General features: G+C 41.6%; 1 protein-coding gene across 1 annotated transcript; it reads right to left on the reverse strand.

Annotated features, from left to right (window-relative positions):
• Positions 1 to 5,466: 5,466 nt before the first annotated feature.
• Positions 5,467 to 118,355, reverse strand: LOC147415250 (uncharacterized). Its single transcript, XM_086468562.1, has 5 exons — positions 118,140 to 118,355; positions 88,703 to 88,783; positions 15,452 to 19,885; positions 9,607 to 9,615; positions 5,467 to 5,625 (listed from the first exon to the last, which is right to left on the reverse strand). The coding sequence occupies exons 1-5, from the start codon at positions 118,353 to 118,355 to the stop codon at positions 5,467 to 5,469; spliced, it is 4,899 nt and encodes a 1,632-aa protein (XP_086324688.1).
• Between the last annotated feature and the right edge of the window lie 25,824 nt (positions 118,356 to 144,179).

Below are 144,179 nucleotides of genomic sequence, written 5' to 3' on the forward strand. Positions count from 1 at the left end.
GACATGAAAGTGCTAAGGAGAGGCTACAGTTCAGTCCTAATTATCCTACCCCCTGCTCCTTGAAATCCATGCTTGGTACATGAGAAGCAAGGAAACTCCACATACTTGTATCTCTCCTTGACTGAACTACTAAACATACACTATTTACAGAGGCTCTGTTGCAACTGCTCTTACCTGGGAGATCTCTGACCTCAACTTGCTTAAATCGTTCCATCTGTTCCTTTGCTAACCCTCCCGCTCCCTGGATGGAATGCTCTGGGCAAACACCAAAAGATGTTTTCAGTGTCAGAGACAATAGTGCTGTAATCCTAGCTGAAGGTGCTACAGAGGTATGCCTATTTTATATATATATATGTACTGGATAGGCACTTTCTAATAGAATGGGAAGAGAGGAAAAAATACCAGAAAGCCAGGTTGTGGAAAGCACAGTATTATATCAGAGTTCAAAACTGCAACCCATCACAGTTTGTTTTGGTTTCGTTTTGTTTTTTTGGTAAATTTATGCAGAGCTTTTCTTCTGTGACTCTAGAGAGAGAAGTTAGCTAAAGTTGCTGTACCGGCAACTGACTCCAACTACAGATTAAGGATCCCACTATGCAGCCTGATCAAGGTAGTCAAGCTAGCCTGAGCCTTGGGCAGCCTGATCCTAAATATCTGCTGGATTTTGTTTTAGTCTTTATTGGGTTCTCCTGTAGTCTCGTAGCTTTGAGCAGCAATTGCCAGAATCATTCAAGATTTGCTAGGATCTTCTTTTTCACTCTTTGCCCCATGGAAAGATTTATTGATAAGCTAAATCTTTTACCTAGTAGCTAATACATACAATCCCACTTAACCTGCTAAGACAAATTTTCAGGAACTTAGACATCATTTGGCCCAGTTTTTAAGCTTGGATGACAATCTTTGAGTGAGCACATGTTATCAGAGACCTCACAGAGTGCAAATATTTGTGGCTGCAGTTAAACAGAATCAAGATTCACACAGAAGGTCTAATCTTTCTGTGATTCAGAGGCAAAGGGAAATATCCAGTAGGCAACATGATTACTTTTTAGCCACTTAAATTCAATGGTACTTCCATGGATTAATGAGGGTGGAATGGACATTTCATGCTACAGCTACAATGATAGCCTTCTGAGGACTTGCATACCACTTTTTTCTGTGTCTTCAGGAACTAGAATTAAAAAAATGGAATAAATAGCTCAGTTTGTTAGGTTGCTGAACTACAGTACTGCTAAATATTTATAAGACTTAATGAAGTCCTGTTATTAAGCTAATATTTTCCCTCTTGAATAGATTTCTCCAGTGACTGTCAAACATCTTCACATTAACTGTTGCCAAGCGTGAGCTTAACAGCCCATGTATAGCTGGGAAAAGAAGATGAAAGCTGGCCACAGGACGCTGAGTAAACAAACAGTCCCTTTGCCTCTGAGAAATACTTTCCGCTATACCAGCAAGGCCAGAGGATAACTCAGTATCACTAAGTGGTTACTGTTTTCCAGACTATCCACAAAAGATTCAGCTTTTGAGAACTTGGCTTGCCTATTCTTATTTCTTATGCAAGATTTCCAAGGCCACCAGAATGTTCACCGTCAGTACACATAAGTCAGAATGAATTCATACCTCTTTGGTTAGCATAACCAAAGCAGCTGTGGTGGAACTCCAAGGCATCTCTTGTAGGTATCTGATAGCAGGAAACTGAAAGACCTTAGGCTGTTTAAATCTGACAAGACACAGGGAAAGTCACGAAAAAGATTCAGTCTGCATTTAAATAATGATTTTAAATAACATAGGTTTAAGATCTGTTATAGCACAGCTAGAAACCTGATCTTGTAATACACTAGTTACAATTTTCTCCCTCTATGAGGATATGACAAACCCTGAAGGTTTACAGTCATACGTGTGGCCCTATCCAGAAGTGTCACAGATTCTCCAAGAGGTAGCATGAGGAAAACATCTGGGAGCAGGTAACAAGGGCAAGCACATGAACAGAAAATCTCTAGCTGAGAAGCACAGATAGCAGCATGAGCAGGGACTTCAAGGAACTATACCTCCAACTCTCAAACAACCTGTGTTTGTCACAGTGTCACCTTATGATTGTCTCCTGTTTACGAGTCCCTATGGAAAAGCTCAGAGATGACAGCACCTCCCCAGAAAATTCCCTCTGCTCTAGACCTGTGAGCTAGTAGCTCCTACACCCAGAACTGCTCATCTCCTAGATTCAGCCCAGTTCTATCTCCATTCTCACAGCTGCAACCACTGTCTATCAAGCAGCTTCCCAACAACATTCCCAATTTTAGGCAATGTCTTCAGGTTACAAATAAACAGATATCTGACTCAGGAGAGAGACGGGGAGGGAGAAGATAGGTAAGATAGCCTAAAGACAAACATGCTGGTCCACTGCTTAAGCCTTATTATCCTACCACTGCTTGCTCCAGTATGTTTTGGGCCCTTCCCTCTCATCCCTTTCCTGGGGTGACTCCTAGGTCACATGGTCTCTCAAGATCTTCTAAGACTGCCAAAAAGCAGACAAGCATTCCCATACCTACATTGTACGTGGTTTGTTTCCTACACTGGTCTTTCACTCTAGCTCAGCCTATTCAAACACTGCAGTAAACCACGCAGTAAGGAACAGATACATACTGCAAAGTACAGATAAAGACATGGGCATAACCAGACAACTAAAGGGGAAACACACTTGATATTCATCAATACCACCTGCTAAAGTGGGTGGTGCTGCCAAGAAGATCTTTCCAAAGTGTTCAAACGTTCCTGATATTTGAACAGGATAGTTAACTTTGCTAACCTCAGTGGTGTATGTGTGTGAGCACACGTGTGTTGGTGGGGATGTTCAACCTCTATACTTCTCTGCAGGAGGTTCAAGACTCATTCAGTCTTCGCTGAATATAGAGATTAGCACCACCTCAGCTGCACTTTATTTCACAGTTGTTAGAGCCATCTACTGGTTCCTTGTAGTTTTATCAAGTGGCTGCTCTGGACAGAAGAGGTGACAGGAGGGCAGTCTGCAAAACTTGAGCAGTGACGAAGAGCACCACAATACTCCTCATCCCAAATGCTGGGTTATCCAGATGACAGGTTTGAGCCTGCCTCATTTGTCCTAGCATGACATAAAGGCAGAGAGGACAATGTCTCATTGCTCTGGTACCAGTGACTGGTCAGGGGAAGCTAATGAGCACAGCAGATACAGCATTAAAATTAAGCTCTACTCCCAGCACTTGTGGTATGTTCTAGTGGGGAACAGGAAGCCTCACCTAAAATACTAAATTTGTGCCCAGCTAAGCTCTTGTCCTCAGGTAATGGGTAGGTGCATGACAGAAGTCTCATAGCTGTGCATGGCACCTTTTGGGCTGGGACTAAGACAGCCATCTGTTCATACCTGAAGAATCAGAGAGGGGTCTGAAATACCCCATTCCTCACAGTCTCTGCAGCATTTCCTGCACAAGGGACCAGGTGCAGACTTCAGGAGTGAGAATTTTATCCATATTTTCAACATGGAAGTATATAGTCCCACTGCATATTGCACAGTACTTTCATACCCAGTGTCTTTTATGACTAAAGCATGTGCTAGGATCATTAATACAAGTAGCTGCAGCTTTAGAGTTAGGAACCTTAAAATTAGATTAAATGAATTCATCATTTAATTTTATATTTACTTTAAAAGACCTACAGCTCTGTCAAAAGCAACAGGTATCACAATAAAGCTGTGCAAGAATAAAAGAGGGCATTCTGCTGCCCTATTGCTGCCTGAAAGACATTCCCAATTCTAAAACGGGTCCAACAACTTCAGAGTATTGCTTCAGTAAATTGCAGTTTTCTTCTCAGCCATGTCCCACCACAGGAAGGACACATGCACACACTCATCACCCCCAAAACGCTTCATATGAACACACAAGCAGCAGCTAATAGAAGTGGCTGTGGCAGAAGCACTACAGCACTTCCTCTGTTCATCAGTTTTCTCCCCCACTAGCATGTTTCTGGCATTGGAAAAAGTGTTCTGCTGCATTTAATTTGTTTTGTTACATTTACACAAATTCTTGAGGTCCAGGCTTAGGTCATAGTATGAAATTCACTTGTTCCTACCTCAGGAATATTGTGTGAATTGTAGATGATTCAGGTTTCATGTCCTGTTTCTGGATAGCATATAAACAACTACAGCACTACCAACCAGTCAGTCTGCATTTACTCCCACTATTCACCATCCGAAATTCATATGTTTTTTAACTCCCTGAGTTCCCAACTGGGAACTATAAGCTGTAACTCAGAATTTATTTCTCCAACAGTGGCACTTTGGGATTTCAGCTAACATCAGAGACACACAGACAACTTGACAATGATGGGCTTCCACCTGGGATTTCCAAGGAGTAAAGCTGCAGCTTTTTTAATTCAGCCAGGGAGCTGGTCCTAAGTATTGGGGCAACACTAGATGCTTGTGACAGCAAGTGATCAAAGCTGTCAGTGCTGAGAGGGCAGAGACAGAGCTCTTGAGGCCATGGCAATAAGTGGTTTGTTTTCTTATTTCCAGATCAAACCTCATGACTGTGCACGAGTTGCACACAGTGTCAGAAAGCAAACTGGTTTTCCTTGGCAAAATATTATGACCATTCAACTCTTACATAATTAGCACAATGCTATGATACCTTAATTAGGTAATTCCAGCAGTGTTTAATCAATGGTACAAAGAGACTTTGTGAGGCAGAAATGGCAGCTTGGGACCCAACTGTGGATGCCTTTTCCTGGCTAGATTCCTAACCGCCAAACAACTCCTCTGCAGTCTGCTTTTCTTATTCCACCCCAACGTGCTATGATAGAGATATCCACAGTGTTTGGGCAGTCACTGTCAGATGAAGAATTTTAAAACCTGGCAAAGATATGTCTCACAGTTTAATAATCTGTGCAACTTACATTTTAATTCTGAGAAAGTGTCAGTCATTGGAAATGAAGCAGACATGATACTTCATGCACATTCCTCATGAAAATAAATCACCTTGAAGAACAAGTATGCTGTATTTAAAGTACAGGAAACTTCTACCTCTAGAGGCTCATTTAGTTGCTTTAGTGCCTAATTAGCAACTTGAGAGGAATCTCACTATACCAACTATAGTGCTCTCCAAAAAACACAAGGCAGAGAGTCTGTTTCATCTGCAGAAGCCTAATTCAAGAGTGTGATATATATGACATCATCCCAGGTGAGACAGAGTTCTCATGAGACAACACAATGTCTCTACATCAAGTACACTATCATTGCCATTAGTGATCCTTTCTTCACTAAAAAGCTGACTGCTGTCTTTAAACTCAGGGAGAAATTAAACCAGAATACAAAAAGCATGTGAAAGAACTAACATCAAGGCAGATTTCCGCTCAGGCATTGATGTAGCACTCAACATATATAGGTTAGAATCCTTATCACATAGTTTCCATACTCAATAAACTAGAGATTAATCCTCTCATAATTCATGTCCAATCAAGACTAGTGTACACACCAGGAGATGAGATGCGCCGTTTCCAGCCCACACAGTCTAAGCCTGTTGGAGTACTCTGGGAAAAGGAATGCAGTTTCAGCGATAGGATGCCAAGGGCAACAGCAGATGTGACGGATGGACTTATTCCAGCCTGCAACAAGAGAGGGAAAACAAAGACCATGAACATTAAACTTAGGCTCCCTGTAGGACAAAATACAGCATTCATCACAGAGTACCTCTTTACACCTCTGATGCCTGCTTATGTAAATAAGTAGTACATTAGTCGGCACATGTGGATGATTATGGCTAGAGAGGATAGAAAACGTGAGAAGGCAGGGAAAATTGCAAGCTAATAAGAACAGAAGTGGATAACCAGGTATTGGACTCATTCTTCACATACTACCACATATACCTACATTTGCAGAAAGTTTCACTCCTTCCTGTGACGTGTATCCAGTGGGAAGGGGAAGCATATCACTCCAACAAGTCATCCCCTCAGCTGCAGAACTGTTTCATAAAACTAGTAATTCCTGTTCTGGTATTTAACATGTAAATAAAGCCTTTTCCTTCAGAGATTTATTGGTACCAGACCCCAACCATATAGGACACAGACAATACAACATTCTTCTCTTCAGTTAAAAGTACAAACAGGATCTCTTGCTCTCTCCTCTCCCTGGGTGACTGATTTTACAAAACTTGCAGAACTTTATGAAACTTTGAAAACATTATGCCATTGCCAGATCTCACTGAATTAATAACTTTTGCAGGTATAAGAGTGAAAACGTATGGATACACACACACAGCTCATGACCTCCAATGCTTCAGTAAGTTAGGCTTAAAACGAATAAAAATACAAGACTTTTTTGTTGTTTAAGAAACTGTACAATCAAACAAACCACTGCCACAAAGATACTCCATCCACCCATAGACTAACCTACTCTCTCATGCAGACATTCGCTTTAAAGTTTTAAATAAAACATAAATTATCAACAAAATCCAAAATGTAAACAAGGTTGTTATCGTTTTCTGCATCAAAGCCAATGTTTTCTGCCTTCCTTGCCATACCAACGAACTTTCAATTTGTTTCGTCTCTTCTCATCCACCCTGAAACAGAAATAATGTCTGCTTGATATAGGGAAACAAGACCAACACTCCCCTGCTACCTCATCAGGGAATCAGAAGATACTGGGCAAGATACTACAAGAATATAGATCATCTGACAGTAAGTAATACAGACTGTAGGCAAAGCCACTGAAACTTGTAGCACTTAATGCATAATGCAGATATGCTTTTATTCCTTTTTCCTTCTCCTCTTTTCTCTCCCATACCTCCTATGGCTGGCACACAGAGAATATACCAGCAACTGCAGGTGACTGGAGATCAGCTGGTCAGTAAGCATTGGTCCCATGGGCGTACCCATTTTTCATCTCTGCATCATTACTGTCGCTTCCTTTTGCTGGTGTGACATTCAATTACAACATAGCCATCCTTCACTGAACCCAGAGTTTCATGTATTGAGCTCCAGCAGTTTATCTAGGATTTTTCCTTCTCCCTACCAGCCCGCATGATGTCCCATCAGCATAAAGTCTGATGACTAGCTTCAATGCTGAAGCCTCTTCTTTAGAAGAGGGCAATTAGTCAAAACATCCTTCCAAAAATAAACAGCAAACTAAGCCCACTGAATAGCCATACATCGCCCAAGCAGCTGAGAGCGCTGCTGCTCTGTGCCTCGTTCGCTTTATTACTTACTTTCCTAAAACAAAGAGGACACAGCCAATACTTTGGCACAAATCTCCATCTCCTGAGGAACAGCATGAACCCTGTTCAAATTAACCTGAGCAGTGCCTATTTTTCTAAAAAAGTCACAGCAAAGCCCCAGTGGGAGCACACACCCTCCCAGTGACAATGAAATCAAGCAAAATAGGCAACTTGCTGGGCTAGAGCTCTGAAAATGCCAAGCATAAGGTCTAGTATATTTACATGAAAGGTGATAGAAAGCATTATTGTTCTGTTTAAGACTAGGAAGCAGAATACTGCCTTAGGCCTGTTACAATAAAAACTGCAAGCTTCCTTCTTATTGATCCCCAGGACATCACAGCAAATTTCAAGTACAGGCATCATTTGATTTCTATAGCATAGGAGTGTGCGGCCTGTACAACCCAAAAGAGAAGAAGCATTTTCAAAAGTGTTAGTAATATGTGGGCAGGGTTTTCCCCAACCTACAAGGGAGGGAAGGGGAAATGAGGGACCAGAGCATAGTGAAGACTCTCTCTTCTACATTTGCTGCTATAGGTTTAAGTGGGTTATTTCTATGTGCTTATGCACAGCAGCACATTCCCTGGGAGAGGCATTTACCCCTGTTGTGTATCTGTGCCTTGTCAGGTGCACAAAGGGGGAGACTTCTCTCATTCAATCCCTTATCCAAAGCGTGTTCATCACCCTCTTGAAGTGTATCTGAGGTGCCCACAGTGCTCATAACCACGGTAGCACACAACAAAACTTAATTTTCTCTTATTTCAATTGGGGTAAAATCAGATTTCCAGGAGTCATATTCAGAGCAATAAGCTAAAGATCTATTTTTCACTGCTTCTCATTTCTCTATCAAATCAAAAGAGAAAGCTTTTTCTCCACTATACCCCCTCTGGGTATAGTCTCCTGATAGGCCTTTTAGGAATCTCTCTAATTTGGCAGTGCACAAACTGCGCTCCAACAAATGCATGTAGAAGCCATGTCTGTGCTTCTATTACTATGCACTGGAGAGGCATCAAGCTGAACAGTCAGGTTCTAACCTTTTGTCAAAATAGGAAAGAGCAGGATGGGAGCATACAGGTAGTTCAGGAACATCACTGAAACAATTTTTGCAAAAGTAATTCCCAAAACAGAGCCTATTGTCATTAAAGCACTAGATGCATCAGTGGCTTGGGCTATTGTCTCAGTTCCTGCTAAGGAGTTCATACCACATTAAAAATAAGTAGGAGGACCCAAGGCTACACCGTGAAACCCATCATCATGTGAAGGGCAAAGCCTATGGCCAAGCAAAAGAAAATAGATTCATCTACAGCCAAGTGAGTTTCTCTTCTTCCACAGGGTGTTACCTTCAAAGGCTTGCCACAATCAGTTAAGTGTTAACACTTTTAAGGCACAAGATCAGAAGCTGCTCAGCTTGCTACTGGCAGCACTTTGTTATAACGGACAGCAGGGTCAACCTTTGAGTTTGACTCTGAGAATTTACACAGACTGTTCCCATTTAAAGCAGATGAGCAGCTTACTGGTCCTAAGCAAAACAAAGACCAGTATATAGAATTGTCCAGAACTAGTATTTCAAGTGGTTATTTTTTTTTTAGCTTAAAGCTAGTTTCTTGACTGTTTGTCCACCTCTCTCTGAATCCCAACTGCCAGCCTTCAGAACAGCTTCTTATTACCAGTATACATATTTGTGTCCATTGATCTGAATGATAGAGTAGTATCAGAAATCAGCACTTGAAAAATCAAGAATTCTTCCCTAGTCTGACCTATTAACTTGTTTCCACAACATTGCAGCACCACATCACCTTATATGCTGACCTGATCTTGACTTAACACAGTATGACTTGTCATAACTGAAGCCACACATCCCAAGGCAGCCACGTGTCAGAAAACATTAGACTTGCAATTTCAGATGTCCATAGCCCCCATACAGTTGCCTTGTTCCAGTCACAAAACCACAATAGGCAATGAACATCTTACAAAGCTTCTTTTGTGATAACTTATTTCTCCTTACAGAAAGGGATTTAGCATCCTTCTAAAACTGCTCTCAAACACTGCAGCTTGTGACAGCACTCCCACCACACTTGGGAGTATGAATAAGCAGCATTATTACAGGAATAAAGCATTGCAAAGACAGAATAAAACAAAATAGGAAAAAGAAACTATATGAGAACTATTATAAATAAAAAATATAGGCCAAGAAATGCAGTTATACAGGCACACAGGAAATATAGCCCTTGAATCCCAACAGTTCTCTCAAAACAGCATTGTGCCCTTGGCCTGGCCACAAAGATAAAAAGCATCAATAACCCACATAACACACTTAAATCAACAGAAAGAGTAAAGCACAGATCTACCCACATGCTACTAAATATCTTCTACTCACCTCTACTACCTAAAGAACAATGAACCAGAAAACTAACTCAAGCTCATAAGCCCCACAGGCAGGTGATGTCAAGTGAGGGTATCTCAAGGGGCACAGGGGCAGCTGCAACTCATTATGCAGCTGATCACAATTTAGAGATAAGTTTGCACCAAAAAATAAGGATGGAAATGCTGAAAGGATAAGCTACTTTCTAGCAGCATCAAAATGTGCAGTTAATCAGCAAAACTGACAGCATTCAACCTGTGTAATCTGATGGCTCCAGGGGAAGCTATTGAGGTAACTGGTTGCTCCTCTTAGAAGCACTAATGGCCTCAGTGTGGGCCAACATACCCTGCAGCATGGACCAGATTTCTATCACTATCTATGCTTGTTGAGGAATTTTAAGAAATATTTTTAGCATGTTTTACTGACTTCTGTTTATCAGTGAGCATAGGCTCATACAATACATACACATGCAAGCCAAGAATTCATTTTCCTGAGCTTGTTTCATGCCCATACAGCACTAAGCAGTCTGAACAAGGTAGAAAAGTAACACAATTAACTTCTTTTTAAGTTTTTTTTAGCCTTAACATACACATGCCTCAGGAGCATTACTCAGTGTCTTCAACACACAGGTGGTAGTGGGGCTGAGCCAGGTAAACATCCTCACTGAACTGAGAGTAGGCAATATATCACAGAATCATAACCAGCACTCCTCCAAGCATCAACGGGCAATGTTTTGTTTTGAAGAACCCTACAAATACAAAATAGCACAGATTTTTAGCCTCTTTTCTTGCGGAGGGGAGAACAGTGGGCAGTTTTTCAGAAAGCCTGTTTCTGGAGTTGGCCTGGCTTTCTGTCCCAGGTGTCTGTCAGCTTCGATGGGAGGCTCTCCCAGGCAGACAGGTATGAGGCAGCAGGTTTACTCCGGGCAAGCCATAGTGGACAAGCTGAATGTTTCAGGTGAATGTTTCCCCTTCACCATCAAAGAACTATTTGTGTGCATAAGCTCAAGCACATGTTAAAGTGGTGACAGGACTAGGGCCTCAGCTCCCCTCAAACGTTGTCATTTTGATGCAAGAGCCACCAGAAACAGGCAACCAGGATAACAGAGAGAAAGGGAAACAAATGCAGATAACAGACCAAAACAGAAAAACCTGAGGAAAACTTTCATTGTAATATCTGCTACTTGATTTCAAGCTTAATCAGAAGCTTCCTCCTTATTATCATCAGATGCTGCACGGAGTGCCCCTCTGTCTCATGTCCTTTTCCCTGAGAAGTTCTTTTTGATGTATGAAGGCTAAATTTGGCTCTTAGATACACATTCATGTCTCTCCCTGAATGGAACAGACCTTAGCTCTGGATCCAAGAGTAACAGATGCCATCAGTGTGAGTCACAACAGCCACAAAGTTTGTCACAAGCAATCATAATGCCAATCTGAAAGTCTCCCCGGGTGGAGAGGAGAATACTAATAGCTAAAACGACAACGGCAATGTTCTTTTGAGCACTTCACAGCAGGAATTTGCCTCAGTAGGAAGTGTGGAGTCGGCTTCAGATACAAGGGAAGTCTAATTTTGAGTCCCTTGTTAAAGTTATACGGCAATGCCACAGGGCACAGAATGAGATTTTATCAGTTTAATTTATACTGATTTGCTCCCTGCTCTCCCTATCTTTCAGCTCACAGAGCAATCTGATATTCTTGCATCCTATTGTCCAACATCGCATGGAGCAAGAACTGCTCACTGACAGAGACTAAAAAACCCACAACCTTTAGAGATCATCATTTATTGATGAGTTCAGTGTTTAATCCGTCTCCACAGACTACTAAATCCAAAGAAAAGCAGACAGAACTGTTACCAGACAAAGTGCAAGGGCAGGAATATGATGACAGTAGAAAGAAGCAGCCGGAGCAGAGAGGAAGACAGTGCCAGAGAATGAGGAGGACAGTGTATCGTTTCTTACTTTTAACTGGTCCTCTGGGAGGTGTTGCAATTGAATCCCTCTCTCTGGCTGTGTCTCCTTCTCTAGCTTGCTTTTTTGGTTTCTCTCCATCCAAACATCATCGAAGCTGAAGCACTTATAGAGGGGTTTAGGTCTCTTCCTCCTCCTCTCCAAAATCTCCTTGGCTTTTTCATCTGGAGCAAGGAAGGAAAGCCTCCAGGCTTTGCTCTCAAGGATGGAGATAGGGCGTGTGGATGGTGGAACCTGGGGGGGCCTCCTTTTGCGATGGGGACCCCATTTCTCATTTGTCCTTTTTTCAGGTGGTGTTTGACATTGCTGTTTAGACTCCTGTTTTACAAACAGCAGGTGAAAACACAGGGTTTGTTGGCTGGAAATTTTGTTTGCTTCAAATTGGCTTGAACAGAAGATGGCAAAGCTCAGTTATCTAGCCCCAAAACTATTCAGAAGAAAATGCTTTCCCAAGACTACTGGCTGAAACTAGCCAGTCTACTCACTCAGCCTCCTCCATAGGCTTAGAGGTACTCACTCCACGCTGGAGCAGCAGCTCTGCAATCCTTTGAGATTGTAATATAAACTCCGTGTGCACAGGACAATGCCCTTTTCACCCTCATTCTAGATGGCATATTACAATAACATTACTACGGGGATTTAGGTCACTCTGTCTGTATAATATTATTTACAAAGACAGACAGTGTCTCTGAAAATAGAATAATGACCAGTCTTGCCTGTCTGTGCTTTTACAACTGTACTTAGTTACACAATGTAAAAAGCCTTCCTAGATGCCTGCAGGTCTGATATATTAATCCCTCTTCTTCCTGATGTGCTCTTTACACTATCCATTTTATTCGCTTGATGTTGGGCCAAGAGCAAGGCATTGCACAGCTTTGCACTACCCTCTCATTTGCTTTTAATGAGTGCTTGAACAAAATTACAGCTTTTATATTGGAACAGCTTGAAATCAAACATGCCCTGAGGCATCTAACTACTACTCCAGGTAACATTAGTGTTAGAATCAATAATATTTAAGGTGGGAGATAACATCACGGAGGAATGAATGATCTCAGGAGTCTCTTTTCATGCCAAGAAAATGTTGTGTCCTGACAACAGTACCTCTCCAGTTTTTCACCGTTCATTTGAAGAATCCAAATATACCAACCTTTAAAACACTGTAGGCACTTCCTATCTACTCTCAATTAACCAGCAATCCCAGATCAGTTCTTCTTTGCCACTGGTACGAGATGCCAGTCTAGAAACACTTCTCATCTACTAGATGCTATGAAAAAGCAAAATGTGTCCTGCTGGTATTCTGTGCCTAACTTCATCACATTGGAGAGGAGTGAGGAGAACTTGCACAGATCCCAAACACGGGACAGATTAGGAGTTCACTCTTGCCTGCTGGGTAACACAATTATGTAAGTAAAATCATGCCACAAACAGATTAATTAAACATGTATTGAAGGTTCTGACACATGGGCAAACTGGTAATTGTTCTGTCTTGCTTAGCTGATAATTATGCTGGAAAGACTTAACACTGTGAATATACTTTGCCCAATGTCTCTGTTGTATTTTCAGAGATTCCTGAAAAAACAACTTCACTTAGAAAATCCAGGGTGCAGTTCTACTTCATTTCACAATGTCATGAAAATGGAAATAAACAAAAGCCCTATCTGCTTTTTAGATTAGATGTTGTGTCCTGAAAGCTGGGACATTTACATTAATTTCTAGGCTTCAGCTGTATTTATCCTATTTCAGATATCATATTCTGTAGCCTCCAGAAGAATCAGGAAAATTAAACTGGTTTATATGGCTTAGATACCATTTAAATTTTTTATGGTTTTCTTTAAATTATTTAACCTAGCAATCAATTTAAGTAATTATTCATCTGTTCCTAATGGTTATGTTATAGGATGTGGGATTGCCTATTCAAGGCTTTACACATGCCTCATCTCTCCACTCTTTTCTAGATGCTTTTTTGGGTTATCGTTTACAGGTCAATGATTTTATTCATCCTCTGAGAGGCTTCATCTGTTGACAGTGTGTATAGTTCAAGTATCTTGCATTTTCCTAGGCTGGTGTTACACTGCAGTCTCTTGTTTGAAATGTGGTGCCGGTATTTGTAAGTTAAGTTGATGCTCATGAAAACAAAAGATTTTCAAGTGAAGCTGAGCACAGAAGGGAATAAAGCAAATTCTCTTCTCCTTCTGCCCACAGCAATTCCAGTACTACAGCTCTCACTTCTCAAACTGCCACCCTTCTTTAGATTCCAGACAGTATTAGCTAAAAAACCCAAACCAATCAACCAAAAAACTTTCATTAGGAATATGTGAGGAGAGGTTGAGGGAACTACGTTTATTTAAGCTGACAAGAGGGCACTAAAGACAATATAAAAGCAGAGTGCAACAATTTTGTAGTTACATGGATGACGGATTCAAACTCTTCTCAGTAGTGCCACACAACACCACAAGACAACGGCCAGAAATTGTAGCTTGGGAAGTTCTGGTTGGGTATTAGGAAAAAAAAAAAATTCCTTAGGAACATGTTTCCCAGAGAGGTGGTGAAATATTCACCAATATATGTTTTCAAGACTTGGTTAGACAAAGTCATGGTTTTGTCTATCTGGTATTGCCACTAGTCCTGTCTGAAGAAGGAGGTGGGATTAGATGACTTCCCAAGGTCTGTTCCAACCAACCTTTTTTATTTTTCTATACAAAAAATAGGGAGTTTCTATAAAAAAATTAGGGAGAAAGGGTAAGCTAAGACCATTCTGGAGGATATCTTAAAATTTTAATATAACCTGGGATGTGAGAGACAAAAGGCAGCAGCAGCAGCACAAGCTATGCTAGGGCTCATTTGAGTTGAACATAACCAGCTGCCAGCTGCAGAATTGATCAAGCAGTTCCAAATTCATCAAGTCTCTGAAAAATGTCTGCTTGGGGTATGCAGACTCTCATACCCTTTCTCAAGTGCCACTTCTGAAAATCTGCTCAGCAAAATTATTTTGCCCATTTCTTAATGTCAAAGCTCATCAGCAGTAGCACTGAAAAATTAGCATGACCCAGCCAGGTTCTGGGATCTCAGCTAACATATCAACCACTCTTGTGGTTTGTGCTTAGCCACTGAAAGAGATTCCTAAGCTCCCAGCCACTTACAACTTGGGAAATCCTCTCTGTGATTAAAAGCCTACTGACAGAGGAAGTCTCTGCTTTTAAAGGCCTCAGCCAATCAAGAAATCCCTACTGAAGGTACAAACTTTTCTGTGAGATCCAGCCAATCACAAGAAAACTAATGTGTTACCAAGAGTATAATACAACACATCATCAAAAGGAGACCATGGGTTTTTTTTTCTGTTTGCTGTAAAAAAGGCAGAAAAGGACTCCTAGTGGCAATCAAAGGGTAGTTATGGTAACTGAAAAAGACTCATGGTACTTTGAAAGACAGCTACTCATTGTCTAAAGGAAAAGATTTTACTTCTTAAAAAGTGACTGCTAGTAATGGGAATTGATTTCTGTGTTGGCTTTTACTTCGAGAAACTTATTTACTATACTCCAGTTACAAGGCTCGATTCTGCCTTATATTAAAAGGGGTAAGACCCAGCTAAAAACTGAAGTTGAACACAGGGTGGCGTCTGTGTAATGTTTGAGGTATATTATGCATTAGCACTGTTGTGATGACTCTGTTCCTTTAGGTTTTTGTGGTAAATCCTCCCTTAAGGAGTGCACCAATTCATAGTGTTGAACAGAAACAGAAAGATTAAGTAGTGCTACCTATCTTACCTATTTATGCACCCGTCGAATCAATGTGTTCATTAAGCCATTAAAGCATTTCACTGGAATTCCTAAACCATATAAAAACAAAAGACTGCAAACCAAACTACCGCCTGATCATTCTCAGACAACAACTCACCTCATCTTGGACCATGTCACTAGTGGAAGAAGCTGTGTTTAAGCTGATCTGGGATCGACTGCTTATGCCACTGTCATCCCTCTGGTATTCGTTGTCCAATGAGTGTACAGAAAGTAAGAGACTACCTCTGGGTTTCAGTGTCTTTGGTCTCTCAGGAGCCTCCAAATTACTTTCAACTGCAGAGCTGTTCCCAAGAGAGATCATCGAAGTGGCACATATTCTTCCCGGATAACGGAAGCTCTTGTGTTGAGAAGTGGATCGTGGACTCTGCGGCTTAGGACTCATGGGCCTACAAGGTATGTCTTTACCATCAGAACTTGAGAGCTGAGGACATGATGGACTTGACTGACTAAATGGCAACTGCAAATCAGTGGAGCTAAATGGAGATTTCATCCAGTATTCCTCTAGAGAAGTATTTAAACTGTTGCTCAGAGCCTCCTGTTGTTCATCATAGTCCGAACTCTGTGAGTATCTGATGCCCAAGTCATGGGACTGTATTCGATTTCTCCACATACCTGCAGGTGAAGAGACATCAACAGGCTCCACAGAGGTGTCAAAATAGCTGGGATCTGCTGAGGAGTCATTATTTTTTTCTGTTTTAAAAAATGTGTGTCCATTGGGACTATCCTGTCGCTCTACTGACATTCTCATTACATGGCTGCTAGTTGCATTAAGACTCTCCTGTGTTGGTGATAAACTTGCTAAGACAGGCCTTTTTAGTCCCTCTGCCTCCTTGGTTTTCAGAAAAGCTTTCCAGGCGCTCTGGCGAAGTTTGGCTTTGTCCTTTTCATTTTTCAGTGATACTCGTGAGCTTTGCTCAGCATTTTCCTTTTCTGGAGATTTGGATTCAAATAAGCTTGAGAGTGATTTGTGTGCCAAGGCCAACCTTGTCCTGAACTTCTTACCCTCAGGGTTTTTGTTTCTTTTGTATTCATTTTCAGGGAATGATTTTCTAATCCCAGAGTATTCCACAGGTTCACCATCATTGTTTTCAGACGAACCTGAAACTTGTCGATCAGCATATTTGACAGCACCCAGTGTAGGAGAAGTTGAATTTGTATCTACATCTTCCATCAGTATCCGACCAGAGCCAGAAGCCTTCCTCAGGCTCATTCTGTTGAATAATCCTGCAGGTCTCTCATAGAATAAATCATCATCGTCAGAGTACTCAGAGGCATAGCTTTCCTTTCTGTGGAAGGCTGAACCAGATGAACAACTTTTGAAAGACTGTAAACTTTCAGTGTCTTCATCCTCCTTTCCAGCATCCAGTTCTTCCATCTTTGCCTTGCTGCCAAAGAAGCTGCTATTTCCCTGACTTTCTGCTGTGGCAGATTTAGTTTTTCTGAAAGATGTCATTTTTGAGAATACTAAAAACCTGGAAGCTTTCCCACTATTCCCATTCTTTGCTGGCTTTTGCACAGCTTTATAAAGACTGCTGTTACTTCCCAGGATGTGGAATGAGCTCTCATCCATTTCCTCGCTGTTAGTGCTGCAGGTACTTATATTATCCAGGCCCAGCATGCAAGCGTTATGGGTCTCCCTTTTCACAGAGTAGTTAAAGATATCAGAAACATCTAGATTCAGTATACTGTCTTTGCTAGGGCTAGCTGTGTCTTCTGCAGGAGAGCCCTCCTTTTCTCTGTCAGGAGAAAGTTCTTCACAGGTAACTATTTGTTCCTTTAAACGATTACAGCCTTCATTTCCTTGCCTGCCTACTGCTTGTTCAGAGATGAAGTTGGGCCCTTGAAGGTCAACATCAGCACCATCTCCCTGACATAAATTGCATACATCACACATTTCCAGTGTTACAGCACTAGTTACATATAAGACTTCCTCTCTGCCTTGATGTGCTTTGAATTCCTCTTCCTTAGACACCTGGTCATCTCTTGTTTCACCCTGTAACTTTCTGAACTGTTGTGGCTCTAATTCAAACCCAGTCTTTGTTCTGCAGGGCTCTTTCTCAGAGATCATAACACCACTTCTGCTATGTGATTTTAAGAGCGCTTCTTCATATTGATCTGCCTGACTTTCTGTAACAAGTACATCATTGCCCAGCGGTACCGTAACACTCCTGAATTCCACTTTTGCACTTGTTACCATGGAATTACTACAAGCGAACCCTAAGGATGAAACTGCATCTGTTTTCTCTCTTTTCTCTTGTGAACATTCTGGTTTTTCTTCAGCTGTGTCCCTACCAGGGAGTACCTCTGCACTACCAGGAACAAGGTGGATGTCCAGAATTTGTTCTTCACAGCTACAGCTTTCACTCAGAACTCTCTCTGGCTCATCACGAGCTTTGCTGACAGTACGTGGAGACATCAAATCCTTGCTCACTACATTTCTCAATGTTCCAGTTACCACTTCAGTAGGAAGGTTATCATTCAGTGTGTTGGACTGTAATCCTTTCTGCTCTACAGATACTACAATTAGGTCAGGCTTTAACTCCGGAAGAGTCGTTAAATGCCTTCTCTGGTTTATATATTCTGATCTGGGAGTAATTGCAACAGCAAAGACACTGTTTTTATCCTTTCCTTTATGAGTAGGATGTTCATTTGTTACTAGCTTAGAGTCACTCCTTAAGGCACCAGTTTTGCAACTTGTATTTTGCTGCATTGAGTCTTTGTGCTCTGCCCCAGCATTCCTGCCACCTGGTTGCAATGTGGTTTCCAGGACTTTCCAACTGACATCAAGGTTAGAGGAATCATCTACCCATCTTTCCCCTACCATGATCTCCATATCTGACAGTTTAGATTCAAGGCCATTCTCCTTCAAATTTTTCTGCTGTATTCTACCAGTGGAAACACAGTTTACGGAACAATCACAATCTCTGTTTTCCACAACAGCAGGAAAACCTACATGATAAGCTGCTGCTAGGTTCTCAGTGTCACCAATGTCAGATCCAACATCAATATCTAAAGGGAACCTGTCTGCTTCCAGATCTCTTTCAGCTTTGTACTGGTCACTTTTCATAAGTTCTTCAGCATTTATGATCACTGGCTCACAGTTCAGAGCAGATGAAGTCTCCTTTTGTTTTGGAGTACACTCACAAGCATCAGTCTGTGTAGAAGATAAGCTATCAGTACATGTACCTACTACTTCTGGACTAGGGCCACATGTCTCTGATTTAGAGTGCAAATAACAATCAAAGCACTGGGGAGAGCCTGCTGGTTGAGAAAGCTGACACTCATTTGAGTCTATGTCAGTATTAACAAGAGATCTTTTTATGCCAAATTTGCCCTCTATTTGTATTGCCTTTTCAGGGCTTACAGGTACCCTTCCTAAATTTTTCCAAGTGTATTCAAAATCCAACCCTTGAAGGTGTATTCTGGAACACGACCATCTAAATTTGTCTGTCAGATTAATACATTTCTCCACATATTCTGTCTTGCTCTGAGCACTGATATCTTCAGGCACACTGTGCCATGTTTTATTTTCTGTAATTTCTGACCTTGTGTGTGGTGACTGAGATTTTGGGTTGAAGTAACTCTGGTAAGAGAATGAATCTGATGTCAACATGGTCTCTATACTTCCATGTTTTATCTTTTTACCTGTAGTTTCCTCACTGTCAGCTGAGTTTCTCCTGCTGCATTTTATACTGGACATAGAATCTAATTCACACTTATAGTCAGATGTCTCAGTGTAACTTTTATGGTTAGGTCCATTTGTTTCAAAATGAAGATTAGGCAAACTACAGCTTGATGCTGCATCTGACTGGAAGGAAAAATGCTGAACCTCAGGAAAAATCAAACAACTTTCTGAGTTTGCTTTGAAACAAGCAATGCTTAATATTACAGGATGTTTCTTCTGTCTTGTAATGTCATCTTCTGTAGGTACTGAGCTGGTACAGGACTGCACTTTACTGCCTTCAAACTCTGCTTTATTTTGCAATACTGCTACAAACTTTCTATTTGTCTGTGAGATAAGGTCCTCTTCACTGACTTGGTTCCCTGTGTTGGAAGTATCACTAGTTAACGTTAACTCTTCATCACCCAATTCTTCACCTTCTGAGTTCACAGATTGTATGCAAAATTCAGTTTTGCTTGGTGCTGCTTTTATTTTGGAGGACACTTCTAACTGCACCTGCTGGGTAAATTCTGGTTGCCTTGAGCACTTAAGTTCATGGAGGGTTGTTTCTGCCTTTGCTTTAGGAAGACTACGGCACAGATTTTTTTTTTCAGTTAAAAGGCAGTTTGAATCCAAGCAAGTTTCCCCAGTTACATCACTGGAAACAGATTCTGTGTCTGATGCACTCTCATAAGGCTCAGTTTTTACATCTGACAAAGATCCACTCTGATGTGACAGGGTCTCAAAATAATCTTCATCTGTTTCCTGGCTGGATCCACGTATCTCCAGCTCTATTGTGCTCGGGGTAGAAGAAATCAGATCATCTTCAAACTCTCCTTCACTAATGTAGTTTTCAACTGGCTCTGGGGCCTATGAGTAAACAGAAAATAATGATTTAGCAATGATTTCCCACAGCAGTAGAGTAGCAGAATTATTATCAGAAAAGAGACTTAGGAACACAATTAATTCAATACACACTGATGTCTTTGGAAGTTATACTTGATATTTTACTTATTGATGGACTTCAGGCCTTCGTATTTCTTACTTTCTGTTTCTTAATTAATACTGTTTTCATTTTAATATATAATTGTGCAGAGGCCAAAATTTGACTTTTGGCAATATCTTTCATAGCCCAATACTAAGGCACATTTCACGGTCAAACAAGTCAAATGGAAATAATCCCTTGCCAGGAGATCTAAAAACTCTAAAAACATCTTCAAATCTGAGGAGGAGGTTTATGTGATAAACTTGAGAACTAATTATTACTCTTCAAATTACAGAAATGTGACATAAATACATACAGAACAGTTTTGCATTTGAATAACTGGGTACTACTCAAACCAAAGCCTGAACGAAAGGTGAAAAAAGTCTTTGATCTCCTTTCCAGAAGGCTTACAGCAGGAGCACTACATATATCAGTTATAAGGTCAGGGAACTGCTTGAAAGAGTCCAGTGCAGAGCTACAAAGATGATGAAGGGGGTGGAACATCTCCCTTATGATGAAAGGCTGAGGGTCTCTTTAGCTTGGAGAAGAGGAGACTGAGGGGTGACCTCCTTAATGTTTATCAATACGTAAAGTGCGAGTGTCAGGAGGATGGAGCCAGGCTCTTCTCTGTGGTGTCCAACGACAGGACAAGGGGCAAAGGGTGCAAGCTGGAGCGTAGGAGGTTCCACATCAACATAAGGAAAAACTTTTTCACTGTGAGGGTGACAGAGCATTGGAACAGGCTGCCCAGAGAGGTTGTGTAGTCTCCTTCTTTCGAGACATTCAAAACCCACCTGGACACGTTCCTGTGTGACCTAATCTAGGTGGTCCTGCTCTGGCAGGGGGGTTGGACTAGATGATCTTTCGAGGTCCCTTCCAACCCCTAACATTCTGTGATTCTGTGATAAGAGCACATTCAAGTTAGTGGCTGAGAGCAGAAAGATTAAAACCACACTGTCAATATTAGGAAATGTCTTTGTCCCAGACAGCTACCCTGGGAGAGTCTCAGTCTTCTTTTCTTTAAGCATCAGAAAGAAGTCTGGATATTTCTTAAGTTTAGTAGAAAATGAAATCACAGCAAGCTTTCCTGAGGTAAAAATAGTACTTGCCATCTGTCAGCTTCAAGTACAGCTACTGTCAGAAGTTCTACAAATGTACTCAACAAGGATATTTAGCCAATCCCAGCCTCAGTCCATTAATATCTAGAATGAAAAATCATGTAAATATAAATGGCAGCCTTTAACCCTAATGCTGGATGCCTCTTTAACCAGGTTTTGATGACAGTCATCACAAGAATGATTAGCACATTTCAAAATCTGAAAACTGAGATAATAAACAGTGAAAGACATTTCTGAAAAAAAAAATCCCAAATCACAAGTGAATGACAGCCACCAAGCTAGAACACAAGGTCCCTTGGCCCAGAATGGGACAACTCTGCACGGCCAACTCTGCACGGGGACAACTCTCTGTAGAGACAACTGTCCACGGGTTGGCAAATTCCACCCGTCCTTCGTGCTATGCAGTGCTGCGCTGGTCCTCCCCGCCACATGGTGAGCTCTGCAAACCTCTTGAACATCAGTGGGGCTCTGTGTGGCACCATGGGGAGCCCTGAGTGCTTGGCAGAGAGCAGTCTCTAACCGGAGGTGGAGGGAGCACAGCCGCGAGCTCGTTCCCGCCATGCCTGCAGTATATATTACATCAGGGGGAGGAGGAGGGAGGTGTGGAGGCAGGGCGGCAAGCAGTGGGGGAGGCGGGGGGGGGGGGGGGGGAAGCAGCTCTGGGATCATCTCTGGGCATGGCGGGGGGAAGCAGGCCGCCTGACCACTGCCAAGCTGAACTGTCCTAGACCCGTTTCTGCTTGTATATATGCGGTGCTGGTACTGCCGTGCACGTTGCGCAGACAAGAAAGAAGCCCTGCAGCAGCGGGGACTGTGGTCCTCCCCGGCATGCAACACAGCACCGGTCCTCCCCGCCCGGAGCTGCAGCAGTGAGGCAGTGCTGCGCAGCGGGCATGGCGGGGGGGACGGGCATGGCGGGGAGGACTAGCAGAATCTGCCGACCCGTGGCAAGTTGTCCTCGCAGAAAGTTTTCCCCACAGAAAGCTGTCCCCACACAGAGTTGGCCGTGAAGTTCTGGCTGCGCAGAGTTGTCCTAGATCCCTCTTGGCCTGAGTTGCACATCACCTTCACCAGGGTGCTTTGTCACTGTGATGACAAAGGGACTGTGAGTCCTCATATGGGAAGCCAAATTCCAAATCACATCAAAGGATATGTTACAGAGTTTCTGATTCTAAACTCCAAAACATAGAGGGGAAGTCAGAAAAAGTAAGGCACTAAGATTATTTCCAAAAGGGAACCTCAATAAGACGACTGGTATTTTCTCTTGATGGAAGTTGTAAAATACAAATTGAATGGAGGAGGGAGGGGGAGGATTCAGTGCTTCAAACCGAGTCCAAAAATCACTTTCACACCATTAAACCTGACTAAATTACACTATAATGGCAACATGAGTCACGTAACCAGCAGAGCAATGTGTCCTGTACTGTGTGCAATCAGTGATACATGTAATTGGGTAATAATGTCAAATCCCACTATCACCAGGACAGAAATGACCATCTTAAAGCAGCACAGACTAGCTTTTCACATAATGATTGAGCAGTATAAACTGTGAGCAGTTGGCTCACATAGCAGTGAGTACAGCAGCAGCTGTTCAGCAGTAACAGCACTGCCTCTTCAACAGTGTTCTGAACACAAATTTACAGATGGCAATAAACTAAGATAAAAATTGTTCAGGCAAGTAGGAACAAAGTAATGAAGATGCCCAACCATCCCCAAGGATAATTATGGATTAAATTATTAAAAAAAAAAAATAGGGCAGAGATCCCTTACAGTGCATCTATCATTCCAAACATAGCTATGTCAGGATGTTCGTACTGTGACACCTCCCAAATGCACAATTTGTTTTTAATGGTTATTATAGAAAATTATGCAATTAAAGCAGAAGCAGAGTCCCCACAACTGCCTCCATACCTTGTGGAAAATGAGGGAACAAATTCTAGACATGAAGGGCACCAATTAATGTCAACCAGCATTCCTGGGCCAGGCCTAGGACTAAACACATGCCCCCAGTGATGCTAAGGGGAAGAACTGTTGCGGTAGGGACCGACACTGACAAAAATATATGTAAAAAGGCCAGCTTTTATTAAGTTACAAAAGGCCAAGATGGCCGAGATGGCACAGCAGAAAAAACATACTCTTTTATAACCTTTCTTATCTGTCCACCGGTTCATGCACTAAGGCTGCTAAAATGATTCGCTCAGTACCTCTGTCCATTCACCTCTATTCACATACTGATTGGCTGGAGCTCCTACTGTATTTCCCACTTCATTCTCTTGCCAAATTTCTGCTCTGTGGTATTCACTTGTTTAGTCTCTTCTTGCTCCGTCTCTTATCACCTCGTCAAACCTGTTTACAACATTCTTCATCCACTTCTTTCATCTTCTCACGGGTATACCAGGATGCTGTCAAGGCCAATTTCATCTTCCTCAGTCAGGCTATCCCCGACAAAGAACCAGCATCAGGATGAGCCTGGTGGGGCGTACTGTACCAGACGTACCCTAGTATGGAGTTCCCCTGAGCTTGGAGACGACACAGAAGCTTCAGTTCTTGCTATGTCTATCAAAGCCCTCTGTCTAACAGACAAGGCAGACCTAGAGCTGACCTCCAGTAAACCTGAAATTCATGAGCTCACTGAACTTTCAATTGTGACCAGGAAAGAAGTCCTAACAGCGCAAACAACGTGCAGGTGGTGCCATTTTTGTCTTCTTCTATGGGTCTTTGACTTCTCACTGCCTCTGGGAGGCCAGGCCTTTGACCACCTATCATATGTAGTTTAATTTCCTCCCAATCCATATTGCGTGCATTTTGTTAGGATTTGTGGGACTGCTTCTCTTCGTGTTTTACTGGGGGTTTTTTCTGTAAAAATTGAGTCTAAAGGACTCAGAGCAGAAGAGGGGAAGTTTGCAATAAGCAGGTCCTTTGATGTAGCCTTGTCTTCTCAACAGACAATCATGGGCTTGAGGATTTGGTAGACCTGTTGCAGTGATCCTCAACTAGGCTGCTGATTAGACAACAGTCCTCATGTCTTTAATTTCCATGAGATTACACTGAGAATTTCAAAAGTCAAATTACAGCTCTTTCCTGGGAAGGGCTCTTGAGAAAACCCTCAGAACCTATGGACAGAGTTGTGTGTTTATACATCTCTTCAATTTCAAACCAGATAAACAGTTGGAAGACAAGAGCCTGGAATAAATATGAAAGAAACTACTTCTGAAATAAGGCTTTTGCACATCACAGACAATAGACAAATCCAAGCAAAGCTCCTTCTGCCTGCTTTTCTCTTGCATCTCTTTAACTGTCTCTGAACTATGCCAAGAAAAAAGAATGAAATTGAAGTTACTGATCTGTCTTGCTATCGTTGGATGCAGCCATATATAATCACATAAACCTAAAGTCATCAGAAAAATAAAACTTGTGACTTTGATGTGTGAAGACCTCTATCTCCATAATGTAAGGTACCTTCCATCCAGGTTGTCCTCTGACTGAGGACTCACAATGCTTATATGTGACATCTGCTCCCATGGGTCCACCCACTCCCTGTCTTGGGAAAATTTTTTATTTAGTGGGGAAGTCATGTATTATTTTCTCTCTAGATCAGATTCTGTGTTTGCATAATCTTTTCACGCTTACAATATTATATTGTAACAATTGTGAGCTTCTCAGAGATTGTATTTCCCTAATTTTCTCTGCCTAACAATTGGTAGGATAGGTTAAACAGACAATTGTATTACTTCAACTAGTCTTTTAATAATTTTATTCTTAAATCTCACAACCACAAAAAACCAATCTGACCATTTATGTGGCCTTTGCTTTTACTTTGAATGCAAGTTCCCTAAGCAAGCCTGATCTGCATTCGCACTAACTTGACCTGATCATAGTTACTGCCTCATTGCCAGCTCAAGGAATATCGGCAGTTTTTCCCTGAACTCAAGCTGATATTTCAAAGGACTCAGACAGCTGTTTCCTCCATAGGTGATGGTAACGACAACTTTTGAGTTGTTATTAATATACATTTCATAAATCTCCCTTTACACCTTGTTTGACTGAAAGCCACAGGCTAGTGTCTTTGACTCGCAATGTGATGAGACTAAAATGCAGTTTCCATTACCACAGGTGAGAGCAAGCCAGCTGTCCCTGCTGCTCAGTGCACTCAGCCCTGCTCATCAGGCAAAGGAAATGTGCAATTCCCAGGGCAGACATGAGGGCATCATTTACAAAAGGTCTCAACCTGCAGAGTGCTGTATGCTCTCAACTCCTGCTGAGGCAAGGATGGGTGACATCAAGGCACTCAGGATTTGGCTGTGCCTACTTCAGTACTCTGTGCTGGGGTTATCTACATGCTCTCTCTCTCCATTACTGTCTTTTAGAAGGGCAACACTAATATAGCCACTTAAAAAGGGGGAGGAGAGAGAAAGATAGACAAAACTAGTGGATGAAACTAGCCACTTTACCGGCAATATAGAATTGTTAATACAGCTGCTTCAGACTTCAGCTGTAATGTCATCTAGGGTTACTTATATTGGTTCAGATTGTGTCCTATATATTTAAATAATAAGCTGAATAGAATTACTGAAAAGACTGTGAGTCTCTGGGAACTCCTCCTTGGCTTCCAGTGATAGCGACTGCATATGAAATTCTTAAATCTTCATGATAGCTAAATGGTAAATATTTGGGGCACTCTAACATGGTAGCATGAAACTCATCCATCCTATGTGTAGTGAGAACTGTGAAAAGCTGAGCTTTTTCTACATCCAAGTAGGGACTTAGCTGGCCTACGCAGGTTTGAAAAATGCTGGTCATGGAACTGTTACAGTGATTATGGATATCCTGAATTGGGGGCACAGAGTGAAAATCAAAGGTATGTTCATCACAGGACAGAAACAAAGCATTTGAAATACCCAGCTTCCCCTCCTGTGCTTTGATACATCTGCTTTGAAATGGACACCCTTGGAGCAAGAGAGAGGAGTCGGACCTTAAGGTTGTACTAAGCCTTGGTCTCTCTAACTGGGCTGCCATAGGTTGCCTAAGGTAATGGTACTTCTAGACACTTGGATGTTTACCAGGTTGGAAATGCCTGGGAAGATCTAAAACCACCAAATCTTTATAGAAGAACAGTCATAAAAATGTTTTTTCATTATCTAAATTGTGTTCTTGGATCTAAGGGAAACACAGCGCAAAATGTGTTCCCTTCACAAGAAGTTCTGTTACAGAGTTCAAAAGTGGTTCGGGGCAATGATGGAGCACAGCTGCCACTCCAGGGAACCAGTTGCATTACCTCAGTCACCACAGAGCTATAAAGAAAAAGCTCTGCAAATACATTTGTGGGAAAGATAGAGACTCAGAATTAATGGTTTCAACTTACCTACTCTCTTCCATACTTAAATTAATGCAAAGCATGTCCAGAAATGTCCAGAAATCCTTAAAGGAAATGCTGGTCAAATTTTGGATTATACATGGTACGAAGAGCCACAGGCCTAGCTCAGGGAAGCTTTGTGCGGCAAATGAATTTGCATGTAATGTTTTATTCTCTGAAGGGAAAACAAAATTCTTTGTGAGAACCCTCCAACATGCCCAGAGTTGTGTTTTTCAAGGTTCCCATAATATATAGAAGCACAGAGCTTGCAAAAGGCTCTTGAATGGTGACACAACCACCCCTCAAAAAAGCTACCACTGGGAGAGTACTTCAGACATAAGGTGACAGTGAAGGGTACAGCTGCAACCTACCCAGAATCCCTCTGCACTGATCTGCTGGGGCTTGAAAAATGACCCAGCAAAGACTCAGGTAGAAACTATACAGAAAATATCACATAAGATAGCCACATAATGTTCCCAAGGCCTCAAACTATCTTCCTGATCAAATCCAGCTATCCAAGCCCTTTTCTTAAATTGCCTTCATCATGAATAATGAAAAGAAGGGAATGGAAAAGGAAAAGAGGGCACACTGGCAAAGCCTTTATTTTCTACTACTTCTTTGTAAAAACAAACCTTGTTACCTTAACGAGTAAGAAGTAGATTTAAAGACATTAACTTCACACAGAACTTTAATTTCTCAGTCAGCAGAAAAACACTTTTTCTGGATTGCCTGTCATTCAGTGGATATTATATGTGCTACCAATGTTTATAAAGAACAAAATAGTATGAATAAGAGCAGATGCAGCACTGCACCTAGATAAGGATTGCTGAGAAGTGATGCTGTTGTCAGCAGTGGTTCTGAACCTTCAGACTGATTCTGCTCTGTGCACACATGGCAGTTCAAATGGCGCTCTGAAAGGCACAGGAAATGAGACCCTCTGCAGGTAGTGAGGAAAGTGCTCTATAACCACTGAATGATTACATTTTACTTGCAAAACTTACTCAGTTTTTGATGCAGGACAAACATTTGCATCTTAACTGCACAAGAGGAAACAAAATTCACAGATGGATGAGAAAAGCAGAACTTGCCCAGAAGGTTCTTGCTTCAGTCAGTGCAAATATGTACAGGCATCCAAAAGTAGCTTTGTCACTAAGGCCTTCAGCAGTTTGGTGACACAGTTGTTTTGTTAATCATCTATACACAGCAATAGCACTATTTGCAGGGCACTCCATCTGTAAGCCATAACATTTTTATATACAGTACCATTCGTATATAAAGTCACTAAAACAATGTGTCTCCCTTTTCCAACAAGTGATGGATGAGCTTTTTATTGTTCCCAAACAGTGCAATTACTTTTTGCTGAAAAAGACCTCAAAGCCAGTTCTGTTGATTTGTGAGAACTTGCACTACACTAACAACTAGTAGCATGAGGAAGCACCATGCAGATATCCTCTGCATAAGTGTCTTGCTCTACTTGTATTTAGTGCCTTCTCTGGAAAGCCTCCAAATGGTTAAGCAATTCGAAAATCAGCAGGACTATGTGAGCAATTGCATAAGGCTCTGGCAGCTACCATCACTCGAGGTGGTAATGCCAGATGAAGGAAAGAGGGAGAAGGGTTTGGAACCAATGGCAAAACAATGCACAGAATCAGTGAAATATCTAAACATCATAACAGCATCATAACTGCCAAAAACTCTGCATTTCCCCCTCCTGCGAGCTCGAGTGACCATGCTCTGTTTCTGTTCAGTGAGTGCTTTGACATTACAGCCCAATAACCTGGCCACAGCAGTAAATCCAGGCCTTCACCATCCTGTTGTCTCATGACACTTGGTAAGCACAGGACTGCATCAGCAAAAAACTGCCACAAGCAGGGGCCCTTATGCACTCAACACAGTTTCTCTGATTCCTGTCAACAAGCAAATTCCAACATGAAACCACTTTTATAGCCCAAAGCCAAAACCATTATTTCCCTCCTTTGACATTAACACTCCTACTACCATGTACAGCTTAGCAGAAATGTTGGCCAAGATAAAACATGTTGGCCAAGATGTAGTAGTTTCTAGCTACAATGTGTAATCTGGGTGCCATCTAGAGGTTGCAATGAGGTTCATGGTCAGACCCAGCTTGTACAGAGAAATACACACTCCCTTTAAAAAATACAAGCTGCATTCCAGTGTCTTACTCTGTGGCAGGTCAAGTGTCTCACCAAAATCCCTCTGTACGGCTTTAGCTCCAGCCAGATAAGGACTGCCCAGCAGATGAAGAGGAAAGGCAGTGAAGAAGCATAAAGACTCATTGTGTTGAGTAGAAGATAAATATGCAAGACATGCCATTTGTACAATATGATTGCACAAAACTGAAAAGTTGATGGCTCCCTGTATCTTGTATTTGTGGTTTATTTCTTTCATGAAGTTTTACAAACTGCAGTTTGCATCAGAAATACATTTTTATCAATGCAGCAATATTATGAACAACTATTATGAAAATATTCATAGACTTACTGTCATAAGTACATTAAAAACTGACAGCTTATTTGTAGCAAAATAAACCCTACATTCTAGCCAAAGCACTAACTATGTAGGTTCACTCTTGAAATGTGAAGTTTAAACTGTATCAATAATCAATATTGCACTGTTCTGAAATATAAAAAGATCGTATTTTGGTCAACACCACAATATAATATGTCAAATGAAATTTGGGATGTGAACAGATAAAATTCAGACTCGAGCAACTTCCCTGCTCTTTGAAAATATCTGCACTCATTGCATTGCAACACTCCCTCTGCTGGCAAATTTAAAAGGCAATACATTGCTTTATTGTACTTCTGCCTTCAATACACGGAAAGCTTACATTGTTAGATTTCTGATTGTCTTTTAATGAAAACAGGGTTATATTTTGCTTGTCTTATAATACCAAGTCAATACTCTTCCTTCCTCCCTCACATCCTTCCTCTTTTTTTTTTTTAACAGAGAAAAGCTCAGGACAGCCCCAGAAGAAAAAAAATCAGAACACAATACTGTCTTTGTGTTTGAAGACACAGTGTAAAGGCATGGGCAGGTAACATCACTGCTCCCATGAAACAGGGGACTAAGCCTCAGTGAAAACACTTTTTGTGCTAAAATGAAATTTCAACTTACAGGGACGCTCTAGCTTCAGAATCATGGAGGCAAATGTGCATCTGCCTCTGTCTAAATTTTACCATTAATCTTTCTCTAAGGCAGATGCACTTACATGAGGTTGAAGTTCTCTGGCAGAAGCAAAACTCAGCTCTGCACAGACAAAAATCTTACCCAGAAATTATGTGAATCCACCTCCAAAGACAGGGCCCATGCTGAACTCTTGTGCTATGCAGCTAGGGAGCTTCAAGTACTGACATCCTTCTACCAGTGGAAGTTTACATACTCTTTAAAAGATCATTTTGACATGCTACTGTCTGCTAAACAAACACAGCACTCACAGTTAGTTTCCCTTCAGACTGTTTAAGGAAATGCTTGAACACTGCTGAGAGGGAATCTTTAGGATTCCTGGTGAAAGACGTGGAGACTCATGCTCTAGAAGACCAGGCAGAGAGTGCTGTGGGGGTTTGCTCTTCCACTGCAAACTTGTTGCAATCACCCTTTTTTGTGAGCACACTTTAGCACAGACATATTTACCTTTTTTAATCTCAATTCTTTTTTCAGAAGGCAGTCTGTTTTCTTGAATGCCATTGAGAAATTATAGAAGGAATGCTGAATCAGAGGAGTAGAAAGACAGCAAATACTTTAAAGACAGGGCAAACTCTTCTGAAGAAGAAAGCTGTTGGAAAAAAGACTCCATTAAAGACAAAGAGTGGTCCAAGAAATCCTAAGTGTATGTGTGCACATGTAGCCATGAGACATCCACTGACAGTCCCTCAGTGATCAGTGATTCAGTGTTCAAGTATGGGACTGCAATGAAGTTGGAAGTCAAGTACAAAGTCATGAGATATATGGCTTGTTTGTCTTATAATCTAATCAGTCCATTTTTAGAACCATGGAGTCTCTTTGTTTAATCAAGAAAACTAGTCTGCAGACAGTTGTAATTCAGATGTTAATTAAAAGAGCACTTTGAGGGAAAAGGCCTATGTGAAGCCTGGGAGACACAAGGCAGTGACTGATACAAAATCCTGCCTTTCTTGACCTCCTGCTACCATTGCTGGAAACATCATCACACCCAATACACTCAGCCACTGCATCTCCCTCTTGATTATGTTGTTTGCTTTTGTACTAATATTTCTGTGATCATGCTGCTCCTTTTCATCAGCCGTGTTGCAATATTGTTACACCAAACACCCTTCCTCTGGCACATCCTGCTGCAGAGGTCCTAGATGCTACAAAGCCCATGACCTAGTTGTGCTAAGTGCTGGATAAATGCGGTAAGAGTGCCTGCCCCACAGTGTTTATAGTCTAATTATGTAAGATAAAGCAAAGGAAACAGGGAGAGAGAGGAAGTACTATCTTCATTTTACAGATTCAGAGTAAATGACTCGTTCGTCATACCAGAGCACCGGCAGCGAAGCCGGGAATTCAACCATGTCAGCCCCCCCCCCTTATTTTTATCTTTTAATTTCTCTGTTGAGTCTAATGCCTCTCTGAGGGTTGAGGTGTCCTCACACAGACTACTGTGTAAACAGAGGAGAAAACCTTAAGGGCAGTAAGGAAAGAGACATGACTAAAAGGTATGTATATACATCAGCTGGAGACACAGGGCTGACAGAACAGAAATGCACCTAACACATTTTAGACTCTCTTACTGCATTTTAGGGAGGAATGCCTTCAAGAAGAAGGCAGAAGTGAGATGGGCATTAAGGGGAAGAAAACAAGTAGCAAGAAAGAACAAATATGGAGGAAAAGTATAGTACTGTATTTTGCATCGTTGGGACGAGTTTACTGGGACTCTGTGGCACACTCGAACATGCACCCCTATCATGAGATATGAATAATAAAAGCATTATTCTTTCATATATATCAGTCTGACTTGCCATTACTAATGCTTTAGGTAAGGGCTTTGCTAACAAAGGCAGCCTGGCCTTTGATCGTCAGACAAGTTTTTTCCTCCTTTTCTTGTCATTGCCCTTCAATCATCAGGTTAACTCCTGGTCCATATCACTCCATATGCATAAAATACTCAAGGACTTCCTCTTTCCAGCAGCCCCTACTGACCTTTAGTTGTTTCTACCAAAGGGTATAACCTGGACTCTGGACTCTTGCTAATGCTACACAAACAGAAACTCATTTGAGAGGCTTTGCAGCCAAAGGCAGCTTTTACAAGCAGACTGCATCAGATCTGGAGTCAGCAGTAAAATGAGGAACACGGGCAGGGTAATTTTCAGACATGGGACAAGGACAGGCTAGGTCTTGTTCACAAAGTGAACTGAATCCAGCACAACTTTGCATCCTCACACCTTATTTGAGTTTAGTCTAGCCAGGTGACATGAGATATTTCGGTGCCAACAATCTGGTCACTCCCTTCCTCCTCTTCCACAGTGGCTGAGAAATCTTCTCCATGAGCTTTTAAAAGCAGAAGACATCAAATAACATGCCAATTTGTATAAAATAACAACATCCAGGAAAAACAGCAATGCTGTTGCAAAACATGAATTCAGCCGCATGAAGTTGTGCCATTTGCAGACCTTTTTTCTCACTGTTGCCACTTCTGTTCCCACATAACAGAATGCAGAAGGGCTACTTACAGATATTTTAATGCTTTCGTGACAGGCACGAGAACTGCATCAGCAGTAGACCTGATCTGCAGCTGAAACGTATGATCACGGTGCCCCGCTCCTACTCAGTTGCAAACCCTTTCTATGTCTACATGTCACACTGCAAGGAAGGGCAAGCTTTTCTTGTTGAGTATCTGCCAGTGTTTCAGACCAGCACTGAAGCTGAAGTGTACTGCATACTATTACATGTGGGCACAAGCCATTCAGCTTCTGGCGCTTAAGTGACTCAGGTGCCTTTTTTGGTGTAGCTACTCAGTATCCAGCTTAATGCCTTACTTCTCCTTTGACCTTGGATACCTGATTTCACCTATGTTCCTCCTCTGTAAAACAATGCTAACACCTCCTGACCTCAAAACTGCACTGTAAATACAAGATTAAGCGTCTAGGCGCAGGCGAATGAAATCTCCTGACTCATGAGATTAATTGAGGTCACATAAGCCCTGCCTTATATTTCAGGATCCACAAGGGTTGTATGAATCTGTGACCAAAATGCCTTCTTCTCTCTCTGAGATCCTGTCCTTTCTCAGGAACCTTTTATCCCAGTGATGATTTCATTTGATGTCACTTGATTTGATTTAGATTAGATATACTAACTCACTGCATAGGTGATTTAATATAACTGACTGTGCTTTTGCCACAAGACTCCTGCCTCATTCATGTAAATGGCTTCCAGGGACTCTCTGACACTCCCAACAGTACACACGGCTAAAACAATAGATACAGTAGTTACAGTGGCACAGGTAACCTGAGCTTGGTACAGGTAAGGCCTCAGCTGGCACCTACATCAGGATACATGGAGCAAGTGGCAATAGTCAAAAGAACAACAAGAGTGATCTAGGATGACTAAGCTATGGGGAAAGACTGAAAGTAGAGTGTGTAGTCCGAGAGAGAATACAATGTGAAAATAGCCTTTAACTACTGATGATACAAGGTAGTAATCTTCTCCTCAAATGTATGACAGGTAAAACAAGACTTAAGGGATTTAATTTGAGGCAAAGAAGACTGAAGTTAGAGAAAAACAATAAAACACCAACAGTATGGATAACAAAAAACTGAGACAAATTGCCTAGGGGATAGCATGGAGTCACCATCACTTTCTGTCTTTAAGTACAATTAGATACACATCTGACAGGAATGACACAGGTAGAACTGATCTCCAGTGGAAAGACAGATGACAAGACCTTTCTTGGCTCCTTGTAGCCCTCTAATTCACTAATTATTACCTTGTAGATGCTAATTCAGTTATTTTACTGTGATACACAGGCCCAGGGGGATACACCATTATAACAGAGGTGAGAGAGAAGAGCAGTCATAAGCAAAGAACTCCTATAGCAATTCAGAACAATAAGCAACCTACATTGCTCTCTGCAACTACAGGCAACCATACAGTAGATATGGAGCTCAGAAAGGGCCCTAGAATGTCCACTGAAGAAATGAGAGGTCTAGAAAGCATGGCATATGAGAAAAGACTGAAAGAACTAGACCCATTGCTTAGCCTAGAAAAGACCTCACATTGCAAAATGGCATGTATAACCCAGTCCTTATAGCTTAAGTTTTTTATTTCAAGCCTTAAAACTGCAATAGGATGAAGAAGACAGTGAAAGGGACAGAAGTTGTCCATATCCTAGGTCCTTTGGCACAATCCATCTAGGCACATCTGCCCTACAATCTGAGTTGGGTCTCTGTCTCATGGGAAGATGGATAATGTGGTGAAGATTCTTCCACTGGCAGAGAGCATTATATATCCCTAACTAGGTTGACAAATAATAAACATTTAGTTCTTCAGTTGGAGGAACTGCTCCTTGGTCTGTCATACCTATTTAATACCAAGGGAAATTCTAGGATTGCAGCTGAAGTGTTCATTTTGGCTTCCCTAAACTTTAGTGAAGCAGTAATTTATTTTTTTAAAACAGAAGGAGCAGAAACTGCTGCCACAAAAAAGTCTTAATTTCAAGAGCATGTCACTCATTAGTTCAATAGGAAGGATCTGGCTTTCTGTATCATAAGGTTAGAGAGAGGGCTGGAGGAGGTGAAAGAAGCTGCAATAGGTCATCACACACGATTTCTCCAACTTGACAATGTCCAGAAATGAGGAAAAGGTCTTGCAGAAGAAAATCCAGGGCAGCAGGACTGTGAGCAGTAGGCAGGAGTGGGTGTGGGTATACCAAGTAATTAATTCCTCAGCTGTTCCCAGGCTCCCAAACTGCCCTGTGTATCTACCTAGGTATTAGCAAATTACTCCATGTGGTAGGGAATACAGTCAGAGGTGAGCAAGATCCAGTCACTCAATCCATACCACAATTCACTACCTAGCCAGTGCTAACTTGAATACATACAAAGATTTGGAAACTTATTTGTTCAAACAGAGTTGCATTTTGAGCCAAAATCCAGCTTTCAGCACTGTAGAATCAGCAATGGAGAACTATAGCCTCCTACCTTGTGATTTTGGTTAGCACAGCACTGACTTGGAACCAACACCAGGTCAAAAAAAGTCTTGCAAAAGTTGTGTCTCACTTGATAGCGTCTTAAGGTCAGTTCAAGAAAAATGGCACACAGACTTGCATGAACATCCAAAAAGCTGTAAATTTTAGTTAACAAAACAGACCTTGACTTTGCTCTTAACCACAAAGATCAAGTGTCATTTGAAAGGAAACAAAAAGATGCAAATCATATATTTTTAAGTCTTCGAAGATCCTGCTGGCACTTCTCCAGGTCAGAGTACTTTTCAGTGCAGTTCGTTTCTCTTCGGTCAGCCTTTTCACTTGCTTCAATGCTCAATATGCTAAGAGCACCAGATATTTTTAACTTCAATAATTTTTTCATTACCTGTCAGGAATAGCACTAATAACAGGCATTAGAGTTACAATATTCAATTTTGCAGGACAGCCTAAACATTTAATTACATTATGGTAGCTAATTACAAATACTTGTTTCAGGGAAGACAGGGCACATGCAAGGGACTGTAGCTTGCCTGTTCAGTTTATGGCACAGAATTCAGCAAGGACAAAGCAAGAAGCACAAACACCTTAACACCACTCACAAACCCTATTTCCTCTTAGTCTTTTAGAGAAAGACTACTTCAGCTTGTTTCTGTGCAGCCCAATGGTGATCACCTTGTTTGAAAAGAGCCCAAGTCCACATAGACTGTGCTTTGGGTTCTCTTATTTTTCTATCACTTCCGCTAACAGTTGTCCTTTTCTCTGATCTGGCTCCATCAAGTTTCCTTATCATTGTTTCCTTTCTTCCCAACCCTGTTATTATCTTACACAAATGGCTAGTTCCACTGATCTGCCAGAGAGAAATCAAGTAGAGGGTGACTGTCAGAATTAAAGACATTGTTGAAATCATATGTCTTTTAATGAAAAAGAAAATATAAAATGAACCAACCAGAACACAGAAAAAAAAAATTAAAAAAGAGCAACTGATCTTCCTTTCTTCTGCCACTATATAGAAGTAGGAAGTTTAGACTAAACCAGAGCAGAATACTGTGGACAGAGATATGTTACAGCAGAACTTCTATGACTCAGTCTTATTTTGCAAGTACCTCAGATATGGACTGAAATTTGACATGCATTGGCCTTTCCCCTCCTTGTATGTTATTATTTATTATCTCTATTTAGAGATGTCTATATAAATCTGATGCCTCATCACACAACTATTTTAGTCCAAAGCACAATGGCTATGGAGCTATGGAGGTTTCCACAAATCCTAGCTCTTACAGAAATGAATTCTGTTCCTATGGGTTATAAACGGTTAAGAAGATTTTCTTCAGGCAGTAGACAGCCTCCTTTAGTACCAAGTTCAAAACTCCATTAATAATGTTATTTCTCTGTCAACTTTTTTTAGTATAAGCCTCTAGCCAACACATCAATACACCAGAATCAGTGCAGGCAGACACAGCTTTCACATTCGTTAAGATGTCACCAAAAGCCCCCATGCAAGATTTAACTCTTACAAAAGACAAAAAGCAAAATTCACAGCATATAACACCACACAGCCAATAGCTCCGTTCCAGAGAGGGAAGGGTTTTATTTAAGTGTTCAAGTACTGCAGTATAACCTGGAGGACTGCAACTTAGTCTAGAGTTAGGATTCTGTATAAGCAACAGACCCACAGTTTGAACAGTCTGGTCCCAAGTGCCCTTGTTTAGTTTTCTGTCACTCTTTCCCAGTCCCTTTGCAATCAACAGCCTACCTGGAAGTTCCTGACTCTCCCATGTTTTGTGTTTGAAGTGGCAGGGCATCTCAGTTGCCAGCCAAAGTGCTGCCTCCCCATAACTGGTACGGATGACTTTGGGCTGTGACAGGATGGGATGAATTGATTTTGCTTCTCTTGTTCGTATTTTGTTGTGAGGGCAGGAGATTTTTTCTGTCCCCAGCAGTACCACTGATTACGGCAATTATTATTTCTTATCCTCCAGATTTTACTACTGCCGCTGCAGTTCTCCCGCTGTTTTGTCAGAACTGAAATAAACCTGGGGTAAGTTTTCTGCAACACTCTCTCCATCTGTGATCCCAGCTCCACTGCCTGGGCCAGAGTCAAGGTATCAAGTTCCATCAAAAGCTTCTGAATTCGCCAGTCTGCTGCTTTGTCAATTAGCTGATCTAGGATCAGCCCTTCCTGCCAACAGCCAAAAGCACTGACTGATGCCAATTCTTGTAGTGCCAAAGCAAAGGCTGTAAAAGTTTCACCTGGCAGTTGTGCCCGCTGCTTGAACTGGAACCTCTGTAATAGCACGCTCTGTCTGGACTTAATGTGCCCTGAAAGCTTCTTCATTATTTCTTCAAAGGAGTCAGCTGAAACCACAGTTGTAAAAATCCTCTGATCTTTCACCTGCAAAGACTGGAGAACAGTCCTCAGAGTCTTCAGGATTCACTCATCTATATCAGCCAAATCTCACAATCAAACACTGACACCAGGGGCCTGAGAGATTTCACAGTTCCAGGAATATGTAGCACATAAACCACCAGCCAGATGCAACTAGAACTCCCCAGCCCTCACTGCCACCACCATGCAGGTCCACTGGTATTCCCACTACCTCTGAACAAGAGCATAGAGGCACATCACAAACGCTTTGCCACTTGTCACAGGAAGCGATTTCTTGTCACCCAAAAGATTCCTGCCTTCCAGCCCATGTTCTCTGGCTGGGCAGGAAATACAGTGCTCCTCCCATGCAGGCAGTGAGGGTGGGGACAGGCGAACATGAGAGGAGAAAATGGAATGAGGATGAAACTAGAAGATGAAATGGAAAGACTGTCTCCCCTGTTAGAAAGCTTTTGTTGCATGCCCTAACACCCTAAACTGAAGCTTGTCAAATGTTTAATGGGAATCAAACACAAAATCCAGGTTTAATGGTTTTACACACGTTGCTCACAATAATTAACAGCATAATCTTCACCAGCAAAACAATCCCCACATACCACCAAGGCACGTGTACAAAGTGAGTAGGACTACAGCGGCAATGAGACAGTGCTGAAAGTCAAGGCTAACCTATATTTGCCTCCATAGATGCAGGCTGTCAGCTCTTTATTCTTTGCTGTCTAACAATCATGCCTAAGAACAGCATCCACATTCAAACGTGGCACTATTTCACTGGCAGGTTACAGAGATCAGTCCCACAGGCATGTAAAAGCAGCAGAACTGTGGACAGATCTTTGTATGTGCATTTTTTCTTCTCAGGACTGAAGATTGCGGCAGCCTCCATTTTGCACCTTTTTTTCAGTGATCACATAGCAGGAACAACTGGAAACACAGCACCTCAAAAGTGCATATGGCAGAAAAGATAATGAGAAAGAAGGAGAAGATGTCTTGCTCACCCTGTATATTTGTGAATATGTATGGTACTAAGAAACAGTTTTTAGCCCTTTTTTGATTTTGATGGGTGTCTGCTGTATCCCAGCCAAAGAGAGGGGTCTACACATCCCATCCTGTAATCAGGGAGGGTTAAGCGGCGCTTTGCAGCAAATCTCTATATAGGCCAAGATAATCACAGTTTTAAAGTACCCTTTCTCAATGAATTAGCCAACTTCATTAGTTCAGGAGTATTTATCAATTTTTCAATAACAGTAACATAAACATATTCTTTGGCTAAAAAAAAATTTCCTGAACAATACTGGAGAAGCTCATGGATTTACCTATACCTGCCCACTGCTTTACCATTTCTCTTTCAGGGGAATGTACTAGCTGTTTCACTAAAGGCTTGGTCACACAACAAGCTTGGATGGAGGTGAAATGCTGAATTATTCAACAGCTTTTGCATTTTTCAAAGACTTGAAATTTAAGAGGTTCAAAAAGTATTGTCACAGCAATTTAATAAAGGAGGATTTAGGTTAAAATTAACCTGGAGAGTCTCAGCCCTATTTTTAGCAATAAGATTTACCACAGAGATTAATGACACAGATTTTGGTTTTTTGTTAATAAGAGAACCCTAAACTTTACGCCATGGGCATAATTTTTCTGCCACTGAAAATTCTCAATGTCCACTGTTTTTACAAGACTGCAAATCTATTTACTGGGCCAGCTGACTTGGAAGTGGTAAGCTAAGTGAAAAAAGGAGACAAAAAAGCCAACGGCATCCTGGCTTGTATTAGGAATAGTGTTGCCAGCAGGAGTAGGGAGGTGATCATCTCCCTGTACTCAGCATTGGTGAGGCCACCCCTCAAGTGCTGTGTTCGGTTTTGGGCACCTCCATACAAGAAAGACGCCAAGGTGCTGGAGAGATTGCAGAGAAGGGCAACAAAGCTGGTGAAAGGCCTAGAGAATAAGTCTTATTGAGGAGCGGCTGAGGGAACTGAGACTATTTAGTCTTCAGAAAAGGAGGCTGAGGGGAGACCTTATTGCTCTCTACCACTACGTGAAAGGACATTGTAGGGGGGGGTAGGTGCTGGTGTCTTCTCACAGGTAATTAATGATAGAACAAGAAGGAATGGACTCAAGCTGCACCAGCATAGGTTTAGGCTTGACATTAGGAAAAATTTTTTCACTGAAAGGATTGTCAGACATTGGAATAGGCTGCCCAGGGAGGTGGTTGCGTCACCATCCCTTAATGTGTTTAAAGGTAGTTTAGATGTGGTGCTTGGAGATACGGTTTAAGGGTGTACTTGGTAAAGCAGGGTTGATGGTTGGACTCGATGATCTCAAAGGTCTTTTCCAACCTGAATGATTTTATGATTCTGTGATTCTATGATTCTATGAAGGTGAACTTCCCAAAAAATTATGCAAAATTAAAAAAAACAGAGTACCTTGAATTGCTTTACTCAGAACACTCCAGTGTACAGTTGGCCTGCAGTCACCAGACATTAAGCACAGAAAATGGCTGGAGAAGGGCTGGAGAACTCTGGCCAGTGGAGGCAAAACACACATCTCAATTGCTGTACTTGCCTTTCCCTTGCAGGGGTGCTGCCACAGAAGACATTGAGGAAAGATGCAGGGGACTACTCTTCTGTTGTACAACAGTTTAGAAAGGCCACTGATGACAGAACTAACCTGGCAGGATATGGGTCTAATGCACTTGAACTTGGGTTCAAACTATTCATCAGTAGTCTGTGTGCTGGTTTACTTCCTTACTTCCATTTAATTAATTAAAGTGAATGTTGTCAAAAGCTGGCAAACAAAAAAGACTTGGGAAGAGTTGGGCTGTAGTTAACATACACAAAACCAATGACAATCACTTCTTTCAGGGCATGAATGGCCAAAAAGAGAATAAATATAATTGCAAAGCCTTTTGTCTGAATTCCTGTGAAGTAAAACTCTTACTAGCTCTTCATTAGAGCTGGACAAAACTATCAGTGAAATACGTCGATAATATCAGATAATGTTAATAGATTCTGAAGTTTCAGCAGCAGAACTAATTTCTTAAGTATTTTCCTAAAGTGGAAACTGCTATTCCTGTACATTGAAGGAATATGAAGAAATGTTTCCTTTCCTAAAAATTAGATGACCTAGAAGACTGATTGCGCAGAAGGGAGGCAGAGGGGATGGACCCTGAATTGTACTTGTGCAAATAAATCTATTTCTGTACTGAATGAGACACCCTTTAACATATCAAGCATCTTCATACCATGCTTCATCCCATCCCTTGGTCAGTATACTCCTCTTATCACATGTAAAAAGGGAGCTCAGAGACACTATGTGATTTGCTCTTGACAATAAACGAGATAAAGCCAGGATAAGGAGTCAGGGCTTCAGTATCCTATGCCCCTTTCTTCAACATCTCATTAACCCTATAGCCCTGCCCCAGCTCTGTTCTGGAAATAAACATACTAGTCCAGAGATAGTCAAAAGCTATTGCCATCCCAGCTCTTGATAACCAGCCCTATATTTAACAACCCTATTTAAAAGACTTCTCTGACTGAAGAAGAACAAGAGCTACAAATTGTTGGCAGCTAACAGAATGCTCAGGAGAAACCTCACACTATGTTTTCTTTATTTTTATACTTTTTCTTAGACATCTTATTTTGATCACTTACAGAGAGAGGATAGTGAGCTAAACAGAACAGACTACAGATCCATCTGGCCACTGTGGCCATTCTTAGCGTCTTACTTCACAAAGAAGGAAACAAGTTCAAATAGGATGATGCCAAAAAGCGACCTCCTTCATGAATTTTCAAGATGAGTTTTTAAACATAGAGACCTGAGTCTTGATGCCTCTTTTGGAAAACTTGCCTATAAAAATCAGCATTCAAAGCCTTTTGCTGTGAATTATGGAAAGTCAAATAAAGTAATCAGGTTGGGTTAAGAGTAAATACACTGCAGAGCGACCTTGTGTATTTAAATTAGAAATATACCAACTCTTCAGGTCAAGGGCTCTTACTGTCTACAATGTAGTGGGTCAAACACATTCCATCTGACCTGTGTCTAATATGACTACAAATAATTTGACGTACTGGGGATGTCCAGAAAGACTGTCTTGCACACACAGAGTGTGTTGTGCTCCTTAGCCATGTCTAAGTGACCCTTGAAGAGATCATGCCAGGAATGAGTCATTTGACAACATTAATTTGGCTATCTCCATCCACTCTCTTTCCTCAGAGATGGAGAAGATGCTCTTGCAGTAGTAGTTTGCTCCCAGCCACCCACTTTCCCAGGAACCATCAGCCCATCACCTGACCAGCTTGAATGGCAAACACAATGTTTTAGTCAAGTCCTTTCTTTCTGTAACTATTACTTTGCTCTGCATTGGTGTGACTGAACATGAGGTTTCAACATTAACAGCTGCCTTTCATAAGAGACATTTTTTCTGTTATTGCCCACCCACTTCTCAGAGACTGCCTGTGTTACTGTTCAGAGGAGTGACTGCACACTTGCTCACATACCAGGAGGCATCACACTTGAACTAGAAATACCAAAACCACACAAAAATGCATTACTTCTAATACTTGCTGTCACTGATTAAAACCAAGAACACTGCTGTTTCTTTGCCCTCCCTGTAAATAAGATGCTAGGATTGTATAAGTTTGTGAAAGAAAAATGAAGAACCAAACCCTTTCTTTAAAAGATTTCAAATTTTATGGTGTCTGATCATATTAAACAAGGCTTATGAGTATACCATGATCAGGCCAGGGCAAGTAATTGTCCTGGTTTGGCTGGGATAGAATCACAGCCCAGCCATGCTAGGCAGGCTCAAGTCAGCCAGGGTAGCTGCCCTGAGTTAGCTACAGGTGTAGCCCAAACCATAATGCCATGGCCATTATGGAAGGGGGAAGTTTTGCTGAGGAAGAGGAGTTCCTGCTGGAGTACCTTCTCCTCCGTCCTCTCCCTGCTCCTGAGGACTGTGCTCCTGTCGGTTGTGACCGCTGTAAGCTCATTTGGCTGAGTATAACTTTGTATACTTTTGTTGGAATTAGTGCTGTTTCATTAAATCTGTTTTCACTTCAGCTCATGGGTCTCCTCTCCTTTTCCTGATTCCTCTTCCTGGCTGGTGAGGAGTCATCAGGTGATAGAGCAACTGTTACAGTTTAGCCCTGGATGTGGGCTAAACATAGACAGTTACATAGATTGTCTCTGGATGTCCTATTGGCTGAAAATGACACGCTAGCTTGTACATCTACTGGACTTTGTGGACATGCAAATTTTCATATAGATAAGTTTATCATTGCACATTTCACTAATAAACCTGCACTTCTTTTTAAATTCATGTCACCTCTTCTCTTTCATCTTCTTTATTTCACCTGCCTTCTCCATTTCAGCAAATTCATTTGGGGGGGTGGATTTAAATGCCATTTCAAGTTTGTCACAGACTACATCCTCAGTCCCTGTGGTTGTAAACCGCACATTTCTACAGGTTGGCCTTAGTGTGAGCAGCATTTCTCCAGTTCTGCTCTAGTACTCCCAACCTTTCTATCACATGCAGGGAAGGAGGCTGCATGGCCAGAAATCAGAATTTGAGATAAGAATGTGGCTCTGCCATACACCCTGCTGAGCTCAGCAATGTACTTCTTAATCCTGAATAGAATTTTAAGACATTAAAGAGTAGGGAGGCAGCTTCTACCACAGCACTCTCTCTGCTACAGCTGAGATGCCTGTCTTGCTGAAGAAACAATGATGAGATTTTTTTTTTTTGAAGAAAGGAGAGCATGCCTGGATTAAACAGAAAAGGAAGGTATCTGGGGTCCTATGAAGCAGGAAATTAGTATCTGCAAGTATTCAGTAAATAAAAGCAAATGGGTGTTTCAAGAATTTCTCCATGGGTTTCCTCCAATGAGAATTGTCTAGCTTGGCAAGAAAGCCTAAACTTTGCCTTTCAGAACACTGTCTGGAAAGTAAGATGTCACAAAGCAGCTTGATTTGCCCTCTTGACACATACACCATGCGTTCAAGTGAAGGAAGATAATGTTGCTAAGACCCTACAGCATTGAAACAGGTCCTGTAGGATCAACTGAAAAGGACTTTTTCTAATCACGCACTTCACTGAGCATACATATAGAAAGTTATATAGACAGATATATTTCTGATTTAAAAACATAAATTGTGCATTTTAGAAAAGCAATGAACCCTGGGGTTACAGGTCAGGCAGGATGATTGTGACATTCACCAGAGAAGCAGTAACACTAAGAACAACATGACACCACAGTATGACGTGTTTCTGCAGTCCCACAAAGCTTTTCATATAAGATGTCAAAGTATTTAATAGGAATGACCTAATCCTCGTGGCAACAGTGATTCTCACATTGGCAGCACAACAGGAGGTCAGTTCTGTTGATTACAGTCCAGAAACTCCTACACTACTATAAATCTAGCAGTTGCTACATGACCACATCAGTTTAATAATCTGAACTGAAAACCTGTATCAACTATTTTACAATTGCATGGATTCCATCAGTTTCAAGACTGTAAATATATGGGGTTGGCTCCCAGGAGTGTGCCATGAAGACCTCTATCTGTTAAACGGCTTATTTACTTAATGAAGTTACTCATTATGGTATCACTGCATCAAACAAAGGTGGCAGGAACAACACATCGAATCTGCCTTTCTCTTGTCCCTTATTAAGAGTAAGCAACTAATGGATCAGGCCCAGGGAGTATAAGATGTAAGAGCTCATGACAGTAACTGCTGCTGAGGAAGAGTTGTATTAATCCAATTCCTACCTACCTCCGTAGATAAAGGAGATTATTGTTCCAGTTCTTCTTCAGTGGCTGCTGGACCCAGTATGCCAAGTGATCATTAATCACCTCAGAGAGAGACAGTATGGCAAGCTTGATGCAAATGACTGCCCTAGCAAAACAGTACTCTTTTCACCAGCAGTGTTTCATTGAGCTATCACAATAAACACACTGCTCACTAGAAAGGCTCTCTGATGAGGCAGGCAGATTGTGGCTCCAACAGTCTTACCTAGAAATTTTTAGAAAGTCCTGTTCATTACTCATCAGGTACTTCACAATTTCTGAAGTGAGTACTACTCACAAAAAGTGTGAATCAGCAGTACTGGGGATAGCTGAAAGACCTTCTGGGTTGGGAGAAGCCCCTTCTTTTACTTATTTAAAATGAAAAAAGAATCATGAGGTAATTGCTTGGGGTCTCTTTTTACCAGTGAACCTTGCACAATTTCATGGAGATGTCCAACTGAAATGTATAGGGTGTTAGGAATAGGACCACTTAACTTCAGGTGATGCAAATGTTCAGATTTGTTACCATATGGTGGAATTTGCACCAAGTTCACGCACTGAACTAGGTACAAGTGAAGCCTTGCTCTCTGAAATGAGATGCACATATTCCCGTGTCCTAATTGCCACTTTTACCCCTGCCCTCTTTTGTTTTAATTAGTCACTGGAATATATGGCTTCTTTCCAAAGCAGAATGCTCTGTCTGCTTCAATGCTCAACTCTGTCTACCAAGTTGCGATATACAATGCTCTGATTTAACCTGCCCTCTGTGACCCAAGACAATTTAAAGAACTCAAATTCAGTTGGACTTGGCCAGATTTCCAGCAGTACATTGGCTTGCTACATGTTATGTCATAACACTTCTATCCGTTACACAAACACAAAGTGAGTGTGAATCCACTGGTATTCACTGTCATTTGACATAACAGGGTAAAAGAGATAGAATCGTTTTTTTTAAAGACCTAACCAATTCTACATGTGCTCCCAGGATTTCCTGGATATCCTTGCCTCTTTTTTTCATTGTACATATGTTCTTGGTCTCGCCCATATCATTTTAAGTGTTGAAAAGCTGAGAAAGAAATCTGACCACGAAGCAATGGTAGTGCCACCCTTGTAGCAGCTGCAATAAGACTGCAATATTGCAATATTAAGGGACAATGTTTTAACATTCAAATGCCAAAAGCTGCATCTACATCTACGATGTGCTTGTGCTGGTATTTTGATGAATGACAATTGTTTGGGGGTAAACATGAAGTTCTTCCTACTTTTTTTCATGAGGTAAAACAAAGGTAGAAGAGCATAATTTTTCAGCCTTAAGGGGTATCCCTTTATAGAAAAGCAGAGACAAAGAAACTAATACTGCTTTCACACTCTACAGTCCAACAGTTTACTTCAGGTTTTCCCAGGAAAAAAACCTGCATTGTCAAAAGAGAAAGAAAGAGAAAGAGGAAAAGGAAAAAAGGAAAAAAAAAAAAAGGAAAAAAGGAGACAAAGGGAAAGGGAAAGGAAGATAGCTATGTGATATTCTCCAGGTTACAGTGTGAGAGACAGCAATTAAACTCAAAAAAATACGATATTCATATCAAGATTAATATCAAGATCAGTACCAAGATTAATGCACCTGACCACTGTTCGCCACTAGTGCAGGACCAGTTCTGATATCAGTGTGATCAAGTGTACATTTAGCTCCCACCTGAAGTCCAAGACGTAGGTGCAGAATTTGTGCTGTCAACTTTATCTGCTATGGTGTAAAACAAGTATGGGGAATTAAGATAAAACTGAAAGCTTGAAAGTGTTCCACAGGTGTTGGATTTTTGAACACGGCCTTGGCTATGATCTTGTTGCTAGAGGTCCCAGAAGATGACAAGACAGGTGGAATGTATCCTGCAACATTTCATTTCAAAGCTCTAGTATTACAAATTTCACATAACTGAAATGTATGGGGTTTATTCTTTTCATTTGAGAAAAAAATCTTAACTGTGCATCAAGCCAATGGCTGGAGAGATGAAACACATTTCCTTTAGCACACCAAATCCAAGTACATTCCTTTTATTCCCAGTACAGCAGAAGTCAGAGGCCAATGGCAATCATCAGGCTTGGCAAAGGCTGACAACTGATGTGCTCATGGGGATTTGTGTCTCCAAAGTGATCAGAGACCAATACCTTTCCTTTCCATCTTCATGACAAACAATACCATTGCGCAATAGTGATGAGCCCAGGGAGCCAGGCTCACTTTTTCAAGAACCACACATGAAGAGCTAGTTAACTTCTTTGGCTGGGGCAAACTAGAAAGGCTTCAAGAATGTCTCTATTACCACAGTATTGAGAAGCCTAAGGTGAAGATTGTGTTTTGCAGAAAACTTTAGTGGATCCACTGGTAAGTGCCTGAATGCTTGCTGCTGCTGTGGAGGGCATGGCGCAGGAAGTGGAGAGAATTGGACCCTCACACTGTGTAAGCTGAAGGAAGTTACCTTTCTCAAGCAGTCTTGAAAGCTCCACCAAATTAAGTATTGTGAGACAGCACTGAGCTTTCAGCTGTGACTGCTTGGGAAAAAAGTCCTTGAGAATCAAGAGTGTGAAAGCCTTCCCACCCCTATGACTAGCTGTTTAACTATTATTTCTTTTGTCTCCTATGAAAGAAAAAAAAGCCTGGCACCACATTATAAAGATTAGACTGAAAACATGTGCTGACTTGGCATCTACTTGTGTCATACAAATTTTAAGCCACAACAATACAAACACATGAAAAATTTGGATACTACTCAGCCATAACAGGGAACATTGCAAAATCAATTAGTGCTTTCATAATAATTAATCCGGACAGCTCACTGAGGGAAGCACGTCTTACTTATGGAACCCTTGTACAATAATCCAACATAAGTTACCATACTGAATCCACAACACTAACCAAATACAACATGAACTTTATAAATCATGCCACACTATACATTTAGACATATACACTTGTATAAATTTACTTAAATCAATGTATATATTTACTTAAGAATTAGTTTACAGGAATATTAATATTTTGGCACTGCACAGTTACTCCTCAATCTCTCCCAAAAGTTCTGTACCCCAAGGTGAATGCTAACATTTAAATCCCTGTCAAAAAAGGAAACAGAAATACCTTTTCCTTTTCAAAGGACACTTGATGAGACTTTGCTAGGTCTCTTTGGATTTTTTGTGTAAACTCCTTGTATTTCAGCCTTTTCAGGATGAAGTCTCTGATGCAGAATGCAACTTCCTGTTTTGATAGCATCACCTAACAATGGGCATTGAGTGCATTTATTACATCTTAAATATGTAATTTCTCTTTTCTAGAGAAATTCTCTAGAATAGTGACTTACCCTTATTGCATAAGACACCAGTTTTTTAAGGACCTTCAGACACAGTATCAAGTTGTCAGACAAAAATATGTTTCCAGAAATGTCAGATACAAAATCTGATCCTTAGCACGAATGTGGAAGTCTTGCAGTGCATCTGTCTGGCAAACAATATTACTTTTAAAAGGGCCTCTACATTCTTGCTGCCATTAATTCAAATAAAGGCACACTAGGCTGTATTTTTTGCTGCTACAAATTACCACAGCTCCTCTGAAATTCTGAATATCTAAAGTTGGAGTGTGCCCTGCCTATTGCCTTCAAGCAGTTTTATCCACATTGCATATGTAAACCCACTCATTTCTTACAAACAATGCACCAACGCATGGTGCCCACAAACTCTTTCCCCAAAGTCTCTGCATCTAAATCACTCATGCAAGTAGCCCTGAATCATGGGAAGTGCCTTTCAGGAGTTTCAGCATGCAATTTTCAGTCAAAAACTACAGAGCCTTTTGAACCAGGGATTCATCACAGAATTTGTGATTAACAGAAGATTTTGTGCTAAAGAAGAAAATGCCACATATGTACCCCATGTTTACATGCAGGGGGGTTGCCCCATAGTAATTTTAAACCTCATATAAGATTCACTGGGCGTGGTTTTTCAGTAAGCAGCACTATGTAATTAGCACAAGGAAACTAAGGGAGCCCCTCACAAGTGGACCCTTCAGAGAAGGCAAGGAGGAAAGTGATAAGGGTGGGTAGAGAAAGTAGCAGCAGTGAAGATTGCTGGAAGATGAATAGCAGCAGCTCAAAAGCAACCAGAGAGAAAGGAAAACAACTTTTTACTCTTCAAACTGAACTTCCTATACAAAGGACTGTATTTAGCTTATAACAAAAAGCAGTGATGAATCAGATGAAACTGCTTAGACACAGAGTCATCACTTGGCAACGCAAGGGAGGTGACATACTCTGAACTCACCCCTAGTTTGCACCACAGGGCCTGTCAGTGTGCTGACACCCTTAGCGACTACACATGGGATCTTCCCACTACCCATCACTATGGAATGAGGCCTGCCAGGAACTACTGACTGCCCTAGAGAACTGTACCCACCAACACTAATCCAACTCAACAAGTAAGGCTACCATTCGTGCACAGTTTGATCTACCCATGCTTAATACAAATACACGTCCTCAAAAAACCAGAAGAGTAATCTGCTTTATTTAAAATAGCAGTTTCCATGGAAAGACTGTCTCCAAATGGCACTTTTGCAAGCACTCAAGGCTAGTGAAAAGAAGGGCACTGTCCTCCACACATTTAAAAGGACTACTCTGTTTGGTAGTCTTTTCTCTTGGCCGCCTTTGTGTTCAGAACTAGAAACTGAACAAAAGCAAAGTGCAGCTGCCTGGTATCTGGAAACCATGCTTCAGCTCTCATCCTCAGCCCCTGCGAGATGTTTGGCTTCCTCTGAGGCACTGCAATTGTGGCTTTACTTTTGAGCTGAGGTGAAGGTATGTACCCAAAGACATTCGTCTAGTTCTTTGGAAACCTCAAAAGTTTGAGATTATATGCCAATACAACAATAGCTCATCATTTCTGCAGTTAATAAACTCTGACCATGTTTTTTGCAAAACTGTTTGCATAACTTCTTTGTGCAAAGCCAGGATTCTAAATTTAGGTTTTCTTAGGTAACAGAATTACACTGGCAAGGGCTCAAAATTAATAGAAATACAGCTTTGCTGTTCAAAAGGACAGAAAGCAATCCCAGCCCAAACTATGTTTTTTTAAAGATAATAATAATGAATTGCCCATAGTCATTTATTCAGGGAACAAAAACAAATCAGCAAGCCACTTGAATTTGAAATATTTCATCAGTCTGGAGAGTATAAAATGAATGGCATTGGTCAAAGTTGAGATATGGAAAGGCAAGATGAGTGCAGCAGAAAAGAAAACTGAATTCCTTTTGTTGTGCAAAATCAGCTGCACCACTATTCCCAGCAGGGTACTATGGTGTTCAGGCTGGGCACCTGGGAAGGAGGACAAGGGGTAAGGCTATCTGTCTCAACGCAGAAAAATTTAAGGATATAATGAGAAGGTCTAAAGAGGATACTCTGAATCAGCAGAAGAGAAAAGAAAGAAAAGAAAACTCTCAACACAGAATACAGACTAAAGCTTAGAGGTGGGAGTGAACAGCTTCACACTGAGAACCGCTCATTCATCCTGAGACTCTCCTCAGCTCCAGTGGAATCTTCCACTGTGGCACCTGACCACGGCAGAGACAGGCTCTGGAAAGCACTGTGACAGCATAGGTGACAGAGGAAAAGTCCTTTAACTAAGAACAGGCAGCTAATACTTTAGAAAGCAGAAAACATAAAAGGGACTGTGGGCAGACAGTAGTAAGAGAACAAGAACATTTATGGTTTCCCATAGACCTCTCAAATCCTAATTCTCAATATTGGAATGTGTTATTTGGCTGGTACAAAAGACCAGGGAAAAAGGACACTCATTCTTCTTAATGATCATAAGTCAACTCCATTGATAGACATGTCCAGCCTTTCCATCTTTAGATTTCTTCTGTTTACTCCGTTTCTGTGGGAGGGTCCTCTTCAAAAACAGTATTCAAGGATGTTGTGTACTTCAGAGTTTAATATGTTAGCTTTTCCTTTGATAGAGCTGGCTTCAAAGCCGAAGTCTGTCTCAAAAAAAAAATAAGCGAGGGCATTTCATCTTGTTCACTAGTAGCCATCAAAAAACCAACCCAGAACTGTACTGAAGCAGAAAGTTCTGCCTAAACAAGTCCTAGAACTGGAAGAACCAATGTAGGTGCTTTGAAAATGTTTCAGTCCTGAGCAGTATGTGAGCAGTCCAGCCAGCACCTGACTGTAATATATACAGCACAATCTGCTACCATTAAGTGCTCTGCTTATGATTAAAAGCAAAATGTAGCATAATAAAGAAAACTGAATGAGGGAGGGGAAGAACTAAACTGCTTGTGCTGCCCCTCTGTAGTTTGAAACAGCGTTTATTGCTCAATGCATCAATCTGATTTACACAGCTTCCAGACTCTCATAATCCAGCCTGAGTTTTCACACCCGATTCAGAGACAGCAGAAAATGGAAGAACTGATAAGAAACAAAAATGGAAACTCCATCACATGTGAAGAGGCTCAAAGCCTGAACTGAAATACAAGCAGCAAACACCAGCTCATCAAGTTCCCTATTCAACATGGCAGTACCAGTGACCATTAAGGAAACTTTTCCTTTTTGGTAAATCACACTAGCACAAGAATTATGAATTTTCCCTTGTTTTCCTCCTTTGTTGTGTTTCTTACATAGCACCAAGTATACTACGAGCACTTCTGAAGAAAACATGTATTTAACTACAGCAGTATTAAGACCAAACAAAGTTATTTAACAGCACTAGTGAAAGGCACTGACGGAAGCTGCAAAATATACAGAACTCAGCTTTGTTAATCTTTCCATGCCCAGTGGGAGAAACCCCGAAGATTCCATTTAGGCAGTTTCCAGGAGCAGATACTGTAGTACATGCAAATCTTACTAATACATATAAGTCACAACTGATCTGTAGAAACTGCTGCACATTTACATCAACTATACAAGAGAGAACCCTAAAACAAGTTAAATTTACAGCTGGGGACAGGAAGGACACAATTTTCCTTTCTGCCATTATTTTTAATTTTTGCAGATACAAAGAGCAGATACAAACAGGGGTGTGATCACTGACCGCTGGTGTTTCTGCACAAGCTCTACCTGTGGCTGTGGCTGGCAGCCTCAGCTCAGTGCAGAGAGTCCCAGTCAGCAGCAGGTGGAGCCCAGCCATAATGCTCTCCCGTTCAGGAAATTATTCTCTTTCATCTGTGCTCTCTGATGGTTCTTGTAGCTGATTTGACAAGCAGAAGTTGAGGATTGGATCATTCTGATACAGTAAAATTATACTTACTTGTCCTAGAACTGCATTGTACAGGGAAAGAAATTCTTCCCCCACTGCCAATATTAAAGCATCTACATTCAGAATGTTTTCAAAACTCCTTAACTTGTTTCCCAGATGATCTGAAGAAAACCAGTGATGTACTGAGCACAGTTTCCAGAGATACGTGGCTCCCCACTTCAGTGTAGCTACCCAAAGACATACCAGAAATCTCACTCCCATGTTCAACAATTTTGCAAGGACTCCAGACCAACAGTTTAGACATAAGAGGTTCAGACTGCTTAGATAAACAATTCCCATCATCTGGATATACATTTGGAGTTTATAGAACCAGAATCTAAATCTCTAGATAACCTTTCAGGCCTAACATCATGCATGCTGCATTTCCCTCCTGAGAGACTTCCTCATCCCTACCTGAGCTCTACAACAGAAGAGGAAAAGGCAGCCAACATTTAATATAAAAAGGACTTGTACCTCTCATGCACAGCCCAAGCCTGACCTTTATGCCTGACAGTTTCCTGTTATTTCAGAGTACCTCCAGTGAATCTGGTAGTCCTTGCTTTACTAGCACTGTCTGCCCAGAAAGTTTGCCAAACTGATGAAGGCAGAGTAAGCGTTGTCTGAAGCATGAAAAGGAATACTATGGAGTCCAGTTCTGGTTCTGCTGTTAAATTACTGGGGCTCGTCAGGGGTTTGATGTTGCTGGTTCCTTGTTTTCCTCCAATACTGCACAGCTAAGTGCATTGACTCTTTGCTTGTTTGTCAGAAAGAAGATGACTCTTATTCTGGAGCCTCATCCAGCATTCTGGAGATTAAAATTGTAATCCAATGTGCAAAAACCGGAGTGGGTGAACAACAGTTCAGTTAAATCAGGCAGCTCTCTTGGGTGCAGCCAGGGAGTGTCCTCATCTACCCAAAAACCCAGATGTGCCCAGTCTGGGGTCTCTACAGAAGCTGCCAGCACTGGATGGCTCTTCTGCCTGACAAAGCATGCTGACATGTGGAAAAGTTCAAGAGCCAGCCCTACCTTAGCCTACCCTGACTTGCTCCAGGTGAAGTTGAGCTTCAGCCTCCAGAGTGGGAAGCCTGTTTCCTTAGGCTATTGAGTGTAATTCAACCTGCTGTTTTGTCCCTTTCCCGGGGAAAGAACAAGCTTTCTAAAGCATGTCCTCCCCCCACAGAGACAGAGCAGATCTCCAGGCTATAAGATACTCAGAAGCAAAAGGGCATCTTCTGGCACATCAAGCACTCAACCCTTTCTTTTTCCTCCTCTCCCCACAGCTTCCTTTTAGCCTTGCAGCTGCTCTAGGCTCTCTGGACCTAGCCTCAACTGTCCAGCCCCAAATGCCCCTATTTTCTTTATCCCTGGCCTGTCTCACACTAGGCTATCTCAGGCTTCTTTGCTCCCCTTCTGGAGAGAACAAAATTACTTCTCAGTCCATGCTCAGCTGCCTTTCCTAGGAACAAGAGCTTTCTGTTGAGGTGTTCTCCCAGCTTTCTTCACACTGAGGAGGGGTGTCAGCTTTTCATCACACTTGGAAGCCCTGGAAGGCTCTTAGAGAGACTTTAGGGCTCTCAGCCTACATGGAAGTTAGGTACTTGAACTTACTCTGTTCTACATTTTGGTTCATCTATTTAGGCTTAGGTTTTGTCGGTGTTAGAATAGTACCAATCATCAGTACAAACACACATCCATACTCAGCCACAGAAAAAACTAATGTAAAAGCCGTGGCCATAGCAAGTTGGTTTTGAGAAGCCCACACTAGATTCCAGAGGGCAAAGACGGAAGCGTAGCTCCCCCACTACCTGGGCAGATAGGATATTCCTGTATGCACAAAAAGGCTCACACTGTAAGTGTGGGATGAGATCAGCCCAGTGGGGAAAGGGAATGATTGTCCCAAATGGAAAAATTCTCTCAGTTTGGGTAGCCAAGGTAACTAGATGGAGGAATCATAGAATGGTTTGGATTGGAAGGGACGTTTAAAGATCATCTAGTTCCAACACCCCTGCTGTGGGCAGGGACACCTTCTACTAGACCAGGTTGCTCAAAGCCCCATCCAACCTGGCCTTGAACACTGCCAGGGAGGGGGCATCCCCACAGCTTCTCCAGGCAACCCATTCCAGTGTCTCACCACCCTCATAGTAAAGAAGGAAGTCAGTAACCTCATAATATTTCACGTATCTGCTAAAAAATCTACAAACCTTATGAAACAGCTGCAATACCCTCCAGTTCTGAAAAAGAAGAGTCAAAAAAGGTCCCTAGTAGGGCTCTTCACAGGGCATGTCTGACCCATATGATGTGACATCAGATGAGAAAGCCCTGAGCAGGCTACTGCACCTGCACTGTAGCATGGAGATACTAACTCAGTCCCCAAGAAGCGTATCAGCTCCAACCTACATCAAGTTAGAGCTGCCTCCTAGCAGAGGTGATGAGCATGTACAGCTTCAGAAGCCAGCTTGCCCAGAACAGCTGCTGCAGAGCTTTCATTTCAGGGCACAGGCACATCCTCAGAGTCCCACTGCTCTCAAATCCCCATGCATATGATTGCATCTTGTGGAACAGACAGATGCCAAAGGCAGGCAGGCAGCCAGACTTCCTCAGTCAGAGCTGATGGAGGGGCCAGGTATCTGTTTTTCTCCCCAAATGCACCAGCTGTTTTAATGGAAGATAATAATGCTTCCTCTGAATCTTGGCTCATAGCAAAAGTAAAAAGATCAGGTTTTCTGACATAGTAGAAGGCATAGGATGGGGCTTGGCAGGAGGGAAACAGCTTTGGACTGGATCTGTGCAAGTCACAACTGGTTGGGCAGAATTTCACTTGTTCAAACATTCAACTCCAGGTGAAGTGCATTGGGCTTGAAGCTGAAATTCAACACGGGGTAATAATCCTTTAAAGTACAGTATAAACCAAAATACAGCATGCAAAAACATGCAAGATTATGCAACAGTACTCCAGAAAACACTTCCTCAATTTCTCTGATAGATTCAGTTCTTTTGTGGGTCTCCCAAGCAAGAGGAGTCCATATAATCCTTAGTTTCTAGACATTTAGCAGGAGAAAGAATGTCTTTCCCCATTATTAGAGAAAAATAACAAACCAGAAATGCATTCAGCCTTGCTCTTTTCTTGCATTAAGTCGGTTGTACCAGCTGTATGGCTGTGGGTGGCAGGAGTAAGTCATAAATTAACAGAAACCTCCCTCGGGCATCCTGAGGGAGGTAGGAGCTCCAAGGCAAACCACATGCTCAGTGGCTGGGGTTGCAGGGTTCCATCACAACCCAAGGAACAACTCTGCAGCCAAAGCCAGCTCAGCACTACTTTTTTGTCAGTCATCATTCTTCTTGCTCAGGTAATCAAAATTTCAAACACAACTCTCCAGCCCTTTTCTCAGAAATGGGCTCACAAGCACTACTAAAACCACTGCTACCTTTTTCACAAGGGAGGGACTGTAACAGTACCTCTTTCTCTGGATTCAACCCAGAGGAGCTAAAGCCAATGCTTCCTGTCTCTCACTGCTCCCCTAGATCATCTCCAAACTTTTTTCTTTTTTCACAGCTTCTCTAAGCTCTGAAAGCAAACCCAAAGTTTTAGCCTATTGCTCAAAAAAGCCTATTGCTCTGTTTCAAATCAGCTGCTTGATCACCATCATGGTGATAATTAGCTATTTGATTAACCACATCAGGACAGCTGCCATGTGGGACAATATTCCATCAGGATTTCAGGCAGGATTTCTGCCTATTGTGTTGGCTGGCAGAAATGGGCATGTCCGTGAAGTTTATCAGCTGGTGGCTTTGCTATGCAGAAATGAGAGGTAGAAGTACAGCTATGCCAGCATGTTGTTATTGCACTCATCCTGCTATATCTCTTTTTAACATATTTATCAAAGTAGAAAGGCAGTATCTGCCTATCTTCTCTATTGTGTTTTTAAAAGAACAGGCTAAACAAAAATACGCCATAGGATTATATTTGGACTCCAGTGTCTGTCCTTCCTCAAAAGGTCAGACATTTCCACTATCTTATAAACACTTTTGTTTTCCTGCATACATCTGTGATACTATTTCAGTGGCAGTCTGCTCCTTTTCCAAGCAGGGACCATTGTGTTTTAAATGTTGCAGTCTATAGATAACTCAAATATACCCTTGCAACTTTTATCAATCAAAGTGTTGTGGGAGCAGCTCTTCAGAGCAACATCAAGAATCACTCCCCATCCAATATTTACTATTATGCCAGTACTGAAATTGCTAAATTTTATTGTGACCAATCAATTCACCACCAGCTAAAACCCCATTATACTTGGCCATGGGCCCATTCTTCCATCCTCACCCACTCCTACCCCCCCGCCCCCACCCCATTCACAAACCACCTTGCTGTGAAGCTCCCATATGCTGTCCTAAAATATCTCCACAATATCCCTGACAACAAGAATAGAGCAAGGAAGATGACTGCAAAAGATTGAAACTAACAATTCTACCCAACAGACACAGCCAGCTGGTGCACTCATACATGGGATACCACCTCCCAGTGAAGGTTTCCTTCTGGCAGCCAGGCTGCTACTGTCTTGGTTTTGACCATAAAATCCAAATGGTTCAAGGAGTAATCCAGAAATTAAAATCTAAACATCACATTATTCCCTGTTGTCTTCAACTTCAAAGTGGAGGGAAGAGGCATTTCAGATACAAGTCTTATCAGTGCTTCCTGACTGTTAGTTTATATTCCTGGTACCAAAGTTTGTAGGAAAGTTAGTCCATATCTGTATGGGTGGGTGCCAATAGTTGTGCGTCATTCATTTGTGTTACAGTCAGGACATAGTAGTTCAGAATCACCTTTATGGTAACACGGCTGTGAAGATTCTCTGATGGAAATGGGTCACATGCTTCCAGCTCAGAGATCCAGAAAACTGAGCACAAGGTTGTCTGTACAACTCTGAAAAGCATAATCAACACATCCAAACTGGCATATCAAACTCCAGTACGTGTGCACTGTGTCCTCAAAGGGCCTGCCTCTAAATTATTTGGATTAGCAGCCATCAATTTAATACGCTGTTCTTGCAAGAAGTAACTGAGGCTCAGAAAGCCAGAGGAGGAACCCAACACATTTTTTCAAGAGAATAAAAGGCACTGACAGCATATTGGAGGTTCTCACTTTGGGCAATGATCTAGACATAAAACAAACACAACTATCGCATTTCAAGCAGAATCCTTTTAGCAGCCCTGCTATGTTTTAAGCCACAGGGACTTCACATAAATTAAACGCTTTACTGGCATCTCCTGCAGGGATACGCTTGATAAGAAGCAGTATTCAAAATATGTCTTTGATAGAAATCTGTGTTTGCCTATGCAGTGAGAAGAGAAAGAAGATCTAAAAAGCAGGCACCTGAAGAGCATGATCTGCTATTGAAACATCCAGTTTATGAAACATCTGTAGTCAGAGCCTTCTTCATATTCTTCAGTAGAAGTAGATTCAATGTCCCCTGCTGATCAAAACATGAGAAACTATTTCACTTTTATACTGTTTGGAATCATTTCAGTAATCATCAAGAGTCAAAACCGGAACAGTGGTTTCTATCCATGCCTGAAAAAACTGGCTGAAGTGTCAAGGCCTGTGCCATGATTCAGCAGGAACAGGGAGGGCAGATTCACTCCAAAGTCTTCACTGGTGGGAGTACACACAGAGGTAGAGTAGCTCTCTGTTTGTAATTCCCAACACCTTTTCTCCCTTTGCAGTTGCCAAGGAGACAGAGCTGTTCCAGGAGGGTCAACTCACTCAGTTCATGTTTGCAAGCATAAACTCAAAATCCCAAAGGCGCAAAGTACCAACACTACAGTTTACTCTCCCTATGAGACTGACTTGTGCCTCAGGGACAGACAGACACTAATAAAACAGATTACAAAGCAGTACAACATACACACATAACCCGCACAGAGAAACACACAGTTCTGTCTAATTTTAAGCAGTTAAATGCAATTTTCAATTTTTTCCCATAGATCATTGCATTTTTGAATTTTTCTTTTCCAGGGTGCGGGGACTCGTTCTCCAAGAGTACGGTAAAAATTACTCCCCTGGCACCAGCTTAAATTTACAATGTACATATTGTACAATGTGTAAGTTGTACAACAAGCCCTAAGTATTTTGGAATAATTTTAAAATAATGTTATATCTCTGTATCAAAGACTGAGAGTGACTAAGAGCAAAATCTGAAAAGCTTCACTTATTTCCAAGGCAGAATTCTTGCTTCAATGGGGTTTAATAGTATCCTGCTTGCAAGAATACAGCCTTGTGTTCTGTTCCCCTTACTTCTGGGGAAAAAAAGGTCCCTATTGATTCTGAAGTAAAAGTCTTATTTCTTCTTTCTTGAAAGCCTCAGTTATAAGAATTACTGGAATAAGATGCACACTGTTCTCAGAGAGCGAAGGTTATTCTACTTGCACAATTAAAGGTTTCTTTCAGAAAAAACAGTGAGAACAACAAATTTTGTTGTCTATGTCAAACTTTTCCCCAGATACTACCTGTGAAAACCTGCAAACATCTTGTCATTTTAAAGATGATAAATACATGTTTAAACATCAATAAAAACATCACTTTAGATTTAGCAGTGCTGTGCAAGCATGGATAATAAGAAGAGGATTTACTCCAAAGACCTTTTGCCCAATAGCCCCTGCTCCAGATCTCCATGTTCTCTGCTCCCAGGCCTTAGGTGCTCCCTGTGCCCAGGAACACCACCACCTACTGCTAAAGTCCTCCCTGTCCTCGGGGGAGGAGGGTGTTACCTGAGGATTCAGATTACCTGAGGACTTGTTTTCAAGCACAAGTTATTCTGAAGGGTGAGATAGTATCTGAGGTGCCAGACCTACACATGGCAATAATTCATGCTGATACTGAACATTCAGCATTTTTATATTTTCTATTGTATCACAGTTAATGCCATAGTTTTTGATGTTTAAATAACTTCTAGACTGTTCATAAATTCAAGCTGAGAATGAACTGAGCATAGAAATGAAGCCTATTAATGTCACACTGTTGGAAATAGTATCTTTCAAAAACAATTTGTAAATTGCCTAAATATATCATCAGGAGAAATTGTTCATTCTAAACACACTTTGGGCTAAATTTCATACCAGTATATTAATCTCTGCAGAAAGTGACTTGTACCTACAAATGCTTTATTTATGTCAACCTAGCATTAGTCCCTCATGCCCAAACCTGTGTCTTTACTCTCGTTTGAGAAACTGACCTGACTGAAAAAAAGCAACTGTAAAAAGAAGCAGGACACATTCCAACAGGCTAAAAATTCTTAAAGGTGGCAGTTATCTATCTCCCAACATAAGAAAGGGCAGAATAAGTATTCTCACCCACCTACAAAATGAGGAAAAGCCTCTTTCCCAAATAATCTGACACAGAATTTCTAACCCTGTAAAATTTTCGGTACAAAATATTGAGGGTGATCTCTACAATCCAGTAGTGGAAATAATCTTGACAACAAAAACACTTCCTGTGTGCATTTCTTACTTGGGTAGTCAGCTGCATTTACATTAATCTCTGCATTTGCACAGAGATCCCAGCACACACGGTTCTTCGCATGAAGCAGTGGTGTCATCTCCTTTGCAATATCGAACTCCTGGAGTTAAAAACATGTGGAAAGTTTGCTCTTAAAACAGCAGCCATGTGTCAAAATAGAAACAGAAAATATGAAAAGGAGGAACAGGAGAACGACAGTCACATGCACTGTGAAGCAGTAGCAGAATTCATATATATTCAAGTGACACCTTACAAAGTATCAGTCCAGATCCAGTGCCATAAACACCGAACAAAGACGATTCATTGACATAGACATATACGCCACTAATTAGAGTGGAGTTCCACAAGTGTGTTTTAAGATCAATGAGAGGTTAAATTCTCTCTAGAATAACTGTGTTCTACAGTGACATCTAACTCTCCTGGCAAAACATGTGAATACTTAGCATGCTAGTTAGGGATTTTAGAGGTATTGCACAGGCAACAAGAGCACAAAGAGGAATGAGACAGGCTGGACCACAGTTTGTCCACATTGCAGTTGGGAAGTGAAAGCGCCTTTGGTGTTACTCTGTCCTGGGGTTTGTACAGGTTTGGGTGTAAACTGGCCCTGCTTTTACACCAGTATCTCAGCTGTTCTCCACAGCATCCTCCCTGCTGGCTCAGAGACACCAAAATGACATCCCACTAGAATCATCCCCCTCTCTGTGGCTGGCATAGCATATAAAGCCCAGGGCTAGAACAGTTCCTGGAGGGGACAACCCAGTTGTGCACATCTGCAGAAAGGCAACTCAGGGTATTCCTCAGTCGCTCTCTGGTCAACTCTAAATACCAATGCAAAGAAGTGACTAAATTTGATGTATTGAAAAACAGATGCCGAGAATTTGGCAGGAGCCAGACCTTTGTGCTACAGTTAATGACATAATTCTCCACAGATTTCTGACAGTCCGATTCCTTATTGCCTTTCAGGCCAGCTTCCATATTACAGCCATGCTGCCCAATGCACTGTCATGATGCTATATGCTGCATCAGTTAATTTTCGGTTTGCAAATGCACGTTTCCTCCTAAATGTGGGTGGTCTTGGCTTAGGTCTCAGCTTTCAAGAGCATGGTCCTCATTCCCAGGGCACCAAAAGCACTTGGCACAGTTCATGCAAATGGGTTGCAGCACAGAAGGGCTACAGAGAGATCTTGTAGAAAATTGTTTTGTCAGTCAAGCCTTGCTTATTGCATGCAAGCCTAGTGAAAGAACCTGCTGTACTAAAGGAAGGATAAAACAAATCTATTCAGGAGATACTTTTTCAGATCTTATTAAGACTAGCTTTTTGTCAAAAGGTTTATGATAGACAAAATGGAGCTCAATCTACTGACAGCACATCAGAAAGCATCTGGTGCCTGATGGCTAGCTGAAAGACATGCCCAAACCAACAAGTCTATAACTAAATGTCAGCACTAAAAAGGATTTCACTTGCAAAAATGCTTTGCCCAATAACAAGGTACAGAAGTCAAGGCAAAACAATGCATTTTGCTGGAGTGTAATTCTTGAGTAGTCACTGGAGTGCTACCACTCTAACACAGCACTACACTGTTATTGATACAAAATTCGGAGCTTCAAAACCCCCTTGCTTTCTAACACTCCTCATGAAGGTGGGAGGCTAGGTGCAGCTGGGTAAGGATTCCGAGACGAAAACTCAATACTGGGAGAATTTTCTCATAGCTTAACGTTGGACTGACATAACCTCGAGAACTGCCAAGTAGTACTTCAATGATTCAAAAAGGTAAGGCAAAGATAGAAAGGGAGATCAAAACCAAAACCTAAGATAGACTACCATTCTTATTATTTCTGGGTTTCAATACAGAAAGACAAGAAATGCATGGATGTAAAGCTTATATTCTCAGGTTATAGAAAGCCACCGTCTCTGATTTAATCCAAAAGCCTTCTCTTCTAAACCCTTTTGTTTTGATTAGTTTCAGGTTGGTCAGATATCCGATTAAAATCAAGTGTAAATGATCAGATTGTCCTTGGCTCGCCCTTACAGAAAAACAAATAGGCTCCCATTCAGGCCAGTATCATCCAAGTAGGTTTGAAACATACAGCAGATCTTGCCCAAGTACAGCTGATCATAAAAGACCTTAGGAATCAGAGAGCTTTGATGCCTGTCTTCCTTTTTCCCATGCATAGAAAATAACAGCATCATTAGCAACTTCACAGTTGGGAAAGAGTCAAGTATGAAATCAAATATTTGTTTCTTAGTACAGAAAGTAATTTGGCAGGCAAAATCCAGCTTGTTTTGGAAGCTCCAGTGATACGTCTTAATAATATAAGAGGTATGGTACGTAAGACTTACATTACGAAAAGGTAAGTATTATGTTATTTCGTGTTATGATACCTCATATTATTAGCAATATAACATCATGCATTTCACCTAAATACCTTTGGTTTAGCACAGTTTAGCTGTCTGTAGACCTAGGTTGTTCGTAAGGTAATTTTAAAGTTAGCAAAAGTTAAGGAGTTTGGTTTCCTACTATGTCCTTCAAGCCAAAAGTGGCTGAGAAACTCCCACCTACTAGGGACAGGTGAACAAATGAGCAAGTGGACAAATATAAGAACTGGGAAAATAAAAGCTACCAAAAAGATTTCACCCCTAATGGTCTTCCAAGTCTGGCTATAAATAAGAACAGATTGCCTGTAGCATCTCTTTAACAAGACCCAGTCTCCAAAACCAGATCGAGAGATTATCTACATCACAAAACAAGATGTACTTGAGTCTTATGCTCCATTAGAAAAGCTAATCTTTGTTAATTAGTTGTCATGGAAACACTCAGCCTTGAGAAGGCTATGAATGGTACACCAAGATCACATACAAATTGCTTTCAGTAAATGCCTTCATCATGATTTGGATAAACAAAGAGTAAGCAAGGCAGAAGTCAGCCTATTTCAGAAGTCTTGCAGAGAAACAAATGCCACGGCGGTTCAAAAAGAAAATAATAAAAGAAATTTGTTAGAAAAAGTTTAACATATTGCAAATAAGAATTATTGCAGTTCTTTCAGGCTTTCTGGCAAAGACCTGTGATACTAGCTAATGGTGCCTGAATGTTGAATAACTGAAAATATCAAACCAGCAATAGCAATACGAAACAGCACTTCAAAAACAGGGTGTGAAGGCCCATGCTCTTATCGCCTGCTGGATGATGCATTTAACAGAGAGGCCAGGTGTGATGGTAGAAGGCCAAGGATCTTAGCAAGAGTCTTAAAGTATTTCTTCACAAAGAATAACACATCTGGGAGTACATTATTCAAGCTGACTTTGGCTTCTTTTCCTCTTTTCAGAACTGTCTTTGTAGAGCATTCTTTTCCAGGAGTTTAAACCTCACACCCAAGAGAAAAAAAGATACACAAGACTGATCTCCCCCGGCACTGAGACACACCACCTCATCAGCAGAATAAAGCTGAACAAAACAGAGTGACAGCACTGAGACCACAGCGTCCAGCTGAACCTGCCAAGCAGGCAGAATGCAATGGACAGAGCTAAGCTCTTGCCAGAAGATAAAAAAAAAGCTGAGGAAGTAGATCATCTGATTTCTACGTGGGGCTGATTTGTCTGTGTGGGGCTGATTTGTCTATTTTCTGTTGCACTTGTAGGGCGAGCGAAGGAAGAAGAAGAGGGAGAGTCACAAAAATTTTTAGGCTTCTGGTTGATTCTTCTATCATGGTGATTTCAGCTATGTTATACTGGGAGTAAATTCAGAAACAAACCAACCAACCAATCTGTGGAGTACACTGTCATAACTATAGTTATGACCATAACTGCACACCTCTGCAGTAACAATCCTCTGCTCTGGTACTGCAACACCACATCTCTGGCTTTCCCACTTACAGATATAATTTGTCTTTTGAACTTTCTTTTCTTGAAATGGTGGATTACAGTAATGTAGGACGTACATTATGTATATCATGTATATACATATTTTATTATATGTATACTGTTATAGCAGTGCAGAATGGCTAGCTTTGCTATGAATTTTTAAAGGGAATTTTACAGGTGATTTCCATTTTCATTTAGGAAGCACATGACATAACCTGTAGGATTATTAAATGTTTTATTCTGTATCAGAAAACTATTTCATTTTATAAATAAATGAAGGGTGATCAAATAGTTTGATTCTTCTGAAGATGGTCAAAATCAGAGTAAGGTAGCATTTACATGTCTCCTTGAATAAATCAGCTAGCTCTTCCAAAATAATATAAAATAAAATAACACCCCTACTGACTTGGGAGATCTAATTTTAAAATTCAGTCCAACTTCCGTTGCGACAGCTGCAGACACAAGCCAAAACAGCGGTTGACAGCACGGTGAGTGCACAGGCATGGCAGCAGTGGCTCCACGCAAGCTCATGATTTGCTTGTTTACCCAGACACTAAACCAGATTTTGCTGTGACATCAGTCCCCATGTTGTCCCATGTTACTTCACTGTCAGCAAGCAAGCTAGCTGAGGTGTTACTGCATGATCTGCAACTTCTGAATACATTCCTTCTGAAGAAATATTTGTCTTCATTGTAATTGGTGACAAATATTTAACGACACCTGTTTCAAAACAGTCTCCTGAAGCTGGAATGAATCTTTTTACCATGGGATGTTATATTAAGATTCAATTGCCAGGGCATTATGGCACTTGCTTAACTGAAATCTAGAATGAACAAAAATGGATTAGCATTGATAGGGAGGGTTTACATGGTGTACTGAGCTGAGTGAACTTATACATTACCTTCGTGCACTTACAGGAACTGCGATCACCTACCTGCATGCACTACAAACTTATGTGATAAAAAAAATGTTATAATTAATAGTGATATGGTATCTGATACCAGCTGAAACCCCATAGTAACTATGAGTACTCTAGAATAACTTCATGCCTGAAGAAAGAACAGTATGAAAGATACCTGTCTTATCCATTTGGTCATGATTATTTCAGCCTGCTAGTGATTTCAAGTGCATTCCAGCTCTTTTCACTGCTTGAAAGTTACCTGCACACTAGATGTCTGTGTTATACTTAATCAATCAATCTAGCAGACAACCTCTGAGATAAATCTACAGAGGGAGAGTGTCAATTGAAGACAGGGGGAATTATATTCATTAGACAGTGTTAAGGCTGACTTTCAAAAGATATGATTTCCCTTACACTTGATTCAAAGTATCCCAATCGTCACTTGCCTTTCCATCGTTTTTTACAATTTCTATTACAGAGATCCCTAAGACTTTCAACTCATGGAACTTAATTCCCATGAAAAATATATAAAGAATATCCCAAATACCATTTAATGACTTATATTTGTTATTTAAATGTTGAAGTAAAAACTGGAATATATACAAGCTAGAATTTGAGATAGCAGACAAGAATTCACTCCCTGTGTTAACTGCAGAAGCTTACCTCCATTAATAGGGGCACACTGTGAACTGACTCTTCTCCCTTCCCAGAACTCTACAAATATCCATTTTTAACCCAAATCAAATTTGCTAATTTTTGAATGCTTATCTGATAATGCATCAAATTGTTGTTGTTGTTGCTTTTCAAAGGTCATTTATTAAAACTTTGGTTTCTTCATACAGCTCATTATTAGCTCCTTAAATTATTATACTTGACCTTTTTAATAAGCACAGGGAATACACAGGCCTTGATGCTCACCTGATACAAGCAGATTTGTTGAAGTTGTACTTAAAACTGAAAGGGTAATATCATAAGCTAGATCAGAAAGCTGTCTATTGAAAATGTTAAATCTCAGCCAGTAGAGAGAGCCAGGCTCTGCAAACAAGGCTTACCTGAGGCCCTCCATGACTGCAATACTGTTTTAAGAGGAGAATTTTTTAGCACCAGAGAAGCAAAGATGCTTATGAGACCACACTGAGGAGGAAAAGCCCTTGTCTTGGTTTTTTTTCAGAAAGGTCACATATATGATGAGGTAGCATTTCACTCAAATTTAAACACTGTGCTTTACTTGCCACATGCAGACACTGCGTGAATGTGTTGCGAGCCTACCATGGGAGATTTCCAACAGCAACAGATCACTCATTAGCCCCCACCTATTTAGCATTACTATAGAAAATTGGCTCAGCAGAGGGGAATTGAGACAGGAAAGTGTTATAATCAGAAGAAGGAGGAGGAGTTATTCATTGCAAGCATTGCCTGAATTTCCACCTTTAATCTTGGCAAGACCTGCCTTCTGAAGAGCACATTGCATTTCACCTTTATTTTTATGTGTATGATCTGAAAGATGCTGTTTCAGCTGTGAAGCATTTCAGCTAATTGTTTAAAATGTCTCTGTAGGCTCCAGCCCTAGCTGATTGAGGTGCCTGGAACAAGGCTGTCCTATTGAAGAAGTGCTTCAGTGTTGCAAGGAACTGTTCATTATTTCAATCTTCATCTTGCATTTTGCATAAAACCACAAAAACATCGTCATTGACAACTAATTTGATGCAAATTCTTGTCTTGTCTCCTGGGATTTTTATTCAGGCAATAAATCTTGTGGGGTCAAAAGTTGAACCTAAGGCTATGTATAGGTCCTGGTAATTTTTAACTTTGTGGTGTGGTTTAATCATACATTTTCATTATTCATTTATAGGTTGTATACAGGGTGAAATCCTTCTCTTAAGGAACACTGTTTAAGTGCTACTAGATTGCAATCATGTTAATTGAAACTCTGCTTATCTAAGTAATTACATACTCATCAGTACAACCTCAATAATGTAACTGGAATTTTCTCATCAGCAAGCCCTATTCTAGCTGTGCAGGATTCCATCTCTGGAGGCAAAAGAAAATTGTGACTCCGAAGCAGCTTGAAATCTTTGGAGCACAGACAATGTCACAGTTCTGGTGATCTGGGAAAGTGTTGACTAGGTACCAATGGCCACTTAGCAGGAAATCCTGATCTCAACATAACATGAGCTTTGATTACACAAAAGCTGACCAAGAGCTTCAGGACTTTCTCACACTTTCACCTGTAAGCAAACCACTCTTCACTCTTGGATGTCCCTTTTCACATGTATTCTTTTAATGGGCCAAGCTTTCTTTTCTAAAACATAGGATACTACTTTTATTGGAACGTCTACAGCCTACAAACAATTTATGTGGTCACTTATTGAGATGCAATTTGTAAATAATCCTAGTGGACAAGAAGTCAAAGTGACTCCATCAAATGTAATCTCACTTAGTACCTCCTCTCAAGTAAAGGTCTGAGCAAATGGATATATTTGTTAATTCCTGTCAATGGATGCATTGCAATTGTACCGTTTGTTACACTCGTATTTTAGTGGACATCCTCTGCAATGTAAGTCATGGATCAGTCTGTCCTGCCTTAAAAGTGACAGGCATTACTATGTACTGAAATAAGTATTAATCACAAACGTTAATGATCTGGATGCAGAATTTGCTTCCACCCTCCTAGACTGATAAAAGCACTCTTGTATTGAAGACAAAGACAACTTAACTCCCACAGCAGCATTTCAGATGGAGACTCTGTGTGTGTGTGTGTGCATTACCCCTTTTAATTTACATACATACAGGCAGGTTAATCAGGAATTACCTGGCTGCCATTAATTCCAGTTTCCATTACTGTCAAAGACTCATTAACACTTCATAGACCCTGTCTTTTAATTATTCAGATACTTTGCATACTAAGCAGTTCTACCTTTCATTTTATACCTCCTTAAGCCTCTTCCATGCAAAATGCATTACCTCCTTAAAAACAGTGAGAGTTCATTTGACACTTTATTTCCTTACTACCATATCTTCACTGACATCAGCTATGAAGGATCCAAATCTCATTTCATCTTTCAGTTAATAGTGTTTTCAGGCTAATTCTTTAATCTTCAGATGTATGAACTGGCTCTAAGTTTAATCTCATCAATTTATTTGCTTTTGATACAGAAATTGATAGCTCCTGTACTCTCATCTAGTGTCATGTTCCTTTCCCACATTGCAGCATTTTTTCTCTATGAAGACTGCCCATTGTCATGCTCTATGCAGCGTTTTTGGTTTAAGAAGGCATAAGATAACTGTAATTCCCAATCCTGATGATTTGCCATACACTCCTCAGCTTAATTCAGTATCAGGAAACAACTTAAGTTTTTTTAGATGGAAGCCATTGCAGGAATAAAATATATGAATTTCCATTCCTTCCTAGTATCAAAGTTATTGTTAGAAAATTTAACTCTGGCCACCATACTCCCTATCTCAGTGGAAAACATACTTCAGTCAAAGCATTTTACTTTCTGTGGACAAAATTAAGAGTTTGTGGTGACCTCAGTTGAAAAGTATTTGTCTACAGCTACTTCAGTTCCCCCAAAAGCAAGACCTTCACAGAAGCGTTTTATATGTGAATCTATGCTCCTAAGATAGTTGTGTTTTTAAAGACATTTAAAAACTCAAGTAATTTTTAAAAATATTTTTGCAAGAACAAATATTCACAGCATTGACTACAATACCCATCTACATGTGTATATAACCCAGGGGTTCTTACAACCATATACGCAATCATATAAATTTATTGGTTTGCATATTAAATGAGACATTAGCAGCCCTCTACATTTTTAATGAAGGGGTGTGTATTCTGGTACTACTTGCAGAGCTGTTACTCAGGTAGTATAAGTTGCTATAGACATTACTATAAGATCTAACATGATACTGTAGGGTTGTAATTTTAGCTCCAGCTCAATATTGGCTGAGTTTAATTTATGCTACAAGTTCATTACCTAAACACTGACAGTCTTCTTCAGCCAGTTTTGCAAGAAAGCAGTTCCCACCAACATTGAAAAGTTCTGTTTGATTGTTCTTTATACTTTTTGTTGCTATTTAGAAAGCTGCAGCAGCAGTTCACAGAAATCCCACTGTACAGGATGACCTTTGTATCTAGAAGATTGAAACCCAAGATTCTACAGTCACAGGGTGCCAAAGGTCAATACACTGTTAAGACACCGGCATCCTATCTGCTTGCCTGACAGTTGAGCATGCTTAAAGATCACATTAGTACACCACATAGTCTAGACTAGATGACGAACTACTGATAAACACATTTTTTAAACAGCTCCATGTCACAGTCATTACTTAGTTTCAGGCAAAGCCTGCAATATCCGCAGTCATTATTCACCCTAATATGCTACATTCATGACATGGCCCCATGCAACAGCAATGTTACAGCTACATACAACAGAACCAATCCTTCTGCAGATAACAAGGTACATTTTCAATGAGATCATGTGCTGACTTTCCAAGAGAATGTCCACTCGGCAGGGTCCCTGCCTCTATGTAAATGTCTGGCAAAGGTCCACCTGAAATCAGAACTTTGTTTAGAAATCTCTCCTGTGGTTTCACTGGAAGGGAAAAAGAAGCTGTCCCTCAGAGCAGAACAACCAGACATTATTTTAGTGCTCATTTAACAAGTATCTTAGAGGTGCCAAGACTGAGACTAACAAAGCTTAGCCCAGCTAAAAGACACGGTCATAAAAGGGAGAAACCTAACCTTTCAGGATAGGTGAGTATCTAGTGAAACAGATGGCAGACCTAAAACTACTACAAATGTAGTGTCTGATTTCTTAAATCAGAACAAAAATCATTCAGAGAAACACACATATCACGAACAAAATCAGTCTGATTCATGTAAATGCAAGCTTGCCATATCGTTCAAAGAGAAAACCAACACAGTTAGGTTCAGATCCAAAGTCTAAGCTGGATGGGCTGCAAAAACTAACCAAGCAGATGACAGAGATTTCTGAGCAGAATTAAAAGGACATTGTGGCCAATGATAGAGAGAAATGTACAATACTTTGAACGCTGAATCTGATATGAATTTAGGGTGTTCTACAGCTGTGCAATACTGTTTCCTATGACAGCAGCAGCAGAGCTCCCAAAAGCTCTGCCTGCAACTGGCGACTGCAGCAATCACCACTCAGGCATACACAATGGCCTTTTAAAGTGGCCAGGAATTGTTTAGCTGGTATTAGTGGCCTGGAGCTTTGGTTCAGAGAAAACAATAGGTGTACTATTTTAGAGGCATTAAAGGTATTAGTGGCAAATCTGCATCATGCCTTGTTTACTGCTCTACCAGTGGTATTAGACAGGAATTGAAAATGACTGCAACAGCCTGTTTGTTTTGAAATGCTCCATGCCATAAGTGAAAGCATGATTCTTACTGTGGCAATCATTATAAAAAAACAGTCAGTATTAATCAGCATTTTCTGGCTTTGAAATTAAAGAAGACAATAATATACTTCCATAAACTTCGCTGCTGCACTTCTCAAAAACTAATTATGGCTCATCCAAGCTATTTATACGATTTTTCATTTATTAAGGAGTTACACTTTGATTTCTGCATGTTTTCTGTGAAAACCAAATATTTTCACACCAAATGAATAGGTATGTAGAATATTTTAATTAGAGAATTATTTAAATTAGTGCAAAAAATCAGCAGCTAAAACCAATGCAGTTGTGCATCTGTAACTACCTCGTTCTCTCTTTCCATTTCTTTTGGCAGAACCAAAGATAAACATATCAAGCTTTTAAATGGATTCTTATGGGAGATAAAAATCTTGATTGGCCAAGGTACAACAGGATATCTCTGCTGACACCTCTTCACAAGATCAAATGTACATGCAATTTTGTGTCTACTTTGAACACACAGTGAAAGGAACCATGATGCCATCGCACTGTTATGCATGGTAAACTCACAGTTCTGTGCTACAAAAGCCTTGCAGGCAGAAACAAACGAGGGCAGATGGGGGGTCCTGAGCTCTCCCCTACAGCACTGCCCCACAGTCCTGCACCATGCTCTAGCTCCCTCCTAGAGATGCAGGGACAGGTTTATGCTGTTCCCACATCCTCCTGCTCCTCCCATCAGCAGTGGCGCTGATGCAACTTCCAGAGGTGGACAAGAGGCACCACAGTAACTCTCCTATTTATCCCAAAGCCAAGGGCAGGTTTGTTAGCTGTTTGGCCTGGGCTACTTTTTCCTTCCAGTCAGGTGAGAATGATACTTTTAAAGTTCCCAGCCGTGGATACGGTGATCTTAGGAGCTAAAATGCTATTGAGAAACATGGCTAAGACCTCAGATTGCATTTCAAGCTATTTGGGTCATTCACCCAAATCACAAGAATATCAGAGTGCAGCATGGTGCACAGGACCTGTAAAATACACCAGTAGATATACTGTATTTGGCAGCTTTCAATTAAGAGCTTTCTATTTCAAGAAAACTTCACAGAAAGCAATGACAAAACTGTAATTAAAATAGTCTTAATTTTACCTCCATTTTGGACAAAGTTTGGCTGACTTAGCCAACTGTTAGATTGAAGTCAATGAATGCAAAATTAAATTCATAGACAGAAACCGACCCTTGTCAATCTCTCAAACTGAAACCAACAGAGATGGCACAAAGGTGTTACAAAATAAAATTAACATCTTAGAATGAATCCACTAATCACCATAATACAGTTGACAGCTACTAGTTTCACCCAGCCCTGTTTTTCTCAAATACTAGTGTCTTAACACTATGGTAGATCTCTGATCCTTATGAAAAAAAAATACTCTTTTAAGTACTAAGTATATACTCTCCCACTTTAAAGCAAGATATTTACATGCACTTTAGCAGCATGTTTTATGCTAAATTTTTTCAAAGTCAAGGCTTGTCATGTGATAAAACAGCAATGCGAGTATGACAAATCAATAGCCATATTCCAGTAACAGAGAAAAATCTTCCTATTGTATTTTTCCTGTCCCTTGCTTTTATGTCCCAACTAATACAGGGTTCAGAGTAACAAAGTAATTCAGAAAAAGCTAAGCAGATGTTTTCAACTCAAATGTAGGCAACTTTTAAAACTAGCTCCACACACTCTCCCTAAGGAAGGCTGACAAAAGTGAGGCCCACCTTCTACTTAGAAGTGCCACTGGTTTTCTATGAACCATCAGTCGGTTGCAGGTGCTAATTGTAGCTACAGGTTTTAGGATCAAAATTAAACTTTTTCTCAAATTTATTTCAAACAGCAGTTGCTCTCCATAGAGCAACTCTGGGTTGAGATTTACTGCTGACTTTACACTACAGGCTGCAATCCTGCAGCGTACTTTACCAAGAAGTAGTTTGCCATGTAAATGTGCACGTGACAACATAATGGGAAGCTGGAATTCAGCTGATTATAGTTATTCTATTCCTTAAGTATTTTTCTTCTAAGATAGCATAATTCTCTATTGCACTTCACATTCTAACATTTCAGATCACAGAATAATCCAATATTCGCTAATCTGATTAAATTTCCATTTCCTTTGACCCACACTTCTCCAAAGCATCTATGCATTTCACAGTGCACGCTTCTAATGAAACCTGCAGTACACACTCCAGTTGCAACTCTGCTGTGCCGTGTTTCTGAGCAGGGTGAAAGCCACAGCTGGGACTCAGATCTTAAACAGCTATCTCAGTCCAACAGCAGACAGCAGCAGGACAATCATAAACCTACTGAATTTACCAGACTCACAGAAAAGGAAACCAACCCCAGAGAGTTACATACCCATCACTGAAGACTAGATTTTCGGTCTGGTTGTTTTAATAATATGGAATATAAACTTACTTATTGGCAACATTTTATAATTTATTTTTTATCTAAAACGTGTTCAATGATGGTAGTGTTAAATTGCTCGATTCAGCATATTTAAAATACAACGAACACTTCAGAAAAACATAACAGAAATTAGTTACAATTTTTTTTTCTTATAAAATATATCTTTCACTGCTAACAACTCCCCGTTGATGGATGCAGCTTACACCATAAATTTTATGGTTTTCATCATATAAGGATCTCTCAACATAAATCCAGAACAAGTATTTCCTTTTAATTGTAGCAGAAAATAACCACTTTCTACAAATCAAATGTTAACATAGCAAAGCAAATTGCAAACCTGGTGAATGCACTTACTGGGCACCAGTTCTCAAGAAAACTACTTTCTACATTCCTGTACAAAGACTTCATATCTAAGTTTCTCTCTCATCAAAACAGGACTAAACCGAACAAACTCCCACACTCAGGAAAAGTTTGAAATTGCTTACCTTGAAGAAGCTCCGAAGAAAATACATTATGCTTAGCATTTTGGAAGGTTTAAAATGAGGAATTGTTCAATCTTTAGAACATCCAAGGCCTGGGTGAATTCCTACACTCCTGCTGTGTCTTTAGTTACATGCTTTCTTGTTGCTATTTTGGACGGTCTTAGCACAAGGGAAGCATATGAGCCATGCCAGGAGCTTATGCTAAGGAGTTGCATAACAATTAGGGCTTATCTGTGCTGCGCTGTACAGTACAGCACAGCAGTGCAAACAGGTTTGTTCACAGTTTACTAGCCTCAGTACATTTCTACTAGGCATGCCCAGAATGATGCCATTGTATTTGCTAAAGAAACTAAAGCTATTTGTGAATGCTTCTAAAAGAACTGGAAATACAAAGGGCAGCACATGTTCCCTTACATCTCCCTCAGCTTTTGCTTTTGCCAACTGCAAGTTCAATCAGCGAGTATTACACTTGCTGCAGCATTTCAAAGGAAGGGCTCCCACACTACGAGCTTTCTAGTTACTATCTTTAAAGTTAAGGAAAAATTGCAGAACAAGTCTTTTAAAGTGCAGAAGAGTAAATGCAATTTCAGTTTCTCCTTTTTTTCTCACTTAACATTAAAGTCTCTTAAAGATTATATGTGCTTCAGTAACATTCAGTAACACAGAGATGCAACTTATGCCACATAGTAAAGAATCTATCAACATTTAGTGGCCAGGACTGAGAGTTACAGGTAGTCTGCTCACAGTGTACTTAGAATTCAAGACAACTACAGAGTGTGAGCAAGTTCTCAGAGAGCGATCACTCTGCATTACTGCAACTGTCAGGCACAGCCTGATACTGCATAGTTTCATTTATTTTTTAATCAACTATGGCTTGTATTTGAACTATTCAAACCACCCACTATTGAAATCTTTACACCAGGAAGAGGTGTTTTAGGGAGGTGCTCCAGAGTACCTTCTGATGCTCCATGCTGCTGGCCACAGAGGAGAAAAACAGACAGATGTGCAGTGCACCCAGCACAGCAAGGTGGGAGGAGGGACACAATCCCCCACTGTGGCTGATGCCCCAGCAGTCGCCTAAGACTAACACCAGCTCTAACATGAAACATATTCTTTGCAATAGAATTAGATAGATAGAATAGAAATTCTTCGCTCTGTGCAATAGGGAATCTCTGTGTCATCCCCCACTTGCCTTGGATTTGCTATACTGCAAACCCCTCTACAGCTTCCAGCAGCCATTCTTCTTGTTAATCTATTTCAAATACAAATTTTATTGTTTTGGTAGTACATGTAAATAAGACATGTAGACATAAATCAAATACTTTAGAGCAGGAAGACATATTTTACCACATACACAATTTTTCTGCCATTGTGGGAACTGCATTAGTAAAGCATACACACTCATCAGGAAGGGCACACCTAACTTGTTAGAAACCAGGCCAATAATTTTTAAATTGCAACATAAGGCACAAATGCAATATAGTCTATAGTTTGATTTGCCAAATAACAACACTGCTTCAATAAAGTTTGGTCCTGCCATCTCTTACGATTTCACGGATAAAAAGAGTGATTTCCCTTACATCTTAGTTCTAAATGACATACATATGTCAATATTATATACATACAGCCATCTTTTTAAGTAAACTTTTGGCCCACAATTTGGGAGGAAAACTGCAGATAAAAATTCTAAAATTTAATTGCCTCAAAACAATTAAAAACCCAACGTTAGAGTTAGAAACATCTCCTTGGAAGTAAACGGGCCTGGCTCATGAGTTTTCAATGCTTTTATTTGTTAATTCTTAAGTTTAAATTATTTTGAAGGATTACTTTTGTGATTTATTCTGAAATTACTGTCACTCTTTTAAATCTTGCTTATTCAAGAAATTGCAGGCAGACTTACATTTCCTGCATGCCTCTCTTGGTATTGACTCAATGGGCTACGCTCACAAGGTTCAGCTGAATCATTCTTTGCCCGAGCCCTGATGTCAGACTCTCTGAGCAGAAGAAAATGCCCACTAAGACAAGTCCAGCTCTGCAGGGCCTTGGCATTTATTTTTCACAAATTTATTTTTCATAAAAAGGTAAATAACTTTTTGTTCACATATGGATTAAGGGTTTTTTAAATAAGAATCAACCTATGCATATGAAAGGACAGATTTTTGCTGCCTGATTTTTATCTACAAGTATTTCTAATTTCCACAGAACTGTCAGTGTTGCAAACAACATGCCAGAAGCAAGTCATTGCCACTGGTCAGGGGGATTGCCCCAAGAATGTGACTTCCCTTTCAGTTGCTTATCTTTTCTGAAATTAAGGTTAAAGCTCAATTACCCATCACTCACTCTATTCTTCCACTTCACTCGTTGTTGGGCTGGAAATCAAGGACATTCCTTTTATGTAAATCAGCTGAGGTCTTTCCCTCAGACTGGTACATTTCTTGGACTGGTTTACTTCACCACACAGGATTTGCAAATTGCACAGTATTCCATTAATCCTGCAATTCCTTGAAGACAACACTGCTATTACTGGAACTCTGCTGTTCAAAATTTCAGAAAAATTGCAAGAAATTTTCTAGAAATCAGGCCTTTGTGAGTACATCTTAACATATCATTATAGAGCCACGTAAGTCCTTTTACATTCCTGAAAAATACAGGTCATATCGGGTGCCTGTGCCCAGGCTCTGGCAGCGGGGCTGTGAGGTCTCTGTGTGAAGGCAGGGCACAGCTAGGCCAGGCAGAGGAGCCAGCAGGTGCTCCTGTGACTGAGTGCTGGAAAGGGCCAAAAGTCGCCTTCAGCGTGAGGTGAGGGCCAAGATGTGAGAACCAGCCCTGTAGGCTGCAAGGTCACAGCAGGAGGTGCTGGCAGCAACTGGGCAGACTCCCCTGCAGCGTCTGGGGAGTCTGCGCTGGTGCAGGTTTACCCTGAAGGACCCACAGCCCATGGGAAGGACCCACACTGGAGCAGGGAGGAGGAGTGTGAGGAGGAAGGAACAGCAGAGAGGGACCGTTATGGCCTGACTGCAAACCCCCACTTCCAATCCCCTTCCATCAGTCAGGGGAGAGGTGGAGGAGTTGGGAATGAAGGAAACAACTTCGGCCTTGGGGGGGAAAGGAGGGGTGGGGGGAGGTGTTTCAGCTTTTGTCTTTGTTTCTCACCATCCGACACTATTTTAATTGGCAATAGATTAAAGTAATTTTCCTAAAGTTGAGTCTGTTTTGCCCATGACAGTAACTGGTAAGTGTCTTTATTTCAACCCATGAGCTTTTTCATCTTACTTTCTAGCCCTGTCCTGTTGAGGAGGGGGAGTGAGAGAGCAGCTGGTTGGGCATCTGGCAGCCAGCCAACATCAAGCCACCACACAGGTGCACTATGACTACAAACAGAGCTAACAGCATTAAAAAGAATCTGCAACCAGAATTAATATGTGTACTGATATGTGCAACCATCTAAAAGATCTCCCTTCCCCCTCTATCCTACATCGAACAAAGAAGTCCCTGAGAGTAACTTTGATTTGTAAATCTATGAAAGCTTTCTGATGCCCAAAATTTTGAGTTTTCTAGAACATCAGCCTACTGCCAATAGCCTGTTTTTTTTTCATAGCTAACCTTTCACAGTTTTCCCCCCACCCCTTAAAGGCAAAGAGTGGGTTCCCAGCAGTTCACTACTACCTAATCTGTTTTCAGAGTGAGGAGTTTGTCACTTAACATAAACTTCACCTGCAAAACTGTGGTGATGATTTTTTCAGTGTGCGATTCTGAGGTTTCATTTGGTCAATGAGGATTTATTTTCTTTGGTACAGGCATAGAGTTGTTAATCCTCAAGCACCTAAGGCCGGCCACTATTGACATTTTTCTTACTTATACACTATCTAAATCTACATGCCTTTTCTGCTTTTCAAGGAACATCAGCTGAAAACTGCCACTGCCTCATAGAACAAAATATCCGTTTTGCATTTTGGCACCACAGTCCAAAATTACTGTTTAAACTGACACTGCCTTCAGCAGAGGAGGCACTACAGGGTGCCTGAACCAAAAATAGCTGTGTAAAGTCAGACACAAAAAACCTTGCAGAGCACTGAGACTAGGATTCTCTAAAGGCAGACAAGTGGCATTGAAACACCACTACCATACTAATGGAAGGCTTTTCCTCCCGTTATTTCAACTATGACTACCTCACGTACAATTCATTTGGGTTAGTTTAACATAGTTGGATATTATGTAGATTGTATCATGTTGGCTTCCAAACCAACTAAATGTAAGAAAATATGTTGATGTCATTCCAGCTTTTTGGCTGCAAAGGTCAAACGTGCAAAGTCTTTCATGCATAGCTTAAAGTGAGGAATGGGGATTGGGCATGCCTTCTTGTCTCTTCTGAGAGCATCATATGCTTCTGTAAGATTCCTCCAAGGAACAACAATTTTGCCCTATGTTGTCTTCCCCTTAGAGTACAAAGCCTAGAAATTTCATTGTTCTCACGTCAGTAAAGACATAATCATCCTCTATTAAAAAAGGCATTGAATATGGCTCAGTGGAACCTTAATTTATAGCCCTAGACTCTCATATTTTGAAATATTGCAATTTGAAACAAGAAGTTCCAAAAATGTGGACCTTAAGCTGCCACCCTGACCTGGGCAGTAAGGGCCACGCTGCATGCAGCCATCACTATCTGCCTGAGCAAGATGACTTAAGTGACCAAACACGTATTCTAATTTCCGAATGATCATGTCAGATACTTTCATCTCCCATGTAATTGCTTATTTGCCCTTAGGCAGTTCATTTGATTACCATTATCATAAAAATATACCTTTTGATGCAGCCTAACATGTTGGTTCAAGTACTCTTCAAATCCTTCTGAACTTCCCTCCTGTAATCAAAACGTTTAGATTTTCTGTCTTCATAGAAGGTAAGAGATTCTGGGCTTATAATGGGAAACTGCACCTTTGGGAGCTGAGATAGGTATTTCTGTGCTTTACCACAGCCTCAGCTCTCAGCTAGGTAAATATTTGTGCTGCTAAGCCAGAAATTTCCATGCACCAACACTGGCCACCATTGCCCAACAAAATCCCATCACTTCCGGACACCAGCAAACAGCAACTAAGTTAGAACTTTTCAGGCTATGCTTTACATGACAGGACAGTTTAAGAGCTGGTTTTAATTACACGCTTCTAAAGAAAAATAATAAAGAAAATCTGTGCAGCAAAAGCCACTTTGAAGGCCTGACTGTACTGGAACCAATCAAAGTAGGCCTCTGGGGAGATCTGATAAGTCAGTGAATAAGACAATACTCTTTAACTAGGTGATAGACTCTGGATAGGACAATGATACTATTTCAAGGGCTCATGGCATTCAGATTTCTCATCCAGAAAGTTTAATGTGTGTGGCAGAGGCAGAGTACTTTATGGAGGGAAAAACTCTTTGGAAACCGTTCCAGGAATACACAGTGCGCACACAACAGAGAAATTCCCACAAAATGCTGCATCCCACAGCTGGGGAGTGAGAAAGTCTTGAGCTTTCTTCCCAAGCAGGTGACATCATAAGATTAGTTATTTGAGATGGAGCCAGTTCTTCAGTCAAGAACTACTTCAAAACTGAGAAAAAAAAGCAAGTACTTGTACTCTTGGTACAATTATTCCTTTGATTAACATATAAACGCTGTTCTTGTTAACCAACGTGCTTTCAACCAAGGTGTTGTTAGCAATAGTATGCTTTCACTTGTAGCACAAATAATCAGATCATGCATACACAGACAACAGCTAAACAATACACAATAGATTGTACAGCCATAGACAACGTATGCCATTATTGTCATATATTTCTACTCTTTATAGTGGAAAATATTAAATGCAGATCAAGCCTTTAAGCCTTTAAGCACACAGTCCGAACTGTTGTGTACACAGGAGTAAGAAAAAAATATTCCTCTGTATTCCTTTAGTACAGAATGATGACCAACTTGCTTTCCTGCTTCCTGCCTTGTTGATCTGGTAGCACTCCTTCTTCCAGGAAATCACAGCATACATTTCCTATACTATCTTCAACATCCATTCAATGTGTCTGCCCCCTTGCAGGTGTTTTTCCTGCAGTTTGTATTGTCTATATGATTTCCTGGGTTCTCTGGTTTTCACTTCTCCATGTTAGATTTAGCTCTTTTGAGTAGTTAATTTTTTTCACAAATATCTTTAAAATCTTGTCTTGCAATTAGTTTGTTCTATGGGAGAGAACTCAACAGTTTGTTCTATTGACAGAGAATCCAAGTGATACATGTTCAAGTCCTCTGCTTCTAGTTTCCATCCTTCTACAGAACTAGTTGGAAGTCTAAGAACTGGGCATGCCCCACCTCTTAGCTGCATACTTGTTGGTTGGCATTAGTACTTACCCACCACTAGAAAACCCAGGTGTTGCTCAGCCTCTACCAATAGCTCTTTTCCTGGAAACTCCCCAGACACAAATGGTCCAATAGAGGTGAGAAAGGATCAGATTAAAATAAGAAAGTATGCATCTCTGCGAGCATGGTATAGCACTTGGCAAGAATTAAAGATGTATAGTTTCTAGCATTAATTCCTTCCGGCAACTTACTACCAGTTGTTATGCATGCCATGACCTGGTATTTGACTCATACTACAGATGGTAAATACCAACAGCTCCATGGGCAGGTATCAAAAGCCCCCCAAATCACATTAACTCAAGTATTTTGGAATCCTGAACTTGTCAAGCAGGAGAACAGTCTCAAGCAACCCTCATTAGTTCATGTCCCAGAACTGTAATGCACCCTGTTCAGTGCAAATGACTGAGACAGGAGAAAGAAAGATTACAGCGGGAACAACAGAAGCTGCTGCACGCTTGAACTGCAACATGCAGCAAGAAGGGAGGGTGAAGTTCACAGACTACCAGCCTAGCTTGCTCCTGTAGTCATAATTTCCTCAGTTCTGTATTCAATATAAAATTAATGAATTTGTGAAACAGAAATAAACCTCTGTTAGTGGATTAAGCTGAACAATTGCAGTTAGAGCTGCAGAACTCTAGATACTGTCCTAGACCATCTGTTGGGATTTCTGACTCAGGCACCAAAACCTCATGCTATTTATCTTTGAGCTGTTCCAAGGCACTGTCATACATTTAATATGTGTTCCAAGGATTAACTGTGTGTGTATTGACCCTGCAGCTGGCATCTATTAAATTAATACCAAGAATTCAACCTTAGCTACTGAGCGGTACTGCAGTGGTACTACAAGACCTGCAATGTATTTCTTAATGGGGGACATAACTGATGTTGGAGGTCCATCTCAACTGCTGATTTTCACCTTGCTGTGCCCTAAAGCATTTGTGCATCCACTGGGGTGATATGGTTGGGGACTGCAGAAGTCCATGTTGCACTTGGGAGTATTAACAAGCAATGCATGTGTGGAGTGGAAAGAGACTAACCATAAACATATAAAGTGCTGCTAATCTTTCATCCCACTGGTAATCTTACTCTTCCTCTACTTCCTCTCTGGGACATATCCATGTTAGGTGAGTCTTAAAAAACTGAGCAGATCTGTTAAAAAGATACCAAATCAAATACTCAGCCTTTACAGTATGGGCCTGCTTTATATGTCAGTGGAATTGCACTATCTATGAGTCTATACTGATGCTGCAATAATAATAAAGATGAGACTACATGCACTTCAGCTCAACCTGCACAAGTCCACTGGGAAACTCAGGATGATATCAGGCAGCTGCACTTTCACATTTATTATTTATTCCAGGTAGGATAAATCTACCACATACAGTCAATCTCTATTGTAGCTGGAATGCATACAGGCCCTTTGAATGATCTCTGCAAAAGGCACAGCTTGGGAATATCAACCTGGTTCTATGCAGCTTTAGTTTTCAAGGTGTCAAAGAAAAGCCAGGGCAGTTGCTATGTGACAGCTGGCCCTATGGAAGTGTAACACAACAGATGCTGGATGGCCTTGGTAATGAGTGATAGCAGGAGACTGTATAACAAATCCGAGCATACAAATCATTACCACAAGGACACAGCTAAGATAAGAAGAAAACTCAATGTCTAAACTAGGACGTTTTGAAGAAAGTTTTATGGACTTGTTTTGACCAGATCGTGGGCAGCAGAAATCCCAGAATCTGCAGAAGAGAAGTAATAGAACAAAGTGACTTATGCTAATTATTTAATAATTATTAATAATGGGAGTGTACACTCTAACCAATTTCTGTATAAGTACTGCAGACACCCTCTGTTGTGCTTGTGCTTGATTTGTGGAATGCCACCAAGTACCTGGGGTTGCGAAAGCATGAATAAATAAGCTATATCTCTCCTGTGTGTTGAATTGATTTATGGCACATTGGGCAAGAATCCGCTTTTTTGAACAACAGAAGCACCACACATATCGTTGCCAACTTCTGCCCAGATGAAAAGACCATTACTTTGGTCCCCATACTATGAGAAGCAAAATACAGTTTTGATCCAGTTACCTTCTTAATTTTAGCTTTCAGCCTTTCTCCACTCTGGAAAACAGTAAAGAACAGAAATGCTTTCCAAAGTAAATCAAAGTTCTTCACATAATCCCAGTTCAAATGGCTAGGGCTTTAAGAACTAATGTAAGTCCTGCAAAGTCTTGTGATACTTCACAGTTCTCCATACCTTAGAAGTTTCAGCATGTGCTGTTTTCCAGAGGCGGCAAGAATCACGGGTAGCCACTCCCTCCTCATGCAAGTCATGCTCTCTGATGACAGGCAAGGCTTTATCAAGGAGTCCCAGTGAGTTCAGCAAAGGCCTGCCTCCTGCCTGCTGCTAGACCCAAGAATTAATATGGAGAGGTGTGCGCTGACAATGTAACACTTCTAGGTACGTTGTGAACTAGAAGCTAATGGAAGCATCTCTGCATGTTTATGGATAGAACTTGGACAAGCAGACATACCTGAAAATGGATACATCCATTCCTGCTCAGATTTCAGAACAGCATGTTCATCACAGTGCCAAAACTATCACACAATCCTGAACTGCTATGGTTGCCCCAGAACATCTGTCATACAATGTCTCTATATACTGAGCTTTTGCAGTGTAGGAATTTTGCTAGTTTTGTCTCCTTTCATCGTCACTTGCATTTTACTCAAATCATGAGGCCTTGTCATTGTATTCTTAATTCTGCTTGCTGAAGTCCAACAGATACTTGCCTTTTGTTGAATGCCAAGCACAAAGTGATAGACAAAATTACATTCCTGATCTGCAGCTGGCATTGACTGCCTTTCCAGTTACTTGCTGTTTTGAGTTTTATGAGATTATTTTGAGTTTGGTAAAATATTATTAACTTTGGGTGAACAGAAACAGTTTGGGTGATCATAAGAACTCAGGTACCTATCTATGTCTATTCATAGTAAGATCATTTTAGATTGTTCATGCATATTTTGGATAGCAATTTTTCACATACACCAGTGGTAGAGTAACATCCCAGTCACTGGCCAAATACCCAGGCTTGTCACACTGACTTAAAAGAAGAAATCTTGCCCAAGGCAAACGCATTGTTCTCACTAAGCATATACCCCAGAAGTCCATTTACAGTGTCATAACTTTTCCAAAAACAAAGTCCTTGTGCTTGAAGAGCTCAGGATTAACTCAGGGAAAAGGTTTGGAACAATAAAAACTAAAAAAAATAATTTAATTTCCCAACCCACAGAACCCTTCATTTTTTGGCTTCCTAAAATAGCTACAACAATTGCATTGTAATTCTGAGATCTTCTCATAGCAACTTTCAATTACAATAAATGGAAAATCTGAGAAAAGCTGACAGTGAGATAAAAGTAGAATAGTTATGATGTCTCCAGAGACGAAAACTGAATCTGGATGATCTAAGCAATGGAGAAAGTCAGAGATGCAGAGCATTATACACTTGAATGAACTCGCATTCGCCAGGATGTTTTGTCAGCACAGCCCAAAGAACCCGGACAAAAATGCCAGTAAAAAAACGGGTGATGAGGCTGGCTGGCTAAACACCCTGAACAGCAGCACTTTGTTAGAAAAAAAGCTGAAGATCCGGAAAATCTATGTTCCAAAATGGGCCAAGAAGATTTGGTGGATTTTATTTTTGCCAAACTGCTACTGAATATTTTAGATCCCTTTGAGAGTTCAAGGCATATGGAAAAGAAATTCAACTGCGTTATTCCATGAAGAAGAGTTTTAAAACATTTTTACAGTAATGGGCCAAATTTTACAGTGTGTATAAGACAATGCGAATATTTTGGCTCACCTCTGCCTATGCACTAACACAGTGCTATTTACTTGCAAGTTTAAGCTTGTACACACACCCATCTGTAAGTACTAAGCCTGCTTTGCTCCTTACTTCTGCTCCTGTCCACTGCACCAGGCCTATCTTGCAGAAGTAACAGGCAAGTATCTCTTTCCAATGAGCAGTAAAAGCAGGGAAGATAGATATAAGAAGAATGGTGCCCCAAAAGGTGCAGTTCAAGCAAGAAATGTAAACGTTTCAAACTAAGAAGATGTCACTGCATCCCAATCTTTATGTTGTTTTGTGTGCCTGGCATTAGTAACTGGACTGAAAGCCAGCTTGATTGTCTATGATTTAGCAGTAAATCAAGGCAGGACACAAAGTTTTCTTCTGTGTCATTAAGGGCTCGCTACTAGTTTAATAGCCTGCCAGATGCTCCATTTGGCTCACCACAAAACCATTTTTTTCCTACAAAGTACAATACAGACTAAAAAAGGTTCCAAGAAAACACTCGTGTGCTTGCAGAAAATATCTAATTAGAAGACCTAGTTTTCTCAGGCAGTCAGCTATATATCAAACCATGCTGGAAACAGCACTCCAGTGACTTACAGGAAATGTCATGCTTTCTGCCCTTTCAGTCCTTGCTGTCTAATCACTGGGCTTCAAATCACCCGTAGTAAAGCTCAGGTGAGTCACCAGCATCAAGAAAAACAAGATTAAGCTGTCGTATCCCATCTCCTCCATGCACACAAAACCAGTTGCACAGCTCCACGACAGTAAAAGCCATAGAGCGTCATGGAAAGAAGCCAACTTCCTTTTTGCTGTATTCTCCATTTGCCATCTTTCCTTCAGTGCAAATTAACATTAACAATATTTTCTTGCTTTTTTCTAACATGAGCTATGTGTTGTTTTTCAGGAAAATCAAATCTCACTCCAGCAATCTTTTCTACAAATAGAAGTTCAGATTAGTTTACAATTCCTAAGACAGTGTTGATACATCAGGAAAGCAGCATGCTGCTTCATGCCTTGACAACACTATGCCAGCTATTAATAATACTTAACACTCTTCTGCCAACATTGTGCTGAACTACTATACAGTAGAAAATAAAGGCTCTCATATAGTTGACCTAAGTCATTCAAGAAACTAATTCTAGATACTTCCATTTCAAACTGGGAGAATTGATTCTGATTTGCAAATTGACCAAGGCTGTACATCCACCTAGAAAAACAACTGTGTCCTCTACTGTCTCATTAAATTAAATACCTCAATACACCTATTTTCTAATGAAGGCAACATTAGAGGAGCAATAAAGCTGTCTGAATTACATATTTCTACACCCTAATAATTTTTGTGTCAGCAACAACAGTACAGCTTTTTATGAGGCTTTTTATTCTCCTAGCAGTAGTTCAAATCAGAGACAGATTTGCTTCCATTTTAACTCCATGTAAGCCTTATCTTAAGTAATAGCACTTGCGCCTCTACTTCTAGGGATCCCAAGTTTTGTAGATGATATCCACTTGAACAACAACTAGGAAAATGAGGATTGAAAAACAATCTGATTTCCTCCACTACCTTTTCTGTAGTACATAAGCCTATGTGGCACATCTCATCTTTGAGCTATTGCTGAAACCCATGCCTTTCATTTCCTGCACACCAATGAAAGGGAATATGAGGATATCAGATAAGGTTTCAGCAAAGATAAATTTTCATGTAAGGTTCCACTGATAATCAGCACTACCCCAGGAAAATTTGCTTGCTTAGGGAGCCCCAAATATAAATCAAAGCATAGTTTCCATATGAATCCTAACTTTGGTAAACCATAAACATCCATGGTGCATTTGAATTAATACCTAATATCTTTTTGTGAGAAGAGGAATCTGTACCAGTGAAAATTTTAAAACAGGAGTACTAAAGACAGGCTCTTAAATCTATACGGTGCTGCTGATTATCTCAACTGTCTTTTCACAGTTTGCTTGTAGGATCCCTATTTTCAAACAGGACTCATGAAACATTTAGGATTTTAAATAGGATGTGCAGCTCTCACCAGGAACAGTCTCCTGCTCCATTCTTGAGAAATATCAAATAGTCCTTTTCAGCTCAAGAGATTCTCAATGCTGTTTGCAAGTTCTGACCTTGCTTGTGAGTCAGCACCTCCTGGGTCGGTAAAGGAAGTGAGATGAAGCTGTTCAGCTTCTGGAACACTGAGGTCCTCATCTCCCCAAACACTTGCTATACCTTTGCAACAGGAAAGGATCATCAGCTCCCATGTTAAAAGCAAACAGAAATTACTTCATTATGTGAAAAAAACCCACACTTTTAAGACTGTTTATAAGTAGGCAGCTCATTTTCAGTTAGAAGCCTTCTATAACTGGTTTCACATACACACAGGCTTGTTTTACTACTTAATTTCCCAGGAAGCAAGCAGAAACATTTAGTATCCAGGATGTTTGAAGAATGGTATTCTCTCAGACAGGAACTCTATGAAACCAGTTTTACCATTCTGTCTTTTCAAAGGTAAGTACATATGGGGTGTTGTCTGATGTTTTTGTCCTTGTTAGGAGAACACAGGGAAGTGGATACATTTATGCATCTGCAGCATGAAATTCCAGAGTTCGGCAGAATATTTCACATGTATTAAACTGACAGAGAAAATTGCATGCTGTTTAGATTTCACTCAAATGAAGAGACTGCATATTAATCCCCTTAAATTGGTGCTTGCTAGAAAAGGACATAATCTGGCAAATAGGCCACTGACAGCACTGGCTAGCAAGCTTTTCTCTTAACCTTACTTGGAATTAAGAGAATAGCTTTATTTTTCATTTTCAGTTGTGTTCTAAATTGGTCTTCTTCTCAATTTAAGCCTACCCCCAGGACTCCCACAAAGAACCACACACAAGTACAGATACAGTCCTTTGACTTGCTTCTCCCTAAACAGAGCAGTTTGCCTCATATGATGAGTCAGTTTTAGCTACAGAGGAAAACACTTGCAACAAGTAATGTCTGAATTTCTCCAAGGGCAGGCTTGGGAAGGAAGGGAACCTACCAGAAAGGAGCTTCACTGGCTGGATGCTTCTATGGTCCCACTTGCATTGCCACTTTCATTGCTATTTTGTTTGCTGTAAACTTAATTTATTTCAAATTAGAAGAACAATACATAAGATGGTCTTGTAAGTCTCTTTTATAGCTAGGAAGTTTTGCTCCAGTTTATATGCCACACTTTTGGCAGCAGATAGATAAAAGCCATCTTAGAGGAAGCAGCAAAGATACACATACAGAAACTGAGGTACTTTATGATTTTGGGAAGGATAGAGATATAGTAAATAAGAAACAGAGAAGCAGAAAAATGGGAGACATTAGACAAAGCTTTTAAGTAGAGCAATCATGTGAAAAGAAAGAGCAGAGGCAAGCCGTATCACAGCTGTTGCATCTCCCTTCCACCTCCACCTTCACAGTCCTAACAACTAATGAACAGGGAGCTCCTGGACATACTCAAATGAAAGAAGGAAGCCCACAGAGAGGGCAGGTAGCCTGGGAGGAATACAGAGAAATTGCCCAAGCATCCAGGGAACAGGTCAGGAAGACCAAGGCCCTGATAGAACTAGACCTGGCCAGAAACACCAAGGTTAATAAGAAAAGCTTCTATAGATATGTTGGTGGTAAAAGGAAGACTAGAGATAATGTGGGCCCTCTCGGAAAGGAAACAGGAGACCTAGCTATCCAGGGTATGGAGAAGGCTGAGGTACTCAGCGACTTTTTCACCTCAATCTTCACCAGAAAATGCCCCAGCCACACCACCCAAGTCAAAGAGAGAACAGGCAGGGGCTGGCAGAACGAAGAACTGCCCACTGTAGGAGAAGATCAGGTTCGAGACCATGTAGGGAACCTGAAGGTTCCCAAGTCCATGGGACCTGATGTGATGCATCCACGGGTCCTGAGGGAACTGGCGGATGTAATTGCTAAGCCACTATCCATCATATTTGAGAAGTTGTGTCAGTCTGGTGAAGTTCCTGCTGACTGGAAAGAGGAAACATAACCCCCGTATTTAAAAAGGGAAAAAAGGAAGACCCTGGGCCAGTCAGTCTCACTTCTGTGCCCGGCAAGATCATGGAGCAGATCCTCCTGGAAAATATGCTAGGGCACATGGAAAATAAGGAGATGATTGGTGACAGTCAACATGGCTTCACCAAGGGCAAATCCTGCCTGACAAATTTGGTGGCCTTCTATGATGTGGTTACAGCGATGGTGGATACGGGAAAAGCAACCAACATCATCTAGCTGGACTTGTGCAAGGCTTTTGACACTGTTCCACATGATATCCTTGTCTCTAAACTGGAGAGACATGGATTTGATGAATGGACAACTCAGTGGATCAGGAACTGGCTAGATGGTTGCACCCAAAGAGTCATGGTCAACGGCTTGATGTCCGAGTGGAGATCAGTGACAAGTGGTGTTCCTCAAGGATTGGTACTGGGACCAGTGCTGTTTAACATCTTTGTTGGCAACATGGACAGCGGGATTGAGTGCACCCTCAGCAAGTTTGCTGACAACACCAAGCTGTGTGGTGTGGCCGACATGCTGGAGGGAAGGGAGGCCATCCAGAGGGACCTTGACAGGCTGGAAAGGTGGGCCCATACAAAGCTCATGAAGTTCAATAAGGCCAAGTGCAAGGTCCTGCATCTGGGTCAAGGCAATCCCAAGCACAGATACAAGCTGAGCAATGAGTGGATTGATAGCAGCCCTGCAGAAAAGAACTTGAGGGTGCTGGTAGATGAAAAGCTGAATATAAGCCAGCAATGTGCGCTCGCAGCCCAGAAGGCCAGCTCTATCCTGGGCTGCACCAAAAGAAGCGTGGCCAGCAGGTCAAGGGAGGGGATTCTGCCTCTCTGCTCTGGTGAGACCCCACCTGCAGGGCTGCGTCCAGCTCTGGGGCCTCCATCACAAGGAACACATGGACCTGCTCGAGCGGGTCCAGCGAATGCCACGAAGATGATCAGGGGGATGGAGCACCTCCCCTATGAAGACAGGCTGAGAGAGTTGGGGTTGTTCAGCCTGGAGAAGAGAAGGCTCTGGGGAGACCTTCCAGTACTTAAAGGGAGCCTACAGGAAAGGTGGGGACTTTTTATCAGGGAGTGTAGTGGTAGGATGAGGGGTAACAGTTTCAAACTGAAAAAGTGTATATTTAGATTAGGAAGATGTTCTTCACTGCAAGGGTGGTGAAGCACTGGAACAGGTTGCCCAGAGAAGCTGTGGCTGCCCCCTCCCTAGCAGTGTTCAAGGCCAGGCTGGATGGGGCTTTGAGCAACCTGGTCTGGTGGAAGGTGACCCTGCCCATGGCAAGCGGGTTGGACTAGATGATCTTCAAGGTCCCTTCCAACCTAAATCATTCTATGATTCTATGATAATGTTCTCTTTTGATCTTTCTCATTTCAGCTGATCCTTTCTTATCCCATGTAAAGTAGAACAGTTTCAAGGGGAAGGCACAAGAACACTCTACCACAGAACAGTTCAACACATGGTTAAGCTATGAGGGGCAAGGATACTCTTCCAGAGTGAGAAAAATGGGTTTTAACCCTTGCATGAAGGAAAGAATTGAAAGGTAAGTGTCCCGAGTCCTGATTGAGTGTTCTAATTGCTAAGCTATTGTATAAAAAGTGAAACCACCATCATCTGATGGGTCTTTCACTGTATGCAAAGCCTAAACCCATAAAAATATTGACCAGATGAAGCACCTCAGGCAAGATAAACAGAAAAATGTCTAGTTTACAAATTCCACTATATACTGAGGAACTGGGGAACTTACTGAGCAACCCCAGCTTTACAGTAACTGAGCAGAAGTTCTGAGGATTTATATCTTGGACTCGGGTATTTATTCCCACCTAAGACTTCTCTGGATATAGCATTTGTCCTCTACACTCACAATTACTCAGCTTTTCCCCAAGGATAATTGTTCCTCCCTGAATTGCTATAATGGAACAGCAAACAAAAAGAATGCAAGGCACTCACATCTCATGACAGTGGAGGCACACAAATTATATAGAAAGGTGTGAGGGCTCTGAGAGCATTATTAACCTTTATAAAACAGATCGACATAATACCAGGAAAATTAATGAAATGAACTAGTAAAACTAGCATCAAACAGGGCTCCAAGTACAAGGTTTGAGACATCAACTTATCCAAGATCAACTCCATTTAATATGAAAAAAGGATTCAGTTCTGGAAACTCACAGTTTAACAGAATCAAACAATAATTAACTACCCATAGCTCATAATCGTGCAAAAAAAATTATACAGCTGCTTTGAGCTTTTGAGCTGTAGTTGTTGTACATGTGTGGGACACAATTCTAGGAAGGGCTGAACACCTTTAGGTTGCATTGTCTTCAGCTGAATCATTAAATTACATATCATATAATATGGTATATGATATTTTGTGTACCGTCATATAATTAAAAATCTATCATAATTCAGTATCATAATACATAAAGGAATGAGTGAACTTACAATAGTACACCTGGTACTGTCAGAGCTTTTTAGAGTGATTATGCTATAAAATTAGCTTTCCGTTAAAAGATGTTCCTGAAATTTCTTTAAAGACAGTTGTAAGGACTACAAACTTGCATCTGCTATGGACCATTTTGAAATAAACTTTTTCTGAATATTTTCTTGTGATGCTCAAATATTCCCACTTAAAAAAGCTAGAATTTGTTTTAAACTGGTAGAATGCAGATGATTAGTTCCAGTTCCTGCAGATACGAAGAACCCTTCTGACTATACCGTGAAGAAAAGCATGCTCCCAACTCAAATAAGAGAAGTGACTCTGCACCTGGATGTGGAGCTGCCTCTTCTCAGAAGTACTCTCTTCTGTTTCTCCAGCAATCCTTCTTACAGCACTTCCTTGGCACTCCTGTGCAGAGGTACATGAAGGAAGGAAAATAAAAAATTACTTTGAAATTTAGGGGACAAGGAGTCATCAGTACTAGTGCTTTTGTCTACCCAAGCGGAAATAAAAAAAAAAAAAAAAAAAAAAAGAAGCTTTCTCACGTCAAATAAAAACTATGATGTAAAATAGGGTTAAAGAAACGTCACTCTGGTTGCAAAATCAACCTCTCAAACATTAGGAATCACCAGAATTAAGATTACTTGTGTGACGCTAAAGCAGTTCCCTTATGTGTTCTAGCACAGCCTTTAACTACATAACATACAAGGTTTTTCACAGGTTCCATGCTTCACTCAATACAGGAATGGACAATACTCACTTAATACTTGGCTTTATCATCATTGGTCAGGGTACAAAGAAGAGGCAAGAAGCAACTGCGTTAGGTACTAAAATAGCCTTGTGTGCTCTGGAGAACTGAGGACATTCTGGTGGGGAAGAAGAGCACAGCCCATGCTCCCTTGCCAGCAGCCAGCCACTGCACAACCTGTGGCTTCATTTGCGTACCACTATGGATTTCCAGGAGAAGAGACGTTTCTGCTGTTTAGCTCTGTCAGCTCACAGAAACTCAGTTCCTCACTAGTGCAGGCACTCTTCTGCATGCCTTAGAAGTTAACTGGTCATCCTCTTATCTTCTCATTCCTCCACTCTTCCCATATCCCACCTGCCCTCAACCTGTAGTTATCTGGAGATAATGTTGCTGCCCACTGTCTTCCATGTTTGTCCTGATAATCAAATACCAGCCACACAAGCCAGGAGGGATCAGGGGTATGTAAATGTGAAGTTCCCAGTCAAAACTTGAAAAGAAGGCAACAAGTGGCAGAATGCCTTCAGCTTTGAGACTACATACCACCTCTCAGTTCAATGCAAAGTCTTAATTAAAACTTTGGAAATAACAACAAACATTCAGGTTTAACATGAGTGACATCTCTGGAGGGAGAGGAACCGGTCATAAGTAAGATTTTGCTGTCTTTGTGGGAGATGAATACAGTGAGTGGAGCTTCTTTATCATCTGGCCAAAGACAGAAGTGTCAGTGTCTGGTCTATCAGACACTGGGAAAATGACTTCTGTGAGCATCTGATGAGGGTGAAGGTCCCTGCATTTGTGTTCCCATCCTCCAAGTTTGTACTGTGGAGATGTCTCACTTGGTTTGTTTATACAATATGATTGTTTACAACATCAAACATGAAAACCCTAAAATAATATTTCAATTGCAAGTATCATCAAGCTCCAACTTCTCTGAAGTACCATATATTTCCACAGGAAGAATTGCTGTTAGTGCAGTAGAGACCGACCTCACTGACTTCAGCTGAATTCAGCCTCAACATGAGATACAGAAGCAAATCTCTCCCCCCAGAGAAAGTAACAGTATACATAAAAGGGAAAGTAAGTGAAAGAAATCGCAACAGAGAAAAGATGAAAAGCAAGAAACACAGTTAGACTGAGCTCAGTCATTATGAGGTGGTCTGAGCTGCTACTTGTCTATTTGAAAAACACTGGATCTCTTGTCTCAGTCTTCAGTCATTATCTGAAACTTGTAACAGTAAAAGCACACATCACGACCACAGGGAGTGTGCGATATGCTAGCACAGATGGATCCCAAGTCCGGCAGCTGATTTCCTACTGCACTCTTATCACAAGGAAAGGCAAGGTAAGAATGTAGCACAAGTAGTTTTTCTTCATTTCCTATGTCCTTCATGTACAACTACACCAGGAAGCAGCTGTCACTTATTTTTACTTGTGATCCTACAATAGGTTTTCACCATAGGTTTTTTGTATCTAGACACCAAAGTGACTCCATTCTTATAACGGGAGGAGACGCAATGCTGAGCTCTCTGTAAGTAACTTCTGACTTCCTCTGCTCTTTCCACCTTAGACTGCATAAAGCATGCCAGGTCTGCAACGAATAGAGCTCAGGGATAAACTAATTGCAAGCACATCTTTCTGAAGCATTACTGGATTTTTAAAGCTTACTCTTTTGCTAATTCAGGAACACATTAACTAATTGTACTGTGTCTAGCTCAGATTATGGCTGAGGATGGATCTTGTGAGCAATTGGGAAAGAACACTGCCTTTGATTTTATTGTGGGAAGCATTCCCTAGGTGTAATGCCATTGGAGATGGCTGAAGGGGATTGCAATCTGGTTAGAGAGGAAATTACAACTATAATAATTAGCATCAAATTAGCTGCTGTCTCATCTTGAGCCAGACAAGCTCATCACATTCCTTTTACTAGCTGCCCTCTGGTGGAAGAAGGTTCTGCAGAACAGCCCCAGGCAGGAAAATCCTGATGCTGTGCACAGGCCAGGTGAGGGCCAAAGGTGGCTTCCATGTTTCTGCTTCATTTCACTGGAAAGTGGTTATGGATGGGTCATTTGTGACTTAAGCCAGGAGGGATCAAATTAGGAGGAACAAACCCTGAGCAGATGCCCTCTGCCTGGGAAGAGGAGAGCTTTGCTAGGCCAAGGTAGAGTGATTTACACCGCTTTAACATAGCAGCTCTCTTTATGTGGTCACCTAGTTTCTGACAAGTGGGTAGAGAGCACTTGCTCTATTTATGTCCAAGACTGCTAAAACTTTGACCAGAATCATGTTTGCAAAGCTTTAAAGTACGTCTCTGTGTTAATCAGAAAGGGGGTCTCTAGTTGCAATTATTATATTATAATAATTATTACAACAATTAAATTGAATTCTTCTCACTGCCTTCTCTCTTGAGTTTGGCTACATGCTGGTACTATTTTATCTTCAAAGAAACCAATGAAATCTTTAATTGGGCAGCCCCATGCTCAATGCTGCAAGCTTGAGTTGCTCACCAGCCTATCCCCATCCTCTCTGCACAGGTGATGGTTGTGGGGTCATGTCTCAGCAAGACCGCAGGTGTTCGATCCAGAGCAGAGGAAGCAACAAAAAACAGGATGGAAATCCTGCTCAGGGGCATGCCAGATCTGCAGGCAAGAGGCACGGCCACACAAGGTGAAGGGATGGGTGTTCAGGACAGAGCAAGGGCAACTAACCAAGCAATAGGCTCAAACTTAGGACAAACATTTGAGATGAGACATTAGGAAAAATTTCAAAGCTGTAAGGTCAATTAGATAATGGAATAATCTTATCTGGGAAGTGGTGTAATTGCCATTGCTGGAGTGGTTCCCACTCGGTCTAGACTAGTCACTCGGGATATTTAAAGGGAATGGCTCGCCACTGGCAGAAGGGCTGGGCTGGATGGGAGAATAGGTCATTTTCGATCTCTACATTTTATGGTTCTACAAATTTTTGCTCCATTAGAAACAGGAGAGAGAAAAAAAAAAAAAAAAAAAAGAAAAAAAAAAGAGCCAAGGCCAAGCAAGAGAGAAAAATAAACCCAGCAGCCAGGGGACAGTTCAAATCACACTCAGCACGGCAGGAGGAGTCACAGACTTACTGTGGTAGGAACGGATCCTTGGGTCAAGCCCCCTGCTCCAAGCAAGGCTGGCTGGAACAGGCTGCCCAGCATCAGACCCTGCTGGAACCAGCACCCTCCTAGGGTGCACCCAGCCAGAGCAGCCCTTTGGCAGGGTCAGCCCTGCTTCTCCACCTCCCTGGAGGCCTACAGTCTGCATGATCTCCCCATCCAGGGAAATACCCAAGAGGTTGGTGGGAATTAGGTGCTTTGGTTTTGCTGCGGCAAAGCAGAGGGGAAAAAAATGCGTCACTTTCTGTTGGCCTGCCTCAGCGTGTGGCTCCAGTCTTTGTTCTTTAACTGCTGTAGATGGGAGAGCACCGTAAGCCTCTGGGTGTGCAAATGGTCTTGGTGTGCTCAATGGGGAGCTGTCACCTCAGTGACCCATCATGGTGCCGGAGCTACTGTGCTCCTGGAGAAACTGCTGCTGGAGTAACATAGTGTGTCTTCCAAATTAGGTGCATCTTAGAAATGGGGAGTTATGTTGTACATGCTTATTGGGGAAAAGAAGGACTGCTAGAATAAAGAGGAGACAGGTGAGTGTTTAGTTTTGGAGAGGGAAGGCCTGGTTTGCACTGGTGTCACCAGTCACCAGCAGTGCCACAGCTCCTGTCCTGTGTCCTAGTGGTGCCATGTGCCCCGGCACCACCACAAAGCCCTGAACCGTTCTGGGAACTGGTGTCCTACACGCACTTACATATCTACACCAAAAAGATGTAAAAGTAGCACTGCATTTCCTCCTTTTATGAATGGTATGGAGCCACTTTGGCACCTTGACATAAAAGGCCTATGGTGAAAAGCTATTGTAGTATCACAAGTAAAAAAGCAACACAGTCCCCCCATGTGTTCCCACAGTCCCATACAACTGGACAGGCAGAACCACGTGAAGCCAAGAGGTCAGGCAGTGCCTGGGGAGTGGGAGAGGGAGTGCAAGATGTGAGTTGCAGTAACCTCTGTATTCTTCCAGTCGCTTCCCACCACATACATTTATGTGCATGATTAGTGTTCTTGCAATCTTTGAATGTAGGCCAGATAATGAGTTCAAAACTCTTCATTAAAACATAATCTCTTCCTTGACTCCCCCAATCACACACACACATCCCTGGGCTACCTGATTGCCCTTCCTGCCCAGGCAGAGCTAATAACACTCTCCCAGAGCCGACTCCCCTTGGAAGCAACCACTTTGTGTCACACGTGTTTGGGATCAGCAGGGACTCTCTCTGCACTTGGCCTAATTAGCTGTAATGGAGGGGTAGAGCAAAATCCAAACCACATGCTTCGGCCCTCTGAATTTAATACCAGCAGTTTCACACCGACCTGCTGGCCCCTCCACCCGAAAGCATTGGTGCTTAACAGTCTCTGGATCTATAACAGTTCCTTGGGTCCTTCCACACATCACTCCCCAAACACAAGAAGCCTGGTTGGGGGTGTGGGTAAGGATTTATTTTCTTTCCCAATGGTTTTCCAGGGCTGCCTTTCTTCACTCCCCTGCATTTGGAGGCACTGGGCATCCCTGGAGTTGTGAGTGGCTTGGGAGTTTCAATGAGAGAGATTTATTGTAGAGATAAAATAATCCTGTTTGACATCACAGACTACAATGATGATTTTCAGTAGTATTTCTTCATGATTTAAGTTGTACTGGAATACTTTTCACAGAGAACGGATTTCTAGTACATTACTTCCATAAAGGATTTTGGTAAATCTCTTTTGAGATTTAAAACACATATGGAAGTTTATCAGCGGAGACATAAATCCTATACTCATCTGCTATGCCTTCTACCTGACTAGAGATGCAATGAGGATGTTCAGATTTGGTTCTTTCAAAAGCTTTACAACTATGAAGTGATAAAGGCACTTAATGGTTTTTCATGTTGGTATTATACAGAAATGTTTCAATTAAGCTGTCCCCAGGCATTGATACAGCACTTTTTGTATCTACACACATAATTCTGTAACATATCAACAAAATTCCTTGCTACATAGAGCCTTTGGACCACAAATACGGCAAGACTACTGAGAAAGGAAAGTGCATTTTTCAGCATGACTCAGTTTCCCTTCAGTCCTTGGAAGCACAAAGAAGTCTGGCTTGCAAGCTGAGCAATAAAATGGACTCAAGTCCCACACTCACAGCATACCACAATGAGCCCTTCATTAGCTGGCCCTTCCCGTCAGACTGTTAAAGGGGACACAGGTTTACCAAACAGCTAATCCTTGATAATGAAAAGTTTCCAACAAAGCCTATTTCCAGGGAGGCTGGGCACTTTCACATTAGCAAGAAGTGAATAGACAAAGTGGTTCAGGAAACGTGCCAAACAGTAGCTTGTGCATTGAAACACAAAGACCTGCAGTCTTCAGGGAGCTAAAGAAAAAATACAGTAGTGTTTTGAATTGTTTATTGTCATTATAGTTACTTTCTTCTTCACTTTCTTTCATATTATTTCATGAATAGACTTCAAACTATAAAATATATACAAATTTGTCTCTTAAATTTCACTTGCAAATATAAATCCATCTCTACCCTGCCTTATCCCATTCTCCATGTGAGACAGAGGTTTCCTGTCCTTGCTGTGGGCCTCTTCTGGACATAGGCCACTTTCCTTACTATCAGTCCCTAAGCAACTGTAACACCATTGACTGCTACCCCTTCATTTCCTCAGGGTTTTGTTTTATTCTGGTATTTAACAGGCCAACAATTGGATCTTTTCCTTTTGGGGTCTACTTTAAGAAGGCTTTGTTTAACCAGATGCAATTAAGCATTTAAGATCCAAGATCAGTATTTTTCCTTTAAAATTGTAAAGGCAATGCATATTATTTGGATTTAGGTAAAGAATGTCAGGATTAACATCAAAACATGAAATGTAAGGGTTATGGAAACAGCTTTTCTCTTTGAAAGAAGGACACAGCAAAACAAATTCAGGGTGGCTGAAGAACCAATTCACTAGAACAGAGAAGCTGTAGGGTGGACAGGTTTGAGTATGGAAGCACAAGGTGTATATAACCCTCAATGCACAGTGGAGCTCTGGGAGGGACTGTGACACTCTTGTTCACCTTCCGGTGAGGGGAGCAGGAGGAGAGCACAGCATGTGTGTGCTGTACCTTCTCATAAAAGAGAGCAACACACTTCAGCATGCACAAATAGTTCTGGCTGTTCCTGACTTATCCATCTACCCCTTTATTTTTTCTTTTCAAGGGAGTATGAAGGCACTGTGGACTTCACTGCGAGCACCAGTGCCTCAGTCTCATGTGTATGCTTGGGCAGAGAAAGCAAGCTTGTTGGAAGGAAAATAACTGGTATAACCCAGCACTGAAAACCCTTGAGACAGAACTAGGCTGACACCTGATGGTTCAAGTTCGAGGACAATTTCACTACTGCTCATGCTGGTTTGTAGACAAACAAACCACTTCCTATGGCAGTCGCTTTAAAGAAGGAGCTTTCATGTCGGTGCTCATATGGGTCTAAGCAGTTTATATTCCTGCAGAATTAGCCAGATCACGAAAGTCACCGGCTGTGCCGAAGCAGTTCCCTCCACAACGGGCCGCCTCGGTGCTGGCAGCCACCAGAGGGCAGGCTGCCCCGCTCCCGCCCCAGCACCGCAGAGCCCTCTCCTGCACCTCTACACTTCCTATTTTCTTCAAATACAGCCGAGCAAATATATTTTTTGACTGAGCTCGCGCTGGGGGAAAGGCAGGAACCCACCAGTGTTGCCTGAGGTGAGGAGATAAAGATGAACCAAACATCAAGAGTCCCTCCAAATCAGGCTTCTGGAACGACCCTATTTCAACCCACATAGGCTGTTACCTTTCTAAAAAACATTCTTGGGAGAGAAAGGCTTAAACCTCTTAATTTTTAATTTTTCTAAACTAAGTCACCAAGACTTGCAGTGAAAGGGTGTTGTCTCTACTAACAATGAGATCTGCTTGAATCTATAGGTACTGAAGGTCTGTGATCCCAATTTGATGCATAAGGGTTTTGTGCTGAGCGACCAACCACAACATGGTGCTAGTGGTGATGTGAGGCTTTGCCAGGAACCACAGCTGCTTTGCCAAGAAAGCTCCAGCTTGTGGGTGAAGGTCATTCATGTGACAGACTACCTTCGCAGCAATCTGTTCACCTCTGGGCTGAATCTGACCCATCATCTTGCTGAATATTTCCTAGTGTGCGTGCAGGTGTACAGGCACAGGCTTTCAGCTTGCTGCTCTGTCCCCACAGTGAGCAGGGACTGCTACTTCTTGTTAACAGAGGATGGCCAGGAGAGTGCACCACAATGACATCCAAACTGCCACTTTGGAGGTGCTCAACCAGAGCACCGTTTCATACCATGTCTATCACCAACAGTTAGGGTCAACCTTAACACAACCACAAAGGCATGCCTGCTTCCCCTCTAGCCTGCCTGTCTTTTCCTCAGAGCCTTATCGACTCCTCAGGTGAGTCTCACAAACTCAGCTGAAGTGCAGAGGAGCAGCTGAACCTTTCCTTATGGCCTCTTTCTGCCACAAGTACCTGGGACTCGTACACTGGAAAAAAGCCAAGACTTTTCAGCGCCACATCCCCCACGTCCCTTCACTCCTGCCCATGGGTGCAGACCAGCAGTTTGCAAACAAATATCTGGAATGCCTCTGCTTCATGACAGAGATGTACAAAATTGCATTAGTGCTTTGACTAAACTCAATACAGCAGAGAGTGAATCAGGTAGCTTAGGCTGGTTGAGAACAACCCACAGTCCAACCAAGATGAGTGTATTCTTGCCTTAAAAGTCCAAGGCAAGTACGTGAGACTTGGGTCTCAATTATTCTAAAAGATTCTCTACTTGAGGGGGGGGGGGGGGGGGGGGGGGCGGGAAAGCATATAAATCACTTTGAAGATTAGAGACTATGTCTGGGCAAAGAATGTAAAATAAGACTTACCGTCAGAGCACTACAATTTCCACAGCCTTTAGAGCTATGTGAAGTTAAACACTTGCTACATCGGAGTCCTCTCCTTCTTGTTTATTTGTCACAGTCAACTAATTGAACCAAAGAAATTATATCATTTTCTCTTTTGCACTCAGTGAATAGGTAATCCTCATTTGCATTTGGCAGGATAGCACAGACCATTCTGCAGTCTTGACAGATACTGCATATAATGGTCTTAATGGTCTCTTTTTTGTTCAGCTCCACTGTCCAAAACCTGAAAGAGTCTTTACACATTATAGTCTGTTACTAAAAGACAAAAGCTAAACTGTAACTGAGGTTTTGCATCTATGCAGCATCTCTGGGCTCTGCTCAACAGCTTATTCCCCAGGAGGCAGAACTGGTCAAGCCTGGTTTCCTACAGATTTTTGTTCCCTAATAGACCCTCTACTCACCACATTACCTCTGTTCCAATCCATACTCCTCATGCATTGCCCTGTCAATACATAAATACTGACTGGCTAGATGGGACTTGTCAATAAAAACGCACATTAGAAACCACATCCCTTGGTAAGAGCACTAATTTGGACATTACACATTTACTCAACTGCCAGGGCTCATGAAACTTGCAGGAAGCTTTGATACTTCCACCTCTTCTAAATTTGGTCAGTATTTTCAAAAATTACACGTAGGGAAATAGACAGACAATTCTCAATTGCCTCATTCCTTTAGGAATTAAGCTAAAAACTCATTAAAAAGTGATTATTTGAGTTCTTCAGAACTGCAAAAGATGGTCCTTTGCCATTTCAGAAGTCAGAGTGTTCACTCTGATACTGCATACAATTGCATTCCCTCATTGCCTGCTTTGGGATAGTTAGGACTCCCAATAACCCATTCCTTTCATAGATGCTACAGCAGCAGAGCTTAAGTTTCCAAAGATCAGTGTAGACATAAGGACAGAAACACATCCATAGGCTCCAGGGATGGAGACTTTGATAGAAAGTATTCCAACTCCACACGGAAAAAAGTTCCACTAAACTCTGAACACTCAAACACTTTCAATGAGAATCAAGAAACGATTGAGAAGTTTGAAAAGGCAGAAGGTGGTGTACAGTGATCTGTAAAGTGTGTATGTGTGTTATGCTTAGTATGTGAGTTAGAGAGGCTGGGCAGCAGCCATTTCAAGTACATAATAAGTTAAACTAGGTGTTAGAGGGAGAGGACACTAGATTCTTAGGGATTCTCTTTGTCAAATGATTGAGGGAGTTAACTTTATACACCTTCATATATTTGCTGCTGCAATACTACAGTCTGAATTTGTTACACAGATATGCTGCAGGCATCAGCACATAATGAGTAAACATAAACAAGGTATAAAAAGTACAGGTATGCTCACCAGATACAGGCTTCTTGCAGCAGAATCTTCCAGCTCGATACTGCAAAGTGGTGACATCAATTTTTCTAATGAAATCTCTACAATGAAATAGATCTAGGACTTCTGAATTACTTTCTATCTTAAAAAAGTTTTCATCTGAATGGAGATTACACAGACAGTAGCTGCAGAATACTTGCTGCAAACAAGCAAACATCATATGAAATGTATGCTTTAGCACTTCATTTTCCAAAGTTTGAACTGGTTTTCCTTATTATAATTTGAAGTACCTCACACACTCACATACATTCTGTGTACAGTCCAAAGTCTCACAAAATGTTTCTCCAAGAAAACCTGGTGAAAATAACAGTTGAATAGCTCCACGTATTTGACTTAAAAAGCAATATATGCTGCAGAATACAGATCTTAATTATGATCCTGAATCTGCACTGAGTCACCAGTATGAACTAAGAGTGGGTATGAAATCATTCATCAATTTCACCTAACCAAGAAATTTGCAATATTCCATTCCTCACTGTTTCCACTTCCCTGAATGCAAACCATAGACCAATTTTAGTTTCATTTTAAAGGGAGACTGAAGCTGATAGTCTTGAGTCACTGGGGCAATAGGTAGAACTTGTAGGATCCATGTACATTGCAGTCATACTCTCCTCAGTAGCCTGACTTGCAATGGACCTTGCCACCTAAATCTAGTGGACCAATTCTGATTTGAAATCATACTGGATCAGGTAAAACCTGAGGGGAGCACAATTTCCCCAGGGATCTGTTCACTTCGTCACCTGAAAGAAGACAGGAACTGAGTTCAGGCAACAAGAAATAAAAAATTTTGGATTCCCAAGTTAGCACAGCATTGAGGGGATGAGGGATATCTTTCAGCCATGCACTTTGCCCTCACTGAGGGACACTGAGATGGAAAGATGAACAAGTTTGGCCTCCATACTGTTGAACAACTGAGTCTTGTTACAAACTCTGGAGAGTGAGAAAAACACCACCAGAAACAGGCATCTACCATGAAGGAAATATCTTTATGAGCATCACAGTGTTCTTTATATAGTGCCTAGCACAGCGACAAATGGAGATGTCAACACTAATGTGAAACAGAGATACTGAAATGCACTTTACCCGATGCTGAGCTAGGAGGAGCAAGGCCAGGTTCACCCTGAACAGGAGTTACCGTCTGCATAACCTGCAACAAGGGGGAACATTCCACAAATGACTGAAGAAAGCCAGAGCAGCAATATGTAAAGGAAGTAGCTCCATGCTCCCCTCAGGCTAACTCCTTGTCCTCACTGACTGCAATCCCAGGGGTTTACATGCTAGTTTCTATAGGAAGTGATGCTCTGCACCAGGCAGGCAAAGACGACACTGCACAGAAACAGTTATAACAAAAAAAGAGGCTTTACTGACGCACGCCCAAATGTCATCTGTAATCAGGGGCCTTCTGTTGAATACATCTGCCTTACACCTACTACTTTGAACTGATGCCAAGGAAAAGACTGGGTTTGAGTCAATCTAAACTGAAAATAGTTATAGGAAATAATATTGTGGGTTGCTTTCAATCTTTGGGATTCATTCATTCCTAAAATAAATAAGGGTAGACGTTATGTGAGTGTTCTGTTATCTGCATTCAGTTCCTTGCTCTGTCTCAGACTTTCTGAATGACCTTGAACAAATAATTCACTGTATCCACCCCTCAGTCTCCTTTTGCTACATCACAAAAGGTACTGGAAGACTGAATTCATGGAGAAGGCATTCAGACACCATGGCGATAAGTTCTACACAAAAAAGTACTCTATACAAAAAAAAGTGTAGGCATATTTAAAGGAAAAGATAATGCTATCCTGACTGTCTATAAACTATATATTCTCCTCAAAGGTCTCCTCCTCCAAGCTATTTTGGGTTTTGTTCTTCAGAATAAAAAATCTTCAGCATTTCCAAAGTGACAAATTCTTTTTTATCATTCTCTTTTCATTCTTTGCAAAGGACATAGTCGTCTTCTAAGTGCTTCTTTACATTAAAAGTTAACACAAGTTATCAGAAAGCTAATGGTGAATTTATTACATACTGATGCCATGTTTAAATTAAGTTTGGCCAATGACACAAACTTGTTCTCTTGACTGCAGAGCAAGTATCTGAGGAGCATAATCATTGCATACAACAATTTCACCTATCATGTACTAGCACACATATATCACCAGTGTACTCTTTCTACAACAGCCTTTGAAGTACCAGAATGAAAGCAAATTCTGACTGCAGACAAATTAATCCAGATTCTATCTTTGCTTTCAGAGCTTGCACTGACATCAAACAGAGAATAACCAACATTACGCTTCATCAATTCACAAGGAAATCCTTGGCACAGCTTCAGCATGGAAGGCAACAGAGATCTGTAGCACCTTTGTAGTCATAATTCAGGTAAAAACCACACAAGACAGATTACTTAGTGGGCCTTTTTACTGGTATTTAATCAGAGTCAAAAAAACCCAGAAGATAGTATTTGATCATTCAGGGTAAGAGCTCACCTCTATCTAATAGAAATACATTTCATTTGTAATGTGAAATGCTGACTTTTGCACAAACATAGCCTGCTGCCTCGGGGCAAGGATTACTGAAAATACTTTCTGGCCAGTCATTTTAAAGATAAATACACAGCTGTGTCTGAATTGGCATACCTGCTACTAAAGTCTGTGTGGCCACCCATACAATTCTGGATGCTGGAGTTTTATTACTTCCAGACAGTAGTATCTTAAGTTTTTTATGGAGTCCTCTAATAAAATGAGGTCCATATAGTTCAGTGACCATAGCTATCTCCAATATGAAACTCAGTGGTTCAGACCCACACCAAAGTAGTCTGAAAAGTCTGTAGACTGTTAGCCACACAACATACAGTTGCTCTGAGGATCTGCATAGCCCCAAATGTCAGCCATTACTTCACATCTGTGTTCCTTAAGGAAGGGATTTTTAAAAACGCAAGAATATCATTGTCACCAAAAATCTTCTTGATCTTTCAAAATTTTACTCTACACTCACAAATTCCAAAAGATATTTCATTTGCTACACTGCAAATAGGAGAACTTATGCCCTGCATCTGCCACTTATGAAGGTCAGTCCTACAGTCCTTATTTTGCCTGTATGACCACACTGACATGAGATTTTACAAAAAGTCTTTACACAGTTCATCTCTGTGTATCTCTTTCCGTGTTTACTGCCAAGACAGAAACACGAACTCTTTCTCCACTAAAAAACATGCTTGAAACAAATGCAGGCTTCTCATATTCAACATAATACATACTCAGGACATCATTATTTATATGAGATCCTTCTTTTCTATTACTTTAAATGTCATTGTGCAACTAGAAGGCATAATCTGCATAGTTAAAACCCAGAAGGAAAAAAGTGAACATACTCTGTGGTTAAATTTCACTTGCCAAACACATAAAAAGGCTTCAGAGGCATTTCATGTCTCTATGGAGTCTTTTCACACAGTGTTTCACAAAGAGGTCACTGCTCTTCAACGCACTGGCTGTCGCTGCATCCCTGAGAGGACTCTGCTTCCCTAAGAACTTACTACATCCCAAAGCACAAGTGGTATGAACAATAAGATAAGGAAATAGAGAGGACAGATGTTCATGCTGCATCAGATAGATTTGCTGGTGATTGGTGTGATCTGATTGGTCCCAACATGCTAACTTACTTTACCCCATCTGCTGCAGTATCTAGAAACACATTCAATTCAGCATCTCCCTCTAAGACTGCAATGAGTACTGCAGGGTAACGTCAATGTAAGTGGGACAGGAAGAGTTCTGCCTAATAGAGGAATAGGAACAGCATGCTTTATGTTAAGAACTCCTTTGTAATACACTGATAATAATCTCTGACCTTCACCTCATCCTTTAAATACATCTCAGGTGTGTTAAAGACAGCTGAAAGCCAACCTGGATGTAAACAACCTCTGTTCCAAGCTTATTACAAAACCATATCTCAGGGATCCTCTCCCTTGAGTAGCAACACAGCCTTTTTGCAGAAAATAGCCAAAATGCTAATGATGCCAGCGGGCTGACAACCAACAGCAGAAAGGAAGTACTTCCTGACAAACAGGATGGCATGTGGAGTCACTATTCTCCCATGCCAGGGACAGCTCCCTCTCTGTCAGCTGAGGAACTGTCTCTCCATTGTCCACTTTTACTTTAACTCCTGATTTACGCTTCATCAAACTTTCTCTGGCAGTCAGACAGATCCAATGTGTCACATGCCTGGATCAGGAAGACAGGGAGCTGACAGGAAACCCCCTTGGCTAAACAAATGCCAGTTAATGCCAGCTTGCCATTTTTCACATCCCTGTCATCATCTCTCTGGTATGTACTAATGACTGGACAAGAAAAAATTGCTGGCAATGGTCACAGAGCTGGCTTCTGAACAAGCCCTTAGAAACATGGGATAAATCATCAGCACCTGACAAACCACAGACCACTCTACGAGATGAACCAAGATGCACTAGTGTAAGGTGCTGATCAGGTATGGTCTATGTTTTGTTCCATCAACAGTGAATACTACCATCCACTACAGGAGTCCCACAGCACTAATGCATTCTCTGGCTTTCCGTTCCCTAGTAATACAGCACTTTGTATAAAATCAGAAGCAGATAGCAGGTCTACTCTCCATGCAGCAACAGCTCTTCCTTTAGTGCTAGGGTCAGGAGAAGAAAAGATGCTCACCTTCACTGAGTTATTAACTTCCACTGTGCTTTGACTTGCATTGTTGACCCTACTCCCATTCAGACAGAAGCATCTAGTTTGAATTTAGTGATGCCTTAAATCCAAGAGAAGAGACAAGCAGGATTAAGCTTGAGAGCTATTGACTTTCAATCCCTTATTACAAACAGGAAGTTGGACACTGAATTACTACCCATCAACTGCAAGTTCCATTCTTCTGCTAATGGAGTCACTTGTAAGGTAGATGGTCACAGCACAATGCAGTTTCTGCTCTTTAGGGAGGGCACTAACTTGAACTGAGGAATGTAATGGTGCCAAGTACTGTATTCTCTGCCAACTGCCTTTCTTTTACCCATCTGCCTCGTAGCTCCAGCTGCCTGGTGCCCTCCTTTGAGACCTTAGACCTTGCCTTTTTATCCTGTAATCTCTGCTGGGATTGGTAATGCTATATTTACAATCAAAGTAACCAAATCAAACTAACAAAACAATTGCTTTAGTAAGTCTTTCATATCATCTATATATCTGGCATCTACTCTATCATTCCAAATAAATTCAAGTGTTTAGACTTTCGTATTTACCTCAGTTCTCTGCTGTTATATTGATGACTGAATACACTCTTAAGTGGGCAATTCGCGTGTAAAAGAAGAGACTTTGTTATGATTTTTGCCAAACTGACTTCAGGGTAATGGGCAGGTATTGTCCCACACAAACCTCACTGGCCTCCCCTCTTGTGATGGAGAAGTGGAATTGACTGTGTACCATACGTGGGTACACCCTGAGCAGAGCATGCCAGCAGACCAGGGCTTGCACCATGTTTTTAGTTCTCCATGAGCCTCCCTGGTCATTTGCTTGTAATGTAATATGAAACAATGGCTCTCCTCTTCTGTGCAAGAGGTCAGAAAGGTCAGCTACAGCTGTGTAAAATATGTGGGTTTTTTTCTTCAGTCACAGGAGACCAAGGCTCAGTGTAACTAACACAACCTGCCTAAGTCAAATACAACACACACTTAAAGTGCCACAGCTTCCAATCATTAGAAATATCCCAGAAATTAAAAGTACGAACCTGGTATAAAAAAAAATCTGGCAGTGGTGAAATCACCTTCTATACAAAGACTGTTTTGACATCTGATGACAAACTATTCAGATCCTGAAAGAGAACCTAATTTCCATCCCAGTACTCTGTCCTCTTGAGAGCCTGGAATGGGGAGATGGAGGGGTGGTAAAGGGAAGAGATTGAAAAATGACACACACAAGGGGAGTAACCTTCTAGAGATAATCAATGGCTTCCTAATGAGCAGAGGACTCTGCTGAATATTGATTAGCTAGCGCTGGCAAAGCTCTGCTCTGGGGAGGTCAGCGCTCCTGCCAGCTGCCTTGTGCGAACACAAAGGAAGCCTCAGCAAAAGGCAAATTGTAAATGGCAGGTTTTATATGAGAGGCACCATTCAGGCCCTCAGTAGAGGAAAAAACCCAAAAAGTATGGTCACAGCACTAGCAAGTACAAATGCTAACTTTTGTTATTACACAGTGCTATGAATTGTAATCCCAGGTTTGCCCTAATAAACTTGTTTTAAAGATTATCACTTGCAACTTTGCATGATAATATGAGTAGCCACAGGTTCCTCTTTAAAGATTTCAGAGACATGTGAAATGGGGTGCTTTCACAGACATCTGCCCTCAGAAGCTTTGTCCAACGTTACATCTCAGTACATGTAGGGTATGTGTATACATTTCAAGGTAATACCATGTGCTGATACCTAGACCAGCTCTAAGCATAGGTCAGGCACCTGAAGCAGCACAGCTGTGGGTTAGTACTCCATCCCTCTCGCAGTACTGTGTTCTTACTGTCCCACTCAATAAACATGATTTTAGGTTTTTAGTATATTTTGGTTTTCCATAAATAGTTAGATATTCATTTTATGATTACAGGCATTGGTAAATACACACAGAACTTATACTGACAAGGAAATTAGCTGATAGTGATTAAAAGGTTATCCTACCTTTTTAGAAGCAGAGAGTCTTTTCTCACAGGCTTTCTGTGGAAAGAGAAATTGTGACAGTCACGGAAAAAGGATCTGGAAACTGTGTTCTTAAAAAAAAAAAAAAAAAAAAAGAATAAGAAGAAAGGAAAAAAGTTCCAGTTCCTGTCTGGTGTAACTCATTTGACTTCAGTGGGGCTGTCCCAGGGTAGATTTGTCCCTCTGTCTTTGCCAAAAAGAGAACAACAGGAGCCAGCCAAAGGTATCTGCTTTTACATTTCCTCAGTGAATCCGTTCATTATACTCTCATGATAGAGAAGCTGTAAACAAAGCACTTCATGATGTTGCATTGTGCTATCCATAATGATATTGTATGTGCTTCGTCAGTTACATGCTTCAAGGCACATTGCAAAAGCTTTTTATGTATTCAGGACTCTTTCTGAGAGGGTGGGTTAAATGAAGAGAGGGAAAAGCTAACAGTTAAAACAGAAAAGGAAAATTGAACAGTTACTTAGAGAAGAGGTCAGCATAAGAGGGAGGAGAGGAGGCTTTACATACACAAACTGCAAAAAAAAGACACTAGTACAATTCCTGCCTAGCAGTATCCCAGTTAGTTCATACGCTTCAACACTTTCACTTACCCTTTCTCTTTAAGATTACAAGCCCTCTACGTTTATATGGTGCTGCACATGAAAACCTCAGTCTGGATGGGGACTCAGAAGAATTTTTGTAAATGAAAAAGTTCAGTTTGGAAGCTCTCTTAGGCTAGCTTTACATAAATGGCCCAACTGTGCTCTGACTTCAGTGATGTAAGTCAGGTGTAACTTCCTTACTTGGGAGCATTAGAAAATTCTAGTGACAGATGATAAGCGAGTCCTAAATTATTTATTGCTTAGCAGATTAACTTAAAGTTATTTGCAGTATATAGTGCAAATAATTTTGCTTCTGAGAAGAAATTCCTTTTGTCTTGCAAGCATTTACTGTTCCTGCTAATACTGTCTTGGATGTAATAAAGTCCAGCAGGAATGTAACACTTCTGCTGAGGGCTTTTCTTTCAGAGGTCCAGAATCTGCCACCAGAACACGTATAATCCACACCCTGTTTAGAAGTATTTGTGTTTGAAAAGGACTTGAAAAAAAATAAACCTTAGATAACCAACACTCAGCGGGCAGGGGAGGAAGGCATTTGAGGGCTGGAAGCTGAGACTGCTCTGGGAAGAGGAGCACAGAAAGAGGTAGCAAGCAAGGGTGAACATAGGGATTGGCAGAAAAACAGAGTTTTGTAGCAAATTCTACCTTGTATTAGCTTGTATGCACATATAACGTATTCTGTTGCAAAATCACAAAATTAGGTTTGTTTGGATTTTAATAGAAGTAATTGTTTGGAAGTGAAATGAGACAATAGAATGTGACCTATATCAAAATACACTAAAAATGACAGTCAACAATGTCAAATGTTTTAAATGCCAGATTTCATTGTGGAATATGGAACAAAACAGTTTCAAAGTGCATACATCAAAGCAGCATTTGAATAGTTTAACAGCAAGCTGAAAGATTTCTAAACTGTGCAATCCCACTTAAAAAAAAAAAAAAATTACTCCATATCCCAAGTTTTCCCCTATTATTGTCAATTACTTCTCCGCTAGAAACCATAAAAGGAAAAGTTCAGACAGTTCTTTTCTGAACACTTAAATAAAGGTAAAAACTGTCAGGCTTGTGTTACTTAAGAAGTGTTTACAGATGAGTAATTACAGCTAAACAGCAGCTCCTTCCTCTGGAAAGGACTGGACATACACATGTTGCCTTAGTCACTGCTCAGGTGACAGTGGGCACAAGGTATTGGGGAGCAGCCAGTGACGACTGTGTCAAAGTGACAGGGAAAGTAACCTACTCATTTCTCACTAGAAAACCAGAGCCAAAAACTGCCTCACCTGAGCCCCAGGGTTTAGCATCAGAGTATATCCCAAGAATACTCTTAACAGGAGCTAGCTCTGAACAAAGAGATGACGTGGCAACCCTCTAAAACCTTGCTGTAAGAGTTGTAGACTTATGCCTAATGTTATTATTTAAAAGGTGCTTGCATTTATTTCCCAGTAATATTATCCATGAGCCTGCCCTTCACAGAGAGGAAAGAAAGCCAACAAAGGACATAAACAGACATTACCATGTCAGAAATCTCCCAGCCAAGGCATAGTCACTCGATGCAAATTCAGAGAAGTTGGACACTTTCTCATCTGGAGTTCCAATGTTGTGCAATTCAGTGTAACGAAGAGGAAAGGATACCCAATGTAGTAAAATAATAATATAATACTGCTTTGCAGCAAAATATAGTCACTCCATAACAGCTTTTGTAAAAGTCCTCCCAGCATTTATAACAAATTATTATATTAATAATTATTAATAACATCTTACCTAGCTATTCAAGTTCACAGATGTCAGTCTTCAACAAAGGACGGACTATCATTTGCTGACTTTGCATTATCTAAGGCTTGACCCTGCCATCATGGCAGGTAGCCATATTGTAACTACTGGCACAAAGAAACCCGTTAGAGCTGCAGGAATTAACATGTGGCTTCTGCAAGAAATTTTCCCCAGACCTTGCACTACACAGAAAAGAACTGAGAAACTTTTTAGACTTATGTGAAGGAATCTAATTCTACAGGTCAAAAAGTCTTTAAGAATTAATCTTTTGGACTAATTAAACCAGAAGTAATGCTTAGGAAGGGTGCCAATATGCACCCTTTCAAATTATTTCAGCTTTCTCCAGAGCCTTAGTGTAGCTCCAGGAGTAAGTTTGTTCTCAACAAAACTACCTTTTCCACAAAAGTGGGTAAGACCCACATGTTGTCTCAACCAACTTAAGAAGTTTAGACATACAGATGTGTCTACAATGACCAGCTGAAATGGAACCTAAGTCGTCTATCCAAGACAACTATACAATGCTCACCATTTCTGCGCACTACTAAGATGCCACGGCTAGATGTACTCTGCAAGTACTAAATCAGTTAAAAGTACAGCAGGCTCCATTCACAGGGATCTAAGCAAAAGTTGCACTCTGGGCAAGTCTAGGTCTGGGCTGCAATGAACGCTGAAACACAAAGTTGCATGGAGCCAAAAGTATTTTGTTTCAAGTGGCTTTGGATCAAACCCATTCTGATTTGCACCCAAACCATATACCATTTCAGGCTTGCTTAAAACAGCCAACTGTTGCTGACGGTTCACAAACTTTAGTGAACTTGTCCTGAACTTTGCATTGGAAATGAAAAAGTAAAATAAAACTTTCAAGTTGAAGGTTCTTTAAGACATTTTGCCCATCTCCAATACTGACGCCTTATAAAACAATAATTGGTGTCGAATTCCACACAGTGATCCCAAACCCCATTCCTTATACACACTTTCTCAGATTTCCTTTTCTATATGTCTAAGGACTTCTCCCACCTCATCAGATTCACAGAAACCTTTACAGATCTTCAAGATGAGAAAGAAGATCCTCAGCTACAGAAACACTGTAGGCTATGCATAATTCTTTCACTCACAGGAGTAAAAACCCTCCATCCCAAAAAGCTTACTTAAGTAATAACAACCTTAAGGTAAAGAACTGATGCAGATATGAAGCAGTTTATCCAAGGCCCTGCTGGGAGCTTCAAGCAGAAACAGGAGTGAACACAGATTTTCAGTGTCTTCACACAGGGTTATACACATTTCTCAGTCTGGAAAGGCTGAAATTATTATTGGAAGTGTAAAGCTGATTTGAGCACATACAGTAAGACAGTGTTGTTGGGATGTACATTGACCCACAGCACAGGTTTCTGGCAATCAGGGTTTGCACAAACATTGGCTCTGGCCAGGCTGCTGTTCCCCTGAGGATCCATGTTAGTGGTCCCCAATACAAACAAACACCACTTCCACACAGGATTTCTGAACATAAGACAATTAAGTCAGAGGTGCCATTGTCTTAGGGCCGACATATATCTGGAAGTAAATGGTATGAAAAGAGCACTTGTCCCTGAAAACAAGGTATGATGTATGCAGAGCTCTAGTTTCAGTAAGATTGGAAATACCATGAGATCACACTGAGATCACTTTTTTTTTTTTTTTAATTATTGCTATTGTGTTGCCATCCTCACCTCTCTAACAAAGGGGAACTCAAGCTAAGACACCTTTTAAAGTGCACAGATGTGCTGCAAGAAACAGTGGCAAATCAACAGGCAATTGTTTTCTCCTCAGGAGAGCGGCAAACCCAGGTTTTCCAGACAATGTGAAAGAAACATTCTACCATTTATGACGACTAAAGTTCCCAGGACAACTTGTGTGCAGATTTGCTCTGGAGCCTTTGCCTGCTTTCTTTCTTTCTCTTTTATTTTTATTTTTTTTAGGAGGCTTTCCCCTGCTTCCTATGCATTTTGCTGACGTCAGTTCCCCCGCATTCTCTCTCTGCTGGGCATCCTGGCTGGTTATTTATGTGGGATGTGAAATGAATGCCTGCACTTTTCAGATGAACACTGCTATACTAGTGCCATTTAGAATTTTTATTTGGACTAAGCAGAGAACAATCGTCATTCCAGCAGCTATTATGATCACAGACTCACAGAATGTAAGGGGTTTGAAGGGACCTCGAAAGATCATCTAGTCCAACCCCCCTGCCAGAGCAGGACCATCTAGAGTAGGTCACACAGGAACGCGTCCAGGTGGGTTTTGAATGTCTCCAGAGAAGGAGGCTCCACAACCTCTCTAGGCAGCCTGTTCCAGTGCTCTGTCACCCTCACAGTGAAAAAGTTTTTCCTTATGTTCATGTGGAACCTCTTATGCTCCCGCTTGCACCCGTTGCCCCTTGTCCTGTCATTGGACATCACTGAGAAGAGCCCGGTTCCATCCTCCTGACACTCACCCTTTACATATTTATAAACATTAATGAGGTCTCACCCCTCAGTTTCCTCTTCTCCAACCTAAAGAGACCCAGCTCCCTCAGCCTTTCATCATACAGGAGATGTTCCACCCCCTTCATCATCTTTATGGCTCCACACTAGACTCTTTCAAGCAGTTCCCTGTCCTTCTTGTGCTGAGGCGCCCAGAACTGGACACACTCTTCTAGATGTGGTCTCACCTGGGCAGAGTAGAGGGGGAGGAGAACCTGTCTTGACCTACTGACCACACCCCTTCTAATACACCCCAGGATGCCATAGGCCTTCCTGGCCACGAGGACACATTGCTGGCTCATGGTCATCATGCTGTCCACCAGGACCCCCAGGTCCTTTTCCCCTATGCTACTCTCTAACAGCTCAGTCCCCAACCTATACTGGTACATCAGCATCTTTTGTAAATTGATCCAAACTCTAAAACACTCGCAAGACAATTGACAATTCCAAGGATGAAAGATTCATTGTTTGAGAACTTTCCATTGCAAACTGATATTTCAATTTTCCCCTGCAGTTACAGCACCTGAAATTTTTTATTTTTTTTTTTTAAATTAGACCCTTGTGCAGTCACTTGCCTCTGGGAGCTGAGACTTTAAAGGAAAAAAATCCGATTTGAAAACTTTAACTGCCAACATTATGAGAGCTATTCTCTCCTGAGCATTGACATTAATATTTCTTCCACATTCTAGTTTATCACCCACGTGCTTCTCACCACACCTTAAGGGCCTGGTCTTTTTTTCAACAGGGAGAGACTGGCTACCAAACTACTAGAGTTGCCCATTTTGCTAATAGGATTATAGCAAATAATACCAAAACCCCCTCACTTATTCATATGGGAACAGGGTTAATCCCTTCTGCCTGCCCCACCCCATAACATTCTGTCTGAGCACAAAAGCTATCCATCTCCTTTGGCAGCAGAGAAATATTTCAAAAATATTTCCAAATACCAGGAGGTTTTTATCCTCCATTCTTTTCAGTTTAGCTCTGCAGGAACACACAGACAAAAAGTATAACAAAGACTATGATTTTCTCTCTGATGTAATTAATACAGGTAATTTATGTTGCTTTCTGGGGAATAAAATAAAATATAATTACCAGGAAAAGGAGAAGAAAATACAGGAGGAGCTATAAATAAAGCTGTACCTTTTATACTGTTAATTTCATGTCTCATGCAATGCCACCATAGTGTGTTACTAATCACTATGTAAGATTTTAGTAACTAACTTTGCAACACAACTTACTAACCCAGTTTTCCAGATGATGTCCAAGGGACAGATTCATATCACCTGTACAATAAAAGTGGATGTAACACTGACCTTGTCTGACTTTGTGGAACTCACTTATATTAACATGGAGAGTCAGCTGGAATGGATAAAGAAAACAGCAATGCTGACTTCAGTGTATGTTAACACATCTGGAAACTAAAAACAGCGCTTCAGGGAGGCAGCTTCACATCCTATTGTACTGCCCCTGTGGCAGAAGCAGTATCTGCTGGCAGGGTGTAGATAGGAGAATTTGGAGTGGTAAAGCTGGACAGGCATTTCTTGAAACTCTGCCTGTGAACTTGTGTCTGTGCTCAGAGCTTGCACCTGAACTATGGTAAATAATTCTGTCTTGATTCACAGAATCACAGAATGTTAGGGGTTGGAAGGGACCTCGAAAGATCATCTAGTCCAACCCCCCTGCCAGAGCAGGACCATCTAGAGTAGGTCACACAGGAACGCGTCCAGGCGGGTTTTGAATGTCTCCAGAGAAGGAGGCTGCACAACCTCTCTAGGCAGCCTGTTCCAGTGCTCTGTCACCCTCACAGTGAAAAAGTTTTTCCTTATGTTAGTGTGGAATCCTCTATTACCTGGAAGTTCTCTAAATCCCAACACTATAATCTCACCTATTGCATAAGGACACAAAAGGTGAGCTACCAAGGTTTAGCCTGCCATTTTCTTTTACTAGAATCAAAATGACAGTCCACTTATAATGACCATAATCAAAACAATACTATTTTCTCTAATCTACAAATAAATCTACTGATTCCGTCCAAAAGCAAAGCTGAGACTTAAATAACAGAACCTGCTTTTGACTAAGGAAAAAATGCAATATATATATCTCAAAACTCAAAGGAAAGAGATATCTTGCTTTCTTTTTTTGTTTTTAATTATCCGTATTATTCTACATCACTTTTACAAGAATTGGGGTAGTATGACTGAAGGTCAATGGCCCTACAGAGAAAAGCTTTTTCACACTGAGACACACTCTTCCTCAGTGCAAATGCAGATTTCTGAATAAATCAGTCAAGTGTGTGTAGAGAATATATTTGTTGATATTTGGAAGTTCAAATTTTATTTCACTTCTTGTTCCTGAATGGTAGAGCGATCTAGCTAACTTTTAAAACTGCCCTGCCCAAGCATTTTTGTGGTTATATGTATATTGTCCTATCTGGCAACCTCTTATTTAAGGCTTGCTGTTACTATGCAGCTGTAACACCAAAAGTTCTTCAATATTTGCCAATTTTCATTCAGTTTTGTAAATAACCACACTTGGAGTGCCCTACTTGAAGCATGAAGTGAGAAATTTTATTTCTGTCCAACACCAGCTCTGGTTTTCTTCCAATGGAAAACACCAGGAGGAGAAAAAAAATACAGCACGTTCTTAGATGTCTGTAATAATAAGAAACTTTCCAGGAAATGCATCAAATATTCCAGCACGCACAAGAAGAAACAATTGGTTCTCAGTCATCTATTTACAGGTTCTTAATCCATTCATGTACTCTACTAGTCATGCAGGATTTCGGTCAATTTCTTTTTTAACTTAATCGTAAAGACACAATTCAGCATGAAAGTTCTGCCCTGATTCATGAACTCTGTGCTGCAGAAGTCTGCAGGTTCATTGCAGGAACTGGGCTTAAATTAATAACATAAAGAAAATAATACAGCTTTGAGAGCATTTTTTGAGAACTGTGATAGCTGAGAAAGACAGTTTCACAGAAAACTAGCTACTGAACACAAACATACATTCTCCTGCACAAATGAAGGTGTGATCATTTAATTTAAGAGAATGAGGTTGTAAAAAAGGGATGTGGCTGACTTTTCCAGTGATCATTCCCCAGGCTCTATAAAGAATATTTCAGATTTGTTTTGCCTATGAGTCTTTCACAGCCTGTACTCTCTGAACACACGGGTTGTAGCTCAGAGCTGTATCCAGGAGATGGCTTGATAAAGATACTGGAAAAATTTCAATTCTTGGCTTTTTGGAGTGGGGAAAGAAGAAAGTCAAACTCCCTGGCACATGCTGAATGATTTACACTGCCCATAAAGAACCAAATCTCTACCCAGAATGTAAAACCAAGCTCGCTGACAGGTTCAACACATTCCAACTTTCTCTCCACTGTTTTCCATTTCCATTGCTTTGTCTCTCTACAGCACTTGGTCCTACCCAGCGCTGTCAGTACTATTCCAGTATAAAACAGGGTGCTTTAATACTTTTGGCTCAAATTAATCCAGAAAATTTGGGCATAAATTAAAGGAAAACTAAACCAGAAATAATTCCCCTAAACAAAATAAACCCTGTAGAACAGCTTACGATGTTTTAGGAGTTAAAAGTGTATCTACCCAGCCTGTTCACCCTAGCAGCTTGACCCTAAATAAAGTACTGGCAGTTTTGCCCAAATAAGTGAAAAGAGATTGAATATTCTGTCTGACACATCTGAGACAGCTTAAAAAGTCAGTGTTCCAAGGGGAGTGGGGAGGGAATGTTTAGAGCTTCCTGAAAAACATCCCTCTTTAGTTTTCTCAAGTTCCACTTCTTAAAAATCTTGGCTTTTACTCTGAGGACTGAAGGCTAACAGTAAGCTTCAATGGAGTTCCATTAACACCCAAATAAGAAACACTTTACTGAGAAAACATGTATTTCTGCAAGCAGCTGAACCAACATAGTCCTGTTTCCTACAGATCTGCAGTTCGTCAGTGTGGAAATGGAAACATTTTACAATGTTTCTGATGTTTAATAAGGGATGAATATATGCAGGAGCCTTTCCCTCAGGAAAGGCATTAACTAAGTCTCTGTTTCTACTACCTGCCACCCTGATTTGAACTCTGTAACTTCTACCTCACTCAAATTTTGCTGAGATTGGCCAGGGTTCAAAAGTTACTAGGGAGGAGTTACAGACACAGCAAGATCATGTAATATCAAATAACTAAAAAGAATCTTGTAATTTCCAACAAACACTTACATTAAGCTAGTTGGAAAATAACTGAAGGGAACCAACCAGTTCCCACTGCAGTATTTTCATTTTTTGATCCAACTGCCACCTACCAGGATGAGACAGGAAGGATGGCCCACTGGCTAAGCCCCTGTCTCACACACTCTATATATCAAGGTTCAGCTCCCTCCTCTGCCAAAATCTTTCTGTGACCATAGTAAGTTATGTTGTGAACAAACTAAAAAAAAAAAAAAAAAAAAAAGATAGATAACACTCTCTTCTCAGCAGAGCACATCGAGAGTGTTAAAAACAGTAACAGCAACAATCATGTCTAACTACTATGAAATAGCGATGACAAGATGTATCTGAAACCCCTTTCTCCCTTCACTAGACAGCTTTCTCAGGGGTTGTCATTTGGAATTCAGAGATCCCTCTCCTGAAGAAATCACCTATGTCTTAGAGCTTTCAGAACTCTCTATTTTAGCTATTTTATTTAAGCTAGAAAGGAATCAGCTTATTTCAATCAATATAAATCATTCTTGTACATAAAAAAGGGATTGCCCACAGGAGACTTCACTAATTGAAGCATTCGTGTCTAAAACTTTTCTAAAGTTCATAAAGCTGTTCGCTTCTTTGTGAGTAGCTTTGGGCATGATACAGGTAAAGCAGCCACAAACTGGAAAATTAAGAGATGATTTATGACGGGAAGAACTAACACCAACAGAATGGGGAGAGACTGTGTTTAGCAGTTGAGAAACCACACCAGTCTGTGTGTACTCTCATGCAGTTTGACATGAAGTTTAGTTACAAAACAATCGAAGTCCACCTGTGTGCAACAGCAACACATGTAATAAAAATGTTAGGGAAGCACTGCCCAAGTCTGAGATCCTGCAGCAGACCTACCCTCACAAGGTCTGCAAATCAACCTTACAGATCCAAGGCGTTTCATTATGAGTAAGGGCTATCGGGTGCAAAACTTGTTAGCCCAAGAGGAAAAACTCACCATTTCACAAAACAGCTTGAGAACAGCTAACTTTGATAATATAAGGAAGATTAGAAAAGCTCCATCTACAGACAAGCTGTAATGTTTAGCCAAACATATCTTTGTACAGAAGCAAAAAGCTTAACTTGCTCACAGGATCTATGAGTGCCTAACCATCCTTTCTTTGCAACTGTCTGATGCTCATAAATGGAGCTTGAAAAGGAGAACTGTTTGAAAGGATAACCTTTGTGGCACATGGGACATTTAGAAAGATTCAAAGTCTTTCCTCTCATCCCCACAAGTTGTGATGACCCATAAAAACTGAAGCCTACCATGGGGACACATGAGCGAGAAGTTTCTTAGACGGTAGTTTGCAGAGGACTGAGTGGGCTATATGGCTCTCTCCATACCACTTACAGAAAGGACACATAACTCTATTTCCCCTTTTGAGGTAGCATTGATAGGGAGTTATAGGGATCCCCTGATATTTTCCAAGTCATAAGCACCTGGAGCCCTATCTGTAGCCAAGAACTGGAATAATGTTGATATGTAGGGGATGTACACAGGATGTTACAAAGGCTGGCTCTGTAACACAGCACCACCATTTCAATGCTGCCGGCCTTCCCTCCTCTCCCCTCCCACCCGGGCAGGCATGCTAGGGTTCTGCCAAGCTGCAAAACCTGAGAAAAAGCAACACTGTGCTGCTTTTGTTCTTGTGAGCATGAAGGAAGGAAAAAATAGCACTTTTTGAATGGATTAGGAGTTGGAAGAGATTTAAGTCACGGAAGAGTGTCAGGAAATAAGAAAATGGAGTCTCAAATCTGAACAGTCTTGAAGAAAGCTCAGCAAGAAAGAAGCATTAATAAATCAGAGGTTTAGTTATCCTCTCAGCTTAGCCAGGGCGTTGTAAGTTTCTTCAGAAAGCTTTCTGAAGAAATTTGTGATTTTAACAGAAGCTGTATTGCCTCTTTTCACTCTACTTTCATGCAGTATGAATTGTTCCTTCCCGACTTGAAGGACTTATATGTGCTGTGCCAGTATAACGCTACATGCAAGCAGATACAATCACAGACAGAAGCACCTCTCCTAGCTTATGTATTTTAGTAACTCTTCCTGTCATTTAAGAAATAATATCTGCGCAGAAATGGAGCAACCATAGCATACTCCAGACATAAGCATCTAAACAAAGTATTGAATGATACTGTGCAATTTAGCATTCAGTCCACACGCGGCCCACATAGAGATGGGCTTACTTTGAGAAGGAGCTGAGCGACCATTAGGTCTACTCTGTTACACACTCTCAGTTTCTGCTTCCCTGCATGGTAGTGACATTTCTTGTTTTTCCTTGCATCAAGCCATAGCTTCTTTGTAACAGTCCATTTGTTTGCCACTTGTCAGGTTTAAAAACAGTCACTCGTCATAAGGGATAATGTGTGCACAAGACCCTTGTGTGCATGCCACTCAATGTTTCCTGCACACATCACGATCAATGCACAAAAAAATCTATGCACCAGCAGTGAGTCCAAGGTATTGCAGCTGTTGCACACATCCAGACCAACTACTAGATGTACACCCACTAGCTCTGGCTTATTCTGTAACACAGGTACGGCTCTTAAATCCTATAAATTCTACGCTTGCAAATAGGTTAAACCACAACAAAACCAATCAAACCAAGTAGAAACCAAAGAAGGTGCAACCTTCCCCACCCTGGACCAACACTCTGCAAAGCTGTCAGGAAGCCTGTTGCCACAGCACTCCGACTCACATGATGGCTATGACTTGTTGCTCTGACATCTGCCCTAGGGCTATTTACCCCCATACACACACATAGCTGCATGGATTCCTACCTCTTCCTGTCAACCTCACAAAAGATCCCCGCAGTAAGCAACCAGAAAAATTACAGGGAAAAGTCATACAAAAGAAAACGTCTGTATCTGCCCCCTAGTGCAAGGACTTGGCACCACATGGTAAGTCCCATAGACAAGAGCAAAGGAATAGATATGGAAACAAAGCTATCTAGCAATCTGACAGATTAAACTGCTAGTACTGTTCAGTTTGCATAGCTATGCTGGCAAAAAAGTGATGTAGTGATGTAGTGATTTTAAGTTCAAATGTCTCTGCTTCTCTGCTTAAATTTAAAACCTTAAGCCTATCACTTCTGTGGGACTGAATGTTGCCCTACTTGGACGTGAATATTAAAGCAGCTTTCTGCAAGGTGAAATGGAATGAACTATAGCAATCATATCTGGTCCAATGCCTTGTTTCTTCCCTATCCAGTAACACATTAGGCAAAAGTATTTTAATTAGATGTGCCCAGATCACATTTAAAGTAAGTCCCACTACAGCCTCAAAACTGATTCCCCATTGTACTTGAAAAAAATGTTCCAAAACTCCAATTCTTTATTTTTATAATGTTCACATTTTCTGGACTAAAAAACACTTTGTCGTTCATCCAACACAAGAGATAAATGTAAACCAATGAAGAGCACTACAAGAAATTTCACCTAGAAATTAACCTAAAATAATCTCAAATCCCTTGCAACTATGTAACAGTATATAGAGATAAACCGGCTAGCAATTACTGGCATATTGCTTTTTATAGTAGTTCATTAGTAGCCCCTACAAGTTCTCCCTTGTTGGATCACCTGTTTCTGGGTAGTGTCAATATTTACAATGCTCCTTTCAGTATCAAACCATGAAGGTAACTGTATGGTATATATTAACGAATTATAAAATCCTTCAGCAGAGACTTTGATCAATTTGTCTTTTAAGTACACAGGAAGTTAATTACAAATCTCACATACTTGTACTAAGATTTCTTACCTTGCAGAGTTTCAGCAGCAGCCAGCATGTCAGGTACGCTGTCAGAGTGAATTTTGCTTTCATATATCTTTCATGCAAACAGGTAAGGTACATTTGTACCAAATCCAGCTCTTCACAGACAACACTACTGCCAGCATTATTAATATCATCTTCCCCACCCTCTTGTCTTCCTTCTTCCTCTTCTGCTGAAGCACCCAAACATCTATTGAACTCCATTTTAAAAACGTTTTTTTCTCCCTTCTCCACAAAGCCCTGATCTTTCCAGAGATAACTCAGTAAAGTTTTTATTTCATATCAGTAATGATATTCCCCGATCCTCCAGAAGTATGTAGCCTTGTCTTCAAGCCAACCTAAAAAGTTAAGACTACGGTAGAACAAACTTTCTTTAAACTGCATTGGCTCTTTGCCTTTCTCTTATTGAACAACGTCTTGCAAATGTGTGTACAGCTACAAGATAAATATAGCACCAGCTAGCCATGTCATACAGCACAAGAATACTCCTGCTGTTGCCAAGAGAGAAGAGAAAGATTCCATTTATTCAAAGAGCAAGTCCTCAGCATCAGTACTCCCTTGTTCATTTGGAGGGGAAAAAATAGATGAAAAATATGTTATCTTCGAAAACCTTTTTTTTTTTGCCAACTCTGCTTCCTCAAGACAAATCCCAAATCTGTAAAAAAAATTATGTTCTTACAGAGGAGGGTTTTATTTAATTCCAGAGACTTCTAGCCACAGTAACTCATTGTCTGTGATATCGCAGATGCCAAGCTTGTGAAGGCTACGAATTTCAAAAAATGAGATCTTGCAGATGGACTGGGGCCAAAACATTTCGAAATAACAAATAGCCATTCCATAGGCCAAAATATGAAGAAAATATGCAAGAGATTAACTAAGTAATTTTTAGCCAAACGTTAAGCAGCTCATGTGTCCCTTGTGACAGCTCAAATTTTCACATTAAAAACAATTTTAAAGATCTTTAGCCTACTTTTAGTGGCAGTTAGGAAAGACCTAAAAGTTTAGGTTTAATTTTATCAGTTATGAGAATTCAACAGCGTCAACAACTAAAACAGATCCTTTCAATCAATAGGATTAACTTTTCTGGCAACTCCATGCAGAAAGTTATGCTTTCTTCAAACTATTTCCCCCACCACAGGGGAGATATTCAAGTAAAGAAAGAGATCACTGTGGTTTGCTGAAAAACTAATCAAGAGCTCCAATATCTTGAAACATTGAGCTTTTTAACATATGGAGGATCTAATACCAAAGATTCCATTATCTTGGTCCACTCTGAAGCATCAGACATGGCAGTTACTCATTAAAAGCTTAACAGCTAATTTTATGATCTTTCATGATATTAAATACCACCTTGGCCTAACCTCAATGATTTTCATAGGACTACCTGTGAGTCATATATTGTAGTTAGAATGGGTGTTTCAGAGTATAAAATGTAAAACCAAAGCTGCTACACACCCGTTGTCCTAGGTTACAGTGTAAAATGTGCCAAAAGAAAAAAAAGTATTCTATTACCATCTTCAGGAGCTGTTGAGACCAGGTGGGGCGGTGCTCCCTGCCTCCCCCCTCTGGATTATCTTCTGTTAATGGGCACAACAATGCCTTACCGCCTGACCCATAGATAACTCACTCCTGGACTATCTCCTGTTAATGGCCCATCAAGGAACTGCCTCACGACTGCCATCCCATTGTGAGATGCTCCGCCCGGGGGGAAGGAGCCAAGCAGTCCATGCCAAATAAAAACTGAGATCTCGAACACCCTAGCAGCCTTCTTCCACTGGATTCCCAGAGGAGTTTTTTCCCCCCACTGGAGTTCCAGAGGACAAGAGCTACCTACCTACCACTGGACCTTCAGAGGAAGACCAGACCCTTTTACAAGATCGCTGCTTCAACAGAACTACATCCATCGCTTCAGGAGGACTGCAGCCAGCATCTTATCGGACTGCTACTGCCACCCTAACAGGGTGTCAGGTTGTATTTCTGACTCTGTCAGTGTAAACCAGTGGGTTGTTTTTTTTTCCCCTGCCTTGTGTTATATATATATATATATATATATATATATTAGTAATGAACTGTTATTCCTATTCCCCATATCTTTGCCTGAAGGCCCGTTAATTTCAAAATTATAATAATTTGGAGGGAAGGGGGTTGCATTTTCCATTTCAAGGGAGGCTCCTGCCTTCCTCTGCAGACACCTGTCTTTCAAACCAAGACACCCGTATAAACCGTATACAGTCTGTCCATGAGAAACATCAAATGAAATGCAAAAATCCTAACACATTTCTTTCGTCTGACATATTTTGCAAGGTGTCTGGCTCACCTGGTTCCTCTGATGGGTACAGCTGCCACTATTTCCCTCTCCTTTCATGTTCATACAAATTTGAGAAAGGAAAAAATACAATGAATTCCACAGCCAAACCTTCCTGTGACAGCTTGCTGTAATAATGCAGAACATCATTTCCATTCCTGAGTACAGATGTTGAAGGCAAGCTGGCTCTAGCAACTGCAAAGGAGCTGGATAGCATCCCAGTGTTCACTCCTCCTAGCCATGTCCCTCTGCTGCCAACATGTGCCTGCAACTCCCACACGACGCTTACTCTGATATAGTACAACTTTTGAGTAATCCTCAGCAGCAGCCCCTACGTTTTCCCATCTGCAAGTGATTAGGGTACCGCTTCTGGAGCTTCATGCCAGCAGGCAGCTACCAAAGCCTTTGTGTGGTAATCTTCTCCTCATAATGACAGGCTAGCGCTCCTCACTTCTGTGCGTGAAAGAAAACTAGTTCATGTGGAGAAAAATTTCACAACTCCTGCCTTCTCTCTTGTCCCTAGAGGTGAGTAGCCTACTCTCTTTCTTTGAAAGCAAGTGTGGCCATGACAAATGCCTGTGTCACCATTGCTGCCAATTTTAAACACCATTAAAGAGCATTTGGCATGGAAAAAGACAGAGAAGGAAAAGTCAAACCAAAGAAAGGTGAAGAAGAAAATAATTGAGCTAGCTTATAAACTTGTAGAACACCGTCAGCTGAGAAAATTACAAGAGTGGATACAGATGAAAACTGCATATATTACTAAGGTACTTTCTCTTTGTTCCCAGAAGGACATGACATTGCCGCATACTGACAAAGTCATATTATTTTCACCTTTCCATTGCCTCCCAGTTCTTTGACTCTGACTGCTAAGGAGTTTCTACATGAGATATTTTTAACCCTAATATTTATTCTTTAGTCCCTGCCATTTATGATGTGAATAATGACATATGAGCCAACAAACACAAATCTGCCTAAGCTATTTTCTGACCCTGGTAAGTGCAAATGAAATGATAGTTAAAATAAGATTCACTTACACTCTTCAGATAGTCAACATTCCTAGCATTTCTATCCTGAGCAGAAGCCATGATAGCAGGTTTCAGCAGTTTTAGAAAAATAAGTCATATAGACTTGGACCAAGACTTAAAGCTCCTCCATCTGGATTTCCTGCACTTTGCTGTGGTAAATATGGTCATTTTCAGCTCTTCCAGATAAGTGCTAAGAGGATGCATTGGGTTTACATCACAAGAATCCAGCCCTGCACTATCATACTGTACACAATCTTCAGCTTTAAAACTTTCATGCAGGTAAAGATGTATTTCTGTGTTCCCTCATATCTGATTAGATATCTTCCCTCACTTTTCCAGGGAGAGAGCTTTTATGACTAAGTTGTAGGAATGCCTATTTTGGAATTTAAAAAACAACCTTAGAGTATTAGGGTTCTCTTGAATATGCAAACTATAGACTGAAAACTACCTAAAGCCTTTAAATCGTTCTATGTCCTGAATTCCTTCCAAATTTTCATCATCTTTTCAGAAGTATAAAATCCCTTCACTCATAGTAATTTCCTGTTGCCTCAAACAGTGATAATATCACTTCTTTAGTCCCATTTTCTACCCCTGAGCAGACTGGCTCTTTTACTTCACAACACCTTTTCAGGAATTTCCAACATGAAACAAAATCAGAATGATTTGCAGTAAGTGAACTAAAAAGCAGTCTGCATGCAGTGGCCGGATACTGGTTTTGCTTGTCTTCATAAAGTCTAGTATCTGAAATGGCTTCAAAGTCTTAAGATAAAACCAATTTTCCAAACAGTAACTTTTTGTTATAACTTGATGAGAAATCAGTGCAATTATGAAGAATTATTTTTAGCACCCCACTGTGATAGGTAATTTTCCCTCTGCAGCCTGTAGTCACAAGTCCAATTTTCGTTTTGTGTTGGACTATTGATTCATATTTGGAAACAGCTTTTCTTGCCAAGTACCATGCAGCCCCCCTCCTTCTTCAGCACAAAGTGTAGTGTAGAAGAACAGGTCCAGCCTTTTTGGTTTGCTATTTTACATTAAAAATTATTCATAGCAGAAGCATGATATTACACTCCAGAGGAGCATGCGTAAGCTCCTGGCAGGCCATACCCAGTTTCTTACTCAGTTCTGCCCAGCTTGAAGAACAGATGCTTACAAGAGCTCTAGACAGGACTACTCTTCCCTATCCCAAGAATTTAAGACAACAAACACCCCACCCCCAAGAAAACAAACAAACAAACAAACAAACAAACCACCAAAACCACCAAACCACCCCACAATTTTTATTTCTATTATCCTCACCTCCACCTCAATTTCCCATGTGTTTCTAAGCATAAGAAGGCTTTCTGCAAACTGGGCTCAGAAAGCAACTTGCATAATCTTCAAGCCAGTGCTTTTGCTGCCGTCCTTGGGCAATCTATCCCTGATCTGTTAATACACTCAGTATTATTGTAGCATTTGGTAGCTAGAGTCTGAGGTTTAAGAGAGCAAACATGTTTGACATTGAAATTGTCACAATTCCATATTAACGAGTAACTAAAGTCCCTACAGAGGAAGATGAGAAATTTCAGAAGAATGGCATTTTTGAAGGGCAAGCTGCTACGAGCTAATGAATTGAAATGTCAGGTAACAACCAGAGAACTTCCAGACACAAAGTAACATGCTTTAACACGGTTGAGAAGCTGTTCAGTTATGAAGGACAAACTGGTAGCAGTACTGAGATGACTTCTTAAGTTACGTGATGAGATAAACTGATGTCACACAATGAGTGAACTGATACATTTAAATCCCACACTTGCTTGCCAGATTCTACAATGATACCAAAAACAGGGAAGAGAACACCCAGGACTGACACTACACTTCCCACCTTCAAAGGCTCCAACAATTTTACTTAATTAAATATCTGAGCAGTGCAGTTAACCTCAGCTTTACCCAGAAGGCTGCTCAACCCTGACATTCCCCTAGAGGGTCCATATAGCTTAACCAGGTACCTTGTGGTTGTGTATCATATTAAAGCTCCAGTTCAGAACAGTTTATAGTAAATATCTAGTTGCATATAGAGTACCATTTGAGTTCATATGTATATACACCATATATATTTACAATACTTACCATATGTATGTAGCTGATACAAGCAGGTTTTCAGTAATTGATGGTCATAGGCTCCACTAATGCTCAGTCAAAGGCCCACTGAAATGGCAATAAACTCCTATAGACTGCTTAGAATCTATATATATGAAATCTTCAGACAGGATATAGCTCATTTCAGCCCTACCATGACTGATTACTCCTTTTATCAGACTTAGGTCTAGGAACAACAGTAGCAATCAGACACCTTTAAGCTGGCACTATATTAACAGTACCCAGAATATTTGCAAAAAAAACCCTCTATTTAAAGTCGTGCCAACTCTCACTGAAATTCATTCTATCATTAGCACAATGGGGATTTTTCTGCTGGTTTGCATGGTTTTTTTAAATGGAAGAACTTTTTGCTTTCACTGTTATGGTACAGGTACAGTAGAAAGACTGGAAGAAATCCTCCCAGGATGAGACAGCTCAGGACCTGAAACAGAACATGAACCTGCTTCTCCCCGATAGAGACTTCACATCTTTACTAACCGCCAGAGTATTGCCCTTTCCTGTTCAGAGGCAGTGACCAGCTCCACTACCCAGTGACCATACATCAAACTTCACAATTGTGAGAGCAACATTTTTGCCTCTCACCACCAGAACGGAGTTTCTTGAATCTGTATTTCAGAGCATTTTTTGTTTACTCCCAAGATTTCCTCCAGGACTGTTAACAGTTAGAAATCTCTTTAAAATGAGAGCCCTGGCTCCTCATAAGCTGCTTGACTGTGGATAGGGAGGCATTAAGACAGATAAAGTTGTTTGGAGATACGAGTTATATCATGAGTGAGCAGCACTGGTCCTCCGTACTTCTTCCAATATTTCTGCAGCTAGAGGGTACTATCTCACGACTCTTGAGATTACAGGAACTGTCATCCTCCAGTCTTCCCCTAGTCCCCTCTCCTCTTTCATTAAGGAAACTTAACATGCCTTAAGGACACAGAATGGCACTAACCTACTGGAAAGCTGCTGTCTTCCCTGCCCTTCTCTTTTTTGCTAAAAGATCACAGTTTGGCTTTGTTGCATTTGTCTTAATAAAAACTCCAGTGCTTCTAGCCCTACAAATAGCATCTTGGCTACTTAAATCCTAAAAGGAGCTACAGGGCTCTGAGTGGAATTCTTCAACTGTCTGAGCAATCCCCCAAAATAGACCAGGACATGTGATACTTCCGATTGTTTTGAACCTGCTGGCAATCCTGCATTAGTGCCTACAGATTTATTCAGCATCTAAGCAGACAGAAAAGCCTCCCTAATCTGCACAGTGATCAAGGGATGCACTGTAAGCAACTGGGTTTCCTGCAGTATTTGACGGACTGTTTCCATCTGTCTGGACTATTTCCATCTGTCTGGACTATTTCCCATCATACTGCTCTGAGCTTTGTAGGACTTCATACTTACCCCAAACGCACTGCAGTATTTAGAGCCATTTCTTGCATGAGTTAAGTCATTGCTGGACGGCCATCCGTTAAAATCTCCACTGGGATATACCAGCAGACAGATGCCTGCACTGGAACGGAAGGTGTAACTACAGCACATGTAAACGCAGCCAAGATGTTGCTAGTTAACTGGCTTGCATGCCAACAGCAGTAAAGCTATGGACTTCAGTTTAGGCTGTACAAAAATCACTGAGGAGCTTTAGAATTATTCTGGTAGCCAGCGTGCATGCAGATACATCACTGGTATCAGTAAGAGAAAATCCAGGACAGACAGATCTCATTACACTATGTTCTGGGGAACATGCAGCCTTTGTGCACATTGAAGCAGCATTTTGCCTCATATTAAGGGAAGAAACTGGATCACAAGAAAAATACGAGGCTTTCTTATATGAAAGCCTATATGTGAAGAGATTCAGAACTTTGCTTTGGCTAAATGTAGATGGCCAAAAATGTAGCATTTATGTGAACCACACAGACCATGTGAGCTTCAAAAAAAATGAAACAGGAAATATTTTGAGAGAAAGCAACCTTTTTTTAGTGTACTCTTCAATACATGCTGCTAGGGATTGGGTCAGCAATGTCCCAAGAATAGGAGTTCATTGTATTCTTATACATCTGGTTCTCGTCCCAGCAAGTCTGGAGAGGTGTGAAAATGAAAACTGTCTGTGCCGAAAGTTAACAGGCCTCCTCTGATCATCAAGGAAGTTCAACTCAGATTTCAACCAGCAGCCTGTGGTTTGGCATGAATGAGATTACTCTAGTTCACAGCAGGATGTAAACACCCTGCACAAGCATTACTCTTCTTTGGGAGACCTCTGGCCACCTGCTCGAGCACTCATCCTTGCTCCTAGCTTATCAGAAGTGCCCTGGGATTTGGTGAGGAGGAGTGCCGTAAACACACGTTTTGTTCTCTGTTCTAGATAGCCTTGAAATCTTTGCTACATGTGCCAGGACAGAGGAGAAAAGCGAGAAGCTTTCCACACACATTGCTGAGGCTCTGCCTGCCAGCCTCACCCATGTTACCTCAGGGTCTCCCAGCCTGCTCCACCACGCAGCCCTTGTGTCCCAACCCTGGGCACACCAGAGCAGGGCTCTGAAGTTTGCTGGCAGATCCCCAGGGATCTCTGAAAAAACTATGCCCCCATAGATGCTACTTGCACTGCAAGATCCTCACCCCAGCCCAACAGTGTGCTCCTCATAGGGCCTTCCAGAACAGCCCACCTCCACCTTCCTGAAGGGGTCCTGTGCAGCCTCCTTGAGGCGTCTCTGGCGTGAACTGCGATTCTTGCTGTTGCCCAGGGAAGAGCCCAGTCCTCTTTCTCCAACAACTCCTCTGCCAGGCTGCACTGGCCTGAGGCCTGTGATCTGTGAAAGAACTCTGCAATCCAAGTTGATTGTGAAGCAGGTATGTTTATTACAGCTCTGCAGCACTGGGTGCAGCAAGGGTCAGGTGCCCTAAGGATGTTTGCACCCTGAGCCTCGGTAATTGCGTACTATTTAAAGCAACAAAACTTACATATTTACATATTTATCACTCTGTCCCACTTCGGATGTAAATTAGATCTCCTCCCCCTTGCGCAGGCACAGGCTTCCCATTTTGGGGGTCTTTTGGTGGTCTTGGGGAGGAAGTAAGAGTTCCTTGATAGTCTTCATCATGATTGTCCTTTTGAACCCATCCTCCAGAGCATGGGCAGTTCAGGTACAGCTGGGCAGTGTCTCCCCCCGCGACCACAGCTCAAGGCAACATCCCCCTCCGTGGTCATGGTCTGTTGCACAAAGACAATTCCTCCCCCATCCCCATTTTACCTAAAACAGTGAAGCAGGCCTTCAAGTAATCAAGACCCTGTCGCAGTAGGGACCAACACCGACAAAAATATATGTAAAAAAGGCAGCCTTTATTAAGTTACAAAAGCCAAGATGGCCGAGGTGGCGCAGCAGAAAAAACATACCCTTTTATAACCTTTCTTATCTGTCCACCGGTTCATGCACTAAGGCTGCTAAAATGATTTGCTCAATAGCTCTGTCCATTTGCCTCTATTCACATACTGATTGACTGGAGCTCCTACTGTATTTCCCACTTCATCTACTGTTCTCTTGCCAAATTTCTGCTCTGTGGTATTCACTTGTGTCCTGGTTTGAGCTAAATCAGAACTAATTCTGGTTTAGTGCTTTAACTTTTCAGTTAAGCCTCCTCTAACTAACGGCATTTTCTGAAACAGCAGCATGTTTTTCCAGACAGTGACTGCTTCTAGCAGTGATAAGGCCTGATGGTTACAGCTCGTACCAAGGAATGGTGTGCAGACAGGCCCTTGCTTATACTTGTTCTTATAGCGACCAAGGTCACTGCTAAATCTTGTACCACATGTTGGGGTGCCGGGAATGAAAAGGGTCGCACCTACAGGGAGGAGCGAACTGGACAGGTGACTCAAACCTGACCAACAGAGTATTCCATCCCATATACATCATATTCAGTATAAAGATGAGAGATCACGAAGGTCTCTCTCTCTTCTTCGATGGCTGACATCTGAGGACTCTGTCTATTCTTCTGTCGTCAATCCCTATCTGTGCATCCCTGAATCCAGTGCCTGAGTCCAGCTCCTGCATCCTGTCCCTGTCTGCTGCTGAGTCCAGCCTGGGACTGCCCCAGTGCCAGCCCTGCAGTGTGGTGGTGATGTATTGTCATCAGGGTGGGGGGAGTTGTGTTCGGTATTGGTTTTGTGTCTATTTGTACATATTGTATATGTTTCATTATTTCCTTATTCTTAATATTCCTTATTATCTTTTCTTTTATTTTTATTGTTTTGTTAAAGCTGTTTTAGTTTTCTTTTCCAAACCATAAAGTCTCTCTCCCTTGTTCTCTTTCCTTTTCCCTTTTGGGAGGCGAGAGGGGTTAGTAAAGAGCGTCTGTCATTTGTTAGTGGCCGGCCCAGCCTCAAACCTTGACAACTTGTTTAGTCTCTTCTTGCTCAGTCTCTTATCGCTTCCTCAAACCTCTTTACAACATTCTTCATCCACTTCTTTCATCTTCTCACGGGTATACTGGGATGCTGTTGAGGCAAATTTCATCTTCCTCAGTCAGGCTATCCCCGACAAGACCCTACTTGAGCACAATGAAGCAGGCCTTCAAGTGATAAAGACCCTACTTAAGCCCTGACAATGTTACACTCTTGTTTACCAAAGACAAGGCTATCTAGCTAATATTGAAGAGACTAAAGCATATCACGTATTTAAAAAAGAATATTTTCTGATATTTTCTACTTTCCCATATCAATTCCCTCCTTTTCTTTATTATTGTAGTAAATTCTTTTACTCCAGAATGGTCTTGGTTTTGAAATACTTATTGGACTCTAATTTCTTTCTTAAATAATTCTGTTTCCATTCCCCGTAAGAGTCGGTAGTTCTGTGGCAACAGTACAAAAAGCATTGGAGGGAGATACATGAGATAATTGCTTTAGCCAGGTAAGGTTAGGTAGCCAAGAGATCAACATGTGCTATATATCGGAAACTCCCCAGGAAGTACTATCCTGAGTTTGGTACAAACTGTACCGTTAACACTGTCTAAGTCAAAACTAAAATTTCCAACTTCATAAACAGTCTTATTTACCAACGCAATAAAGCATATGGCCAGGTCCAATTCTTATAAGATGCCGCTACTCCATAAAGAGGGAAAGTCATCAAACCCCTACATCCTCTTAGGGAGAGATGTACATACCCAACACTTTGACAGAAGTTGCACATACAGATTATCATCCCATCCCCTAGTGGTCCTCAATCACAATTACCATAGTCGCAAAAAGAGTAATTTTCCTGGCTGTATTTGCATAACCTTCCATGGAGACTTGTCCGCTTTCTTTACTCTGGTGTGATGAATCCAGGTGTTTTTTTCTTTAATTTTGATTGCAGTAAACGTGGTCAACAACACCTGGAAGGGTTCTTTCCATTGAGGCTCGAGAGTCTTTTCTGCAGGAGACCTAACATAAACATAATCTCCTGGTACAATATTATGCACAGGGGCATCCAACCCTCTACCTCGAGCATCCAAAACCTCTTTTCTGATTTTATTCAACTGTTCCCCCAAGGCCATCATGTATTCTGATAGTATTACTTCTCCTGATTGATCCATTATTCCTTTCTGTACACTATAAGGTCGACCATATAGAATCTCAAAGGGACTTATGCCTTCCCTTGCTCAAGGACGGGTCCTTATGCGCAACAAGGCCAGTGGTAGAGATTGAGGCCAGGGCAAATTTACCTCTTGACCCAATCGTATAATTCGTTGTTTTATCAGGTGGTTCATTTTCTCCACCTGTCCACTCAACAGTGTGTTGTACAGGGTGTGCAATTGTCAATTGATCCCTAAATGTTTGCTCAATTGCTGAACCACCGTAGGTATGATGTGTGGGCCCCTTTCTGAGGAGATATGGGCAGGCACTCCAAACCATGGAATTATCTCATGAATTCATATCCGGGTGACATCACGGGCCTTGTTGGTCCTGGTTGCAAATGCCTCTGGCCAGCCAGAAAATGTAACAGATACCGATACCCCCCTTTTCTTGGGAGTTCTGTAAAATCAATTTGCCATGTCATTCCAGGTTCATTTCCCTTCAAAATTTGCCCAGTCTCCTCTTTCTTTCCTGCCTTAGGGGTTGTTTGTAGGCAGAGATCACACTGTTGAGTTACCAATCGAACAGTTGTATATAGATTTCTCGCTCTAATATCTTTCACCAAGTCCTTATATAAAGCTTCAACCCCCCAGTGTCTTTTTCTATGTTCCTGTTGTACCATTGCTCAAAGCAGATGAGAAGGTACAATTGCTTTCCCAGTGGGGGTTACTGCCCAGCCATCCTGATCAACTTTCCCTCCCAAATCCTCTATCAATTTTTGATCTTCTTTATCACACCTGGGAGGCCCTTTGGGCAGAAGACTTCTATACGGTATTAGACTCCCCTCAGTCACATACTTAAGTTTTGCGGCCTCTTTTGCCTCCTTGTCTGCCAAGGCATTGGCTTTGTCCATGGCTGTCTCTTCCTTTTGATGTGCTTTCACATACATCACTGCAAGTTTGGTCGGTAACTGGACAGCTTGCAACAGTTCCAAGATCTCCTTTGCACGTTTAATAGTTTGTCCCTGGGAGGTTAGCAAACCCCTTTCCTTTTGCCAGTTCCAGAGCCCTTGTGAGGGCTATAATCTCAGCCTTCTGGGCAGATGTGTTAGGGGGTAAAGGCCCTGAGTCTATGACGGCGTCTTCAGTGGTCACTGAATATCCGGCGAACTGTTAAAGCAATTTTCCACACCTCAATTGGATTGTCTTTTAAGTCTGGGCGTCTGGCATACATGGCCTCAGTGGTTTCAAGGCAATTGTGTACTGTCGGTTTCTCACTATTTCCAGTGAGGAACGTAGCTGGATTCACGACATTTGTGACAACAACTGTTACATCATCCTGCTCCACCATAATACCTTGGTACTTCAGGAACCTCTGAGGAGAAAGCTAGTGCCCCCCTTTTGCTTCCAGAAGCATTGAAACAGTATGCAAGACCATTACAGTCATCTGTCCTAGGGTAAACTTCCAGGCTTCTCAAATACTTAATGCAACAGCTGCGACAGCCCTCAGACATCCAGGCCATCCTTTGGCAGTCGTATCCAGTTGTTTCTATATATAGGCCACTGCTCTCTGATATGGCCCAAGATCTTGAGCCAAAATTCCAAGAGCAATTCCCTGCTTCTCGTGTGAAAACAAAAGGAACGATTTACTCACATCAGGTATTCCCAGAGCAGGTGCCGATATTAGTGCTTTCTTAAGTTCTTCAAAGGCCCTTCCAGCATCAGCATTCCACTGAATCTGATCGGTGCCTGTAGTAAGCAAAGCATAAAGATGCTTGACAAGCAAGCAGCAATTGTATATCCAAAGATGGCACCAATCTGTCATTCCCAGGAATGTCCATAGTTCCTTGTTCGTCTGAGGCCGTGGCATTTGGCCAATCAACTCTTTCCGGTCTTGTCCCAGTGTCTGCTGACCTGCAGATCACCTTTTTCCGAGAAACGCAATATCCCTGGAGCACTAAGAAGTTCAGCAGGCTTATGGTGTTTTCCAGATACTCCTCTGGCGTTTTTGTAGCTAGTAACATGTCATCGACATACTGAAGAATCCTCCCTTTGCATGGAGGGTCCCAAAGTTCCAAATCCTTAGCAAGCTGGTTCCTAAAGAGTGTAGGGCTGTTCTTAAATCCTTGAGGTAGCACAGTCCATGTTAATTGTGTCTTCCGTCCCGTACCAGGATTTTCCCACTCAAAGGCGAATATCACTTGGCTAGACTTATGGAGAGGGAGGCAAAAGAAGGTATCCGTCAAGTCAAGGACTGTGAACCAGACCAAATCAGGAGTTAATTCTACTAACAGGGTGTAGGGGTTAGCTACCACCAGATGAATGTCCTCAGCTATTTTGTTTATCTGCCTCAGATCCTGCATTATTTTATATGTCCCATTCGGTTTTCTAACCGGTAGAATAGGGGTATTGCAACTAGACTCACATTCCTTCAGGAGGCCTGTCTGCAAAAAGCCTTCAATGGTGGTCTTAATCCCTTCCCTGCCCTCTTTTTTAAGGCGATATTGTTTTATCCTCACTGGCTGCTTCCCTTCTTTGAGTTTAATTTTAATGGAGATGGCATTTTTCGCCCTTCCGGGGGTCTTTGTTGCCCACACATGTGGATATACCCGATCGTCAATTTCCTCTGGAATATCTTCATTTATTTCTACCCCAATCAACACTACACTCATGTCCACATATTCTTTATCATTTACCTGCAGGATGATCTCTCCGTGTTCAAACCTAATGGTGACATTTAATTGTTCTAACAGATCTCACCCCAACAATGGCTCGGGGGCATTTGGCATATATAAGAATTTATGAGTTCCCCACTCTTTCCCAATTTTATAATGTAAAGGCTTACAAAAATAGGCTTTCTCTGTCTGGCCAGTGGCACCTTTAACCGTTACATATTCTAAGCTTAGAGGGCATAAAGTCTGATTTAATACAGAAAAGGCAGCTCCAGCATCTACAAGAAATTGAACAGGATCTTGTTTCTTCCCTAGCTTGACTACAACCATCGGGTCCGCTAGGGTAGAATTCCCAGGCCCCATCAATCTTCTTCCGTATAAGCGACAATTCGGGCCCCAGGGCCTGTCCCCTGTTTTTCCTTTTCTGGGCATTCTCCTTTCCAATGCCCAAATCGTTTACAGATGGCACACTGGTCTAGTCCCAGGCGGGGGCCTTTTCTTCCCCCTCTTTCTGGCCCCACTTGGCCCCTTCCCCTTTTTCCCTGATCAGCTCTGGACACAGGGGCTACGACTTTCCCTTTCCACAATTCTTGTTCACGGTTGCTGAAAACTCTCCATGCCTCATCCAGAATTAGTTCTATAATCCTCTGATCCAGAGTTCTCAACTTTTGCAACTTCCTCCTAATGTCCCCAGACGATTGTCCTAAGAATAAGCATATTAATTGCTGGAGCCCTATTGGATCATCCGGATCCAAAGGGGTGTGTTTACACATCACATCCTTTAGTCTGTCTAGAAATTCTGAGGGAGTTTCTGTTATTCCCTGCCTCACCGAATACAGGTCTGACCAATTTATTGTCTTAGGCATTCCCCTTTCAAACTCCAATCTAATCCATTCTTGGTATTCTCTCAATTTCTCCTGTTCTGCTGTTTTATTAGGATCCCACCAGGGATCCTGAAGAAGGAAGTGCTCTTTAACATCCTCTCCTTGGGGGGTTTTGTCCCTGGCTGCGTCCTCTCCTGCTTTAAGCACCAACACCCTTTTGGATTCCATTAGACAGTCCAATAAAAGCTGTATATCATTCCAATCAGGATTGTGTTGTTTTACTACAAACTGAGAACGCTTAGCTACTTTGGCAGGGTCTGCTCTATAGCCTGACACTACTGTCTTCCATGCTTCTAAATCAGTTGTTGAGAAGGGGGCTTTGAGAGTTATCAGATTTCCATCAGCCTCCACAGCTTGCCTAAGCGGGGCTTGTATTACAGTCTTAGTCCTGGTTCGGGACGCTACTGGGCTTTCCGGGGGAGCACTCGGGGGGCACTCTCCCCACCCTCTGCCCCGAATACCTGATGATACTGAGGTGGCGGTTTTAGCATTGACCTTTCTATTTCCGACTCCTCTTCTCGACAATAAAACGTATTCACTCCTTTTTGTCTCTCCTTCTCTAGTGCCAGCACCAACGGGTCCTGCGGAGGAACCAGTCTACAATCTCCCTGCCACTCAGGATGATTTCTCAATGTGAAAACCATATCCGCATACCCTGTCTCATCCCATTTTCCTTCTCTTCTCAGAAACAACATCAATTGTAAGACCTTATTATAGTCCACTGATCTGTTCAAAGGCCACCTCGCCCTGTTTTCCAGCTTATATAGCGGCCACCACTGATTACAGTACTCAAATAGTTGCTGTTCGTTCTCTGTTCCTCCTTCTCCCACAATATCCTGCCAGTGCTTTAAAATACAACCTAACAGGCTCTTTTTCATCCCAATCATGCACTCTATGCAAATCATCTTTTTTGACTGTCTTTTCCCCATCTTTATCAGCCTCTTTTCAGCTCTCCACTGAAATCCTGCAGGGCCCCCCCCCCCCCCCCCCCCGGTGACCCACGCCCGTGGAACCGCACGCCGACGCCGAGGGAACCCTCCGGTGTCCCCCCGCCTCTGGGAGCAGCCCGGAAGGGCCGGGGGGGGCGGTGGCCACCGCTAGGGCACCGGGCGGGAGCGGCGGCACACGTAGTCACCGCCGCGCCCCAGCCCGACCGACCCAGCCCTTAGAGCCAATCCTTATCCCGAAGTTACAGATCTGGTTTGCCGACTTCCCTTCCTGAGGCAGTGGCCAACAACTTCTTCTTGTGGCTACAACCCCCTACTCCAAGGCTCGGGTTCAAAACAGCCCAATTACGCTTTCACTCGGGTGGGCTTTAAGCACGAGTACTAGATCTGGGACCGAGCGCACCTGTATTATAGTTCACTGGTACTATCACTCTCCTCCACTCGCCACAATAATTCTCTCGCTTCCCTCGTTACTAGCCCAGTCCCTTGCGGGATACGGGAACCGTAGTTCAGAGGTCCGCTATCGCTTCGCAGCGATGCTGCGTCTCATTCACACCCTTTCATACCATACACATAAAACCTGGTCATTTACTCCTACAAAAACCAATTACAAACACCAGTTAAAATAAAAAATCCTAATATCAACCCACATGCAGCTGCCCTATTTCTGACCATGCGTCCCAGGATCCCCTGGCCTCCATCTTACCAGTCCCAACTGACCGTGCTTCCCAGGATCCCCTGGCCTCTGTCTTACCAGTCCCAACGTATTTCACGTGAGCATCCTCACGTCTTACAGGTTTAGCGAAGGCCGTGCCCACAGTCGTCTTATAAACCCTCCCTCCTTGCCAGCTCTTATTTGACCAAAATCAAAACCTACTATAAATTCCCAATTGTTTCCCCAGAACATACCTCGCTGTCAGGTTGTTGTCTGCTTCCCGGGGTAGGATTCGGTTAGCTGGGTCCCTCCGGGAATCACCGGGGCGTGCCTAGGGACTCAGCTCCCCAAACCCACCGCGGCGAAGTGGAGACCTCCTGCCTGGCTCACCAAAATGATCTGCGAAAGAACTCTGCAATCCAAGTTGATTGTGAAGCAGGTATGTTTACTACAGCTCTGCAGTGCTGGGTGCAGCGAGGGTCAGGTGCCCTAAGGATATTTGCACCCCGAACCACGGTAATTGCGTACTATTTAAAGCAACAAAACTTACATATTTACATATTTATCACTCTGTCCCACTTCGGATGTAAATTAGATCTCCTCCCCCTTGCACAGGCGCAGGCTTCCCATTTCGGGGGTCTTTTGGTGGTCTTGGGGAGGAAGTAAGAGTTCCTTGATAGTCTTCATCATGATTGTCCTTTTGAACCCATCCTCCAAAGCATGCGCAGTTCAGGGACAGGGAACTGGGAACAGGTTCAGGGACTCCCCCTGCGACCACAGCTCAAGGCAACTTCCTGCTCCGTGGTCACAGTCTGTTGCACAAATACAGTTCCTCCCCCATTCCCATCTTACCTAAAACAATGAAGCAGGCCTTCGAGTGATCAAGACCCTGCTTGAGCACAATGAAGCAGGCCTTCAAGTGATAAAGACCCTACTTAAGCCCTGCCAAGGGCAGGGGGTTACACTCTTGTTTAACAAAGACAAGGCTAGCTAGCTGATATTGAAGAGACTAAAGCATATCACATATTTCAAAAATAATATTTTCAGATATTTTCTACATTCCCATATCACCTGCGTCTCCACAGCTGGGTGGGAGGCTGGGCTGCTCAGCTGCAGCTGCTGTGACTGCCGCCATCTTGGGGCTGCATCCTCCCTCGAGGGCTGGGCGGGAAAGGTAGGTTGGCGCCCTCAGGCCCTTTCACAGCCCCCACCAGCCAAGGGGACGCCGTCCCTGTTTCACGCCACGCCGTGGTGGGCTCGCCAGCTCCCCTCTTGGAGCAGTCCGGTGGATGGGCAGGACCCTCAAGCTGCACCGCTCATGCCCCGTTAAGGGTGCTGAGGCAGCGGCGTCAGCGTAGCCCCGTCGTTCCCTCCCGTGGGGCCGTTCCCAGGGGGTGGAGGCGCCGGTGGTAGGCGGGCAGCTGGCAGGGTAAATTCCCCGCAGCAGCCCATCTCTCTGTCCCGGCTTTCGGAGACTTTGCGGGGGCAAGGGTAGAAGTCCGCTGCCACCGAGCAGCGGTCCGCCGGGGACTGATGTGAGGGGCAGGCAGCTACAGGTGCCGCGCAGGTAAATCTCGAGGAGTGGAAAGGACCTGGGTTATCTGGTTCAAGGCTGATACTGGGAGACCCTAGGAACTGGTGGTTGCCTTAGAGAACATCCCTGTGGCACAGCTGTCCGCAGCAGGGTAGCAAACTGTCAGGTGTTGGCTTGATCTCCACAGCTTCCCAAAGTCCCTCTCATTGCTGTGTTTAAACCACATGAGTTCAAGGTGTGCAATTCCTGCTTGCTAGTTAACTGGTGCCGTGATAAGACTTGAAATCAGAGGCACAAGCTGCTCAGCTGAAAATAATCGAGGCTGTTTGTTTGTAAGAAAGACTGTGTGTCAGGGATTGAAACTGTGTGTATTTAAGAAGTGAGTGCCCGGTGGGCTGAATTCCTGTGAGGGCCCCCAGAAACCTGCACATCACAGAGCAGGCACCTGCAGCCACCTGGTGAGCTTCTGCTCAGTCCTTGCCCTGGTCTGCCTGCTCCCTGCTGCCGTTAATAGCTGTAGTCACCCAGAATGTGCATAAGAGCATCGTGGGTTGTTATCAAGCACATCCCTGGTGCACCACCACCTGTGTGTTTCCTGGTATTCTGCTTATCACAGCAATATGTTTCTGTAATCAGTTCTGTAACCAGAGCAATATGTTTCTCTGTTCTATACAGTATTAAGAATGGTGCTCTTTCTTAATGTCGACTGAATTGTGGCCCTCTCAGTTTTGTTATTATGCCTGTCATTACCTTCCTCATTTTTCAAGATGATGAGGGTTCTCAGCTCGTGCTAAAGACCCACTGATACAAATGTGTGGTTTAGTACTTTCTTGCATTTGAGTGTTTACTGTAGCATTTCAGGTTGTACCAGCTTTCAGTGTATTGGTGTTCCATCAGGGAAAGTTGGCCTTCTCGCTTCCCTTTCTGCAATTTTCTTCTTAATGCGTGGATACAGTTACATTAACATTAAACAAATTGTTGCATTAAAAGGTTCTTGTAATTGAGTGGTGGATGCTTAGGACTGAATCTCTTTAAATATTCAATATAAGACTAAAATTACCATTCAGGGACCTGCTTAGCATCCTGAGTACTCATTGACTTTCAAGTGGAAATGCAGGTGTGATCAGCACCACACGGATTCAGTTTGGAGTTCCCTAGTTAGAAAATATGTTATAATGCTACAGAAGTTCAGGTGGCACTTGCACTATATGTCTGGGTGCAAATGAATCTGGAACTATGGTAGAATATGGATTAACAATAGTTTTATAGTAATGTAACAATTTTCTTTTAAATAGCCCTTTTGTGGTAGCAATTCAAGGAACTTTTCTGCTAGCTATTGTTGCATTGTATTAAGGTATTTATAAAGCTAAGAGCTGTATAGATATATTTAAAAGATGGCTACAGAGAACTACTGTTGAGCCACCTACAAAGCATGGCTGGTTTTTTTCAGGTTAGTCTCAGGGTATAAGACAGCCAAGACCAGATTTGTACTGGGGTATGAAAATAATGACTCTTCTGTTAAACTGACTCCAAGAATGCCACAAAAAATAAACAAACAAACAAACAAAAAACTAACAAACAAAAACTGGGTTAACAATGTATCCTACCTAGTACTTTGAGACTGGTTTTTAAGTTGGAAAAAGAAGACTTTGTATAAGATTAAGTATAGCCGTTATCATGGATATAAACAGCATGTTTTCGCTCCTTTAAAACAGAACCAAAGTTGTTATATTTTTGATGGTGATTTTCAAGTATACTTCTTTATCCTGTTCACCATTTCTGCTGCATGATAAATACATGTCTTTGGACAATACAGGGCATACTACATTATGCTTCCTGATATTTTTATTTGTATGTTTACAAAATACCTTTCCCCAGGCAGGAAATCTTGCCATACTAGCATAATCTGCAGTGTAGAACCTTGTTGCTTTAAGATGGTTAAACAGTTGCCATAAAATACATAAAGCATTTCTGTAAAATTCAAGAAAAATTAGTACAAAGGAAAACAATTTTACCTCTTCATAACAACTGCCCAAGTGAATGCTCATTCTGTGTTTTAAAATTATAGTGGTATTTTCAGTTGCAGTGTGGCACAATGTGACAGAAATATGCTATCTTTTATTCTTAAACTGTCTTGTCATGGTATGATTTTGTTTCAAAATTCCACTGAAGGTTGTGGGGGGTTTTTTCTTAAAAAAAGAGTATTAGTTACCAACCATCTGCAAACATGGCTTCAGGGGTGTGTGGTTGTCAGGAACTCGTAACTATACTAGTCAGTTAGACAGACTAGCATGATTTTCTGCTGCAGTACGTTTGGTGGGATCCCTAGAGAGAAATCCTTGTTGATTCTGATACCGATATAACATCATGCTATATTACACGGGTCTGGGAGGCATCATCTGTATCTACAGATGGATTCTTCAGTGTTGCACCTGCAAATATAAGCAAATACATCTTAAGTGTTCACATATTTATTTTATGTTTTTATTTAACAATGTATTGTTGGAAGAGTGAATGAAGGAAAATATCTAAAACCAGAAATAGAAACTGGCCACCCCCAGGGTGCAACCAGGGCCAGACTAGCAATGACATGTTTTGTTGATTCAAAGTATGTAGTTTCAGTCACAGAATACTGCATCAAAATCCATCTCTTCCCAGAACTCCAGTAAATCTGTTACTTAATGGGCATCAAGGTATCTACTGCCATAACACACATTGGGAATACCTTTACAGAGCAGAAGGTGCAAATGCCATGAACAGTGTCGTTGCCTTAAGTTGTGGCACAAGAAATTAAAGGACCCTGCCTACCCTTCAGAGACAGCTCTCACTCTCGTTCTGTCCCGTTTTCAAAATTCAGTCACAAGTCCCAATGTAGTTGCGCTGTGCCTTTCAAAGCCACATGCAGTGACTCTTTGTGGAACAGGAAATGCGCCTTCCATGCTGGTGAGGACAAACAAGTCTAGAGTAACTTGTTAACTTTGTACCATATGCCATCTGCATCTATCTGCAAGTGTCTTTTTAGCAGGAGTTTTGGCATTAAGCTTCTGAATTTTCATGAGATAAGTAAAGCACTCCCCAGAGCCCTCACCACTCCTAAAAATGTAGTTATACTTTTTTCATGATTCTTCCCAGTGGTGCAGGTCAGTGTTTTCCCAGCCTTTTTGCAGAGGAACCTCACCTTGAGGAACTGAATGTGGAGATCTGTGATCAGTTCTGTTTGGCTTTACTATTCTCCCACCAAATGCAGTGTTCCCATTGTCCCCCTACCCAGCCCGGACCTCTCAGCCTTCCCCTTCTTTAATGCTCACCTATTCCCTTCATGTGACATCTCTGTCTCTGCTGCTGGCTCAGACAGCAGTGACACTAAAACTGAGCACATAGATTTGAACAGATCAGTCTTATTTCTCTGGTGTCATTCATGTGTCCTCTTCCAGGCCTGGCAGAGTCCTTTTCCAGAGCTCATCTAGTGACTTGCTTCGTGAGTTGGAAGGCACTAATTTAAAGTCCAGGATTAGAAGTTGAATGAGGCAATAGAAGAAAGAATATGCCTACCCTTCCCCTAGACAGTTCTTGTGAAGGACCTGCCTTAGGTACTCCTAAAAAATAATGTCAGATCAGCTGAGATGGGCATCTATGGTGTATTCTTACGAGCTCCTGTAGGTGTGATTCAAAGCATGGCTATTGCTGCACTCTCAATTCCCTTGTGCCAGCTGCTAACCTCTGTTCATTGTGAGGAGCAGGCAATAAAAATGTGACTGGGCAGGCAGAGGAGGGTAGCTTGCCTGATGAACAGAGCAGGGCATACCTGTGAAGGGACTTGTTCACCAGAGTCATCTCTGTATCAACAGGGGCTCACTCTTAACATGTTCTCAGTGCAAGAACTTAAGAAAGCATGTACAAAGACGCTTAGAAATACAACCGATGAAAGAAAAAGTCACACCAAAACCAAGAAAAGTCTTCAAATGTGCTTGTAGGTGGCTTACTTAAGTAAAAAGTAGTTATTGTCCTCTTCTTATATTTACTTACATTTCAGTTTATATAAATGGAAGGCACCTCTGTACTCCTTCGTGGTTATTCTCACACAGAAACCCATGCTAGGGTCTCCTGTATGCAACCACTCCATCAGCTTCCCTAGGCAGTAGCATCAATGGCTCCCCAGTTTGTGCCCACGTTCAAAGTGTCTGGGAATAGCTGCATTCCTGCCTGCTCCCCTGACCTGGGCAAGCTTCCCAAGCAGGAAGGAGGCCTAATCCTTCGAGAATCACAAACACAAATACTGCAGCAGTATTTGTTGGGCCAGCACAGGAATTTGTGATATTCGTAGGCTTACTACCGTTTATTTTCCTTGATCTGGAGGCTGTTTTTCCATAGGTTAAAAGCAACTGGTGAACCAGTTTGCCCCCTCTAGCACTGTGCAGTACAGTCTGGAAGCGCGTCCAGGTGCCGGTGCTGCGGCGGGGGTTCCTCGGGGGAGGCGAAGCAGCCGGACCGCCAGTGGAGCTGACACCTAGCGACTGGGCTCCGGCTCCCGGGCACTGCCTACCTCACTTCTGTGTGGCTGTGCAACGCCAGCCTCAGGCAGCGGCGTCCTTGCTGCGGTGTTCTACGGAATATTTATGTTGTCCTGGTTGGGCTTTGTATGCCAGGATTGATGAGGGCAGATCGACTGCAGTGAGGAATTTGTCAGGTTGACTGCAAGTTGTGTCATTCCTAAGATTTTTTTGCTAACAAGCACAGTTTCTTTGCCGTGCTTCAAGACTTTCAGGATGCTGCCAAAAATGAGAGAGTTTTGGCACCTGAAAATCCCTACGTAACCTGACTGTTGGCAGTCCCTGAAAAAAGCAAAGAGGTTTAGCCTGGAAAAATGATACATAAAGTTGCAAATCCCCTCTTGAGTTGCTTAAATTGTTGTGACTTCTTTCTGTTGAACGTACTCTGCTAAGCTCTGAGCGTGTGTCCTGTCTTCAGATCGGTGTTTCTGTCAGCTTGTAATGTAGTTTGCAGATCTCTAAAGTCCCATCTGCTGTGAAAAAACACACCAAAGCCCTGTCATGCTAGTGAAATAAATGTCATGTCCATTTTACAGTGAGGTGAGTAAAAGACTGAGGGTGGTGATTTGCTTATTCAAAATACTACATGCCAGCATTAGAATTGGTAACAGCATAGGAGAGTTCTTAATGTGTGTCCCCTGCTCTGGGCCCTGGGACACGTTTCTTGACAGCCCAGAGGACATGGACAAGAGACACTACAAGGGCTCTGGTAGCAATTGTGAGAAATGAGATCTTACCTGATGAGTTGAATTGCGATGAACTAAAAACTCTGCCTGTAATCACCAAAAAATCTGAAAACATCTGTGAGCACCTTGTCCTTCACAAGAATACAGAAAGAATTTTGATAGTACAGCATTGCAGTATTCCTGTGTCCTGTTTATAGCTGTGTCAGCTGGCATAGACTGCCCTTATTATGGTCTGAGAAAGTTTAAGCCAGCAGGACTTTAATGATTATATTACTTGTGCAGTTAACTGATTTCATAAAGCAGTGTGTTGTCAGCTGGTGAGCACAAGGTGGCACAGAAGAGCAGGAGTACTAGTCGGTTGAACAAGAAAGGATTGCAACAGGGTGGTAGGTCTGGTAGCTGGCTTTTCGGGTCCTGACAGTGTGCCTGGCAGTTCAGGAGCGCTCTGCAGCCTGTAATTTCCGAGGCTACCATCCTTACTGCTAAGTCCAGTTCTCTGGTAGAATGTCTGACTTTTTAATATTTCCTAGGCAGCTCAGTCATCTAATCTGCAGATTCCCTAGAATTTATGGGCGAATATCAGCTCAGCCTTTACTGGCATTAGTTAATCAGTTCCTTCTAGCAGCTCCCCTTTTATGAGGCAATTTTCATGATATCTCAGCTGTATCTGCAAAATAAAACTGTAGGATAGTCTTAGTGATGTCCTGAGTCTCAGTTCCTTCCTGCTAAGAGCACGTTTGAAGATTTCTCTTGTTTCTGGTGTGACTTATTATATCGATTAAATTTCTAAGCCTTGTTTTGCACATGCTTTGAATTTTTTGGTTATTTTTCTTTTTGTATCATACAGTTTTCTAGAGGTTACCTAAGGAACATATTCTAATTTTTTATTCACTGCAGCCAAACGCTTGGCCCTTTAAGGCCAGAAGGGGTGTTTTTCAGGATCAGTTGCTCATGTGCTTAAGGAAATCTGTTTAAAAATATTTAATGTAGCCTTTCCTAGAGAGAAGAGTGTCTTGGGAGCTATAAACATCAGGGGCAAGTTAGAACGTAGGGCCACTGGTCCCTTAAGGGCCTGGGAGTAAGAATCTTGTAGTAGGGCATTATAAGGTTTTTCCTTCTCTCATCTGGGAAAAAGATATGTTCATGTTATCAGCCTCAGAACTAAGAGTGATTAAATGAGTGAAGTTAGCCATGTATCTGAAGGAAGATTGGGCTAATACAGATTAAGATAGCAACAGAGACCTCAATATATCACACATCCCACCCCACCCCACCCCACCCCCCCCAAAAAAAAAAAAGAAAGCTGATTAACTTAATTTAAGTAGACACTGGGAAAGGGAAATTGAGGCAGAATTTTTGCCGGAGCTGTTTCTACCATGAGGGAATGCCCTGAAGCATTCTTTGTCTAGCCTGGCCATTGAATTGCTGTAACCTTGATGGCAAGGTTATTTAATAGCTCTGCTATCACGCAGAGCTAATTGCTCCAGCTGGTTGTGTAGATTAGAAGTTAGCTGAGAATTTTCTGACAGAATGATTTTCAGATGGAGAATACACTACTTTTGAAAAGTTTAAATATTCTTTGTGAAAATTCAGTTTAACAGTAACAAAAAAATCCTTCCAGGAAAATAGGAAAAATGCCTCACTGCCTAGAAGGTTTGCCAATTAGTAGAACAGAATTGATCATAAGCAGCGCACATGAAACAGACAGATAATCTGTCCCAGTGGTCTGCCATGGAGATATTCAGAAACTCCCTTTCCATGAAAAGCAGGGTTTTAAAATACTGTAATAATGAATTGGCTCAATTTTTTAAAAATAAAATATTTTGCAGGAAGGGCTTTTATTTCGCAGTCACTTCAGTTTCTCAGGGTATGTAGCATTTCAGAATAGCGCCTTGAGCACACTACTGCACACTAACAAAAATAAATACTATGATTTCTATTCAGAAGCACATCTTGTAGGAAACTCTCAATACTACTGGCAATGGTAGGTTGGATTTCAGTCCTGCTGAAGACTGACCACCCACATAGAAAGAGTGCAGCTGTGCTGGTACCCTGGGAGTTAAAAGGAACTCTATGCAAGGGCCAAAGAAACCTGATGTCGTAAATCGGTCTTTTATGTAATATTACACATCTGAACACTGTGCACTTTTGCTTGCTTGTAGACCTCTGTCCTGGGTTACAGTGTAAAATGTGCCAAAAGAAAAAAAATATATTCTATTACCATCTTCAGGAGCTGTTGAGACCAGGTGGGGCGGTGCTCCCTGCCTCCCCCCTCTGGACTATCTCCTGTTACTGGGCACAACAATGCCTTATCGCCTGACCCATCGGTAACTCGCTCCTGGGCTATCTCCTGTTAATGGCCCATCAAGGAACTGCCTCACGACTCCCCATCCCATTGTGAGATGCTCCGCCCGGGGAGGGGGGGGAAGGAGCCAAGCAGTCCATGCCAAATAAAAACGGAGATTTTGAACACCCTAGCAGCCTTTCTTCCACTGGATTCCCAGAGGAGCTTTTCCCCCCACTGGAGTTCCAGAGGACGAGAGCTACCTGCCGACCACTGGACCTTCGGAGGAAGACCAGACTCTTTTACCTGATTGCTGCTTCCACAGAACTACACCCATCACTTCAGGAGGACTGCAGCCAGCATCTTATCGGACTGCTACTGCCACCCTAACAGGGTGTCATGTTGTATTCCTGACTCTGTCAGTGTAAACCAGTGGGTTGTTTGTTTTTCCCTGCCTTGTGTTATATATATATATATATATATTAGTAAAGAACTGTTATTCCTATTCCCCATATCTTTGCCTGAAGGCCCGTTAATTTCAAAATTATAATAGTTTGGAGGGAAGGGGGTTGCACTCTCCATTTCAAGGGAGGCTCCTGCCTTCCTCCACAGACACCTGTCTTTTCAAACCAAGACAACCTCAAATTCTCAGCCTGTGTCAGAATGAGTTTTAGACAGGGAAGGGACCCATTGCACACCCCCTGTCTTTCTCCAGACTTTATATGACACTTCAGAGGTCTTAAGCCAAAGCAGTGTTTTCTAGGTAGAGCAGAGGTTCCTCCATAGCTCAAAGGCCAGGACTGTACTATAGATTCTGCTAT

Source organism: Leptosomus discolor, chromosome 7, assembly GCF_034619465.1.
Source record: "Leptosomus discolor isolate bLepDis1 chromosome 7, bLepDis1.hap2, whole genome shotgun sequence".
NCBI lineage: Eukaryota > Metazoa > Chordata > Aves > Leptosomiformes > Leptosomidae > Leptosomus > Leptosomus discolor.

Coding starts and splice junctions, on each gene's coding strand:
- LOC147415250 (XM_086468562.1), bottom strand. CDS start 118,355: ATGGAGTTCAATAGATGTTTGGGTGCTTCAGCAGAAGAGGAAGAAGGA. Junction 88,784..118,139: donor TGCTGCTGAAACTCTGCAAG/GTAAGAAATCTT, acceptor ACCTCTGCACAG/GAGTGCCAAGGAAGTGCTGT. Junction 19,886..88,702: donor AGAGGCAGCTCCACATCCAG/GTGCAGAGTCAC, acceptor GTTTACTCATAG/GCCCCAGAGCCAGTTGAAAA.